The sequence below is a fragment of the Pituophis catenifer genome, unplaced genomic scaffold, assembly GCF_029215685.1.
Source record: "Pituophis catenifer annectens isolate HBS135680 unplaced genomic scaffold, rPitCat1.0.hap2 SCAF_5, whole genome shotgun sequence".
In the NCBI taxonomy this organism is placed as follows: Eukaryota; Metazoa; Chordata; class Lepidosauria; order Squamata; family Colubridae; genus Pituophis; species Pituophis catenifer.
The window spans coordinates 10,825,367-10,969,545 of record NW_027256885.1 but is presented as its reverse complement, the minus strand read 5'-3'; the positions used below and the strand labels follow the sequence as shown (position 1 = coordinate 10,969,545).

The 144,179-nt window shown below is 41.1% G+C and overlaps 1 protein-coding gene across 1 annotated transcript; it reads left to right on the top strand.

The window, feature by feature from the left end:
* Nucleotides 1-25,507: 25,507 nt before the first annotated feature.
* DBP (D-box binding PAR bZIP transcription factor) lies at nt 25,508-108,119 on the top strand. The gene is made up of 4 exons (XM_070944385.1): nt 25,508-25,667; nt 38,770-39,105; nt 71,357-71,577; nt 106,879-108,119. Exons 1-4 carry the CDS (start codon nt 25,523-25,525, stop codon nt 107,092-107,094), a joined length of 918 nt encoding a protein of 305 aa, XP_070800486.1. The 5' UTR covers nt 25,508-25,522; the 3' UTR covers nt 107,095-108,119.
* The last annotated feature ends 36,060 nt before the right edge of the window (nt 108,120-144,179 follow it).

Genomic DNA, 144,179 nt, shown 5'->3' with positions numbered 1-144,179 from the left:
CTCACCCTCCCCCCCCCCCCCGTGGCTTCTCCAAAATAAAACCCAAATTAGTAACAGATTATATAATACTTTACCATCCTTTTTACTCCACCCCCCATATGCTGACCCTTTCTTTCTAACAATATTATTATATCCCCCTTATACTATACATTTCAAAGCAACATTCAGCTATAAAATTATATAACAAATCCTGATTTAGCAATTTCTACTCATAATCTATTCATTTCCTCCTCCCCCATGCATATATCTCTTAATTCAAATCTTTTACGTATATTAATATAACATAACATCCCTTTTCCTAAACTAAACAATCAATAAGCTAACCTATCTCCACCCACTTTTCTACAGGTCTACCATACATAATATTTTCAATATCTTTGTTCTTCTGCCCACACCACTAAAAAAAAATATTTCCATATATAAATAAAATCCTCAAATGACTTTAAACTTGTAATCCATATGATATCTTCTGTAATGTCTTTCAACTGGATTGTTAATTCCATCACCCATGTTAGGGTAACATCAAATTCTAATTCCAACAGTATGTTCGGTATCTTCAATTACCATCTGCCCCCATCAATAATAAATGTTTTCATATATCAAAAAACCACCCGAGTGACTTTATATTTATATTCCATATAGTGTCTTTTGTAATATCTTTCATCTAGATTATTCATTCCAACCACCGTGTTAGGGTAACAACCAGATCTTCTGCATGCCCCAATCCCATAGTTCTCTTGCCTTGTAGCTCAGCATAAACGTAATCCATTTGTCAAAGAGTCCAGAATAGAAAGTTCCAATCCACTCAATTTAAGGCCATCTTCCACATCCCAAAAGTACAGCACTGCAGAGACCTGTCACTCTCATCAAAATAGTATAAACCAATACTTTGCCTCAGCTATATTTTCATGTATTTAATCATCTCTTAAGTAACTGGCATTACACTGTTGTTTAGTCTAAAAGTTTTTATTTTTGTAGGACCTGCTTCTTCTCTTCTTAACTTTTTGTGGCTTAGATCTCCATCCTGGTTGCCTTTCTATGAGTTGTATATCAACTGATTGATTTCCATGCTGGTCTGTAACTTGATAAGTCATCACATTAGAATCCAAAGCCGCATCTCTTGTATTTATAGGTAATCCAATTTTAACCTCTGAAGGAGAATCCAAAAGCGGCTCATCCAAAAAGGCCTCTGTAACTTGTTGTTTTTCCATTACCTCCACCTCCATCTGCTTAGCCTGGGTTTCAATCTCTTGTTGATTTTGCTTTTCTTTATTCCCCTCATGTGTTATACATGGAGATGTTGAATCCATTTTAAGAACCTTATAGTAAAATTCTTCCGCTTTTTCAACAGTATTTAGTTGATATCTTTCTCCTTGATATCTCAATATTATTCCAACTGGAGCATCCCACCTAAATGGGATTTTTTGTTTCTTTAGCTCAGTCACCAAAAATCCAAAATCCTTTCTATCTTTTAACATCTTGGGCGGCAGCTCTTTAAATATCCAAATCTTCCTTCCATGCATTTCAAGAGTGGAGTTAAAAGACTTTTGCACAATATCATTTCTTATTCCTTTATCGGTAAAGTAAATCACCACATCTCTAGGCAACTGCCTTTGCTTTGCCAACCAAGAATTTACTCTGTAGGCCTGATCAATCTTACAGGATACCTCTTCAGGACTAACCTTTAAAATCCCAGCCAGAACTTCAGCAGACATCTTTCTCAAATCTTCTCTTTTATCTTCCTGTATTCCCCTAATTCTGACTGCAAATTCCATAAATCTGAATTGCATCATTGTGACTTCATTTTCAATCCTTTGTTTTATATTATCTGCATTGTAAGTCTTGTTGTCAGCTTCCTTTATTTTTGACTCTACTTCTGAGCTATTTTCTTGAATCATTGTTAAATCATTTTCAATTCTTTGTATTTTATTATCCAAATTATAAATCTTATGATCAACTTCCTTCTGTCAGCGTTCCAAATTAGGCTCTCTTCCAGCGCTGACATAACAAGATGAACTTTTACCTAGTTTTGTATGTACAGATAGTGTTTCCTGGGAGACGAGGGTGGGGGCTACATTCCTGTGAAAAGAACGTGCCGGGAGGTAGAGATGGATTTGCATGATGGCCAATGGGACATTGGGGTTGGAGAGCGGAAGAGGAGGGGGTTGGAAGGAGGGGCCAGTTTGGCTGCAAAAATGAAATCAGGATTGTCGGCTTTTTATGTTCTTAAATAAAAATGTTTCATTAGAGAGATTGCGCTTGAAAATGAAACTCATTTAAGATAGCACCGAAACCTGACAGACAGCCAAACTCTCCTCCAAATCCAGGCTGGCTGAGTTTAAATCATCCCGTTCCCTCCCAGACATCTGGTCGGACGGACTATGGCTGAAGCCAAGCTCTCGGAGGAAAGCCTGCTTCAAGAAACGGGAGGAGCAGAAGCGGTCGTGATTCCAGCCAACTTGGAAAATACAAAGGTAAAAGATAAAGAAAAACCCCTAAGTGAATTGGGAAGGGCGAGCTGGGGATGGGAATGGCAGCGAAGCCCAGACAAGGCAGCACCTCCCCACCCCAGGATGAGAGACGAGGCAGAGGACTACCAACACCAAGGCTGGCCCTCCAGAGCTCAGCACAGAGAGGAGAGGGCAGAGAGGGAGGAACCACCCCAGTTCAGAGGGAAATTCGATGGTGACCCAGACAACCTCGCCCAATTCCTCGATTCAGCTGAGATATACATAGAGTGGTTCGGACACCTCTACCCTTTCCCCAGAGCCCTAGTGAATGCTATCTCGGAAGGGCTGGAGGGAGAAGCAAAGAGGTGGTCAGCATCACTCTACAAATACAGGGCCCCCCAGCTACAAAATGCGGATGGGTTCTTGCAACTATTGAGAGCCCGTTATGAGGAGGAGGAGGAGGACCCCTATGTGGAAGACGAGCTCAGAAACCTAATGCAGAGGGGGAAGCCTATCAGAGAGCATATCCGTGAATTCAGGAGAGTCATTGGGACACTGCCTCCCCTACCAGAGCGATTGCTGGTGTATTTTTTTAGAACAAGCCTAGATAAAAGAATTTCCCAAGTGACTGCCTATCGTGACATCCCAAACCGACTCGCTGAATGGTTCCGGGTAGCGATAAAAGTCGACAGAGGGCTGCGGGCGAGTGACACGTCAAAACCACCAGAGGAAAAGGAGAGAGGCCGACCAGACCAGGGGCCACTCAACAGACGAGAAACCCCAACATCACAGCCCTCCTACAGACCAACTGCCCCACGGAGCCCACTGAAATGCTACAGATGTGGAGGAAGCGGCCACATAGCAGCAAGATGTGGAACGCCTAGACCGGGACCAGCTCCACCGCCCAAAGCACGACCAGAACGAGGGCCCAAGCGCGTCACCCACGTACCGCGGGAAGCTCCCCAAATCCCTGAGTTTTTCGCTCATCTGACCGAAACCAGAGGAATCCCAGTGGAGGGAGATCAGTCCCCCGAACCCTATGACACGGAAGATGAAGGCGAGGATGACCCGATGGTGAGTGGACCCGTCCATCCTTTTCTTTTCCCCATACGCCTAACAGCCCCCAAAACAGGGGCCCAAGAGACTTTCCAAGCCCTAATAGACTCGGGTAGCACACGGTGCCTAATCAACCTACCCACAGTTCTAAAATTGGGAATCCGAGCTAAACAGCTCAAACAACCAATTCGCTTCGAGCAAGTTGATGGGTCCCTAGTGGGAGGAACGTACGCCACACACTTGACTGAACCCGTGAGACTAGAAATCGCAGATCACTGGGAGACGATCCGCTTCATAATAGCCCCCAAGATGACAGAACCAGTCATATTGGGACTCTCATGGCTCGACAAATGGGGCCCAATCATTTGGTGGCAAGAGGGAACCCGCAGGCTGAGAATAGCAAAGGGGCCCCAACCCCTGCCGCCCCGACCAGAAGAATTCCCTCCCACGCTGAAACCCCAAAGCAGCCCTCCACTACAGAAGAAAACACCACCAACACAAGGGTCCCTCCCAGAAGGTGCAGCAAAGCAATTGGCAGCCGCACCCACCACCGCTTGTAACGCAAACCAGATCCCAAGGGAGTACCAAGACCTTGCGGGGGTATTCAGCGAGGCCGAGTGTGACATTCTGCCCCCCCACCGCGAGACCGATTGTGCCATCGAGATTATCCCAGGAGCGAAACTACCCAAACCTAAAATGTATGCCATGACGCCCCGAGAAATGCAGGAAATGCGGGACTACATAGACAAAAACTTACAAAGGGGATTTATTGAGCCAGTGAAACCAAGGGTAGCGGCGCTGGTCATGTTTAAAGAGAAAAAGGACGGCTCCATGAGACTGGTAGTCGACTTTCGAAATATCAACGCTGTTTGCGTACACAACTTGTACCCCCTCCCCCTCATGAAAGACATGTTAGCCCACCTAGCTAAAGGGAAGGTTTTCACCAAACTAGACCTTCGAGAAGCTTATTACCGAGTACGCATAAAGGCAGGAGATGAATGGAAAACAGCATTCAACTGCCCCCTGGGTAGTTTCCAGTTTAAAGTAATGCCTTTTGGATTGCAAGGAGCCCCGGCAGTATTCATGCAGTTAATAAACGAAGTCTTACATGAACACCTTTACAAAGGGGTCCTCGTCTACCTGGATGATATTCTTATCTACATGGAGACCATAGACGAACACATACCCCTCGTCCGCCAAGTACTGAAAAAACTGCTACGGGCAAACCTATATGTCAAACTGCCAAAATGCGATTTCCACCAATCACGGCTAGACTACCTGGGCTACCGAGTATCAAATGAGGGGATAGAGATGGACCCAGCCAAGGTCCAATCAGTTCTACAATGGCAGCCCCCTCGCACCCGCAGACAACTGCAAAGTTTTCTAGGCTTTGCGAATTTCTACAGACAATTCATCCCCTCGTTCGCGAAGATTGCCAAACCTTTGACGGACCTCCTAAAGACAGGAAGCCCAGCGATGAAACCTCGCCCGGGACAACCCCTACAGTGGGACCTGACCTGCCAACAGGCATTTGAGATGCTAAAAGGACTGTTCGCGAAAGAACCTGTCTTAAAACACCCGGATCCGGAACAGCCTTTTGTCATCCAAGCAGACGCAAGTGATGTGGCAGTAGGAGCCGTGTTACTCCAAAAGAACAACCAAGGTGATCTACAACCCTGCGCCTACACCTCCCGCAAACTCACCGATACGGAGAGGCGATGGGCGGCGTGGGAGAAGGAAGCGTTTGCAGTAAGGTGGGCCTTGTTGACCTGGCGGCACCTTCTAGAGGGAGGCCAGAAACCATTTGAAGTCTGGACTGATCATAAAAACCTAGAGGCTCTAAAAACCCCACGAAAACTGTCGCCCAGGCAAGTGCGGTGGGCACAATACTTCAATCATTTCAATTTCGAGCTTAAGCACATCCCAGGAGGGAGAAATTTCCTGGCTGATGCCCTCTCCCGGATGCCCCAATACAACAGTGAGCGGGAGCAGGTAGTGAATGCCATCATCCCCTCCACCCAAGCTGCGGCCCAAGTGATCACCAGACGGCAACGACGTGACCAGCAAGGCCAACTTGCAAGTGACTTAACTGCAAAATTAAAAAATGAAACGCTGACCGACCCCTGGTATCGGGACAATCAACATCTCTTGACAAAAAGAGATGAACTAGCATGGAGGGGGACAAAACTCTATGTCCCACAGAGTTTACGCATCCTGATTCTCAAGAGGAGCCACGACGTTAAACCAGCAGGACACTTCGGTTTCCTAAAGACTCTGCACCTAGTACGAAGGCAGTTCTGGTGGCCACACATGAGAAAGGACGTAGACAGTTATGTAAAAAGCTGCACCATTTGTGCCACGATGAAGACAAGGCCAGGGTGCCCGCCTGGATTGTTGCAACCAGTAGCTGAGCCAACAAGACCATGGGAGGAGATTGCAATGGACTTTATAGTAGACCTACCAAGGAGCAGTGGAAATACAGTGATCTGGACTGTAATAGACTTATTCTCCAAACAGGCACACTTCATACCTTGTAGTGGACTGCCTTCAGCCCGTCAGTTATCCAAACTGTTCCTGAAACACATTTACCGCCTACATGGAGTCCCCAGGAGAATCATTTCCGACAGAGGGGTCCAGTTCACAGCAAAGTTCTGGAGGGAGTTTCTACGATCCATAGGTTCATCCCAAGGGCTCAGCTCAGCATTTCACCCAAGCACCAATGGGGGGGCAGAAAGACTGAACGCTATGATAGAACAGTATTTAAGATGCTACGTCGACTACCAGCAGTCCAATTGGGCAGACCTCCTATCTTTTGCGGAGGTTGCATATAATAATGCTGTCCACAGCAGCACGGGGCTAACCCCGTTCAAAATAGTGAGTGGCATGGATTTTGTTCCCATGCCAGAATACCCGAGGGAGCCCCCTTCCTCAGTCAGTTTGACCGACTGGATGGCAATGTTGAGACAAACTTGGGAAAATGTTAAGAGGGCGCTGGCAAAGGCGGCTCAATCTTATAAGGACCAAGCAGACAAGCACCGAACTCCCCAAAGACCATTTCAGCTGGGAGAGAAAGTTTACCTCTCCACCAAGTACTTGAGACTTAGACTCCCGAGCAGGAAATTGGGCCCAAAATTTATAGGACCATTTCCTATAATAAAAATAATCAACCCCGTTACAGTGCAATTGCAGTTGCCACGGCTTTTGGGGAAAATTCACCCCGTTTTTCACAGTAGCCTTCTAAAACCTGTAGTGGGGTCTACTTTAAGGCCAACTCCACGTGAACCCCCTGGGCCCCTGGTTGTTGGGGGCCAAACGCACTACGAGGTGCAGCGGATTCTTGATTCAAGATGGCACAGGGGGCGCCTCCAGTACTTAATTAAATGGAAGGGTTACCCATTGTCAGAGGCTTCCTGGGTGAAGAGCGCAAACATCCAAGCTGATCGCCTTATAGCAAAATTCCATGCAGACCACCCGGGAAAGCCGGGAGGGGGGGGTGCACAGCCGGGGAGGGGCTGATGAGACTAATCTTGTTGTGTTTTCCCTATGGGATAGGTGATGTCGCAGAAGTGAAGGGAGAGGGGCCGGATGTCAGCGTTCCAAATTAGGCTCTCTTCCAGCGCTGACATAACAAGATGAACTTTTACCTAGTTTTGTATGTACAGATAGTGTTTCCTGGGAGACGAGGGTGGGGGCTACATTCCTGTGAAAAGAACGTGCCGGGAGGTAGAGATGGATTTGCATAATGGCCAATGGGACATTGTGGTTGGAGAGCGGAAGAGGAGGGGGTTGGAAGGAGGGGCCAGTTTGGCTGCAAAAATGAAATCAGGATTGTCGGCTTTTTATGTTCTTAAATAAAAATGTTTCATTAGAGAGATTGCGCTTGAAAATGAAACTCATTTAAGATAGCACCGAAACCTGACACCTTCATTTTAGACTCTATTTCTAAATTAATCTCTTTATCCATCTTTATCATTGCGTCTAAGAAATTTATCATATGTTGCTTGAATTTATCATACTTTTGTTGAACCAACTCTTTAATTTCCTGTCTAAATTTTTCAAGGTTCTGGTTCACAATCTCATCATGTCTTGCCATCTCCTCCAGAACAAATTGCGTTAGATCTTTAAAGCCATTCCTCTGCATCTGCAAGCTCAAAACTTGTTCATGTGGTTTATAAATGGGGGAGCCCCCCCCCCCACAGCTTGGTTGTCTGGCTTTGTCAGTTTTAACGCCATCCTGCCACACAAGCAGATTTTTTTTTTCCCTTTAAAGAAGAAAACTTCTCTCCAAACAATATCAATATCAAGTCTCTAAGAAGGAAGAAACATGAAATAGGAATTTTTCTCTTCACTTCTAGCCAGCGCTGTTGTCTCAATTACTTTGTAACATATTGAACTAGTCAAACGGAAGGACTTTCGCTTTCGGCTTTCTTCTCAAGCCTCAGCCAGTCGCCATTTTAAACTTTCTTTTTTTCCCCCCTTCCACTCTTCTTTACTTTTAAAGTCAGTCTTAGGGTATTGGAAATACTTGCAATTTAGGGTCCCAGGTCCGGATTTCATCCTACTTGTTCAGAGAATCTGTTAGTTTTCGTTAGTTGGTCTGGTCCCATCGCCTAGCTCTGCAAAGCGCAGAGTTCTCCCGAAGCCCGGAGCAGCGGCGAGCGAAAATAGGGAGCCTCATCCTGCTTCCTCCCCAGAGACAAAAAAAGAACTCTGGGGACTTCGCAGAGGGCTCTACCTGCCCTCACCGGCTCTGTCTCTCGTTTCCTTACGGAAAATATTTTGAAATCTTAAGTAAAATTCTGATTTGTCCATCTCCCATCCTATTCCTCTTATCTCGTTCAACCTCGTCCAATCTACTATCCATATCTCTAATTTTTTTGTCTCTTTGTTCTTCTTTTTCTTCAATTTTTTGAAGTCTGTCCTCATATTTCTTCATCATTTGTTGTATATTCTCCACTTTTTCATCTGTTTTTCCTGTTCTTTGCTCATTTTTTCTGTTCTTTGTTTAATCTTTTCTGATCTTTGTTCAATTTTTTCTGCTCTCTGTTCAATAATCTCTATTCTTGATTGTATGTTTTGTATTCCTTGCAAAATCATCTGCATTGTCGCATCCTTTTCCTTCTCACGTTCCCTCTCCTTTTCCTGTTGCAACATCGTCTGTATTGATCGTTGTCCTCCCGATGGTGAAGAAGAGGGAGTCGATGTAGAGGAACTAATAGCTGTTGCCTTTTTACTCATTTCTATAAAATGGTTACAAAATATTCAAACAATCAAAAAATCTTCAGGTTCTTCTATACCTTAATCCGTTTTTATGGAGGACAGATATTATCCCAAATAACAATAAGAAAAAGGAAAATCCAAAGAAAGAAAAAAAAATTCTTCAGGCTCTTGTATGCCTTAATCCAATTGAATAAAAGGATATTGACCAAATTAACAATCTCCAATCAAAGAAAGGAAAGAAAAAAATTCTTCAGGCTCTTGTATGCCTTATTCCAATTAAACAAAGGGATGTTGGACACATTAATAATCTCCCATCAAAAGGGGAGAGAAAAGAAAGAAAAATATATATCAAAAATTTAGATGGTTTATAGATGGCACCTACCTCCAGCAAGATTAGCTAAAATGTTCCCCGGGACATCTTCACAGTGCTGGAAATGTGGGCATAGCAATGGAACTTACTTCCACCAATGGTGGACATGTCCGCTGGCAGCTAAATATTGGATGAAAATAAGACGATGGTTGCTTGAAATTACACACTGTAGAGTGGAACTGAAACCGGAAACCTTTTTGTTGGGGGTTAGACCTGTAAATATTGGATTGACTAAATGGTATCTGATGCTGCACATAATCACTGCAGGGAGACTGGCATTCACACAAGAATGGAAGAATGAGGATCTACCAACGGACTCAAAAATAATTTATAAAATCATGGAATGTGCGGAATCCGATAGACTTACAAAACTGATCAAGGTTAAAAGAGACTCAGATTTTTATAGTAGTTGGAACATGTGGTATGATTGGATCCAGAAACAATGGGAGAGTGACAAAGGATAATGCTGGAATATAATTATAGATGATGGTATAATTATGGTAATCAATAAGTATTGAAAATGTAAATTTGTATATAAGAATCTGTAAATATTTTCTATTTTTACTTTCTGATTATTGGTGTATATATACATGGACATTTTGGTGATGTTACACCGTAATAAAAAAACTATTATATATTTGTCTTTGTTTTTCATTTGTTTGTTTTTTTTTGAACTATAATTAAAAAAAATTAATTAAAAAAATTAGAAGTCTTCCAAAAAAAACCCCACACAATCCGGTTAAAAATAATTAAAGGGGGGAGAAGTGGAGAAATAGAAAAATGATACCCCCCCAAAAAAGAAAAGATAAATTTTCTGTCTAAAAGAAAAATCCACAACTGTGTAACATCCAAAAGTTCTTTTGTAGATCTCACCTAATATTTACAGCTCTCTTTCCAGAGTCACTGCAATCTTCTTCTTTCAAATCTCAGCCGCCTGCCAATAATAGTTTCCCAGAAGAGCAGCTGAGTAAACAATCCTGCAGACAGTCTTTGATGCTCTTCTCACTATCTTATCTATGAGCAGGCTCAGAGTCCTTGAAATGTAACACAGTTGCTACTTTCTTTTGCCAGTAAAAAAAAAAAGATACAATGTTCCAATCCACTAGATGGCAGTGTTACTTATTTCCTCCACTTTCCCTCTATATCCAATAGACGATAAAACAAAATAAAAAATGGAGAAAAGAGAAAAATAGCAAAACTAAACCAAAATAGTATTAAACTAAAAAGGCACTAAAAATTTAGCAATTAGGCATGTAAAAAGGAAATATCACATCCAATCCAGTCCAGTCCTATTTTTTAAAAAATAGAATCCTCCATAGACATCCCCAAATAAAAATAAATTGCAAAATAGGAAAAACTACCTTAGACTCAGGCTCAATTCCGCTGCTTAACTTCTTCTGTCTTCAATTTTAATTTATCTTTTCACCCCAGGGTGTTCTTTCAATTAGTCTATTTAAAAGCTCTCTCACCAAGCCGACACACTTTCTCTCATTCTCTTCCGTTCCGGAGCTGTCCCAACTTCAGCAGCTTAATGGCTGCCTCTTCACCGCCGGAAAAAAGGGCTTCTCCTGGATCAACCAGGGACTTTGCGGTGTCCCTGGGATCAGCAGGATGTGCCCTCCACTATCATCGTCTCTACGGGATGGTGAGGTCCAAACTGGACCGTCCGGCAGCAGAGATATCGACGGCGATCTCGGAGTGCCAAGATCGTCCGTCATACCATCGTGACGTCAGCTCCGCCCTGACAGTTAGTGGATGACCAAGGACAAATTAGATTTGGGAACGAAGAGAAGAAAGATATCATACAAGATTATTATAAAAAATTATATGAAAAAGAGAATATAGAGGAGGAAAGTGTTAAACAATACTTACACAAGGCGAATTTACCCCAGATTTCTAAAGACACTGAAATGATGCTAGAAGGAAACATAACGATGATGGAATTAACTGAAGCACTTAAAAAACAAAAAAATGGGAAGGCACCAGGCCCGGACAGACTTCCAGCAGAATACTATAAGACTTTACAGGAATCATTGAGTCTTCCATTGTTAGAAGTTATGAACGAAGTAATGTCAAAGATGGAAATACCCAAATCATGGTCAGAAGCATATATCACACTTGTCCCAAAGGAGGATACTGACCCACAACAAATCAAGAATTATAGGCCTATATCCCTGCTAAATTCAGACTATAAAATCTTCGCTTCAATACTGGCAGAAAGACTTAAAAGATATTTAAATAATTTTATACATTCTGATCAAAATGGGTTTCTGCCAAAAAGACAGATTAGAGATAATTTGAGGATAATTCTGGACACTTTGGAATACTATGAGGCACATCCAGAGAAGCAAATGGCTTTCATATTTCTAGATGCACAGAAAGCCTTTGACAATGTGAATTGGCGATTTATGCTATTACAGCTGAAACAGATGGGTTTTGGAAGAAAATTTATCCAAGCCATAGAAGCCATATACCATAAACAAACAGCAAAAGTAATGATAAATGGAAAATTGACAGAGTCTATTGAAATAAAAAAAGGAATGAGACAAGGTTGTCCACTGTCACCTCTGTTGTTCGTGTTAACACTAGAAGTATTAAACAGAAATATTAGAGACGAAAAAGATATAAAAGGAATGAAAATTCAAAAAGAAGAATATAAACTGCAAGCAAACATATTGATAGACAAAATAGGAGAATTTGGAAAGGTAGCAGGTTTGAAAATAAATAAAGATAAAACGAAGATTGTGACAAAAAATATGTTAAAAAAACAAAAAGAAGAATTGGCGGAAGTATCGAAGATGCAGGTCACAAACAAGGTTAAGTATTTGGGGATATATTTGACAGCAAGATGCAGTACACTCAAGGAGAATAATTATAATAAACTCAAACAACAAATAGTGACAGATTTAGCTAAATGGGAGAATTTGCAATTATCATTGATAGGGAGGATTTCAACTATTAAGATGAATATATTGCCTAGAATTCTATATTTGTTCCAGACAATCTCAATTAGTTTGGGAAAAGATTATTTTGAAGATTTGAATAAAATGGTGTTAAAATATATTTGGCAGGGAAAGAAGGCGATGTGGATTAAAGAATGGATAATATTAAGAAAGCCTCGATTGTTGACTTTAGAAGGACATGACTTGTTGTTGGGCTGGCATGCTTTTTTATGGTACAAGGGCACAAAAACACAGGGGTACTTTAGAAGACATTTTATACGAGAGTCTTTGCTATTAAATTGGGAGAAGATTAAAAAACAACATTATTTAAAAATTCCACTCTTGTTATCTACTATTGAAGCATTATCATATTCAATAACATTTAGAAAGGAACAAATTGTTAGATATAGTGAATTATTGAATGAAAAGGGTGAACTTAAATCGAAGCAAGAATTAGAAGAACAGGATATAAAGATGGATTGGTTTTCGTATATGCAAATACATTCTAGATATGACAAAGATTGTAAGACAGAAGGTTTTTACAATAATTTGACTAACTTAGATAAAATCTTAACAGGTTCTGATGACTATGTAATTAAAAAATTGTATGGTTATTTATTAGAGGTAAAACTGGAAGAACAAGAAGTTAAAGAAACAATGATTGCATGGGGGAAAAATTTTGGTTATGGAATTGATTTAGAGAAATGGCAAAAATTGTGGTTGTAAAATTATAAAATGACAATGTCAACAACATACAAGGAAAATTTGTATAAAATGTTTTATAGGTGGCATCTACCCCCGACGAGAATAGCCAGAATGTTCAAGAACAAATTGAAAAAGTGTTGGAAATGTCATCAGACACCAGGCTCATATTACCATATGTGGTGGACATGTGTAGAAGCTAAAAGATACTGGACTAAAATCCACACATGGCTGGAAAAAATGACAAGAAAACACATAGACTTTAAACCAGAGATTTTTTTATTAGGGATTGTGCCAGAAATATACAATAGAGAATTGAAATATTTGATTGTGAATGTATTAACAGCGGCTAGAATTGTGTTTGCTAAAAATTGGAAAAATGAGAAAATACCAACACAAGATGAAGTTATTAAGAAATCATGGAATGTGCTGAAATGAGTAAATTGACATTTGAAATTAGAGAACAAGAAGATAAACAATATTATAAGATATGGGATTTATTTTATCAATGGCTAGATAATAAAACATGGAAATGAAATATGAAATATAAAATGAATGTTATAATATTTGAAAATAATTTTTATGAAATGATAAAGCCATAGTTAAATCAGATAATTAGTTAATTATGAATATGGGGAGGAAGCACAAAAGACTTGTAACCGACCGACACACTGTTTGCAATTGTACAGTAATGGATGATGGATTTATGTTTTGTTTAAAAATAAAAAAAAATTCAAAAAAAAGAAGAAAAGATTGGACTGCCATTTGTCAGAAATGGTGTAGGGTCTCCTGCTTGAGTGGGGGGTTGGACTAGATGACCTACAAGGTCCCTTCCAACTCTGTTAATCTGTTAAACTGCAATGATTCACTTAACATCTGTGGCAAGAAAGGTGGTAAAATGGGGCAAAATTCACTTAACAAATGTCTCAGTAACATACATTTTGGGCTCAATTGTGGTCGTAAGTCAAGGACTACCTGTAGCTGTGCACAGGAAAGCAGGAATTTGTACAGGTAATCATACAATCTGAAAAGGTCCTCCCTTTTCCTACTTTCATAACTTTTAGGTCTGCTCACAATCATGAAAGCTAAAAATCTGGGTTTATTTAAAAACAGATCCTCACAATTTCATGTTGGCCCTGTTTCATGCCCTGTACAACACAGTAATGTGGTGGTTTTTTTGAGAATTTTTTTTAAATTTTAAAACAAAAACAAAACATAAAACCGTCATCATTCCAAACAATTACAGACAGTGAGTCGAACGGTTCGTATTCTCTTGTGCATAAATCCATTTCTAAAATACCAATTTATAACAGAAACTTATATCTTTTATTAAAAAAAACCCATCAGATATTTTATCTTTACATCAACCCCATATTTCATACTTCAATTCCATGATTTATTATCTATCCATTGATAAAACAAATCCCATATCAAATAATATTGTTTATCTTCCTCTTCTCTAATTTCAAATGTCAATTTACTCATTTCAGCACAGTCCATCATTTTCTTAATAATCTCATCATCAGTAGGTAACTTCTCTCCTTTCCAATTTTTAGCAAATACGATTCTAGTCGCTGTTAAAACGTTCACAATTAAATATTGCAATTCTCTGTTACATGTTTCTGGTAAAATCCCCAATAAAAATATCTCTGGTTTAAGGTCAATATGTTTCTTTGTCATTTTTTCCAACCACATGTGTATCTTAGTCCAATATCTTTTAGCTTCTACACATGTCCACCACATATGGTAATATGATCCTGGAGTCTGATGACACTTCCAACATTTCTCCGATTTATTCTTGAACATTCTGGCTATCCTTGTCGGGGGTAGGTGCCACCTGTAAAACATCTTATACAAATTCTCCTTATATGCTGTAGACATTGTCATTTTATAATTCTGCGACCACAATTTTTGCCATTTCTCTAAATCAATACCATGACCAAAGTTTTTCCCCCATGCTATCATTGACTCTTTAATTTGTTCTTCTTCCAATTTTACCTCTAACAAGTATCCATATAATTTTTTAATCACATAGTCATCAGAACCCATTAAAATCTTATCTAAATTAGTCATAACATTGTAAAAACCTTCTTGTTTAAGATCTTCTTCATATCTAGAACGTATTTGCCAGTAAGAAAACCAATCCATCTTGAAACCTTGTTCTTCTAATTCTTGCTTTGTTTTAAGTTCACCCTTTTCATCCATTAATTCACTATATCTAACAATTTGTTCCCTTCTGAATACTACTGAATATGAAAATGCTTCAATTGTAGATACCCAGACTGGAATTTTCAAACAATTTTGTTTTTTAATCTTCTCTCAATTCAATAACAAAGCCTCACGTATGTAGTATCTTCTAAAATACCCCTGTATTTTTGTTCCTTTATTACCATAAAAAAGCATGCCACCCCATCAACAAATCATGTCCTTCTAGATTCAATAATCTAATATTTCTTAAAGTTATCCATTCTTTAATCTATATCAGGCTTGTTGCTTGATAATAAAGTTCCCAATTAGGTAAACCAAAGCCTCCCCGCGTTCTAGCATCTTGTAATAACTTTAATTTTATCCTCACCTTCTTTCCCTGCCAAATATATTTTAACACCATTTTATTAAAATCTTCAAAAAAATCTTTCCCCAATCTAAGTGGAATTGTCTGGAACAGATATAAAATTCTAGGCAAAATATTCATCTTAATAGTTGATATCCTACCAATCAAGGAAAGCTGCAATTTTTCCCATTTCGCCAAGTCTGCCCCCATCTGTTGCTTAAGTTTATTATAGTTATTTTCTTTAAGTGAACTACACCTTGCTGTCAAATATATCCCCAAGTATTTAACTTTATTAGTGACCTGCATCTTTGATATCTCCATCAATTCTTCTTTTTGCTTTGTCAACGTATTTTTGGTCAAAATCTTCATTTTATCTTTATTAATTTTCAAGCCAGCTACTTTCCCAAACTCTCCAATATTCTCTATCAATGTATTTATTGATGTTAATGGTTCTTCAATAATAAAGACCAGGTCATCAGCAAATGCTTGCAATTTGTATTCTTCTTTTCGAATTTTCATTCCTTTTATATCTTTTTCTTCTCTAATATTTCTATTTAAGACTTCTAATGTCAATATAAACAAGAGTGGGGACAGTGGACATCCTTGTCTGTTACCTTTTTCTATCTCGATAGAATCAGTCAATTCTCTGTTTATCATTACTTTTGCCGTTTGTGGTATATAGTTTCTATTGCCTGAATAAATTTTCTGCCAAAGCCCATCTGTTCCATTTGAAGCAGCATAAATCGCCAATTCACATTATCAAAAGCTTTTTGTGCATCTAAAAATATCAAAGCCATCTGTGAAATGTGTATTTTGAGACCCTAACAATTGCCAAATGTTCAATAAGCTCCAGCTATTTTTTTTTATTTAAAAAAAACAAGTTTACTAAGCATGCAGAAATTAATAAATTACAAAATTTCCCTTCATTTCCTGAGTAATTTCAATTGCTAATTTCTGGACACCAAAAGCATAACATTAGTGGCTGCTTTGAGTTGTGAAATAAAATGGTGATTTTTTCACTCGCCAGGCTCACATTTTGAGACTTTTTTGGGGGGGAATTTTTTTTTATTTTTAAACAAAACTTAAAACATAAAACAATTATCATCCATTACAATTACAGAAAGTGTATTGATCGGTTACAAATCTTTTGTGCTTAATCCTCTATCCAACATTTTCTTATTTAACAGTTTATTACATTATTATTCTCATTTACCAATTATTTAACAGTAAATTATCCTCCATAAGGGGAAAAAAAACCCTTTATATGTTTTATTATCTTATCCATTTCATATTTCATATTTCATTTCCATTCTTTCTTGTCTAACCATTGATAAAATAAATCCCATATCAAATAATATTGTTTATCTTCTTGTTTCCTAATTTCAAATGTCAATTTACTCATTTCAGCACACTCCAAAATTTTCTTGATAACGTTGTCATCCGTGGGTATCTTCTCTCCTTTCCAGTTTTTAGCAAATACAATTCTAGCTGCCGTTAAAACATTCACAATTAAATATCTCATTTCTCTATTGTATATTTCTGGTAAAATCCCTAATAAAAATATCTCTGGTTTAAAGTCACTGTGTTTCTTTGTCATTTTTTCCAACCATTTGTGGATTTTAGTCCAATATCTTTTAGCTTCTGCGCATGTCCACCACATATGGTAATATGAGCCCGGAGTCTGATGACACTTCCAACATTTCTCCAATTTATTCTTGTACATTCTGGCTATTCTCGCCGGGGGTAAATGCCACCTGTAAAACATCTTATACAAATTTTCCTTATATGCTGTTGACATTGTCATTTTATAATTCTGCAACCATAATTTTTCCCATTTCTCTAAGTCAATCCCATGACCCACATTTTTCCCCCATGCAATCATTGTTTCTTTAACTTGTTCTTCTGCCAATTTTACTTCTAATAAATGACTGTACAATTTTTTAATTACATGGTCATCAGAACCTGTTAAGATTTTATCTAAGTTTGTCAAGTTACTATAAAAACCCTCCATTTTAGAATCTTCATCATATCTAGACTGTATTTGCATATATGAAAACCAATCCATTTCAAACTCTTGTTCTTCTAGTTCTTGCTTCGACTTGTGTTCACCTCTTTCATTTAATAATTCACCATATCTAACAATTTGTTCCTTTCTGAATGTTATTGCGTGTGAGACTGCTTCAATAGGTGATAACCAAACTGGAATTTTTAAATAGTAACATTGTTTGATCTTCTCCCAGTTTAATAACAAAGATTCTCATATCATATGCCTTCTGAAATAACCCTGTACTTTTGTACTTTTATACCATAAAAGCGTGCCAACCCAACAATAAATCATGTCCTTCTAAAGTCAACAATCTAATATTCCTTAGTGTTATCCATTCTTTAATCCACATCAAATTACAAGCTTGATAATATAATTCCCAATCCAGCAAACCAAAACCTCCTCTTGATCTAACATCTTGCATCAATTTTAGTTTTATCCTTGCCTTTTTGGCCTGCCATATATATTTTAACATCATTTTATTTAAATCTTCAAAATATTTTTTTCCCAACTTAATTGGAATTGTCTGAAATAAATATAAAAGTCTGGGCAGTATATTCATTTTAATAGTTGATATTCTCCCTATCAATGATAGCTGCAAATTCTCCCATTTTGTTAGATCTGTCGCTATCTGTTGTTTAAGCTTATCATAATTATTCTCCTTAAGAGTACCACATCTTGCTGTCAAATGTATTCCCAGATATTTAACCTTATTCGTGACCTGCATCCTTGATACTTCCACCAATTCTTCTTTCTGTTTTTTTAACATATTTTTGTCAACATCTTCGTTTTGTCTTTATTTATTTTCAAACCAGCCACTTTCCCAAAATCTCCTATTTTGTCTATCAATTTGTTTACAGATTGAAGTGGTTCTTCCAAGATAAACACCAGGTCATCAGCAAATGCTTGCAATTTATATTCTTGATTTTGAATTTTCATTCCTTTTATTCCTTTTTCTTCTCTGATGTTTCTGTTTAGTACTTCTAATGTTAACACAAACAACAGTGGTGACAATGGACAACCTTGTCTCGTTCCTTTTTGTATTTCAATAAATTCTGTCAGCTCTCCATTCATCATTATTTTTGCTGTTTGTTTATAATATATAGCTTCTATAGCTTGGACAAATTTCTCTCCAAAGCCCATCTGTTTCAATTGTAGTATCATAAATCACCAGTTCACATTGTCAAAGGCTTTCTGTGCATCTAAAAACATCAAAGCCATTTGCTTTTCTGGGTGCACATCATAATATTCCAATGTATCCAAAATTATCCTCAAATTGTCTCTAATCTGCCTTTTTGGCAGAAATCCATTTTGATCCAGGTGTATAAAATTATTTAAATATCTTTTAAGTCTTTCTGCTAATATTGTAGCGAAGATTTTATAATCTGAGTTTAGCAAAGATATAGGCCTATAGTTTTTGACTTGTAGGTCAGTATCTTCTTTTGGAATAAGTGTAATATATGCTTCTAACCATGAGTTGGGTATTTCCTTCTGTAGCATTACTTCATTCATAATTTCTAGTAATGGGAGACTCAGTGATTCCTGCAAAGTCTTATAATATTCCGCCGGTAATCCATCTGGACCTGGTGCCTTCCCACTTTTTTGTTTTTTAATTGCTTCTGTCAACTCCATCATTGTTATATTCCCTTCTAACATCATCTCAACATCTTTTGGAATCTGAGGTAAATTTGCCTTATGTAAATATTGTTTAATATTTTCCTCTTCTATCTTTTCTTTTTCATATAACTTTTTATAATAGTCTTGTACAATGTTCTTCTTCTCCTCATTTCCAAATCTAATTTGTCCTTGATCATCTATTAACTGTGATATTTTCCTTGAGTTCCTTTCTTTTTTCAATTTATATGCTAGCCATCTGCCTGGTTTATTAGCATCTTCAAAATATTTCTGTTTAGCGTTCCTGATTTTTTGTGCTAGCTCTTCTTTCTCTAATAATCCCATTTTATGTTTAATCGTGTCCATTTTCATTTTAATGTCTTTTTTTTGTGGGAACTTCTGCAGTTCTTTTTCAACTGTCTTATAATCATCCTCTAGAATTTTATATGCTTGCCTTTTCTTAATATTTCTTTTCCTTGTGTAGTCAATAATCAGGCCTCTGGCATAACCTTTCATGGTATCCCACCGGTTCTGCAGTGATGTATCCACATTTTGAGACTCTAAAACAACATTTCTCAACCTTAGCAACTTTAAGTTGCATGGACTTCAACTCTCAGAAGCCAGCAGCCTGGGGAATTCTGGGAATTGAAGTCCACATATCTTAAAGTTGCTAAGGTTGAGAAACCCTGCTCTAAAGTCACATTTGATTTACATAAAATCTGTCCAAGCCAAGCATCACCATGTGATGTCTATGGAGATTCTCAGTCATCCAGGTCATGGTTGTCACAAAGGTGCTTTTTCAAGAAGCAACTGGACTTAGACATTTCGCTTCTCATCCAAGAAGCTTCTTCAGCTCTGACTGGATGGTGGGGAATGGAAGGATTTCATTCAAGAGTCTGCAAGGAGTAGCAATCCTTCCATTCCCCACCATCCAGTCAGAGCTGAAGAAGCTTCTTGGATGAGAAGCAAAACATCTTCAAAGAAAAACCAGAAAGTCCAGTTGCCTCTTGAAAAAGCACCTTTGGGACATCACCATGGGAAAAGTACATTATTTTGACAGGAAAGGCTCCCAAGAAATCTATGTGTCCATCATCCCATGGTGAGCAGGTGTTGGAAGAAATATCCATCTGGTTCAGTTCCAAGTGGGGAGAAAGACACTGGAAACATGGAGGCTGATTGGAAAGATGGTTTATTGATGGACAGGACCACAAGGGTTTGAGGTCCTAGGCAGCTGACCACATGGAGTTGAGAGAGGTATTTATACCCTCTCTTGGGCCTTGCCCTTGAGCTTCCTGTTCCTGTGCAGGAAATGTATTCTATTGCTTGTCAGACTCCCAGGGGGTTATGTAGGGGTCATAATTAACTTTTTAGGTTGTCTGAATTAAGTTTGATTGAAGCCTGGACTCTCTGAGATGATGTTATGAGGAGGCTTGTGTCCTGAAAGGATGTTGGATCATTCCTATTGTGTCTTAATGGCTTTCCTGGTTTGGCTCTTGAGTGAGGGCTGATCCTACCATTCTGCCTTTGTTCAAAATATCCTGTCTTGAATGGATTACCAAATCTGCATTTCTAAAAGCTGGCCTCAGCTTAGTATCTGCTTGGGGGCAGGGAACTGTGGCTCTGAGTTTCTGTCTCCCTTAAGATTTCTATTTCTCTTTTAGGGGAAATATAATATTCTGCCTTTTTAAATATTTCTCAAAGTATTTCATTCTTCTAGGAGAGGGGTGGGTGCTAACTTTCTACACAGGAAAATAAATAATGCTTGCTTCTGTCCCTGTTGTTGAGACTGCTTAACTTATAGCTTAATAGCAAAACTCTGTGCATGTCTAGAGGGTGTGGGAAAGTTAGTTTTCTGGATATGGGCATTGCAACCCTTCAGGCAGTTGGATAGTATTTGAAGCAGGGGCGAAATCTGACCGGTTTGGACCGGCTCGGGAGAACCGGTAGGGACGATTTGCATCGGTTCGCTGAACTGGTAGTAATCACCCCTGGTTGGCCCCACTAACGCCCGCCCGCTCGCCACTCACCTCTTCCGGCTCGCTCGCTGCTTCCGGCCACTCACCGCTTCCGGCTGCTTGGCCCACCCACCCACCCCCGCCCTATATAAATTCCCTTCGCCACGCGGCCCAGCTACTTGCTTCGCCAACACCCGCTCAGCTCAGCACCTCGCTCAGTCACCTCGCCGATGCCTGCTCAGCGCCTTGCTCAGTCGCCTCGCCGACGCCCGCTCAAAGGTAAGCATTGCCGGTTGTGGCCTAGCATGCCACACCCCCCCATCCCCAGCCTCACGGAGTTCACGAAGCCGCTGGGGATCAGTTGCGGCCTAGCGTGCCGCCCCCCCCCATCCCCGGCCTCGCGTAGTTCACGGAGCTGCCAGGGATCGGTTGCAACCTAGCATGCCGCTCCACCTCCATCCCTAAAATCCCAAAAATATAGCAATTTAACATTGAAACATAGTTCGTAATTCAAATAAAACTACAATACAATTTGCAATTATTTCCCACAATTCTATCTCTTTAAACATATCATTTATATAAAAACCAGTTTAAGTAATTCTTATTTGTAATTCATAGACCTATATTATTTCAATCTTCTTTTCTTTTTTACTTAGATATATTATCAACAATATTGAAAATTTTAAAATATTAAAGTTATTGAAAATATTCAAATTATTGCAATTGTTATAGGTATTTAAACAATATCCCAATTTTTATAGTCATCAATTATTCTCAAGTAATACCATGTAACATCGTAATAAACATTGATTCATTATGTCCATTGATATATTTTCTTTTAACATAATCTATTTCTCATATATTATAGCTTCCTTCCATATTTCAATTTTAAGTATCTGTAACATATTCTTCTCATATTTCTGTTAACCATTATTAATCTCAATATAGTTATTTTGTAAATCAAAGTCCTGGACTTTTCTATCTTACCCCATATTCCCCAATTCTTTCACTGTTGATCCCAGTGTAATCATCTTTATAACTATTGTTATTCACAATATCCTCTCAAAAAACCTCCTTCCGGTTTGGTGTCGTGGCGAGACAGTCAGGGAATTAGCAGGCTCTGATGACCTCTGCGAAAACCCTGGCTGACGAACCGCTGCCGATGTGTCTTCGGACCAGAACCGTCCTGCAGGGACAGGGAAGAAAGAGAGGCACCTCGGACGACCAAGAGGAAAAGGCAAGTTCCTCGATGGTTGGAGGGAACTCTCTGTGACTCGGCGGCGGGGGGTGGCAGCCATGGCGGCTGCCACGAAGCTGGGACAACCGGATCAAGTAATGAGCAGGAGGAAAGTGGAACGGAATGGAGTTTTTTTGAAGCCGGGTGAGTGACAGCCAACCTAGGCTTGTAATAACATCAAGGGAAACATCTTTTAACTACAAGACCCCTAGCGATAAAAGAGCGGCTAAGGAGCATGGGGGCAAATAAGATTTTGAAACGTAACTTTAAAGAGACAAAAGACCCGATAGAAAATTGACTTTTGAATAAAACTAATTGGAAACGTTAAACATTGAGACATGGTCAAAGGATTGGAAAGAGTTTAAATTTGGACTGGACTTTAAAAAAGATTTGATACTTTTAAAAAGAAAAAGAAAAAGAGAAGCCAAGTAAGACTGCTATGTAACTGAAACAAAATGGATACTTGTTAAACAATTGGAAATTGTGGATTGCAGAGAGACACCTTCTGGAGTAAAAAGGAACATTGCAACATGAACTTTACAGATAACAATCGTGAGAATTTGTGGAGGATGATTTCTTTGTCTGCAGGTGGCTTGACTTTGGGAAAAAAAGAAAAGGGGAACTACAATGGAACTCTTATAATTGGGATAACATTAACTTAAAAAGAATAAAATGGCGCAGGAATTAGAGAAGGAACAAATTGATGTATTTGACTTGGAATGGAAATAAGAAAAATAACTAAAATGATATATGGAGGATAAAATTTGAGTCATTGAAGCTGAAATGAAGTATATGCAAGCAGACACGAAAATGAAGAAACAAGACACAAAAGCTGGAAATAAAGAAGACAAAGACAACGTGATTAAATAAGAATAAGTAATGTGAAGGTGGATAGTAATAATAAAAAGGAGGTACAGAGGAATTATTGAGTCTGTCATCTGCACCTCTATAACTATCTGGTTTGGTTCTGCAACCCAACAAGAGAGACACAGACTTCAGAGGATAATTAGAACTGCAGAAAAAGCAATTGCTACCAACCTGCCTTCCATTGAGGACCTGTATACTGCATGAGTCAAAAAGAGGGCTGTGAAAATATTTACAGACCCCTCGCATCCTGGACATAAACTGTTTCAACTCCTACCCTCAAAACGACGCTATAGAGCACTACACACCAGAACAACTAGACACAAGAACAGTTTTTTCCCGAACGCCATCACTCTGCTAAACAAATAATTCCCTCAACACTGTCAAACTAGTTACTAAGTCTGCACTACTATTGATCTTCTCATGGTTCCTATCACCCATCTCCTCCCACTTATGACTGTATGACTGTAACCTTGTTGCTGGTATCCTTAAGATTTATATTGACTGTTTCCCTATGACTATCATTAAGTGTTGTACCTTATGATTCTTGATGAATGTATCTTTTCTTTTATGTACTCCGAGAGTGTATGCACCAAGACAAATTCCTTGTGTGTCCAACCACACTTGGCCAATAAAGAATTCTATTCTATTGGGTAAGTAAGTGTTTTTTTTTTTAAATAGTTAATTGGTTTTTTTTAAGGATTTTTTTTTAGGAAATAGCCATATAAAATTTAGGAAATTTTAGCTGCTTTTATATTTTTAGATTTGTGCTGCTTTGTGAAGTTTTGTGTGTTTCTGTAGTGTTTCACACTCACTACACAAACACACAAAATCTCACAAAGCTGTACGTGACATTTTGTGTATAAAGTGTGATAGTTGGTTTTTGAGCTCTCTGTGACTCTGTGAGGATCCTGCTTGTTGCAGGGGTCATTTTGTGTGCTTTTTACATTGTGTGAGTGTCAGCCACCCAGTCACATGTCCACCAAGCCACGCCACAGAACTGTGGGGGACATTTTTGAATTTCACCACTGATTTGACGGCTAATCCAAGCTCAAGGGTGTTTTTTTTAAAAAAAGTCATATCCACGTTGTACTCCAGATTTGATCTGTCTACTCTCTTCATGCTCGCCCCCCCCCTTACTTTCCGGTGACTACGCCGCTGTCCCTTTAAGATCCAGGCTTCCCTTTCTGCTCCCCATCACAACACCAGCAACACGTGCCTACCCGCGTGCTTCCAACGCTGAACTGTCGCCTTTTCCCCCCTGTCGCCTTCCCATTGGTCAAAACTGGGTCAGGCTCCACCCACCGTCTCTCCTCCCATTGGTCAAATCTAGGTCAGCGCTCCACCTGCCCCATGGCAGAAGCAGCAGTTGGGGGGGGGTGGAACGGTGTTTGCAAATCTCACGCTCTCGGACTGCTGGTTGGTGGAGAAGGGCTCGCGAAGCCCCGCCCACTTTCGCTGCCCGGCCCCTGCTACTTTGTGGCAAAAGGTGGGGCGAATTCGGAAATAGTTGCGAAGTGCTTGTTGAGGAAAGTAACTGGAGCGATTTTTTTGCAATTTTATATCTGCATCTATCCGTCTATTGCACGCGCCTAGATCAAATGCATTGGTTCCCTTCTGGGGGAAGCCTGCATAGGACTCCGGAACGGATCGGGATCCGCTTTCGGTTTCTTCCCCTTATTATAACGGCGATCTGGCAGAGAAGCTGGTGCGAAAATTTCGGATTCCTTCATTGCCCGCCCGAGAAGACGCTTTTCCCTCGTTGGAGATCGCGCATTGCTTTTTCCAGTGCTTCTAGGATTTAGCTGGAGGAGGAAAAGGCGAGTTGATCCACCGTTTAGAGGGAGCAGGATCTATTAGTGAAGGGATCACATCGCCGAGTCTTGATCCTTCTTGGTGCCGACTGGTTGCTAAATTTGGAGCGGGCCAAAGCGGGGGCCGTCCGCCTGCGCCCTGGAGGCTTATTTCGAGGCTGGTGGTGGAAGGAGAACGAGAGAGGAAAGGGGGGGGGGGCAAGCGGGAAATAAATCTTTTTTGGGGGGGGAATCATCCAGGTCCTGAAATTTCCTTCCCTTCCTGAACATCGTCGATAGATAGATAGATAGATAGATAGATAGATAGATAGATAGATAGATAGATAGATAGATAGATGATAGATATTCTTCTTCGTAGGCTTTATGTGTGTTTTTCCTCTAGCCGTAAACCTTGGTTACATAGGGAAAACCTGGCTAGAGGAAAAACAAACACACACACACACACACACATATATATATTTCTTTATCAGTAAAATATATTTGGTGTGTGTGTGTATATATATATATATATATATATATATATATAGAGAGAGAGAGAGAGAGAGAGAGAGAGAGAGAGAGAGAGAGAGAGAAATATATATATATTTCTAAAGTCGGGACACTTTGTTGGAGTTCGTCGAAAAGAGAAGAAAACCCCACCGTCGGGGGTAGGCATCTCCTGGAGTTAGCTGTTGCTCCCACCGCCGCCGCCGCAACCATCACCATGGCCCAGGGCAGTCCGGCACCCAGTCTCATGTCTCCTCCTCTGGCGATCGGAGGCCCCAGTTCCAGTATGGTCAGTCTCAAGAGCCTCCTGCAGGGACCGGTTAAGAGTCCTGAAGGCCGGGGGGCCAAGGATCTGGGCTCATGTGAGTGATTTCACCCCCCCCCACCCCGCCCCCACCGCCTGCAACATGCCACGTCTAACCAGCATTAGACCTGCATCTAACCACACAAAACATTTTCTGCTTTCAAACTGCTTCACCAGTTCACAGCGGAGGGATTTGTTTGTTTAGAAATTGCTAAAGCAATTTTTTTGTGTCACTGTGTGGATTATCATCTATCATTTTATCTGTCTCAGCATTCTAGATAGCTACTCTATGCTATCCCCCCCCCCATCTACTATCATTCATCATGTAGTTGCCAGGAATCAAAAACAACTTTGATGGCACATAATCCATCAACTATATATAGAATTGCTGCTAGTTCCATTTTACAGTTTGGGAACCAAGAGGATGAGCCACCCTAGAGGGAGAAAGAGATTGCTCATATTTGCAAAGCATATTTTCCGGTTATGAACCAGATCATGGTTTATTCAACCCATTTTTTATGGGCTTGTCCTACTTACTGAAGCATGAACTTGACATGGCTGGCCAGGTTGCACCACACATTAGATACATTACGTTTGGATGGTTTGTGATTCAGTGTGCCTGTGGGAACATGGAATTAAATTGAGGGTCTCCTCTGGGCCAGTATCATTTTTCATTCATCACTTGAACCTTGAGAACCTTTCATTTCATTTTCATTATTTCATTTTCATTATTTATTCATATAATTATTATTTCATATATTTATTTATTATTTCATTTTCATTATTTCATTCAGTATTTCATTTTAATAGTCCAAGTGTTTTTTGCCTAGCATGCCTGAGCCATGCCAATTTCATAACATGGATGCAGTTTAAAAGAATTAGATGTCTCATGTCATATTAAAGATAAATGGTATCAGGTTGTTGTGGGATCTCTGTGTGTGCATGTACCAGAGAGGGGGGGGAGGGAGGGAGGGAGAGAGAGACCCTATAATAAATATCATTCCAGCTGTCATTCCACCCCAATGATGCCCTTGAAGTGATGTCCCGGTGCCTGGAGGCCGTGCGGATCTGGATGGGGAGGAACAGACTCAGGCTCAACCCATCCAAGACCGAGTGGCTGTGGTTTCCGGCATCCCGATATAGCCAGTTGGTGCCATCACTGACTACTGGGGGCGAGTCGTTGGCCCCCACGGAGAGGGCTCGCAACTTGGGTGTCCTCCTGGATTCACGGCTGTCTTTAGAAGAGCATTTGACGGCTGTGGCCGGGAGGACTTTCTATCAGGTTCGCCTGATCCGCCAGTTGCATCCCTTTCTGGATCGGGACTCCTTACGCACGGTCACTCATGCCCTCGTCACTTCCCGCCTGGACTACTGTAATGCTCTCTACATGGGGCTCCCCTTGAGGAGCACCCGGAGGCTCCAACTGGTCCAGAATGCGGCTGCGCGGGTGGTTATGGGAGCGTCATGGCGTTCCCATGTAACACCTCTCCTGCGCGAGCTGCACTGGCTCCCGGTGGTCTTCCGGGTGCACTTCAAGGTTTTGGTTACCACCTTTAGAGCGCTCCATGGCTTAGGACCTGGGTACTTACGAGACCGCCTTCTGCCACCAGTAGCCTCTCACTGGCCAGTATGCTCCCATAGAGAGGGGCTTCTCAGGGTGTCGTCGGCCAAGTCGGCCAAACAGTGTCGACTGGTGGCCCCCAGGGGAGAGCCTTCTCTGTGGGGGCACCTGCCATTTGGAACAAGCTCCCCCCGGAGATACGGAGGATCCTGGATTTACGCACTTTCTGCCGTGCCCTCAAGACCTTTTTATTTCAACAGGCTGGCCTGGCCTAACTTCTTCTTAATTGTTAATTTTAAATTTGTTTTAAAACAATAGTGTTTTAATCTGTATGGGCCAAATTATTTAATGTGTTTTTATATGGTTTTTTAAATTTTGTAGTATGTGTGTCTTTATCTTTTGGCTGTTCACCGCCCTGAGTCCTCCGGGAGTAGGGCGGTATATAAATCCAAAAATAAAATAAAAAATAAATAAATCTTGTTCATTTTTCCTCCTGACTACATTGGTTTCCCAATCTCCCTGCTCATTTGGGATTCTTTGCAACATTGGATTGTGTTTTCCATCCCAACCTGGCCAATCTCTTTTAAAGTAACAGGAACGCACCAGTGGTAAAGAGGCCGCCTTGCTGTGGTTTTCTGCTTGTTTTCACTTCTACCTTTTCTGCCATCTGGATTTGGGAAGAGGAGGGGGGAAAAGGAGCAGAGGGAGTGTTGCCATTAACGCGGTGTCCTCATTTCAACCTGCCACTGTTACTTCCCCTTTTTGTTCTGTTTCCTGTACTGTGAATTGCAAGAACAAGGTTTGTGTTCAAGGAAGATTCTTTTTCAAGAAATTGCTTATAAGAGCTTCTGTGCCTTCTGCGTGCATAGAAGATGTAGCCCTGTTTTAATTTTGATGGAATCATCATTTTAATGAAGCTTTGGGGGGGGGAGGTTGTTCTCTCATAGCTTTTGGCTGGGAGGGGCTTAGATCTTAGAATTCCACAGGAGAGCAAAGCCCTTGTAAATAGGATACGGTATAGTAGGTAGAGTTGGACACAGCACTTCTGAATTGCCCTCCTCAAACCTGGCACCCTTCTGCTAGAGTGGACTGCAGCAGTGGTTGGAGGGGGAGCGGGGGAGTTGTAGTCCAATCCATATGAAAGATGCTTGCTTCTGGAAGGCTTTGGCCAAGATGTAGGTGGGAGCCAGGATTTTCAAAGATCAGGATGGGGGAGTAAGGGGGTGAGAGAGGAATTTCCAAGCCTAAAACTTATCCTTCTCCCCATTCCCTGTAATGACATCTTTAAGAAGCACTTTCCATGTCTGTCATTGCAGTTCCTTCCTTTTTAAATGGATTTTTGGAATTCTAGTGTTTTCTAATTCAGTTCCTCTAATGCCTCACAATGCATCATCATCACAGAGGGATTTTTAAAAAATTATTATGGAAGGCTGGGGGGGGTATCAGGTTTTCAGGTGGGGAAATGGCTGTCATAGTGTCCTTGCAGGAGGGGGCCAGGAGAAGATAAGCAGAGACATCTTGGACTTCTGAGCTGGGAGAGGAAGAGAGGGGAGGGGATCCTCTTTAAGACCCTCCCAGAGAGAAGGTTTGGGGAGCCAGGATTTCTGGAGTTTTGCTGCTGGAGAAATGCCAACTCGTCAGGGTTTTCCAGGGTGATCCATCAAGGGGTGTTTCTGTACATGTGTGTGTATACACACACACACACACACACACACACACACACACACGCTTACATCTGCCGGCTGGCAGCAGTAAATCCCTTAAAGCTGCACACAGCTCAGCCACGGGACACAGCAGGAGGGAACGAAACATGCCATGTGGAGCTTGGTCTCAGGAAACAATCTCTAAGACTTTTCACAAGAGCAATCAGACAACAGGCGGGCAAGGGAGGTGGGGGTGGCAGCAGCCGGGATATTGTGGGGACAATCAGGGCATTTCCCAGGGTCAGCAAACTCCTTCCCCCTCCCCCAAGGAGAAAGAAGGGGGGAGAAAAGAAGTGGGGGGGGGAGCACCTTCTCTCCACAAGCTGGCATTTATATTCTAGTTTAGCAGTCAGGATGAGAGGTGGACAGAAGGATACAGACGCTGGGTATTTGGGTATAGAGACCATGATGTGGGGACGGGCAGCTGGTAAGCCAGATCAAGGTTTGAAGGGTGCCAGTTGGATCCCTTAGCCTACCTGGGCATAATCTTCTATGGGCTCACCACCTCCCCTTTTAGTCCTTATTTAATATTTATTTTCCTCCTAGCTGTGTGATCCTCATTAAGACAAGATCCCTGTGTACAGAGGGGAGACCATTGTGTGTTTTGAGCCCCCCTTCCCCCAACAAGTGCATTGGGATGCCTGCATTGGGAGACATATTCCTTCACGTGCGCCTCCTTCCTCCCCTCCCCCTGGATTTTAGGAGCTGATGCTAACCTTGACTATCCGTATTAGCGTTCAAGGGTTGTTGATGTTTTTTTTTCTTTCTGCCAAGTGCATTATTTTATGCTGCTTTGGAGAGCATTCTGCTCCTGGGTTTTTTTTTTTTTTTTGTGTAGTGTACATTCGCTCGCTCACTGGGGGCTCAGTTTGCTTCTAATGACTCCAACCACTGGGAAGGCTGCTTGGTGCTCTGTGTTTGGAGGTTTGATTATTTTCGTTTGGTTAGGGTTATGACCGCAGCAGGCTGGCTGAGCCTGGGTTCAAAATCATCATCATCATCATCATCATCATCATCATCATCATCATCATCATCATCATCTTGTGGTGTTCACTCTGCTTGGTGCCACAGCCTGAATATTGGACATTAGCTACTGTATTTCCCTGCTCCGTTTCATTATATTCCTTTTAGCACCTGATCCCCAAATATCCTGAGCCACATTAGTTACAAAGCTAGTATCTTATGTGGTTTGTGGGTGAGAGTATTATGTGTACCCCAAGCTAGGATTACCTGATGGTTCTGTTTACTGTACATATGTAATACATGCCTAGGAATAATGCGGGTTAAATACTGTATATTGTGTGAATTCAGCCTTGAAGTACTTTGTATTCTGAAACAGTTTTCACCCCTGCAATAGGTAGTGGGTCAGAATTAGAAAACAAGGCTCACATGCTGAAGTCCAGCTTTAGGTATTACATTAAATTGGCCATGGGGAGGGAATTTATGGGAAATTTTGGGGGAGTGAGGGAGCAGTTTAGGAGGTAATTTTAGTGTCACACAGGAAAAATCTTTGTGCTTAAGAGCCAGGACTAAAGGCCCGCAAGGTCAGTTGGGCTTGTTGATTGCGTACCTGTCTCCCAGCTGTGTAACAATGGCCCTTCCCGGGCTACTCGACGCCCTGTTGGGGCTGGTGGTGGAGTTTCCCAGACTTATTGTACTTATTGTACTGGGGGACTTCAATCTGCCTTCCCTGGTCGGGGTGTCGGGGGTGGCTCAGGAGTTCATGGCTTCCATGGCAGCCATGGACCTGACTCAGATTATTCAGGGCCTGACTCATGAGGGGGGCCACACGCCCAATCTTGTTTTTATCTCGGAACGGTGGCGGGTTGAGTTCGGTGGGGGAATATCTGCTATTTACCCCCTGTCATGGACCGATCACTATCTCCTTCGGCTGGGCTTCCAGTATGCCACCCCTCCTCGCTGGGATGCGGGACCGACCACCTGGTTCCACCCCAGGTGCCTGATGGACCCGGAGAGGTTCCAGATGGAGCTTGGGACGATACCTCTCTCTCTCTCCCACGCCCCGGTCACGGCCCTGCTGGATGCCTGGGATAAGGCGGCCGCTGGGGCTCTCGACCGTATCATGCCTTTGTGGCCTCTGACTCGACGCAGATCTCGGTTGGCTCCTTGGTTTACGGGGGAGCTCCGGGGGATGAAGCGCCGTAGGAGAGGCCTAGAGAGCTGTTGGAGAGCCAGTCGTTCCGAATCTGACCGTGCACAGCTAAGGTCGTTTACACGATCTTACCTGGTGGAGATGGCGGCGGCGAAGCGTCGCTACTTCTCCGCCCTCATCGCGCCCGCAGATAATCGCCCAGCTGCCCTGTTTAGGGTGTCCCGCTCCCTCTTGAATCAGAGGGCAGGGGAGGACCCTTTGTGAGGGCGGGCCGAGGAGTTTAGTCAGCATCTGCCGGACAAGATTGCTCAGATTTGGGACGGCTTGGACTGTGACTGGGCAGGGTCAAATTTATTTATTTATTTATTTATTTGTTTAAATTTCTATACCGCCCTTCTCCAAATAGGACTCAGGGCGGTGCACAGCCTAAGTAAAAACAAAGCATACAAAATTTAAAAAACAGTATTAAAATAATTAGATATTCTGGCCGTAAATTAAAACAACCCAATTTAAAATCAATTTAAAATTTAGCTCAAGCCAGCCCAGCTAGTTGAAATAAATAAGTTTTCAGGGCCCGACGAAAAATCCGGAGGTCTGTTATTATACGTAACTCTGGGGGAAGGTTATTCCAGAGGGTGGGCGCCGTCACAGAGAAGGCTCTCCCCCTGGGGGTCGCCAGCCGACATTGTCTGGCGGACGGCACCCTGAGGAGGCCCACTCTGTGCGAGCGTACTGGCCGGTGGGAGGCTATTGGTGGCAGTAGGCGGTCTCGTAAGTACCCCGGCCCTAAGCCATGGAGCGCTTTAAAGGTGGTCACCAACACCTTGAAGCGCACCCGGAAGACCACCGGGAGCCAGTGCAGCTCGCGCAGGAGCTGGTGTCACATGGGAGCGCCTCGTCGCCCCCATAATCCCCCGCGCGGCCGCGTTCTGGACCAGCTGGAGCCTCTGGGTGCACCCCAGGGGGAGCCCCATGTAGAGAGCGTTGCAGTAGTGAGGAGGCAGCGTTGCAATGGTGAGGAGGCGGCGGGTCTTGTTAATTGGGGGGAGTTAGATCCTGTCACCCCTGAGGAAGTGGACAGGATCATGAGGAAGCTGAGTGCGACCACATGTGTATTGGACCCGTGTCCCTCCTGGCTGGTTTATTCAGCTAGGGAGGTGACACGTGACTGGATACAGGCAGTGATAACTGCTTCCTTGGGTGAGGGAAGCTTTCCTGCCGCCTTGAAGGCGGCGGTGGTTAGGCCCCTCCTCAAGAAACCTGCCTTGGATCCAGCTACTTTGAGCAACTTCTGTCCGGTCTCCAACCTTCGCTTTATTGCAAAGCTTTTTGAGAGCGTGGTGGCACGTCAGCTCCCGGTGGCCCTGGATGAAGCGGAGTATCTAGATCCGTGCCAATCGGGTTTCAGGCCCGGATACAGCACGGAGATGGCATTGGTCGTGCTGGTGGATGATCTCTGGAGGGCTCGGGACAGAGGTTATTCCTCTGTTCTGGTCCTATTAGATCTTTCGGCGGCTTTCGATACCATCTACCATGGTATTCTGCTGCGACACATTGAGGGGTTAGGAGTGGGAGGCACTGTTTTACGGTGGTTCTCCTCTTACCTCTCGGGTCATACGGAAGCAGTGTTGGCGGGGGACAGAGGTCGGCCATGAGGCCCCTCACTTGTGGGGTACCTCAGGGGTCGGTCCTCTCGCCTCTTCTGTTCAACATTTATATGAAGCCGCTGGGAGAGATCGTCCGTGGTTTTGGGGTGAGGTATCAGTATGCTGATGATACCCAACTTTTTATATCCACCCCGAACCAGCCCAGTGATGCCCTCGACATGATGTCCCGGTGCCTGGAAGCGGTACGGGTCTGGATGGGGAGGAACAGGCTTCGGCTCGGCCCTGCCAAGACCGAGTGGCTGTGGGTACCGGCATCTTGGTCCGATCAAGAGGTTCCATCTTTGGCTATAGGGGGCGAGGTGTTACCCCCTGTAGACAGGGCACGCAACGGGTGTCCTCCTGTACTCACGGTTGAGCTTAGAAGATCATATAACAACCGTGACCAGGGGGGCGTTTGCCCAGGTTCGCCTGCTGCACCAGTTGCGCCCCTATTTGGACTGGGATGCCCTACGCACAGTTACTCATGCGCTAGTCACCTCCCGTATTGACTACTGCAATGCTCTCTACTTGGGGCTGCCCTTGAAGACCACTCGGAGGCTTCAGCTGGTACAGAACACCTCTCCTTCGCGACTTGCATTGGCTGCCGGTTGCCCTCCGGGTGAGATTCAAGGTGCTGGTGATGACCTATAAATTCCTACATGGCTTAGGCCCAGGATATCTGTCGGACCATCTGCAACCAGCAGCAGCAACAGCTCCCCATCGTCTGGTGCGTTCTCACAGGGAGGGCCTACTCTGGGTGCCGTCGGCTAGACAATGTCGGCTGGCGACCCCCAGAGGTAGAGCTTTCTCTGTGGGCGCACCCACCCTTTGGAATCAACTCCCCCGGGAGCTCCGGTTGGCCCCTGACCTTCGCACTTTCCGCCGCGAATTAAAAACATGGCTGTTTAAATTGCCCAGCCTGGACTGATGGGGTTTTAATTTTTAATGTATTTTAATATGCGTTTAATATGTATTTTAACATGTTTCTTACTTGGATTGAGTTTGTATATCTTAATTGTTGTGAGCCGCCCTGAGTCCTGTGGAGATAGGGCGGCATATAAATCTAATTAAAATAAAAAAACAAACAAACAAAGGAGGAATGGAGACAAAAAGTTTATCATTTTTATTTTCCACTGTATCTTTCCCCATATTTTAAATAATATAAGCAGTATTCTTTCTATATCCTGTTCTTTGCTGTTATTTATCCTCTGTAGGCATTTTATCCTTGTAGTACCCTTGTTGAGGTAATTCATTATTCCCATTTTACAGATGAGGAAAACTGAAGCTTTAAGAAAATGGCCATGGACTGTTCTGATGAGTCCCGTGACTGGGTCAAGATTTCATCCATCAGTTCATAATTGCCAGTTTCAGGTAGTTGTGTGGGTGGATCCAGGCATTGGAAGAAGAGAGGAGGAGGAGCAGGAGAAGGAGGGAGGGAGGAGAGAAAATATTCCAGGATCAATCTGTATGGGGCATCTCTTCACAATTGGGAATTGTATGTGGGTTTAATCTAGTCATGGGGCGTTGGGAGTGACTCGCCCAGTTTCGCGGCGCCAGGTTGGTGTCACCACAGCCCATCAGCTGGGCCTGGACTTCTCTTCCACGTGTACAGGCAGCGTAAGAGTTCAGGTATGGAGCACCACTCCCAGGCCTGTCTGAACCTCATCGGTTGGGCACCTGTAAAGCAAACAACCACCTTAGCTTCCAGAGACCTGGTGATTTGGGGAGGGAGCACAGACAGCCCAAGTGCAGTGGAGAAAGGGTGCAGCAGTGTGTGTGTGTGTGTGTGTGTGTGCGCATGTAGGTAGCTAAATGTCACATCAAGGAGGTTTCAATAAATGTTTGTATCCTCTCCCACTCCTGGCACTCACCTCTATTTTAGCCCACTCATGAATAATGATCTCTGCAGTCTGCTGTAAGCACTTGGGCAACCAAAGGGCAGCGTGTATGTGGTGGTGGTGGAAATGGATCTGTTTTGTCTCAGATTTAGGCACTAGGCAGGAGTAGATTGAATCATATCTTATTTTGATTGTTGTTGTTTTAACTGGGTTTTAATCTTTTTGATCTTTTATTATTGTATGTTTTTAACTTGTGTTTGCTGCCCCGAGTCCTTAGGGAGAAGGGCGGCATATAAATTTTTGGTAAAATAAAAAAAATAAATAAAATAAAAAATATCTGAACCTAAGACGGTGGATTCAGGGGCTAGACTGCTCACCCAGGCAGAAAATCCTGCTTTTGCCATACAGTCTCCCTAGATTAATGGTCTGGGGTGTGTGTCTGTATTAAAGTCACTGAGAAATGTGTTCCTTTGAAAGGCCAGCTAGGTCTTTCTCTGAAAAGAATCACCTTCCCTGCTGCCTTCTCTGGGCTTCAGGCTGGCAGGCTGGCAAGGGGCAGCAAAGGAACAGGAGTACTGATGAAGCCAATTGGATATGGCTGAGTGCAGCAGGGGTCAGCTGGGGTAAAGCCTCGCTTGTATTTTCCTGCTGAACAACAGGCAGGCCTTTGGGGCGGAGAAAGTGAAGGATAAGTCCTGGGCAAATTTCAACAGTTTTACACTACAGATATCAGCGATTGCATTTTACAGCCTCAGTGATCTACGAGTTGTCCTTGTTTCTCAGTCCTTCATTTAACCACAACCATAGATCAGAACCATTTTAATGAAAGGGCGTTCCTCACTGCCAGATATTTAAAAAGCTAAATAAAAACACATGATCCAGCACAGTCAGATACATGTCCAAGTCTGCAGTGCAAACTGCTCCCCCCAGCTCAGCGCAGTCATGCAAATCCTGGCGAAGATTGGCACAATTGCAGAAAGATAGAGGGAAGATTTAGCAACCTTAATTTGTTACTAGGGGGAGTGCAGAATCTTTTTGAACTGAAACCTTTTTCTGTTTTTAGTCTGAAGCAGTTGCTTCAAGGGTAAAGCAGGGTGTTCTGATCATTTGGGATCCTTCCAAATTCAGAACAGAACTGATTGAAACAACATGATAGAAGCAGGCGGCTTTGAACCCGAAACAGATTTTCGCATTCCATGTTTTAAAAAAAACAGGTCGAATTTTTAAGGTACCAGCTGCTGATTAACCTGGGGGAAACTTCATTTTGAAGCCACCAAGGAGATCAGAGGTAGAATGTGGGACAGCGTTATCTACAGCAAACAGTAGAAATGGCAGAATACCAACATGTGCTTGGTGACACCATCACACAGCTGCCACCCATTATGTGTTTGCATCCTGACATCTGATGCAAGGGTGTAAGTTATGGTGTTTGTGTGGTGACTTCATCTGCTTATTTTCCCCCCTCATTTGTCCCTTTCCCCCTCCTGCAGACACCCATACGTATGGGATTATTAGTTTGCATAACCACTTTAAAACTTTAAAAAGCTTGGAGTCAGGGTTATATAGTGTGCCTCTGATTTTATCGGTCTCTGAAAAGCAGCGTTTCTCCCATCAGCAACTTTTAGGAAGTATAGACTTCAACTCCCAGAATTCCTCAGCCAGGATGCATCTTAAGGTTGAGAAGCACTACTGTACAATTAGAATAGTTTCCAACAAAGCCTTAATTATAGAATGCAGTGGGTAGGTGGTTTCAGTCGAGGTAGCATAAATGGTAGCTGGTAAATACTTGGACTAAAACTGCCAGAATTGTTGATCTAGAAACATTCTTGACTATCTATCCATGAACTACCTGCATGCATGCAAGTGAATATCAGGAGAAACTAAAAAACAACAAAAAAATAAGGAAACCCATAGCTGAGAGGTGGTGGGTTTCTCTTTGTGGGCACTCAAGCCGAAGCTGAAAGGCCATCTGTTCAGGAACCTTTAAATCTGGTCTTTGAACGGAACAGGCAGATGGACAGCCTAAATTAATCTTTCCAAGTCTTACATTCTAAGATCAAGCCAACTTTTTCTTCCTCTGAAATAATGGAGTCACTGAGGCACCTGTAAAACCTTTGCTGTACAAGTAATCCTCGACTTACCACCACAATTGAGCCCAAAATTTCTGTTGTTAAGCGAGACAGTCTGTAGAGATTCTCAGTCATCCAGGTCATGGTTGTCCCAAAAGTGCTTTTTCAGGAGGCAACGGGACTTTCTTGGTGTTTTTTTTTTATGTGAGACATTTGTTAAATGAGTTTTGCCCCATTTTTCAACCTTTCTTGCCACACTTGTTAAGTGAATCATTTCTGCCAATTGATAATTTAGTAGTATGGTTGTTAAGGGAAACTGGCTTCCCCATTGAGTTTACTTGTCAGAAAGTTGCAAAAGGGGATCATATGACCATGGGGCACAGCAACGGTCATATATATGAACCACTTGCCAAGCATCTGAATTTTGATCACTTGATCATTGGGATGCTACAAAGGTTGTAAGTGTGAAAAATGTTCAGAAGTCACTTTTTTCAGTGCCATTGTAATGGTCACTAAATGAACTGTTGTAAGTCAAGGACTACCTGTACACTTATTGTGATTATCAGCTTGGAATGATTATTTTACTTGACACTTTACAAGTCTCGCCACAGCACACTTTAATCCCTGTAAAGTAACTTGATGGTGTAGCCATCCCTTTGATTCGAACAGCTGTGCTAAGTGTAACTTGCAAATTATAATAACTTAGTGCTAATTAGTTTTTATTTTTTACATTGCATTCCGTATCCCTTCCAGACAACAAGTTCATCTTGACTTTGTTGAATAATCTTGCCCTAAGTAGGCTAGACATGATAAGGAAAATTTGGCACTCTGAAGCCTCCAATTGTATGCAGGTATTGCTCACTTTATGACCATAATTGGAACTGGAACTTCCATTGCTAAGCGGGCAGTTGTTAAGTGAATCATGCCTGATTTAATGACCTTTTTTGCTGCTATTGTTAAGCGAATCCAGCTTCCCCCATTCTGACTTTGCAAAAGCCCCTTGGGAAGGTTGCAAATGGTGATCACATGACCCCTGGACACTGTAACTATTGTAAATACATGCCAGTTGCCAAGTGCCTGAATTTTGATCATGTAACCACTGAGACAGTCATAAGTGTGAAGACTACCTTTTTCTGTGTTGTTATATGTTTGAACAATCATTAAACAAATGGTCGTAATATGACGAGTGTTAATGTTTTCTGCTTTTGAAGAAGGATTAATTTTTGGTTTGGGAAAGGCCCTTATCGTTGCTAAAGGCATTTTGTATTCCCTTTCAACCAGTGGTGGGATTCAAAATTTTTTACTACCAGTTCTGTGGGCGTGGCTTGGTGGGCATGGCATGGCATGGCTTGGTGGGGGTGGCAGGGGAAGGATACTGTAACATCTCCATTCCCTCCCCACTCCAGGGGAATGATACTGTAAAATCCCCATTTCCTCCCGATCAGCTTGGACTCGGGAGGCAGAGAATAGATGGGGGCGGGGCCAGGCAGAGGTGGTATTTACCGGTTCTCTGAACTACTCAAAATTTACGCTACCAGTTCTCCAGAACTGGTCAGAACCTGCTGAATACCACCTCTGCTTTGAACTGTATTTTCCTTTAAAACAGAGGTGGGGAACAATGGCCCTTTTATGATTTGTGGACTTCAACTCCCAGAATTCCTGAGCCAGCATAATTCTGGGAGTTGAAGTCCACAAGTTATAAAAGGGCCACAGTTCCTCACTTCTTCTTTAAAAGAATATCACCTTTGACTGAATGGCTTAAATATGCGTAGCTGTGATTTATATTCATTTATTGTTTTTCCATTTCCTCTTCACATTAGGCCCTTCTTTTTTTAATTATAAGCTGCTTTGGCAGATATGACCCTTGTCCCTTTACAGTACAACATTAAGCTGTAATGTGTGGTATATTGGGGAAACAATTATTAATTCATTAATTAACGACTCTTATTGTCCAAGTCCACTTTGTTTCTAAAAGACTTTTATGTATGACTTTGGCACAAGCTTTGCAGTTTCCTTAAGAATCTTATTGCAGATTTACCACCTTCAGCCTTCTCCTCGCAGCATGAGCAAATTCTGGTCTAATTTTCCAGATTCTGACTTTCCAGTTAATTGCCTGTCTTGTTTTTGATTGCATTTCAGTAGATTCCTATTCTTAGCTCATAAACATTGCACACATCTTGTTCTTTAACCTGTGTTTCTCCCTTTGCCTGCTGCTTCTGTTCCATTGCAGGTGTGATCAAAGACAAGGAGCGTAAAATGGAGGACGAGCTGAGCAACTCAAGATCTGGTCACTGTGCATATCTGGGGTCCCTCCTGTGGGAACGTGCCTTGCCCTACAATGAGATTGAATACGTTGACTTGGATGAATTTTTGCTGGAAAATGGTTTGCCCCCAAGTCCAGCCCATCAGTCCTATTCCCCAGGCAGGCAGCCTACCGCCTCGCCTTCCAATGGGGTAGTGGTGGATCTTAGTCGACCGGCTTCTTGTGCGTCATCGTCTTCAGTCTGTTCTTCATCTGGTGACGGTCTAGTCAGCAGTGATTATGACCAAAACTGCAGCAAGACAGGTAAATTTGGCTGTACATTGGGCAAGAAGATGCTGTAGAGGGAAAAAAGGTGAAAACATAGTGATTGGCTCCTGTGGTTTCCTGCTTTTGGGATGAGATTTGTAAGACAGCTGTAAGAATCTCCTTTTAACTCTTTCCCAAAGTCTGTTTTTTCTATACAAGAGAGTATTTGTAGCTCAGGGTTGAACTGTGGGGTCCTTGTTGCTCTCCGAGCTTGGTGGTTTTCTTGCAGATGTTTCATTACCCAACTAGGTAACATATGCACTGATGGTGTTACCTAGTTGGGTAATGAAATGTCTGCAAGAAACCACCAAGCTCCAAGAGTGGTGTGGAGGTGATAAAAAAATTATTTTAGCACCCTCACTGGGTTAAGAGGGGGGGAAGGAAGGAATTTATTGATTTATTATTTATTTATTATTTGGACTTATATGCCGCCCTATCTCCAAAAGGACTCAGGGCGGCTCACAACAATAAAACACATACAATCCAATCCTTCCTTTAAAAGTACCCAATAAAACTATAAAACTATAAAAACCATTAAAATCCCCTCTAAAACCCCTTCAGTCCAAGCCGGCCAGGCGAAATAGCCATGTTTTAAGGCCACGGCGGAAAGAGCGAAGGTCAGGGGCCACCCGGAGCCCCAGGGGGAGCTGATTCTACAAGGTAGGTGCACCCACAGAGAAGGCACGCTCCCTAGGGGTTGCCAGCCGACATTGTCTGGCCGATGGCACCCCAAGGAGGCCCTCCCTGTGGGAACGCACCGGGCGATGGGGAGCTGTCGCTGGCCGCAGATGGTCCGCCAAATACTCCGGGCCTAAGCCATGTAGGGCTTTATAGGTGATTACCAGCACCTTGAATCTCACCCGGAGGGCAACTGGTAGCCAATGCAGGTCCCGCAGGAGGGGTGTAACATGAGAGTGTCGGGACACTCCCATTACTACCCGCGCAGCCGCATTCTGCAGCAGCTGAAGCCTCCGAGTGATCTTCAGGGGCAGCCCCATGTAGAGAGCGTTGCAGTAGTTGATCCGGGAGGTGACGAGTGCATGAGTGACTGTGCGTAAGGCATCACATGTAACATGATCTTCCAGAGTCAGCCGTGAATCCAGGAGTTGCGTGCCCTATCAACAGGGGGCAACACCTCACCCCCTATAACCAGCGATGGAATATTCCCTTGGAACCGAGATGCCGGTATCCACAGCCACTCTGACTTGGCAGGGTTGAGCTGAAGCCTGTTCCTCCCCATCCAGAGCCGCACCGCTTCCAGGCACCGGGACATCACGTCGAGGGCATCACTGGGCTGATTTTGGGTGGATATAAAAAGTTGGGTATCATCAGCATACTGATGATACCCCACCCCAAAACCACGGATGATCTCCCCCAGCAGCTTCATATAGATGTTGAACAGAAGGGGAGAGAGGACCGACCCCTGAGGAACCCCACAAGTGAGGGGCCTCGGGGCAGACCTCTGTCCCCCCGCCAACACTGCTTGCGAACGCCCGGAGAGGTAGGAGGAGAACCACCGTAGAACAGTGCCTCCCACTCCCAACCCCTCAAGGCGTCGCAGTAGGATACCATGGTCGATGGTATCAAAAGCCGCCGAGAGATCTAATAGGACCAGGACAGAGGAATATCCCTTGTCCCGAGCCCTCCAGAGATCATCCACCAGTGCGACCAATGCCATCTCCATGCTGTATCCGGGCCTGAAACCCGACTGGCACGGGTCCAGATATTGTTTCATCCAGGGCCAACGGGAGCTGATGTGCCACCACGCTCTCAAAAACCTTTGCAATAAAGCGAAGGTTGGAGACAGGACGAAAGTTGTTCAAAATAGCTGGATCCAAGGCAGGTTTCTTGAGGAGGGGTCTCACCACCGCCTCCTTCAAAGCAGCCAGGAAACCCCCCTCACCCAAGGAGGCAATAATCACTGCCTGGATCCAGCCACGTGTAACCTCCCAGGCCGAATAAACGAGCCAGGAGGGACACAGGTACAACAAACACATGGTGGTACTCAGCTTCCCCATGATCCTGTCCACTTCCTCGGGAGTAACAGAATTGAACTCGTCCCAAATCACCAGTCCCGCCACCACCTCCTCGGCCGACCCTGCCTAGTCGGAGTCCAGCCCATCCTGAATCTGAGCGATCTTATCCCGCAGATGTTGACTATACTCCTCGGCCCGTCCCCGCATAGGGTCATCCCCCGCTCCCTGATTCAAAAGGGAGCGGGACACCCTAAACAGGGCACCCGGGCGATTATCTGCGGATGCGATGAGGGCAGAGAAGTGAACACGCTTCGCCGCCTCCATTGCCACCAGATAAGATCGAGTGAAGGATCTCAACTGTGCTCGGTCAGACTCGGAACGGCTGGACCTCCAACAGCTCTCCAGGCCTCTCCTCTGACGCTTCATCTCCTGGAGCTCCTCAGTAAACCAAGGGGCCAACCGGGATCTGCGTCGGGTCAGAGGTTGCAAAGGCACGACCCGGTCAAGAGCCCCGGCAGCCGCCTTATCCCAGGCATCCACCAGAGTCTCGACCGGGGCGTGGGAAAGAGAGAGAGGTATAGTCCCAAGCTCCGTCTGGAACCGCTCAGGGTCCATCAGGCGCCTGGGGCGGAACCAGGTGGTCGGTTCCGCCTCCCCGCGGCGGGGGGCGGCATAATGGAAGCCCAGCCTAAGGAGATAGTGATCGATCCATGACAGGGGGTAAATAACTGGCATACCCCCACCGAACTCACTCCGCCACTGCTCCGAGATAAAAACTAGATCGGGCGTGTGTCCCCCCTGATGAGTCGGGGCCTGTATTATCTGGGTCAGGTCCATGGCTGCCATGGAAGCCATGAACTCCCGGGCAGCTCCCGACGCCTCCCCCAGGGAGGGTAGGTTAAACTCCCCCAGCACAATGAGTCTGGGAAACTCAACCACCAGCCCCGATATGGCGTCTAGCAGCCCAGGCAGGGCCGTTGATACGCAGCTGGGAGATAGGTACGTAATCAACAGGGCCAACTGGCCTTGCGGTACCCATCTCATGAGAAGGGACTCACATCCGTCTATCTGAGGAGCAGTGGCCTCCCGCGGACCATGGGCCTTCCTAATAACAACTGCCACCCCCCCCCACCCCTCCCCTGGGTCCTCGGCTGGTGTAGCACCCGAAAACCCAGTGGGCAGAGTTGATTCAGAGGGACACCTCCCTCCGTGCCCAGCCAGGTTTCCATAATGCAAGCCAGGTCCGCATTTTCCTTCTCAATCAGTTCATTGATGAGGGGAGCTTTGTTAACCACGGACCTGGCATTAAAATAAACCAGCCTAAGCCCAGGGACCCTCTCTCTCAGACTCCCAGGGAGGCAGGCGGAATCCCGGGGGCCGGAGCGGGCCACCGCATGAAGACAGCGGGGCCGCGCTCCCAACCCCCAGCACCGCCTCCTGTTCGACCCGCTGCGGCCATTCCCTATCGCAACAGGGATCAAAGCCCTTTCCCCCCCTCCCTGAGTCCCAGGGGACCCCACCCCCGCTCCAACCACGCCATGACCCTCCCCTGACCTGGACTGCCAACAACCCCGAGGAGCCCCCCCTTCCTCCCACCGGGTATCATAACCCCACCCCGTCCCCAGTCCCCCTAAAAGCCTTGGGTTTTTTTTTTTTTTATTGAAAAGTTTTAAAATGTTTTACAAACAAATTCCCCCCCATTCCCCCCCATTCCTCTCTCCCTCCCCCCCCCGACTTCCCAGAGCAAAATACAGGGTATTGCATTTAACAAACATAATCTAACATAAGCAAACTAACTATAAACTCTTAACATCCCCTTACTCTTTAACTCCGCCATAGGTACTAAAATATCAAAGTGGAAAAAAAAAAATCATCTAAATATTTCATTCATAAGCTATTTGCAACTTTTTAGTCCCGTATTTGTTTTGTATATAGTCAATCCATCTTCTCCATTCCAGTACATGTCTTTCATTCGAACGATCCTTCAAATATGCAGAAATTTTAGCCATCTCCGCCAGATTAGCTACTTTTAATGTCCATTCTTCAATAGTAGGTATTTCTTCCTTCTTCCAGTATTGCGCCACCAAAAGTCTGGCTGCCGTTATTAAATTCAAAATCAAATTAGTCTCTATAACTGTACATCCTTCAATTATACCCAATAAAAACAACTGTGGAGTAAATTTTATTTTCCTTTTAAGAATATTTTGTATAATCCACCATATCTTAATCCAAAATGCCTTAATTTTCTTACATGTTCACCATACATGAAAATACGTTGCATCATCACATTTACATCTCCAACATGTAGGTTGTAAATTCGGGTACATACAGGCTAACTTTTGGGGATCTAAGTGCCATCTATAAAACATTTTGTAAAAATTTTCTCTTAGATTTTGGGCTTGAGTAAACTTCACATTTCTAACCCATATTTTCTCCCATACATCCATAGATATTGATTCCCCAAAGTTTTGTGCCCATTTTATCATACAATCCTTCACCAACTCAGTTTCTGAATCTATTTCTATCAGTGCATTATACAACCTTTTAATATGCATTGGACTTTGATCTCTAATTTGTTTTATTAAATTTTCTTCATTTTGCACAATACCAATTTTCTGATCTTCTTTCCACCTAGTATACAGTTGCCCATATTGAAACCAGGTTTGAATTTTCCTTTCTTCCTTTAATACCTCTAAAGATTTTAATTGCAATATACCTCTTTCCAAAATAAGAAGCTCTTTATAAGTAGTCACATCTTGTTTCTGCTCCACACTTATATTTTCTATCATATGTCTAGGTATTGTCCAAACAGGTAATTTGTTATTTAATTTATATTGATACTTTTTCCATACACGTAACAATGCATTTCTTAATATATGACTTTTAAAATTCTTATCCACCTTTTTATCATATAGTAAATATGCATGCCATCCATATAACAAATCATACCCTTCAATATTCAATATTTTCTCTTCTGTTAAATTAATCCAATCACTAATTGCTGAGAGCACAGCTGCCTCATAATACAATCTTAAATTAGGCATTTTGAGACCTCCTCTTTCACGTATATCTTGCATTATTTTCCATTTTATCCTTGGTCTCTTTCCTGCCCACACAAAATTGGTAATACCCTTCTGCCATTCGTTCAAATTTCCATCTTTTTTCAGTATTGGTATCATTTGGAAAAGAAATAAAAATTTTAGCAAAATATTCATCTTTACTGCAGCTATCCTTCCCAGCAATGATAATTGCAATTTTTTCCAACTTTCCATCTCTTTCTGGATTTTTTGCCACAGTACTTCATAATTATACTTATATAATTTCGCATTTGATGTTGTAATATAAACCCCTAAATATTTAACCTTCTTAACTGATTCAAATCCTGTTATTCTTTCACTTTCTTCTTTTTGACTTGTAACCATATTTTTAATTATTATCTTCGTTTTCCCTGCATTAATTTTAAATCCAGAGACTTGTCCGTATTGGTTAATTATATCCATTAAACCTATAACCAAATTTATTGGTTGGGTCAAAGTCACAACCAGGTCATCTGCGAATGCTCGTACCCTGTAATCCTCATTCCTAATTTTAATTCCCCTTATTTTATCTGAACCACGTATATTATTCAACAATAATTCCAGAGTCAAAATAAACAATAATGGAGATAAAGGACATCCTTGTCTTGTTCCCTTTTCTATATTAAAAGTTTCCGTTAATTATTACTTGTGCTGTTTGTTGCTGATATATTGCCTTAATAGATTGTATAAAGTACTCTCCAAATTGCATCTTTTCAATTATTTTCAATAAAAAATTCCAGTTCAATCGATCAAACGCTTTTTCCGCATCTAAAAATATAAGCACCGCAGGGACCTGGTTGTTTTTTCCCAAATACTCCAATATATTAACTATTTGTCTTACATTACTCTTCATATATCGCCTATTAATAAAACCAGTTTGGTCATTGTGAATCATTTGTTGCATAAGTGGCATCAACCTATTTGCCAATATTTTAGTAAAGATCTTGTAATCTGTATTTAACAATGATATAGGCCCGTGATGGCGAACCTATGACACGCGTGCCACAGGTGGCACGCAGAGCCCTTTCTGCCGGCACGCCAGCCGTCGCCCAGCCCAGGTCCACTGCACATGCGCGCACCTCCCATCAGCCAGCTGGTCTTCCGTTCTCTGCCACGCATGCACGGAAGCAGAGCGTTCCCCGATCTCTGCAGGTTCTACCCTTTGCAGATGCCTCTGCAGGAAACCAGGAGAAAGCTAACACGCGATGAGGGGAGAAACTGCAAAGATCTGAGGAGTACTGGAAGGCAGGAGGCACTCAATGGGGGAGGAACTTTGGAGATCGTGGAAGGCAGGAGAAAAGTAGGATTCGATGGGGGAGGAACTTTGGAGATCGTGGAAGGCAGGAGAAAAGTAGGATTCGATGGGGGAGGAACTTTGGAGATCGTGGAAGGCAGGAGAAAAGTAGGATTCGATGGGGGAAGAACTTTGGAGATCGTGGAAGGCAGGAGAAAAGTAGGATTTGATGGGGGAGGAACTTTGGAGATCGTGGAAGGCAGGAGGCAGCTCTTTAGCACAGCTAAAGCACAGCTCTTTAGTCAGATTTAGAAGACAGGCAAGAGAATGAACATGTGTAGCAGGAAGCTCTGGTGTTGCCTGATCATCAGCCAAGCTCATCAGAATTTCGGCTCTAGAGCCATCCCAAACCCCACAGCCCATGAGCGAGGCGGAAGAAGGGAAAAGCCCCTCTCTTTTCAGTTTCCCATCGGGCTGGCTCTGCCAAAGGCTGCCTCCCAATCTCGGAGCCAGTTCCCTCCTAAAGTTTCAAGGGCCACCACATGATTTCCATGAACTTGAGCTGAGCAGAATTGTGGGGCAGAGCGAATGTGGCGGCTCCTGTTTTTCCCAGCTGTCGAGTGCTCATTTAGAGAAGAGGAGCTGGGGAAACAGGCAAGGCGCAGTGGTGGCAGCAGGCAGGTAGGTGTCGGGGTAGGTGTCGGGGAAGCGCTGAGGGCAGCATATGCATCTTTGGGCTTTCCACTTAGGTGGCGATAGGTGCAGCTTGTCCCCCGTCCACCACCTGCTCGACCTGCAGCTCCCAGTGGGAAGGAGCCCAGGCAAGCCTCGCGTTTGGAGCTTCCTCAGGGGGCAGTCTCAGCCCAGCCATCTTGGCAGCGCCATGCGCCAGGTGGGGAACAGCTGTCTCACCAGGGAACGGGGCCGGTACCTAGTTGTCCTCTGGTAAGAGGTATGCCGGCCCACTTGGAAAAAGTGGGGGGGCGCATGGGGGGACACGCATGCTCAGTGTGGGCGCATGTGTAGAGGGAGCGTGGGGGGTGTCGTGCACGCATGCGTAAATGGGAGCATGCATTGCATTATGGGTTCCGGCACGCAGGAGTGCAACAGCGCTCGCCAGCTCAGATTTTTGGCACGCAATGCCAAAAAGGTTCGCCATCACTGATATAGGCCTATAGTTTTTTGGCTGAGTATGATCTTGATCTTCCTTTGGAATCAGGGAAATAAATGCTGTTCTCCAGGAAGGAGGCACTTGTCCTCCAGTTTGTATTTTATTAAATAATTCTTTAAGTGGTTGCACCATTTCTGCCTGCAAATTTTTATAATAAACTGCTGTCAACCCATCTGTCCCGGGGGCTTTTCCCACCTTCAATTGTTTAATTGCTAAAATAATTTCATCCACAGTTATCAGTTGATTCAATCCTTCCCTTTGTTCTTCTGAGATTATGGAAATATTCCCCCTCTGCAAATATTTATCTATATCTATACCTTGAATCTTTTTTTTTTTTATTGCAAAAGTTTTACAATTACATTTTCACCCCTTTTCCCCCCCACCACCACCCTCCCCAAACTTCCCAACCTCCCTAACCCTCCCTAACCCTCCCCACCCCCCAGACTTCCCTATATTATACTCATATCTGGTAAAAAAAATAAAAAAAACCCTTAATATAAAACTTGTGTAAAAACTTGAACCCCTCCCTCCCCTTTATAATTTTTCTTTTTACCCTCATTACATTAAAATATTTCTAATACATTATTTTCAAATAAAAGCTATTTGATACTTTCTAGTTTGATATTTGTTCTGAACATATTCTATCCACTTTTTCCATTCCCATTCATAAGTCTCTTGTGAACAATCTTTTAAGTATGCTGAAATCTTCGCCATCTCTGCAAAACTGGCCATCTTCAAAGTCCATTCCTCAATAGTGGGCAAGGCTTCATTTTTCCAATATTTACCTATCAACAATCTTGCTGCTGTTATCATATACAATATCAGTTTTGTTTCACCCAATGTAAAACCCTTAACTATGCCCAATAAAAACAATTGTGGAGAGAATTGAATTTTTTTCTTCAAAACATTCTGCATGACCCACCAAATTTTTATCCAAAAAGCCTTAACTTTCCTACAGGTCCACCAAACATGATAATACGTAGCATCCAAACATTCACATCTCCAACATTTTGGCTGAACATTAGGGTACATACATGACAACTTTTTGGGATCTAAATGCCATCTATAAAACATTTTATAGAAATTTTCCCTCAAATTCTGCGACTGTGTAAATTTAACATTCTGAACCCAAATTTTTTCCCATGTTTTCAACATTACTGGTTCTTCAAAATTTTGTGCCCACTTAATCATACAATCTTTAACTAATTCAGTTTCTGAATCCCTTTCTAACAAAACATTATAAAGCCTTTTGATATGCATTGGACCTTTCTCTTTTATATGTCTAACCAATTCTTCCTCGTGCAACATAATACCAGTTTTTTGGTCCTCTTTCCATCTCAATTGTAATTGATTATATTGTAACCAAGTTAAATTAATCCCTTCGTCCAACAGTGTCTGCAATGTCTTCAGCTGCCATCTGCCCGCATCTGTAAAAAGAACCTCTTTGTATAAAACCCCCCCGAGTGACATTATATTTGTATTCCACAAAATATGACCAAGATCCAACCATAGCGGTATTTTATAATCCCATTTGGATCGGTGCTTCTTCCAAACTCTCATCAAAGAGTTTCTAAGTATATGGCTTTTAAATACTTTATCAACTTTGTCATCATAAAATAAGTAGGCATGCCATCCAAATTCAAGATCAAAACTTTCTGCATTCAATATTCCAGCCTTTTTCCTTCCAAACCAATCACTTGTTAAAGTTAAAGCTGCTGCATCATAATATAGCTGTAGGTTTGGAAGTTTAAGACCTCCTCTTTCTGGAACATCTTGCATGATTTTCAATTTCACTCTCGGCTTTTTCTCGTTCCAGACGAACTTATTCACTCCAGTTTGCCAAACTTTCAATTGTTTATCACTTTTAAGCACCGGAATCATTTGAAACAAAAAAAGAAATCTTGGCAAAATGTTCATCTTAACTGCTGCTATTCTTCCAAGTAGAGACAGCTGCAGTTTTTTCCAAGTCTCCATGTCTTTCTGCACCTCTCGCCACAACACCTCATAATTATTTTGAAACAATTTCATGTTTGATTCTGCAACCTGAACTCCTAGATATTTTACCTTTGGTACAATCTCAAAACCTGCCCTCCTTTCGAGCTCATGTTTACGATCTTGTGTCATGTTTTTAGCTATCATTTTAGTCTTTTTTGGATTCAATCTAAAACCTGAAACTTTACCATAGTCCTGTATAATGTCCTTCATCAGGATTGTTGATTCCATTGGCTGTGATAGGGTAACAACCAGATCATCTGCAAATGCCTTTATTCTGTAATCCTCTTGCCTAATCATTATACCTTTCAAGATATTAGAGTCCCGTATTGTATTTAGCAAGACTTCTAGTGTTAAGATGAATAAAAGTGGGGACAACGGACATCCCTGTCTTGTTCCTTTTTCAATTTTGAACTCTGTTGTCAAACTTCCATTAATAATGATCTGTGCCTTTTGCTCTTGGTAAATTGCTGAAATCGCCTGTATAAATTGATCCCCAAAGTCCATCTTTTTTAGAGTCTTTAGTAGAAAATTCCAATCCACTCTATCAAAGGCCTTCTCTGCATCCAAAAAGACCAGCACTGCAGGAATCTGTTTATTCTTCTCAAGATATTCCAATAAATCTATTACTTGCCTTACATTATCCTTCATGTATCTACCCTTGATAAATCCCGCTTGATCATCATGAATCACCTTTTGGATTACTGGCATCAACCTGTTGGCTAATACTTTCGCATAAATTTTATAGTCTGTATTCAAAAGAGATATTGGTCTGTAATTCTCTGGTTTTTTAGGACCAACTTGTTCTTTTGGTATCAAAGATATATAAGCTGTTGTCCATGATGGGGGTATTTTACCCCCTTGTTGAATATTGCAAAATAAATCTCTAAGTTGTTCCACCATTTCAGCTTGCAAAGTTTTGTAATACACTGCGGTCAAACCATCCGTGCCAGGAGCTTTGGCTGTTTTTAACTGTTTAATTGCTACTATTATCTCCTCCTCTGTTATAGGATAATTCATTCTTTCCTTTTGTTGATCAGTAATTTTTGTAACTCTTTTATCGTTTAAATATTTTTCTATAAGTCCATTCTGCACCTCCTCTTTGGCGTATAGTTTGGTATAATAGTCCACAAAAACTTCTTTAATTAATTTTTGTTGGAAAATTTCTTTCCCTCCAATATCAATACTATCAATAGTCTGTATACTCTGTTTTTTCCTCAATGTGTAAGCCAACCATCTGCCCGGTTTATTAGCGTTACAAAATGTATTATGCTTCGCATATTGTATGTTTGTTGCAACTTGTTCCGCCATAAGCATTTGAAATTGATCTTTCAAAAGTTTTATAGCACCGCATATTCTTTCATCTGTTGGATTTTTAATAAGTAACTGTTCTTTATTCTTTATTTCTATTTCCAATTCAGATCTTTTCTTTTGTCGAATCAGTCTATGTTTAGAGTTCATATAGATAAGCACCCCTCTCATATAAGCTTTACTTGCATCCCACACAATTTCTATTGGGGTACCTTTATTCAAATTTATTTCAAAAAATTCTTTCAAGTGCTTTTTAAGAGACTTCCGGTTTCCTTGTCTTCGGCGGCGGCGGTGCCTTTTGAAGCTCCGCCAGCCCCGCCGCTTGTAGAGCCGCTTCGCGACTAAGAAGCGGCTTGAAAACTTCAAAAATCCCTAGGATTTTTGAAGAGAGATCGCAGGGCACAGGTTGAGCCCCTGCAACCCCCCCAGGGAATAGTTTCTGGGGAGGGAACAGGAGCGGCTCCCATTCAACCTGCTGGAACTCCGGGCGGCGTGGGACAAGTCTGCTTTTGCAGAACAAGCCGGCTACAGGAAACTTCAAACTGAAAGGAAAGGAACCAGCCTTAATAAGCAGCATATTTTTACTTGAACCCTGAAACTCGGAATCGCAAGTATTAGAGTTTTCTTGGCTTTCTAATCTGAGTGAAAAAATGCGGATGAGTGAAAGTGAACTGTAAAAACATGGCGCTTAGCTTCAGAGTTAACGAGCTGGCGAGTGTGGATTGCTGAACTCATCTTGCTTTGTCACAAAGTTTATAAACTGTTACGAAGTTGCTTCGCTTGTAACAAGAGAAATAAGAGAGAAATTTCTCCTTTTTCAATACTGGACTTTGCTTTACTTTAGTTCTTATTTGATTAAATCTGGGGGACTTTTTCAGAAGTCTTTGTGGAGGTGGGAGAGGAAGAAGAACTTCCCTTTTTAGTAAAACTAGCCTACGTGGCAGGATGGCCTCAAAGAAGCAGGAAGTGAAGGCAACAGGAGGTGGATCTCCCACACATAAAGCACAGCCTCCCCCTGCACAACAGACACAGACTCAGAAAAAAGATTTTGATGTGGGAGATTTAAAAGAATTTATTTCTAAAATTTTGGATGATAAATTTCAAAAATCTCAACAGGAGATAGATGATAAACTTCAAAAGTCACATCAGGAATTTATGCAGGAAATTAATGAAGTTAAAGATATGGTGAAACAGAATCAAAACAAGGTGACCAAAAAAATATCAGAAGTGGCGTCTGGCCTGGCAGAATTTATTATGAAAGTTGATTCTAAAGTTGAAGAATTTAAATCTGAAGTTAATGTTAAGATGAAAGACAATGATTATAAAATTGCTGATGTGGACAATAAAATGCAAAGAGTTGAAAATGAGATTGTGATGGTACAATTCAGGGCAATGGAGTTTGCCATACGGCTTCGAGGGATTCGAGAAGAGGAAAGACAGGATCTGAGACAGGTTTGTTCTGAGGCCCTGGCCAAGATTCTACAAGTTAATCCTGATGTGGTTTTTCACAAAATAGATAAAATTTACAGAGTGAATTCTTGGGTGGCCAGACAAAGACAATTGCCCAGAGATGTGGTCATATATTTTACAGATAGAGAAATAAGAAATGACATCCTGCAAAAATCCTTTTACACCTCTGTGCAAGTGGGGGGCTCACGAATTGGAATTTATAAAGAATTACCTCCTAAAATGCTGAAAACCAGAAAAGAATTTGGCTTTCTTGTTAAAGAATTACAAAATCTACAGATACCATTTCGGTGGGACGCCCCAGTTGGTATAATTTTTAGATACAAGGGAGAAAGATATCGTTTGAACACCGTGGAGAAGGCAGAGCACTTTTACACTACTATTCTTAAGGAAAGAACACCATCCCCACGTACATCTACAGTTTTGGAGATTAAGGAGAGTGATGAGAAGCAACCTCAACGAGAATTGCAAGAACAGTCTAAGCAGGAACTAGAGGAAATGCAAGGCGCAGAAGGAGGTTTTCTGGATGAGCCTTTGCTGGAATCTTCTCCAATTTTGGACCCGGTTCGGATGATCGAAGTTAAGGATCAACGTATAACTCGAGCTCAATCTAAGTTACTTAAACAAAAGCAACAACAACAACAACAGGAAAGACAAGACAAGAAGGCAGTTAAGAGTACTGCACAAGAGACTGGAGCCATGGGGGGAGCAAGATCGAAGCTTTCGGATGACATTCGATTATTCTGCTCTTTGCTCCAGAAAGATGAAGATGACGCTTAAGTGTTTATCGTGGAATGTGAATGGGTTGAATTCAGTACAGAAAAGGAAGAAATTATTTACATATTTGAAACAATTTAATAATGATATAATTTGTTTACAAGAAACGCATATCACAGCTCAAGATCAAAAATACTTGATAAACTCCAAACTAGGAACACATTTTATATCTTCAACGTTGCAAAAAAAGAATGGTGTGGTTATCTATGTAAATAAGAAATTTACGGCTAAAGTTATAGAAACAGATGAAGATGGTAGGTTTGTAGCAATTGAATTACTTACAACATATGGCCAAATTCTTTTGATAGGAATTTATGCTCCCAACCAACAACAGGATTATTTTTATAAAATGTTACATACTAAAATACTACAATGGGACTATAGATCTATTTTAATCATGGGAGACTGGAATGGAGTAATAGACTCTAAATTAGACAAAAGGAGTTCAGCGAAATCTAGGATTAGGTTACCTCAGACCTTTTTTGATATGAAAGAAGATTTGGAACTAAAAGATATTTGGAGAATACATAACCCAAAAGAACTGGACTATACTTTTTTTTCAGATAGATATAGATCCTTCTCTAGGATTGATTTCATTTTGTTGTCAGATGATTTACTTGTAAAGACAAAAAGAACAAAGATTTTTCCAAGAACTTTGACTGACCATAGCCCAGTATGGATAGAAATTGAGATGGACAAGATTGAGAGACGTTCTTGGAGATTAAATGAGAACTTGTTCAGATATGAAAAAAACATAACAGAACTTATACCTTGAATCTTATCACTAGTATACAACTTGGTATAAAATTCTGAAAATGCTTTTTTAATCATATTTTGCTGGTACACCTCTTTACCCTTATATTCTATTTTCTCTATAGTACGTAGCTTTTGTTTTTTCCTAAGCAAATATGCCAACCATCTGCCTCATATCTAAACAAATTTTCATTCAGCCTCCAGGACTTCCTGGGTGCCTTTTCATATTCTAATTCCATCCACACCGGACTATGATTTGTTAATGTTCTTGGACATATCTTCGTTTTCTTCACCCTAGAAAGGAATTCATTAGAAATTAATAGAAAATCAATCCTGGAAAATGACTGATGCCTGTCAGAAAAAAAAGTAAAATCTTTCTCTTTTCCATTCCTCTCACGCCAAATATCTCTCAGCTCCATATCCTCCATCATATCAAAAAAAGATTTAGGCAATCTAGCACGTGTCTGAATATTTTGTAGAGATCTTTTTTTATCCTTTTTAATATCCAAAACTCCATTCCAGTTTCCCATCATTATATGTGTTTTATAATTCCACTGTATTAATTTAGCATGTAAAGTCTTATAAAAACTTTCTTGTTGCTGATTTGGTGCATATAGTCCAATCAATAATGTTTTTTTCCCTTCTATTAAGATTTCAATTGCAATATATCTTCCTTGTGAGTCTGCTTCAATTAATTTAGCAATTAAGCCTTTTTTTAGGTATATAACTATACCATTTTTCTTCTCCGGTGCAGATGCTATAAAATGTGTCCCCAATCTTGCATTTGTTAAATATTTTTGATCTTGCATTCTAATATGTGTCTCTTGTAGGCATATAATGTCATTTTTGTACTGCTTCAGATAATGAAATATTTTCCTCCTCTTTTGCGGTGAATTTAATCCATTGACATTCCAAGTTAGAAATTTACTTGCCATTTTTGGCACTTTGAAGCTTTTCAAGCATCAGCTGAAGGTCCTCTTTCACTTTGATCTTCGGCCTAGCTCCTCCCACTACTTCTGATTTTGTGGTTTCTTGTGCTTTGATCTGAGCTTGCTGCACCTTTAATTCCTCTTGGCATTTCTTTGCTGCTCGAGTCTGCCTTTGATCCCTCGGCTCCTTTACTTTGCCAAATAACTCTGTATCTTGGGCAGAGCTCGTAAGTTGTGGTAAATGTTCTTCAACAATTAAAGCCCCTCCTTGAGCCTCTGCCAGAGCCTGGGTAATTTCTTTCACTCCCATTCTTGTTTCCTCTATTTCCTTTCTTCTTCTGGTTTCTGGAGAAGAGGAACCTCCAGCCCTCAATACATTAAAGTAGAAATCCCTTGCTTTCCATAATGTATTAAGACGGAATCTCTGTCCTGAATAATCCACCACCAATCCAGTTGGAATCTCCCATCTATACTGTATCTGACGTTTTCTGAGTTCATCCACCACAAAAGCATAGTCCTTCCTTGCTCTCAACATTTTGAGAGGAATTTCTTTTAGTGTTAGAACTTCCTGCCCTGCCACTTGAAGTTTATTTTTGTAGGAAGCCTGCAATATCATATTTCTTAGCCTTCTTGTTGTGAAGTAGATTACAATATCTCTTGGTAAATTTCTCTGCCTGGCCACCCATGAATTAACGCGATAAATTTTATCCATTTGCCAATCCAGATCCTCCTTTCTTTCTTGAGTTATCTGTGCAAAGGCTTCTGCAAAGATCTCTCTCAAATTCTCTTGGGCATTTTCTTTCAGGCCTCTTACTCTTATAGCAAATTCCATCGATCTATATTGCATCATCATCACCTCTAGGTCCGCTTTTTCTATCTGAGTCTGAACTTCTCCCATTTTATTCTCCAAATTCACGTTTGATTGATTAATTTCCTCTAGTCTTTCATCTAACCCTTCAATATGACTTGCCAAACCTTTAAATGCAAAAATAATGTCTTCTCTAATTGCCTTATTTCGAGCTTGAATTTCATCCTTGATTTCTGCCACTTCTAGAGTTACTTCATCCATTTTATCAGTCACCACTTTTATTTTTTCATCAAGAACAGAAGTAATTTTTTCTTCTAAAGAGAAGGCTTGCAGCTTTAAGGCTTGCTGCAAGGCTTCCAGGGTTAAAACTTGTGGTTCTGCTGGAGCTGTCAAAGATTGCGGTTTGGGTGGTGGAATAGGGTAGCTCACAGTAATTTTAGCCCTAGCAATCTTTATTTGTTTAGAAGCCATTTTCAAATTTTCAGTTCCAAATTAAAACTTTTACAGCAACCACTCCCAGAAATTAACTCAATTTCCAATTAGTTTCAGTCCTCAGTAAATTTAAATTTCTCTACAGTCCAATTTAATTCTTCTTTCTTTTGAGACAAGTTCCTTTTATTGGCAGCAGAAACCGTCAGCGCAGATGAGTGCTTTGAAGTTAACTTTCGTTACCACACCCAATTAAGGCTCGGCGCCATTTCCTTTCACTTTCTTCCCACAGCAATCAAGAAGGAAGTATTCAATACACAGGAGTTAAAGTTTAATACTTGCAATTGGAGTTCCTCCTGTCTTTGCTCTGCCTGCTTTTGTATCCAGAATAGTGTTAAAATGTTGCAGGGATGGTCGTGGCATCTTGTTCTGCTAAATGCAGAAGCGTCCCGGGTCCGGAGCTTGTGTCAGGCTTCTAAGGAGCTCTCACCCTTCGTGCCCCAGGAATTATTCCTGGGGCTCTTGGGGAGCTCAACCCAAGCCTGGCTGCTCTCTTTCCCCTCTTTTCCCGAGGAGAAAATTTTCAAACCGCTAAACAGCTGTTTTTCGCTGTTTTAGCGGCTTTAATGAGATCGCGGGGCTAGCGCTCCGAAAGGAGCTGCTATTGACGACGCGTTGCCACCGGAAGTCCCCTAAAAGCCTTGTTAAAAAAGAGTACAAAGAACTTGTACTATCAGCTTCATCTCCTCCTAATTGCAAATAGTTTTCAGTCCCACCTTCCGGTTGTGGTGGCAGTGACAGCCTTCTCCTGGCTGCTGAGAAGTCCAACCTCTCATTCCTACCCTAGTTTTCACATGCCAAATAAAGACTGATGCTTGAGAGGACCAGAAAACAGATTTTATGGAATAATCTAGAGGCAACTAAAGATGCAATATTCTGAAAATAAGCTTATCCTGACTTGATCAAAAGTTCACTACAGTCTTCATCAATGTGTGGACTTCAGCTTCCAGAATTCCCAGTCAGGCAATTTCAATTATAGATATTGCAAGGAATTCTGGGAGATGAAGTCCATACAGCTAGAGATACACCTGTTGAGAATTGATCCAATGGATGAAAATCTCATGTTATAATAGAATTAATGTATTAAAGAGTACATGGAATGGGATGGAGATTTAAGACAATTTACAACAGTAAAACCATTGCAAATTAATGCATATACGCAACTTTATTATTACTTTAACAGTCTCACAGGCTCCGGGGATGTCTGAGAAGTTTGAGTTGGGTATTGTGTTCAACTGCCATGTTGAAAACAATAACTTCTAAACTTTTATTTCTTTGTCTGGATTTGCACAACATGCTAAGTTTGGTTAGTTTTAACCTTGTTTAGGGCTTTGGTAGAAGGATTAGCACGTTGTACAAGTCCAACCTGTTTGAATAGTTTATGGTTCAGTAACATCAAAAAATGGATTAATTCAGTAACCAAATTCACTGCATTGTGGAAACCCCACCCCCAGTGGTGGACTGCAAATAATTTAACAACCGGTTCTCTGCCCTAATGACCGGCTGGGTGGGTGTGGCCGGGGGCGTGACAGCACTCAGCCTCCTGCAGCAGTCTGCCAGCCAAAACGGGGCACGGGGTTAATTACAAAATGTAGGCTTTGCTTTGTGACATCCAGATCCAGCGACAAGGGGTGTGAACTGCAGAGAAAATACACTTTTGTTTGGTTATGAAGAAATATCCCCAAAGTCAGATGTACACTAAATGTAGACTGACTTTTAGCTATACACCTCCCCAGCAAACAGCAAATTTTGAAGCTCCAGGTAAAGAGGATTTATTTTAGGATGAGTAACCACAGTTTGCATGTTGGAGGTTCCTAAAGGAATGTTGGGAGGCTCTGTATTTTAAAGAACATTTGAAGGAGGGGTGCAGAATAGCCCTTCTCTGCCTGAGGCTGTAGAGACCTGGCACCAATCAAAACACTTTTTGTGAAGCAACTGATCAACACTGACAGGGTAAGCCACTAGTATATGAAAATAAGAGCAAACTCCACTCCCTTCTAGTACTGATGATGTTACCTAGTTTGGTAATGAAACATCTGCAAGAAAATCATCAAGCTCCAAGAGCACCAAGGAATCCACAGTTCAACCCTGAGCTATAAATATTATCTTCTATCGATAAACACTTTTTGGTTAGAGGGACTCAGCCTGCCTTATATGAGATGGCTCCCAGTGGATTTCATTCTAAATTTTGATATGGTTTCTGTAAATAAGGAATGTAGAATTATAATGGCTGAGTATTTGATCCTTCATACATCAAAATACAAAGCTAAGGGATAAACAAATAAAAAACAGTTTTGGGGTGGAAAAGGCTCAGGAAAGAAAAAGAGTGAAAGTGTAAGAAAGAAAGAGGAAAAGAAGGAAAACTGAAAAAGAATGACTTCCAACTTTCTTTGGTACAGATATAACTAAAAATATATCAAACTCTTACTCTAAAATTAACATTTGTCTACATTATTTCCATAATCCCTTATTTAATCATCGAAGCCCAGATCAACTTCTCCTGTGTGCTGCTTGGTGAGTCCAAGCATTGGGTTCAACTCCTTCTGATTGGCCTGATACTGAGTTGCAAAATCTTTGGCCACGCCTCCTCCTTCCGGCTGAGCCTCAGTTTTTTCAACTCAGTCGGCCTAGATAGACATATTCTGAGTTGCTCCCAATAAATTAATAATTAGATTTAATTGGAATTTTTTTTTAAAAAAATAATAATTAGGTTTTGTCTCTTTAAGAGAGTGGTGTGGCTGAGCGAGTGGCTATTGTATACAGCTTAGATCGGAGCTGTGATAACGCAGTGGGTTCAATTGCCCTGAGGTCGACTTCTGGCTTCCCAGATGACCCAGAGGCAGTGTGGCAGCTGGAAACAGCTGGAATCCTCATAAATCGCTCAATGAGCATGGCTGCTTGCTGATTTCGGCAGAGAGAGGTTTGGAAGCCATGCGGAGTTCGGAGCCGATAGCCGCCATTTTGTGGGAGGCGGCTCTTCTTATTGCTTTGCTGCTTGCTGCTGGGAGAGAGAGAGAGAGCTCTGGGAGAAGTGCGGCAGCAATTTTGATTCTTCCAACAACCGAAGCTTCAGTTAGGAGCTTGGAAGGCACCTGGAGAGGGGCGTGGCCAGCAGTGGGCAATACGGTGTGGATTCTGGAGCTCCAGGAGAACACCGATATCCTAGCTGATTTTGGGGATCCCCAGGGATCATAGCTGTCTTGTGGAGACAGCGAAGAAAGAAGACGCTGGCTGGCATGGATAGGGAATGAGCAAGTTCCCTGAAATGCCGGCATTAGTCTTCGACCCGTCGGCGAAGGAAGGCAGCCATTAAGGATCTGTCACAAGCCAGAACGGCCACGATCAGAAAGAGGGAATGTAGGAGCGGTAATTGAATGGAGTATTGTTACCGGGTGAGTAATTGGCCAACTCGCAGGTAAAAGAAAAAAAATCTTTGACTGCTTGAAAAAATTGTAGTGGAAGATTGGCGGCTAATTGGCACAGAAGGACTAAAGCGGAGGGGAAAAAAACCCCGGAACTTTAAAAAACCTAAAGCCCTGGAAAAAATCTTCCATTCGGATTTAAAACTGGAATTGGGGGGGAAAAAATAAGACAAGGAAAAGAAGATAGAAAAACATTTTAAACAGCAGAAGAATTTAATGTGGAAAAGAGAAAGTGAAGCTTTTGTGTATTACAAGATGGCTACTTTGTTATGGAAAGGATTGTGAATCGGAGAAAGACAGCTGCTGGTGGAGAGTGTGAGAAAGAGGTGTGAGAGAATTCATACAGCTCTACCAAGATAAGAGAACAAAGGACAAAGACTGAAACGGTGCTGGCTCAAGTGAGGATCTGAATTGGACATTATTTAAAGAGGGGGAAAAAAGAACACTATATGGACTTGGAAATTTGAAATATATGTAAAGGAAAAGAATAAATTTAAAAATCTCAGCCTTTTAAATTGAAAATATGGAGAATTGGGAGGAGGAATATGAGACATTGAGGGAGATGTTTCAAAAAAGAAGAGAAGCATTTAAGGGAAACAAAGAAGCAGAGGATTGGTTAGAATGCAAAAAAAAGAGAAAGAGAACAGAAGAATGAGAAACAAAAGAAACAAAGAGATAATATTGGAGAATAAATAATTGAAAATAAAGATAAAGATGATTACACTGGGTTTAGCAGTGACAGAATAAGAATGGATAAGGGAAAATACATCTCAAATAAGAAAAGAAGAGAAATAAATGGGGAAAGATTGAGAAAGAAAATTAATAGAGTTAAAATTAAAGAAAAGAGGCTGAAGGGGAGATACAAGAAAAGGAAAACGAGGAAGGTAAGGGAATGGGAGAAAGGGAGGAAAATACCAAGAAATGGAGTTGTGGAGAGATTAAGGGAAAATGGTTAAGAGTCAGTGAAAATGTTAATTTGTTAATAAAGAGATTGATGTTAGTGGTAGAAATTATATGTGAAAGTGTTGTTAAATGAAATAGATCAGTAGGTGCAATGTGAAAGAAAGAATGATTTTGGAGAAAGCATTAAATGGAGAGAAATAAGTAACATAAGCATTAATTGAAATTATGATGGAAAATTGAAATTGAATGTAAAATTGAATGAAATTGAAATGTTTTTTATTTATTTATTTTTATATGCCGCCCTTCTCCGGAGACTCAGGGTGACTTACAATGCGTTAAGCAATAGCCTTCATACTTTTGTATATTTTTATACAAAGTCAGTTTATTGCCCCCACAAACCGGGTCCTCATTTTACCCACCTTAGAAAGGATGGAAGGCTGAGTCGACCTTGAGCCTGGTGAGAATTGAACTCGCAGTAATTGCAGGCAGCTGGATGTTAAATGCTGCCTTAGTAGGAGGCATTAGCCTCCTACGCCACTCAGGCTCCTAATGTTAAAAAAATGATTTAAGTGTTATACTTGCAAGAAGTAAAGAAGAAAAAACATATTGTTAAAAGTAAAGAAGATAAAGGATTGGAAGATTGTTTGGGTAAAAATTTAAAGGGAAAAATGGAATAAGATGAAATATACTGTTTATAATTAAAAAGATAAGAGGAATTTTGTGAAATATACTTGATAAATGAAAGATTGGGGTTGCCTGGACTCCATAGTGGAAAATATTAAATTGAAGATGAATACAGCAATAGAGAGAGATGAAGGAGGAGAAGAGAGGTGGAAGGGAAGAGGAAGGAGAGAGAGGGAAGGAAGAGTAGGGACGAAGGAAGGGAAGGGAAATTAGAGTAGGAGAGAGGATAAGATGGGGGAAGAGAGGAGGAGAAGGAGAAGGGGAGGGGAAGTAGATAAGAGAAGAAGAGGAGGGGAAGAAAAAGTAAGAAGGAAAGAAGAGATGGAGATGGCAGGATTGAGAAGAAAGATTGCTGTACAACAAAAAAGATGAAATGGAAGAAAGGCAACCCCGAACATATATAAATATACTAAGATAAAGAATGAATGGTTAAAAAATAAAAGAGAATAAATATGAATAAGCAGGAAAATTAGAATTTGAGGGTGAATGAAGATGTTGTTTATATAAGTAAGCAAAGAAATATTGAGATATGATTAAAAAAAGGAAAAAAAGAAAATTGTGGCAAAAATTGTAATTGAGTAAAATGTATTTGAATTTGATAAATTGTATAAGATAAGATATGGCCAATACTCTGTTCAAAAAAGATGTGGGTGAGTGGGAGGGGGACCAATAAAACTTGATTTAAAAAAAAAAGGAAGGCACCTAGAAAGCGCTTGTGGACCGTGTTGCCGGTCTTCGCGCTCATTGGGCAGGCGTTTGTAGCCGTTTTGCCGGTTTTTGCGCCCTTTCTGCCCCTGCCGCCATTTTAATTGCTGGCCTTGTGCTTACAAGCCGTTTTGCCGGTTTGGTGCTTTCTTATTAAAACCTGAACTGCGCAGTGAGTATATAAGCGGTTATTGCGTGATAGCATCCACTTTGGAAATTGATTTATTCTGGGATTTACCAAGCCTTCATTAAGGAATCCTAGCTATGCCTAACAGTCGGGATTCAGATAATAGTGATTATGCTGATTCATCCCCTGGGTGTTCTGACCCTAAGAGGGCTAGATCTGGAGATAAAGACAAAGGTCCTGCCACCAGATCTAAGGCTAGGCAGTTTAAATCCTCTTCTGCTTCTGATAAAGATGCTGAGAGAGGGCAAAAGGCATTGGAAAAGCATTTTGCTAGAGCTCAAAAGAAGGCAGAAGCTGCCAATGCCCCAAGGAGTTCTGGTAGTGCTAATATACCTAGCCTCACACTAGCTCCTTCTCTGCCAATGCCAATGCTGGAAGATCAGATGAATTGGTCTCCCACTTTGATTACTGAATCACAGCAGTCTCAGGATATTCTCCCACAGGGAGGAAGTGATCAGGATCCTTTACCTTCTACTTCAGGAGTAGTGCCAAGGTCTGGCCCCAGGTCTTCCCCCCACCCCATTTGCGATGTTTACGCCCACTGCAGCTGGAATCCATCCTCAGGGCAGTTCTGAGCAAATTCTGTCTGCTGAATTGTGCAGTGCCATTACACAGACTATTGCTCAAGGCATTGATGATGCACTCAACCAGAGGGGGTTGTTGGGGCCCTCACAGTCAGCTCCTGCTAGGACAGGGGTCCAGCCTCAGCGTTATGATAGAAGTTATTATGAGGATCAACACTCTCCATCCCCATCTGTTCACAACGAGGCTTCACTGGAAAGAGAGGAAGAATTGGGGGATTTTGAGCTTTCTGAGGAGGAAGGAGTTTCTCCAGATAGACCAGATCATTCGGGCCTCTTCCGCTCCACCCTGTTTAAGACCTTATTGCTTAAGGCCAAGACTACTGCCAATATGGGCAGAGTGGGGAGTTCCTCAGGCGATCCCACTGATTCCCAAGATCCCTGTGCCAGTCTCTTTACAGAGCAGGTTACAGCACAAGAGGTCATTCCATCTCCTAAGTTCTTTGTAGATGTGGTGCAGAGGCAATGGGATCAACCTGCCGTTATTCCAGCCCCTAGTGGCATGGATAAGTGTATGCATACTGCAGAACAGGAGTTTGAGGAGCTACTTCAGGTGCCAGCTGTAGATGCTCCCCTTGCCACCCTAGCTTCCACTGCCATTCTCCCTTCAGATACTGCTGAAGGATTGAAGACTGAGGATAGAAAGGTGGAGTTATTGGCCCGCAAGACTCATCAGGCAGCTGCTTGGGCCATAAAATCTGCCACAGCCGCTTCCTTTTTCTCCAGGCCTTCCCTCTTGTGGTTAAAACAGATGCAGGCCAGGGCCTCTCCTGAGGACACCCGGCTGCAGCAAGTTATTAGCAAATTGATCACTGCAACTGAGTACTCAGCCGATGCGACCTTAAATGCAGCCAAATTCACATCTAGAGCCTTGGCTTCCAGTGTTGCCTCCAGGAGATTGTTATGGCTAAGACAGTGGCAAGGTGACACGAAGTCAAAATGGTGTTTAGCTGCTGCTCCCTTTAAGGGTTGCCAGTTGTTTGGGGATGTGTTAGATCCAATCCTAGTAGAAGGGAAGGATAAACATAAGGTCCTCCCTCACACTTACAAGTGAACAGACAGAAGATTCTCCCCCTTCTATCGGAGGCAGCCCTTTTGTGGCTCTGAGGCGGGATTCATCGCCTCACAGTACCACAGGCAATATTCACAAGGTGGTGACAGGGCTTAGGATAGACCAGCCTTTAGAGACAGGTTTCGCCAACCGCAGTCCAGAAGGCCCTTTAGAGGAGCCAGTTACCGGCCTTACCGCTGCTCAAAATGACTCTCAGTCACAGATCTCCATTGGCGGCAGGTTAAGATTGTTTGCCAGCCAGTGGATAGAGTCCACCACCGATGCCTGGGCAATTCAAACGATCAGGCTTGGACTGACCCTAGAATTTTCGTCCAAACCACCTTGGAGATTTGTACAATGTCCCGTTCCCAGAGACCCTGCCAGGAAGGCTATGATGAGGGCAGAGATTCAACATCTACTAGACATCGAGGCAATAGAGCCGGTGCCCTTGGGGCAGAGAGGCTGGGGATTTTACTCTGTACTCTTTTTAGTTCCCAAGAGTTTGGGCGGCCAGAGAGCCATATTGAACCTGAAAGACCTAAACGTACACATAAAGTACCACAGATTCAAAATGCAATCTCTCTCACTATCCTGGGTTGCATTTGGCAGGGGGATTTTTTGACATCAATTGATCTGAAGGAGGCATACCTCCATGTCCCCATCAGGCTGTCCTGCCGCAGATTCCTCAGATTTGCTTATGCCGGCCGGCATTGGCAATACAAAGCTCTGCCCTTCGGCCTTTCCTCGGCCCTGCGGACCTTTACCAAGCTGCTGGATGTAATAGCAGTATGTCTGCGGGCAAGGCCCATTCGTCTGCAGTGTTATCTCGACGACATATTAATACAGTCGTTGTCCCTAGAGCAGGCAGAACAGGACCTTCACAATCCAGACTCTCCAGGCTCACAGTTTTTCTGTGAACTGGGAAAAGAGCCAATTGACACCGTCTACCAGATTAACTCACCTAGGAGCGGTGATAGACACTCGATTATCTCAGGTCTTCCTGTCCCAGGAGAGAAGAGGCAGCATAAGGGAAATGGTAGGACAGGTCAGATCCCTAGACTTAGTTCCCTTGCTACTACTCTCCCGCCTATTAGGGAAGATGATATCCTGGCTAGCTATAGTCCCTTGGGCTCAGTTGCACTCATGGCCTCTATAATGGCTCCTTCTACCCAGCCAGAGGGCAGGCCAGAGCAATTCAACAGCCAAAATCAGAGTACCCAGGCAGGTTCTTCACTCTAACCTGGTGGACGTCGGCAGCCATGAAGGAAGGGTGTCTGTTTCAAGATCCTCCCAGACAGGTGCTGACATCGGACGCCAGCTTATTTGGCTGGGGAGCGCACCTGAATTCCAAATTGGCCCAAGGCTGATGGTCTCAGCAAGATTTACGCAACAACATCAACTGGCTGGAACTGAGAGTGGCTCATCTGGCGCTTCGTCACTTTCAATCAGACTTATACAAACAGCACGTACTTCTCTTGACAGACAATGTGACGACCAAAGCGCATGTCAACAGGCAAGGGGATCTCGCTCCAGGATCCTGATGCGCGAGGCCAAGGAGTTATGCCATTGGGCGGAGAAACATCTGTTGTCATTGAAGGTGGAGCACATCTCCGGCATCTCCAACACCCAAGCGGACTGGTTGAGCCGAACAACTATTGACCAGTCTGAATGGATGCTCCACCCAGACCTGTTTTGCCAGATTACGGACCGCTTCGGGATGCCGGTTCTGGACTTGTTTGCTAGCCCTCACAACACTCAACTTCTGAGATTTTTTTCACGATTCCGGACACCAACAGCCGAGGGGGTCAACGCTCTTTGTTGCCCATGGCCAGCCGGGCTACTGTATGCGTTTCCTCCGATACCCCTAATACCACAGGTCATCAGGAGGATTTTGGAGGAAGGAGCAGACGTATTACTGGTGGCACCTCACTGGCCACGAAGGCCGTGGTTTGTGGATCTTATGTCGCTGTCCAGGGGTCGTCCCTGGCGACTGCCACCGAGCGAGGTATCCCTCAGCCAAGGGGCCCATCAGCACCCAGAGCCTCAATGGCTGCAGTTGGCCGTTTGGCTCTTGAAAGGGAGATCCTCAGGAGAGACCAATTTTCAAGCAAGGTGATTTCTACGATGCTGGCCTCCCGCAAAGCCTCTACAAACAGAATATATGAGGCCACTTGGACTTCCTTTTGTCATTGGTGTGCCAAGGTGAAGATAGTTCCCACATCAGCAGCAGTTCCACAGGTATTGGACTTTTTGCAGCTTGGTCTGGATAAGGGATTGTCGACCAACACTCTTTGCAGGCAGGTTGCGCATTCTACCAGGCAACGGTACAGTACCTCTTTTACAACACCCAAGGGTACGTACCTTTCTGTGAGGGGTATCCAACCTTTTACCCCCGACTGTCCACAGATATTCAACCTGGGACTTGCCGCTCGTGTTGCAGGCACTGACGTTATCTCCGTTCGAGCCCTTGAGATCTGCCAGTCTCGGACTTTTCACATTTAAATTTGCCTTCCTCGTTGCAATTACATCGGCGCGCAGGATTTCGGAGCTGGCAGCTCTTTCGGTGCATTCAGACTTGTGTATTTTCCATCCGGATAGAGTCATCCTCTGTTTGGACCCGACTTTTGTCCCAAAAGTCAATACATGGTTTCACCAAGCGCAGGAAGTTATTCTGCCAGACTTCTGCCCGAATCCCAGGCATCCACGGGAGAAGCGCTGGCATACTTTAGATGTTCACAGGGCTCTGCGGAAATACATTAAACGGACTGCTTCCTTCAGACGCTCAGAAGCCTTGTTTGTCTCATTCCAGCCCAGGTTACTGGGTAAGAAAGTATCACCTTCCACCATTGGATGTTGGCTTAAAGCTTGTATTGCATTGGCCTATGAGCATCAAGCTCGGCCCACTCCACACCGCATCACCGCACACTCCACCAGAAGTGCGGCCACTACGGCAGCTTGGGCCACTCAAGCTTCGATCCTGGAAATTTGCAGGGCAGCCACGTGGTCTTCACCTTCTCCCTTTGTGAGAAATTACAAGTTGGACGTTTTTGCTTCTGCAGAGGCAGCTTTCAGGAGAGGAGTGTTACAGCGCGTCCTGCCAGCCGAGGGGACCCGGGACCGTTCTATCTCCTGCCCAACATCGATTTAGCTTGGGTATATCCCAATGCTTGGACTCACCAAGCAGCACACAGGAGAAGAGACGTTGTACTTACTGAACGTTCCTTCTCGGTGTGCTGCAGGTGAGTCCAATCCCACCCTGGTTTGACTTGGTCCGGGGTCCAGGAGTGGTTGTTCTTCACTTGGACTACGTCTTCTCCAGATCCGAGGTTCGTTGAAAAAACTGAGGCTCGGCCAGAAGGAGGAGGCGTGGCCAAAGAATTTGCAACTCAGTATCAGGCCAATCAGAAGGAGTTGAACCCAATGCTTGGACTCACCTGCAGCGCACTGAGAAGGAACGTTCAGTAAGTACAACGTCTCTTTTAATTTCAGTTTCTTACAAAAAGTCCAGTAATGGTTCTTATCGCTTTAATCAGTATTTGTTAACAAAACCACAACTGATTTATTTAATTGCACCAAACTCTAAATAAAGCAGGAATGGAAAATCCTAAACTTCTCAACTTTGGCATGGACTTCAATTCCCAGAATTCCCAAGGCAGCATGAAGTTCACCTATCTTAAACTTGCCAAGACTAAAAAACGCTGACCTACAGATAGGGATTTTTCCATTCCTCTTTTACTAGTTCCTACTTACTTATGAGCAATCATAATGCAAAATCCCCATTTCAAACTAACCCCACAGTAATGATCATGCAAAAATCCCAACTATTTTCCTGCACCACCCTGGAAGCCAAAACAAGGCACTGGGGGACTGTGCAATGCACCCCCCCCCCCGTGCCCCGTTTTGAGCCTGGAAGGCCTCCTGCACCACCCTGGAAGCCGAAACGGCGCGCGGGGACGACAGGCAACGCCTCCCGTGTCCCGTTTTGGGCCTGGAAAGCCTCCTGCACTAACCTGGAATCCAAAATGGGGCATGCGGGGGGACTCCTGGGAGGGGCAGGGCGGTGTGGGGCAGGGCCAGCCAGAGGGATTAGCCAGTTCTCCGAACTGGTAAAAAAATTAATAACTGGTTCGCTCGAACCGGTGTGAACCGGCTGCAGCTCACCTCTGCCCACCCCAGAGTGGTGGTAATATTGTTTTTAGACTTCATTTCTGACTGAGCCTTGTTCTGATTCCCAATAGAAAGGTGGAGTGTGTGGATTTTTTAAAACAGAATAATAATAAGTTTGAGTTGGATAATATTTAGAAAGTGATCTACGGGGTTTGTTTCTGAATATTGCTTTTTGGTTTCCATTTAGAAGTGTGATTGTTGAGAAGTTGGAGGAAAGGAGGAAGTTTACAGAGCTTTGGATGGAAAACTGGTGCTTACAGTTTATGATGAAAAATATCAAGAGTGCAAGTTAGTGGGGATGAATTGATTCCATCCACAGTGTTTGGGGCTCCTTGGAGGATATGCAGCACCAGAATTGTGCTCTAGAGCACTGTTTCTCAACCTCAGCAACTTTTAAGCTGTGTGGACTTCAATTCTCAGAATTCCTTCAATTCCCAGCATAGCTGACTGGGGAATTCTGGGAATTGAAGTCTACACAGCTTAAAGTTGCTGAGGTTGAGAGACACTGCTCTGAAGTCATTCTTAGACCAGTGGTGCTCCAGGTTGATTTGTACATCAGTAATGTTTTGATCACATCACAGTGTCATCAGTAGGGTGCAAAAGTAATGTAATTAAACATGTTCAAGATGATGCAGGTTTTCAAGTGAATTTCTAATTCCTATATTTGATAAATGCATATGGTCCTTCTCAAACTTTAAGACTTGATGGTACATCAGCCCTCCTACCTCCCCCTACCTCCCATAAAGTTTCTTCTCAATTATGATCCTTCACTTTCTCTAACTTGGTTAGCTCAGTGTTAATTGGAACACCCAGCATTTCTGAATGCTCCATCTCTTCCTTGTCAGACATAAGCTGGATTCTCACAACACACTAAAACTCCATGGAGTTTGGTGGCCCAGCATGGAAAGACAATCCAGCCATCATCTTAGCCTGTTGTATGCACCAGGCCATCGCATTATGCCATAAAGTTTTAATTGTTTGAGCACATAGTGTGAAATGAACACAGAAATTGTTTTATTCATCCAGATCTATTAGTGTTGTGGCCAGAGGTGAAATCTAAAATTTGTTACTACTGGTTCTGTGGGCGTGGCTTGGTGGTGGTGGTGTAATGTGACTGGGTGGGCGTGGCCAACTTTTTTTTTTAACTTTTAAAAGCATTTTTTCTGCAACCTTAAGAGGTTGCAGAAAAAAATGCTTTTAGAAGCCTCTGACGATCAGGCAAGTCAGCTGAGATCGCCAGAGGCTTTTAAAGGCCTTTTTTTTCCTACAGCCTCTTTGGCTTTTTTTTTTTTTTTACTTTTAAAAGCATTTTTTCAGCCGAAGAGGTTGTAGAAAAAATGCTTTTAAAAGTTAAAAAAACAGCCTCTGATGATCACGTGGCTAAGCTGGGCATTGGGGGGGGCGCAGGGGTTTTTGCTACCGGTTCTCCGAACCACTCACCGCCATCGCTACCGGATTGGGCAATCCGGTCCGAACTGGATTTCACCCCTGGTTGTGGCCCACCAGCAGCCAGCAGAGCTGGCAGCAGATTCAGACAGTGAGGAGGTTGGGGAGGAACGTGGGCCAGTCCTGGAGTCTGGGGAAGGTTTGGACAATGGCTCTGAGTCAGAGGCAGAGAGGGGGCCAAGGCCATCTGGTAGTTCTTTGCTGCCTCTGGAGTCTCCGGAGTCTGACATCAGTGAGGCAGAAGAACAGCGTGAGCCTGTTCCCAGTGTGCGCATGCGCAGAGCTGCCAGGAGACAGGAACAATTAAGAAAACAGGATCGACTTGGGAGTAAGGCTTGGAGATGATTGGCCCCTCCCATAAGACATAAAAGAGAAGCGAATGGGATGTGAGCTTTTGCAGGAAGCAATTAGTTCATCTGGTTGGTAAAAGCTGTGGAAAAGTTCTGTTTGACTCTGTGCTAAGTTTGGCCTTGCCCTGCGTGTGGCAATTAGTTCTCTGGCAGCATTCCAAGGGAGATAAAGTGAGTGTTTGTAAACACTCACCTGCAAGACTGTTTGATAAGCCTTTCGACTGGGAATGACAATAATTCACAGCTGTATGAATTAAAGAGGTTTGCTGGGACTAAGTTTGTGCTGTTTACTTTCTAAGGAACCCTAGGTCAGAACGATTAGTGAATCTAAGACCACTGTAAATATTTTTCTCTTTTATTTAAATCTAAGTCTTCGGAGAAAGGCGGCATACAAATTGAAGAAAGAAAGAAAGAAAGAAAGAAAGAAAGAAAGAAAGAAAGAAAGAAAGAAAGAAAGAAAGAAAGAAAGAAAGAAAGAAAGAAAGAAAGAAAGAAAGAAAGAAAGAAAGAAAGAAGCTGGAGCTCTTATATCTGGGAGTGGGGTGGGTCCAAAACATTAAATACAAATTGCATCCCCTCTCTAGATGTTTTTTTGTTTAAGTCACTCTAAAAACTCTGGGATCCTTTGTGCTCTCCGAGCTTGGTGGTTTTCTTGCAGATGTTTCATTACCAAACTAGGTAACATCATCAATGCACTAATGATGTCACCTAGTTTGACAATGAAACATCTGCAAGAAAACCACCAAGCTCGGAGACCATCAAGGACCCCACAATTCAACCCCGAACTACAAATATTCTCTTCTATCTAAAAACTCTTGCCTTCCAGGAAGTATGGAATCCTGATATTTGCCCTGTACCCTTCATCCTTTCCCCCCTCCCTCTTGTTGCTTCATCAGCTATGTTAGCATTTCTGGATACCAACAGCCTCCATTTAAAAACAGAAAAGCCTCCCCTTTGCACTAACACTGCCCCATAACCTGGAGAACCTAGATGTAAGGCCTTTGCTCCACTTAAAAGAGGGAGAGCTCCTGGGGAATGAAGCTTTCCCCTTTCCTAAACATCAGCTGTGGGTCTCCCCCCCCCCCCTCCCCACCTTAAGGAGCATGTTTGAATGTGTGTGCACGTGTCCTGGAGTAGAGACCCAGCCCTAGCGTGCCAGGAGGCTGCGGGGAATCCCGTGCTACTGTTGTGCCAGAGCTCTGTGTCAACCACGCCCACTCGGAAAGGCCCAGTCTCATGTCTGTACACGGAGCCTCCTGCTTTCACTCACGTTTCTCACCCTGCCTCTGCAAACACATGTCGCTTGTCTGGGCTCTGAGCTCATTGCTCCTGCCAGCTGGCAGCCTGCCTCTTCCTCAGCACAGGGCGGGGAAAGCAGGCACGTGGGGCTGTGGTGTGAGGCAGGCGGGCAGGGCCTCTCCAGGCGTGCCTGTGTGGCTCTCCCAGCGGGCAGGTTCCCAAGAGGGGCCAGCAGCAGGGGTTTGCAAAGCAGGGCGGAATAGCCATGGGGCTCTCCTCCAAAGGGATCTCCTCCAAAGGGAGGTGGGTGGAGCACTCCAGCAGGGCGGTCATTTGGGGTCTCCTAGTGGGAGGAGATTAGAAGGGATGACTGGCAGATGTCTGGGGGAAGGGGGAAACCAGGGTACCTGGGTTCTCCAAGATGCAGGAGCACCCGAGTTCCTCTGCTCTATTACAGTAGCAGGGAAAAAGACAGCATTGATTTGTTTACAGAGAAAGAGGAGATAGAGATGGTTTGCTAACAAGAAAAAGCTTGAATGCTGGTAGTGAAAATGTTGGCTAGAACAGGAAATGGAGGTAAAGTGCAAAAGGAACTTTTGGATCCAGGATGGGTCTTAGCAGCTGATTGAGTTGTAGGTTGTTGTTGAGCATTTAAAACTGCACATTATAATTTATGAAGGTTATATTGTTTTGTGACCTGCATTTTGAGCTTAGTTTCTACATCCTAAATCTTGATGAAGAGGGAGGGGGAACCAGGAAATTTGGACTTAGAAGGTGGAGTGGTGTTCCAGGTTGAGGACTTGGGGGAGAGTTAAAGGTTATGAGGGCTGTCAGATATATTGAGTCCCTGTTTTCTGGGCAGTGCTCTCATCATCCATTGCACAGATGCGTTTCAACATTGCACAACTCCAAGCCATCTCTGGTTCTGCTAGCCACAAAATGACCTTCTCCTTCCTTGCCACAGTCCCTGATTTTCCCAGGCAGGGTAACTTAATAAGCTTTTAAAGCAGTGTTTTTCCACCTTAACAGCTTTAAGAGGCGTGGACTTCAACTCCCAGAATTCCCCAGCCAGCATGGCTGGCTGGGGAATTCTGGGAGTTGCAGTCCATGCTTCTTAAAGTTGTTAAGGTGGAAAAACACTCTTAAATCAACCATCCCTTGATTTGGGGTTGCCAGAACAAGTTTGTCCCTATGCCCTTTCTCTGACTGTTTCTTAGGCCCTGTCAGACATGGAATGCTCCAGAAAATCCACCTCTACTGAAATGGGGTCGTTGGGGTGCTGTTTAACCTGCATCAATTCCCCAGCCACTCTGCATGCCTTTAATCCTTGTGGTCTGCGCAGTTGGCTCAGGAGCACTGGGTTGCTCTCCACAATAACTCTTAATCCCTTTCTTGAAGACTTGAAGTGCACCGGGAAGCAGAAAGGGGTGGTTGGATATATGATCATCAGGAAGGAGTAGGGGACCAGCAGGTAACTTTTGTTGGTGGTTTGTGCAAAATTCACCCGCCTTCTTCCTTACCTGCCTCAGGTCCTATCACGCCAGTATCCCGAAGCACACCGAGCCCGGTAGACCCTGAGGCTGTGGAGGTCCTCATGAATTTTGACCCTGACCCTGCTGATTTGGCATTGTCCAGCATTCCAGGCCATGAGACCTTTGATCCTCGCAAGCATCAGTTCTCAGAAGAGGAGCTTAAGCCCCAGCCGATCATGAAAAAGGCTCGGAAAATACAGGTTCCTGATGATCAGAAGGTAAACTGGGAACAAGGATAGGCTGCTGCTTTGGGGTTCAGAGGCCTTTTGCTTTCATTTTCTCATCCTCCTTCACGTGGTTGAAATAGCTTGGATGTTTCTTTAAGGAAGGGAGTATAGTATTCAGATAAAGAAAGAACAAAGTTACTCACAAACCAAGCAATAAAAACAAGACCATAAACAGTTTTATGTGTTCATTGCACGTATAATAAATTCTTAGGCTGTGTGTTGGTTGAAAATGATTTAGGAGGAGGAGTTTGGATCAAGTGCAAGCCCAGCTGTTCTTTAAACTACCGTATTTTTTGGAGTATAAGACGCACTTTTTCCCCCCCCTAAAAGGGGGTGAAAATTTAGGTGCGTCTTATACACCGAATGTAGCCCCGCCCACCCACTGGCCCCCACCCTTTGGCCTCTGCCTCCCAGCAATTTACCTCCTTGCAGCAAGCAGAAAGAAGAAACAGCCCATTTCAGCTTCAGCACAGCCTAATTAGCACAAGTTGATTGTCCCTTGGATCGGCCTCCCGACTCTCAGCTGTTTTGCGAGGGCTTCTACTGCTTGCTGCAAGAAGGTAAATTGCTGGGAGCAGATTTTTTTTTTCTTGTGCTAATCAAGCTATGCTGAAAATGAAAATGAAAGTAAAGCAGGCTATTTCCTCTTTGCTGCAACAAGACAAAATTGCTGGGAGGCAGAGGCAGATTTCTTTTTCTTGTTTTCCTCACCAAAAAAGGTAGGTGCGTCTTATAGTCCGGAGCGTCTTATACTCCGAAAAATACGGTACTTATATGTAGTCCTCATCTTATGACGGGTTCATTTAACAACAGTTTGAAGTTATGATGGCCTTAGGAAAAAAATGACTTACAACTGGTCCTTGAAGTTATGACCATGACATCACTCTTGTGGTCACATGATCACAATTTGGTGCTTGGCAACCAGCTTGCATTTATGACTGTTGCAGCGTCTTGCAGTCACATGATCACGATTTGCCACCTTCCTAGTTAACTTCTGACAAGCAAAGTCAGTTGGGGAAGCTGGATTTGCTTAATGACCATGTGATTCATTTAGTGACCATGTGATTCACTTAATGATCAGAATAGAAAGAATAGAATAGAATAGAATAGAATAGAATAGAATAGAATAGAATAGAATAAACAGAGTTGGAAGGGACCTCGGAGGTCTTCTAGTCCAACCCCTTGCTTAGGCAGGAAACCCTACACCACTTCAGACAAATGGTTATCCAACATCTTAAAAACTTCCAGTGTTGGAGCATTCACAACTTCCGGAGGCAAGTTGTTCCACTGATTAATTGTTCTAATTGTCAGGAAAGTTCTCCTTAGTTCTAAGTTGCTTCTCTCCTTGATTAGTTTCCACCCATTGCTTCTTGTTCTACCCTCAGGTGCTCTGAAGAATAGTTTGACTCTCTCTTCTTTGTGGCAATCCCTGAGATATTGGAACACTGCTATCATGTCTCCCCTAGTCCTTCTTTTCATTAAACTAGACATACCCAGTTCCTGCAACCGTTCTTCATATGTTTTAGCCTCCAGTCCCCTAATCATCTTTGTTGCTCTTCTCTGCGCTCTTTCTAGAGTCTCCACATCCTTTTTACATCATGGCGACCAAACCTGGATGCAATATTCCAAGTGTGGCCTTACCAAGGTATTATAAAGTGGTATTAACACTTCACGTGATCTTGATTCTATCCCTCTGTTTATGCAGCCTAGAACTGTGTTGGCTTTTTTGGCAGCTGCTGCACACTGCTAGCTCATATTTAAATGGTTGTCCACTAGGACTCCCAAGATCCCTCTCACAGTTACTACTATTGAGCAAGGTACCACATATACGGTACCTGTGCATTTTGTTTTTCTTCCCTAAATCTAGAACCTTGCTTTTTTCACCATTGAATTTCATTTTGTTAGATAGCGCCCAATGTTCAAGTCTGTCAAGATCCTTCTGTATCTTGAGCCTATCTTCTGGAGTGTTGGCTATTCTTGCCAGCTTGGTGTTATATGCAAATTTGATGAGTTCCCCATCTATCCCCTCTTCCAAGTCATTGATTTTTATTTTATAAAAAGATTTTTATTTTTATTTCTTATACACATGTTGTAAATGTACATTCTCTTATCCATAATTGATCATATATATACATATTTTTTCCTAATGAAAGCATAAAAATAAGACATTTTATTTTTTTATTTTTATTTTTTTTAAAATTTGATTTTATTATAACATATAGTGATACAATCGGTACATTTTCGGTTCATTGGTGCAATTATATACATATATACATCTACATACATTATTGCTTGTCTTTTGTTGATATTGTTTCTTGAAGCTAGATTTAATTTCAAACACTTAAAAATAATAGTGCTCAACTCTCTAAGACTAAATCTAATACTATTCATATAGATTTTGTTAATTAATTAAAATTTAATCTCTATTACCTTCTTTATTTCTTTCCCCCATCCATTCGTACCACATGTCCCACACGCTATAAAATTCTGAATCTTCTCTGTCATTAATTTCTGAAGTCAATTTGTTCATTTCGGCGCACTCCAATATTTTTCCAATAACATGTTCTTGAGGTGGTATTTGTTTTTCTTTCCAATACTGGGCAAAGGAAATTCTAGCGGCTGTCAGAATATGTATAATTAAATACTTTTTCTTTTTTGCATATTCAGTTTTCAAAATTCCCAGGAGAAAAGCTTTTGGGTCAAAATCAAAATTTTCTTTTATTATTTCCCTAATCCACACCCATATCATCCTCCAGAATTTTTGTGCCTGATTACATGTCCACCAGCAATGATAAAAAGTACCCTGCTGATGGTCACATTTCCAACATTTAGGGCTCGAATTGGGGTAGATCTTCGCTATCCTGGCTGGGGCCATATGCCATCTATAAAACAGCTTGTATTGGTTTTCCTTATAAGCCGTCGCCTTTGTCATTTTAAGGTTATTATTCCATATTGAATCCCATTCGTTCAAATTTATATTCTGTCCTATATTTTTGGCCCATGCTAACATCGGTTCTTTAACTACTTCCTCTGCCATATCGTACTCCAATAAGTAATTATATAATTTAGCTAAAATTTTGTCGTCCGTACCCATCCATATCTTGTCAAATCCATTTATGCTCATTTCAATGCCAAATTCCTCCTTATCTTTTTTATATCTGGATTTAATTTGGTTATATGGCCACCAGTCTATAGAAAAACCTTGTTCCATCAATTCTTCCCTTGTTTTAAGGTTCCCTCCCCCATCTAATAATTCATTGTATCTGACCGTTTTACCCATTTCTAATACATTTGGATATATTATAGCCTCCATGGTGGAAAGCCATCTCGGAATTTTCCTATAGTGCTTCTGTCTCATCTCTCCCCATATTTGTATCAAGATCTCCCTTATTTTATGTCTATGGAAGTAAGTTTTTATCTTCTTCCCAGTATCCCAGAGATATGCATGCCAACCCTTCTGGAGATCATACCCTTCTAGAGTTAACAGTCTTTTATTTCTTAGGGTTTCCCATTCTTTCAGCCATACTAGGTTTGCAGCTTTTTGATATAACTCCCATTTAGGTAATCCGAAACCCCCTCTTTCCTTCTTGTCCTGTAAATTCCTAATTGCTATCCTTGGTTTCTTTCCCTCCCAAATAAATTTCCTGATGATGCTATTGAGCTCCAGAAAGAATTTTTTATCTAATTTAACAAGGACCGTTCGGAATAGATACAATAACTTGGGTAATATGCTCATTTTTATTGCCGCGATTCTGCCTAATAATGATATCTGTAGTCTTCCCCACTTTTCCAGATCCTGTTTAATATTTCTAATCAATGGTAAATAATTATCCTCTCTGAGGGCCGAGCACCTTGATGAAATCCAGACCCCCAGGTATTTTACCTTCTTGGCGATTTGGATCTCCATTGATTCTTCCAGTACTTTTTTCCTTACCTCCGTCATATTTTTTGTTAATAATTTAGTTTTGGATTTATTTAATTTAAGGCCTGCTACCTCCCCGTAATTGCCCAATTCTTCCAGAATTTTAGTGCCTGATTCTAATGGTTCTTCCATGATTAATACCACATCATCTGCAAATGCCTGTGTCTTATATATCTCTTTTCTGATTGTCAGACCCTTTATTTCATTATTGTTCCTAATCTTTCTCAAGAATACTTCTAGTGCTAAGATAAATAGAAGTGGGGATAGAGGGCACCCTTGTCGGACCCCTTTTCTAATTTGAAAAGCCTTAGTTAGTTCTCCATTCAGTAATATATTAGCCTTTTGTTTTTGATAGATTGTGGATATCGTATTGACAAAATTTGATCCGAATTCCATTTGGATAATTTGTTGTTTCATAAATTGCCAATTAAGATTGTCAAATGCCTTTTGGGCGTCGACAAAGACCAATGCCATTTCTTTGTTCGGGTGTTCCTCATAGTATTCCAATATGTCTATTATCATCCTTGTATTATTCCTGATTTGCCTCCCAGGGAGGAATCCATTTTGGTCACTGTGTATTAATTTATTCAAAATTATTTTTAGCCTTCCTGCTAAAATACCCATATAGATTTTGTAGTCCGTATTCAGGAGGGATATCGGTCTGTAATTTTTGATTAATTTTGGGTCTTCTCCTTCTTTTTGGAGGAGAGTAATATACGCCTCTCTCCATGATTCTGGAATTTTGGATTCTGTTAGGGCCTCATTATAAATTTCTAACAACTTTGGTAACAAAATTTCTCCCAAATCCGAATTTTTATAAAATTCCCCTGGAAGTCCATCTGGGCCTGGGGATTTGTTCTTTTTAAGTTTTGATATTGCCATCCTTAATTCTGTCATCGTTATTTCTTTATTAAGTATTTCTTTATCCTCTTCCCCGATTTTTGGAAGACTTTCTTTTGACAAGTATTGGACCACCTTTTCATTAGGAATTTGTTCTTCCGCATACAGAGCCGCATAGTACTCTCGGGCAATCTCCAATTTATCTTCCTGTTTATTGTTGAGGTGGCCTTCCGGGTCTTCCAATTGATGAATTATGCCTTTCTCTTTTTCTTTTTTTAACCTATAGGACAGCCACCTACCCGGTTTGTTTGCATTTTCAAAATAATATTGTTTGGTTCGTTTCATTTTGTACGCCAATTCCTCTTGATCTATTACGTTTAATTTGTGCCGTATAACCATCCAATTTTCTTTAACATCCTTATTATCTGGTTTATGTTGTAGTTCCCTCTCGGCTTTCCCTAATTCTTCTATCAGTGCCTTCTGCCTCTCTCTTCTTTCCTTATTCCTGTGTGCACTATACGATATTGCTAGTCCTCTTACGTACGCTTTCATTGTATCCCATATGATACCTCGAGATGTTGCCTCCTTTTCATTTACTTCAAAAAATAAATTTAATTCTTTTTTTACTTTCTCAACATTTTGCTTGTCCTTTAGAAATTGATTATTTAATCTCCATCTTGTATTTCTTCTCTTGTGCGTACATTCCCATTTAACCTCTAATGGATTATGGTCTGCCCAAATGTTGGGCATGATTTCTGTTGACTTAATATCTAACCCTATATCTCTGCTTATCCACATCATATCAATCCTAGACCAAGATTTCTTAGGATTAGAATAATATGTATACTGCCTCTGATATGGGTGCAGAACCCGCCAAATATCCACTAGATTGAATTCTTCTACCATATCAAAGAATGGTTTTGGTAAATTTTTCCTCTTTTTCTTTTTACCTTTGGTCCCCTTATAATCTCTATTTGAATCTATTACCCCATTAAAATCGCCAATTATGCAAATCTTGCTCTTATCCATCATGCTTAATCTCTCTCCTAATTTTTTATAAAAGTCTCCTAGGTTTTCATTCGGGGCATAAATTGCTGTTAATAAGATTGGACAGTTGCCTCTTTTAACTTCCACCATTAATACCCTTCCCTTCGGGTCTGCATATTTTAGTTCGGCTTTTATTTCCTTCTTGATGTACAATGCTACTCCCCTTTTCTTTTTATCAGCTAGGGATGCATAAAGATTCCCCAATTTCTTATATTCCAAATATTTTTGATTTTCCTTTTTAATATGGACCTCTTGAAGGCACACTATATCCATATTTTGTTTAGCTAATTTTGTAAAAAAAATTTTCCTCTTTTTGTTATCGTTTAGGCCATTTACGTTAACCGATATCAATTTCCAATCATCCATCTCTTAATTTTTGTATACTATCCTAATACTTCTTGGCACGTGTGACTCTTTGTGGACTTTGGTCTTTCTTTGTCTCCTTACTATCCTTATCTTCCTCCTCCTTTTCCTTCGATATCCCTTCTTTCTCTCTTATCTGCTGGGTTACTTCTTCTTTCAATGTTTCCGCCTCTAACTCCTCTTTACTACTTTGATCCTCTTCAGACGCTCGTAATTGATCCAGGAACTCTTGAGCTGCTACTAAACTATCTATCTTAACTTTATTCCCTTGCCACGTGATCCACATGCCTTCTGGTAAGATCCACCTGAAGAGAATATTCCTTTTGTTTAATTGAGTAGCCAAAAACCTATAATCTCTCCTTATCTCCCTTACCCTCCTTGGGATTTGTTTCAGTATGATCACCTCCTTTCCCTTATACATGATTGGCTCATCTCTTGCCATACTATAGAGGATATCCTTTACCTTCTTCCTTGCGAATCTTATATGCACCTCCCTTGGCAATTTATTTCTTCGTGCATAATTTGTCTGGACCCTGTACGCCTCGTCAATTTCCTTTATAATATCCAATTTATCTTGTTGCAACACCCCAGCAATTAATTCTGCCATCACCTGGCACAGATCTTCTTCCTTATCTTCCGCAATGTTTTGGAAACGGAGATAGAAGGAGGCTCGATCCATTTCCAATTGGGTAATTGAGTCTGCCAATTCCCTGTTCTGTTCCATCAGTTTTTGGTCAACCGTATCTAAATTTTTTTCCTGTTGTTCCATTTTAACTTCCATCTTTTTAATCTTCTGTGTATTAGTTTGTATCGATTCCTGTATACCAATCATTTTTTGATCTAATGCCCTAATATCTGTCTTCAATTCAGTATGATTACTAGACATTTTTTCTTGTAACATAATCATCGTGTCCTGTATTGCTGTCAATGTTGATTGCATTGCTTGCATTGTGGGTAGCATTCCTGATTTCTCCATTTTAGAGAAACCTTCAGTCAATTTCTGTGTAGCAGGTGATGTCGTTGTGATCGTGGGATTTGAGGATGTTTTCTTTCCTGTTTTTGTCACCGTGGATGAGAAGCTCATCATCTCTTTTAATACCTTTTTCTGTTTTCTTGTTATATTTTCAATGTTTTTCCAAATTGTCATCCACCAATATTTAACTGCCTCTATCAAATGAATTTATATTAAATCGTTCCCTTCCGTTCCACTATTCAATATTGTTTAGTAATACAATAAATCAATAATTCAAATTTTTATCTATTGCACAAACCTATCTTGTAATAAGTCACTTATTGATCAATTAATAGTTAAACTAATTTGAACTAAGATAACCCTCTCACCTGCTACCACTACTTAAGCAAATTATCTTTACCTACTCTTATTTAACACTTAAGCACTGATGACTTTCTAATATATCTTGAGCAATCTAAGTACACATATAGATAATTAATTATGCAATCTCAATATTCAATATTTTAAGTTATAAAAAGCTAATCAAAATTAAGAATCAATAATTGAAAGAAGAAAGGAGGAGAAGAAAGGGAAAAATCCAATTATAGAATATAAAAGATTATAGCGTATATAAATTCCTTAATAAAAAAATCTAAAAAGTACTTAATAAATTTTAAATAAGTTCACAATTAATTTAGATTATCTAAAATGGAATATGTAATATATATAATATTAATATAGATATATACTTATAGATATATAAATTTGGGGTTGCTGTTCTACCCTCTCTTTTCCCTTTTCACAACAAACCTTCTTCTCCTTCTTTCTTTCCCCTCCCTCCCTCCTCTCTTCTTCTACTTTCTTCCTCCTCCTCTCCTCTCCTACTTCCCCTTCCTCTCCCCCTCTCCTCCCCTTTCCCCTTTCTCACTTTCTCTCCTGCTCTTGTCCCCTATCCTTTCTTCCTCTCCTTCCCCTTTCTTCCATTCATCTCTCTCCCTCTCCTCCTCTTTCCTTTCTTTCTCCTTTGTTGTGCAAAATTTCCCTTATTTGGTATCCGAGCAACTCCAATTTTCTAATAATAATATATATACACTTTCTTTTCTATATACTTTCTTTTCAATTTCTTTCCCATTTTACCCAATCTATCATTTCATAATTGTACATTTATATTTATAATCTTCTTTCTCCCCCCCCCATCCCCCTTTTCCATTTACTCTGGTGTCATCTGAGTTTCTATTTCTTTTTTATCTTATCCCTCATTTAACTTTCTATTATCTATATCTTTTATGTATCAACTTTTATTCATATTTCTTTTCTATCCATATGTAGAATCTTTCCCATGTCTTGAAATACACCGATTCCTCTTTATTTTTCTTAGCGTCAATCTGTTCATTTCTGCACAGTCTAAAATCTTTTTTATTACTTTACCTTCTGACGGAATTTTCTCTGTCTTCCAATTTTGTGCAAATACAATTCTTGCTGTTATTATATGTATAATTAAGTATACTTCTTCTTTACTATATCTCTCTGGGAGAATACCCAATAAAAAAACCTCTGGTTTTAATTCTATAGGTATATGTAACATTTCCTCCAACCATGTCTGTATTCTAGACCAATAATTTTTTGCTTCTATACATGACCACCACATATGATAATATGATCCCGGCAAATGCAAACATTTCCAACACTTGGCTGATTTATCCTTAAACATTTTTGCTAATCTTTCTGGTGGCATATGCCATCTGTAAAACATTTTATATAAATTTTCTTTATATGCAGTTGCCATTGTCAATTTATAATTCCTTTCCCATAGTTGTTGCCATTTCTCTAATTCTATTGCATAACCAAAGTTTTTCGCCCATGTTATCATTGTCTCTTTTACTTCTTCATCTTTTTTTTTATTAAAAAGTTTTATCAAGTATTACAACAATTTTTCCCCATCCCTCCTCCCCCCCTTCCCTCTTCCACCCGCCCCCCATCCCTCATCCCCTCTCTCCCTCCAACCCCCCTCCCCCCACCCCGGACTTCCCAGAGCAAATACAGGGTATAACATTTAACAAACATAAACTAGAATATGCTAACTTTCTGTAGGCTCCAAATTCCCTCTTGCTCTTTAACTCCCCTTTCAACTAACAAACCATAATTCAAAAAGAAAAAGTTGGTTTCATTCATAAGCTATTTGAAGCTTTTTAGTCCGATATTTGTTTTGAATATAGTCAATCCATCTTCTCCATTCCGATATATATCTTTCATTTGAATGGTCCTTCAAATATGCCGAAATTTTTGCCATCTCTGCTAAATTCACTACTTTTAATGTCCATTCTTCAATAGTAAGTAAGTCTTCCTTCTTCCAATACTGCGCCACCAAAAGTCTGGCTGCTGTTATTAAATTTAAAATCAACTTAGTCTCTATAACAGTACAATCTGTAATTATACCTAACAAAAAGAACTGTGGAGTAAATTTTATCTTCTTTTTGAGAATATTTTGAATAATCCACCATATTTTTATCCAAAATGCCTTAATTTTTTTACATGTCCACCATATATGATAATACGTGGCATCATCACATTCACATCTCCAACACTTGGGTTGCACACTTGGATACATACAGGCTAGCTTTTTAGGATCTAGATGCCATCTATAAAACATTTTATAAAAATTCTCTCTTAAATTTTGGGCTTGCGTAAACTTCACATTTCTAACCCATATTTTTTCCCACGTTTCCATCATTATTGGTTCTTCAATATTTTGTGCCCACTTTATCATACAGTCCTTAACTAACTCCATTTCTGAATCTATTTCTACCAATGCATTATACAACCTTTTTATATGCATTTGACTTTGATCTCTAATTTGTTTTACCAAGTTCTCCTCATTTTGCAAGATACCAATTTTCTGATCTTCTCTCCATCTAGCTTGCAGCTGTACATACTGAAACCATGTTTGAATTATCCTTTCTTCTCTTAGTTGATTCAAAGATTTTAATTGTAGTATACCTCTTTCCTTGTTAAGAAGCTCTTTGTATGTAGTCACATCTTGTTTTTGCTCTACACTTTTATTCTCTATCGCGTGTCTGGGTATTGCCCACATTGGTAACTTCTCGTTTAATTTATGCTTATACTTTTTCCAGACACGCAATAAAGCATTCCTTAATATGTGACTTTTAAAAGTCTTATCCACTTTCTTATCATATAATAAATAAGCATGCCACCCATAAACCAAATCACATCCCTCAATATTCAGTATTCTTTCTTCTGTTGAGTTCATACAGTCACTCATTGCTGATAGGGCAGCTGCCTCATAATATAGTCTTAAATTGGGCATTTTGAGACCTCCTCTTTCACGTATATCCTGCATTATTTTTTGTTTTATTCTCGGTCTCTTCCCTGCCCAGACAAAATTATTAATACCCTTCTGCCATATCTTCAAATTTTCATCTTTTTTAAGTATTGGTATCATTTGAAAAAGAAACAAAAACTTAGGCAAAACATTCATTTTTACTGCTGCTATTCTTCCTAAGAAGGATAATTGTAATTTTTTCCAATTTTCCATCTCTCTCTGTATTTTTTGCCACAACGGATCATAGTTATGCTTAAATAATTTCGCATGTGATGTCATAATATAAACCCCCAAATACTTAACTTTTTTTACTATTTCAAATCCTGTTAATCTTTCTAATTCATCTTTTTGATTTGTAGTCACGTTTTTAGTTATTATCTTCGTTTTCCCTGCATTTATTTTAAATCCAGATACTTGTCCATATTGCTTAATTATATCCATTAAACCTACAACCGACTGTAATGGTTGGGTTAAAGTAACAACCAAGTCGTCTGCGAATGCTCGTACTCTGTAATCATACTGCCTAATTTTAATTCCATTTATTTTGTCTGACCCACGTATCTTACTCAACAAAAATTCCAAAGTCAAGATGAACAATAATGGAGACAAGGGACATCCTTGTCTTGTTCCTTTTTCTATGTTAAAAGTATCTGTTAAACTACCATTAATTATTATTTGCGCTGTTTGTTTCTGATATATTGCCTTAATAGATTGTGTAAAATATTCTCCAAACTGCATCTTTTCTATTATTTTCAATAAGAAATGCCAATTCAATCGATCAAATGTTTTCTCCGCATCAAGAAATATTAGCACCACAGGGATTTGGTGGTTCTTCCCCAAATACTCTAATAGGTTAACTACTTGCCTTACATTACTCTTCATTTGTCTACCATTTATAAAACCAGTTTGATCATTATGAATCATTTGTTGCATGACTGTCATTAACCTATTTGCTAGTATTTTAGCAAAAATCTTATAATCTGTATTTAAAAGTGATATAGGCCTATAATTTTTTGGCTGTGTGTGGTCTTGCTCCTCCTTTGGAATCAGAGAAATAAAAGCTGTCCTCCAGGATGGGGGTACATCTCCTCCAGATTGTATGTTGGTAAATAACTCTTTGAGTGGTCCCACCATTTCTAACTGCAAGTGTTTATAATAAGCAGCTGTCAAACCATCCGTCCCCGGGGCTTTACCCACTTTCAACTGCTTAATTGCAAACATAATCTCTTCGGAAGTTATTGGTTGATTTAAACCCTCCCTTTGCTCTCTTGTAATTATAGGAATATTCTCTTTCTGTAAGTATCTATCTACATCTATACTTTGAATTTTATCACTAGTGTACAACCTCGTACAAAATTCTAAAAATGCTTTTTTAATCATATTTTGCTGATAAACCTCTTTACCTTTATATTCTATTTTCTCTACGGTCCGTGACTTTTGTTTTTTCCTTAACAAATATGCTAACCATCTCCCTGGTTTATTAGCATTGCAAAAAGTATTATGTTTAGCATATTGCAAATTAGTTGCGACCTGATCTGCCATTAGCATATTAAATTGCCCTCGCAGTAAGTCAATTGCCTCTTTTATTTTCTTGTCTGCTGGGTTCAATATCAAAGCTTGTTCTTTTTTTTAAATTTCCTCTTCTAAGTCCTTCCTTTTTTTTTCCTGTTTACGTCTATGTTTATTATTCAAATATATCAAGATGCCTCTCATACATGCTTTACTTGCATCCCAAACCATTTCCATAGATGTACCCTTATGCATATTTATAATGAAAAATTCTTTCATAAATTTTTTACATTCTTTTACATTTTCCTCATATCTAAACAGATTTTCATTTAACCTCCAAGACCTCTTAAATCCCATTCCATACTCTAGTTCCATCCAAACTGGACTATGATCCGTTAAAACTCTCGAGCAGATCTTCGTCTTCTTCACCCTAGAAAAAAGATCATTAGTAATTAATATGAAATCAATCCTAGAGAAAGATTGATGTCTATCAGAAAAAAAGGTAAAGTCTTTTTCTTCAGAGTTCCTCTCTCGCCAGATATCATTTCAAAAAACGATTTTGGCAATCTAGCACGCGTTGAGATATTTGGCAAGAGCCCCTTCTTATCTTTTTTAGTGTCCAAAACTCCATTCCAATCGCCCAATAAAATGCATGATTTGTAAATCCCATTGTAGTAACTTGGAATGTAAAAGCTTATAAAAATTTTTCCTGTTGTTGGTTCGGTGCATATACTCCAATTAAAAGTATTTTTTCTCCTTTTATTAAAAGTTCAATTGCTATAAATCTTCCTTGATCATCTGCTTCAATTAATTTAGCAATTAAATCTTTTTTTAGGTATATAACTATACCATTCTTCTTCTCGGGAGCAGATGCAACAAAATGTATACCTAACCTTGCATTTATTAAATATTTTTGATCTTTCGTTCTAATGTGAGTCTCTTGTAGACAGATTACATCGTTTTTAAACTGTTTCAAATAGTGAAATATTTTTCTCCTCTTTTGTGGTGAATTTAAGCCATTAACATTCCAAGTCAGAAATCTAGTTGCCATTCTTGGCCCCCTGAAGCTTTTGGAGCATCTGCTGGAAATCTCCATGCATTTTGCTTTTTGGCCTTGCTCCTCCCACTGCTTCTGTTTTTGTAGTTTCTTGAATCATCTGGAGTTGCTGCACTCTTAATTCTTCCTGACGCTTGGCTGCCGCTCGGGTCTGTCTTTGATCCTTAGGTTCTTCTATTTTTTTGAGTACCTCCAAAGCTTGAGCATTAGTCGAAAGTTGTATTAAATCTTCTTGAGTAATCAAAGCTCCCCTTTGGGTTCATCTTCTAATCTAATCTGCAGTAGATAATTATACAACCTTTTAATCATTTTTTCATCCTTTTCAGTCATTATCTGATCCAACTCTGATTCCCCCAAATTAAAACCATATTGTTTCAGATCTTTATCATATCTTGATTGTATCTGCACTCGTGCATACCAATCAATCTCAATCCCTTGTTTTTCTAAATCTTGTTTCTGTTTTAGTTCTCCCTTCTCTGTTAAAATGTCCTTATATCTAACAATATTGTCCATGTTTATCATATTTGGATGTGTCAACGCTTCTATTGTTGAAAGCCACATTGGTATTTCCGTATAATGTTTCTCTTTTACTCTCTTCCATACTGTTAACAAGCTGTTTCTTACACAGTGTCTCTGGAAGTATCCATGTATCCTATTTTTTCCGTACCATAAGAAAGCATGCCAGCCTAGTTGCAAATCATGTCCTTCCAAAGTCAATAGTCTTGTATTTCTCAATAGAATCCATTCTTTAACCCAAGTTAACATTGCCGCTTGATGATAAAGTTCCCAATTTGGTAGACCAAAACCTCCTCTAGTCCTAGCGTCTTGAAGCAGTTTAATATTAATTCTTGCTTTCTTTCCTTGCCATATATATTTCCACATCATTTTATTCAAACTTTCAAAATATTTTTTCTCCAGCTTTATCAGAATTGTTTGAAAAAGGAACAAAATTCTTGGTAGTACATTCATTTTGATTAGCGCTATTCTTCCCATTAACGATAGTTGTAGATTTTTCCATTTTTCCAAGTCTATTTCAATTTGATTTCTCAGTTTATAGTAGTTATCTTCCTTCACTGTGATACATCTTGAGGTTAATTGGATGCCCAAGTATTTCACTTTCTTCACTATTTAAATATCTAATTTCTCCATTAATTGCTTTTTTTGTTTTTCTCTCATATTTTTAACTATAATTTTTGTTTTATCTTTATTTATTTTCAATCCAGCTACTTCTCCATACTCCTCTATTTGCTTCATTAGCTTTGGGCCCGTTTTTATAGGCTCTTCCATAATAAATACTAAATCATCTGCAAATGCTTGTAGCTTGTATTCTTCTCTTTTAATTTTCATTCCTTTTATTTCTTTATCTTGCCTTATTTTTCTGTTTAAAATTTCTAGCGTCAAGATAAATAACAATGAAGATAACGGACATCCTTGTCTAGTTCCTTTTCTGATAGCTACTTTCTCTGTCATTTCACCATTTATTATTACCTTTGCCGATTGGTCTTTGTATATAGTCTTAACCATATTAATGAATCTATCACCAAAGTCCATCTTTTGTAATTGTATAGTCATAAATTGCCGATTCATATTGTCAAATGCTTTCTGCGCATCTAAAAATAATGCCATTTGTTTCTCTGAATGTACCTCATAATATTCCAATGTATCCAATATAATTCGTATATTGTCTCTAATTTGCCTCTTAGGCAAAAAACCATTTTGGTCTGAATGTATGAGTTCATTTAGTAACCTTTTCAATCTTTCCACCATTTGATATTGATTTTAATTGATATGTTTTAAATTATGGGCCAAATTTTATTTAATTAGTTTTAAATAATTATTTTAACTTTTGTATAAATGTTTTTATTTTGGCTGTTCACCGCCCTGAGTCCGAAAGGAGAAGGGCGGTATACAAATTTAATTAATAATAATAATAATAATAATAATAATAATAATAATAATAATAATAATAATTGATGCACATATTTTGTAGTCTGCATTTAATAGTGAAATTGGTCTATAATTCTTTATTTGTTGTAAATCTGTTTCTTCTTTTGGTATAAGAGTTATGTATGCCTCCATCCATGAGTTCGGCACCTTGGCTTCTATTAATAAGTCATTAAATACTTGTAACATTCTAGTACATCTTGCAATTTTTTATATAGCTCTGCTGGTAGTCCATCTGGTCCCGGGGTTTTTCCATTTTTCTGCCTTTTAATTCCCTCCACCAATTCCATCATTGATATTCTTTCTTCTAGTGCTTTTTTGAATTTTTCTGGTATTTTGGGAGTCATTGCTTTTTCAAAATATTGTTCTATTTTGTCTTCTGATATCTGTTCTTGTTGATATAATTTCTTATAATATTCCTCAATTATTTTTTTCTTTTCCTCATTTTGATGACATATCTTCCCATCTTGATCTACTAATTGAGTTATCAGTTTCCTTTGTTTTTCCTTTTTCATTTTATATGCCAGCCATTTTCCTGGTTTATTTGCATTTTCAAAAAAAAATTGCTTTGTTGATTTTATTTTCCTTGCCAAATCTTCATTCTAAATTAAGTTCAATTTATGTTTTTCCAAGTCCATTAAATTTTTAATTTTTTTGTTTTGTGGGGTTTTTTTGCAAATCTTTCTCTAATTTCTTATACTCCTCTTCCAATTTCTTTTGAGTTTGTCTATTCTGTTTATTTTTTCCCCCGTAAAAGTCATTATCAAGCCCCTTATATATGCTTTACTAGTATCCCATACATTTTTAAATGATGTATCTTCTTTTCTGTTTTCTTTAAAGAAAAAAGTCAATTCTTTTTCCATATATTGTATAAAGTCTTTCTCATTTAATAAGCTTTGATTTAATGTCCATCTCATTCTTTTTTTTTTTTGTCCTTTCCATATCATCATTATTGGATTGTGATGTGCCCATATATTTGCTTCTATATCAGTCTTATCTATCTTGGATATTAAATCTGTGGACATCCATATCATATCTATTCTTGACCATGACTTATGTCTATTTGAATAAAATGTGTACTGTTTTTCCTTTAGGTTTCTTTTTCTCCAAGCAACTTGCAGGCTTAGTTCATCTACCATACCATAGAATGCTTTCGGAAGTGTCTTCCTTGGTTTTTTATTCACTTTTGTAGATTTATAGTCTAACTCATTATCAACAATCACATTAAAATCTCCTATTATGCAAATATCCTCAAATTCATGTTCTAGTATTTTCCTGTGTAGTTTCACATAAAATTCTTCTTGATTTTTATTCGGAGCATATATACCCACAAGTAATATTTTTTTTTTAGTTCATTACAATTTCTACCATTAATACTCTTCCTTCCTCATCCTCAAATATTTGTTTGGATTGGATTGTCTGTTTAATGTAAAATACTACTCCTCTTTTGCTTTGAGAAGCCAATGTTGTGTACAATGTCCCCAATTTTATTCGCTCCAAAAGCTTTTTATGTTGCTTTCTAATATGTACTTCTTGTAAGCATATAATTTCTAATTTTAACTTCTCTAATTTGTTGAATATTTTTCTTCTTTTTATTGCCAAGTTTAGTACATTTATATTCAAAGATATTATTTTAATTTCTTCTTCCATTTCTTAATTATTTACTTGTTTTGTCGATCTAGTCGTTCTTATCTCTCTTTGTTCTTTAACTTCTTTCGCTTTTGCCCCTTCTCTTAACTCTCTCTCATCTTGTTCTCTCGTTGTCTCTCTTGGCTGTTCTTTCTTCTCCTCCTGTTGTCCAGCCCCTTTTTCATCTCTCAATCTTTCTTCCTCTTGAACATCTATGTGTTGTTTATAAAATAACTCTGCTTTCTTTATTGAGTCTAATCTGTATCTTTGTTCTTGCCAGTTCACCAATATTCCTTCTGGAATCAACCATCTAAAATTTATTCCTCTCTTTATCAAACATTTCGTAAGAAATTGATATTCTTTTCTCAGGTCTCTCACTCTTCTTGGAACTTGTTTCAGTGCCACTACTTCTCTCCCTTTGTGCTTTATCGTCGCGTTTCTCATCATTTGCAATATCTCTGTTCTCAAGGTTTTCTTAGTAAATTTGACGTGAATTTCTCTAGGCAAATTATTTCTCATCACATATCTTGTGTGCACTCTATATATCTCTTCGATCCCTTTTAATATCCTTTCCTTAGTTTCTTCCATTACTTCTGCTAATATCTCTGCTAAATTTTCTCTGCTAAATTTTCTCCCTTTTCTTCTTCAATAGTTTGGAATCTTAAATAATAATCAGCTTTAGCCATTTCCAGAATTATAATTGTTTTTTCCTGATTTTTATCAGTAATTGTAAGTCTATAGTCCATCTCTTCCACTTTTTTCTCCATTGCTTCTGGTTTTTTTTCCATTTGCTGCAATCATTGTTCATTTTTCCCTATCATCTTTTTAACTTCTTTCAATTCTCCTTCCATTTTTTCCATGTTTCCTTCCATTTTTTCCATTCTCCCATCTACCTTGTGTAATCTTGTCTTGAGATCTTCATATATTGTCTGTAGCATATTTTTAAATTCCGTGTTAATTTTCTCTTGCTGTGATACAGTTTCTGTTGTCTTTTGCCCTGTGGTGCCCGGCGCTGTTGATATTGATGGTGATGATAAATGTTGTGTTGTTTTCTTCATCTTGTCTCTTCAAATCACACCACCCAATTCGTAATCCGAATAGTCCAATTCTTAGGTTCCAGCTGTTCCTTTATTTAAATCCCAAATTCAAATTCTAGATCTGCTCCCAAATCAATCAGATTCTTCAGCTTCTTGCTACCCTAATCCACATAGGCTTAATCCATATAAAAAGAAAAGGTAGAAAGACTATAAAAAACCATCCAAAAAGCCAAAAAAGAAAAAAGGAGAAAAGGAGAAGCCAAGTCAGAACAAAAATAAAAAATCCACCAATAAAAAATTCCAAAACCAAGATATTCGCTCAAAATGTCCAACCAAACAATAAAAAAATAGAAAAAGTATAAGATATAGTCTCAGAAAAAAAAAAGTTGAAAAGAAAATGGAAAAACCCTCCCAATCACAAAAAAAAAAAAAAAAAAAAATTAAATCCAGGAAGCAAAGACCTCTACAAAAAAAAAAGAGGTACACAACAAAAGAATAAAAATAAAGGGCAAGTCAGAGAAGACAAAATAATATTCCAAATGTTCCAAATAACACTATTGCAAAATCTTCCAAAATTTAAATCCAGCAGGCAAGAGGGGAAAAAAAGGGGGGAAAAAGAAAACAGAAAACAGACAGCCCAGCTTTTCCCTCTTCTGTTACAAAATCACAAGACCACTTCTTATCAAAAACTTCTTGCCAGTTTCCAAAACATTTTCCAAGGTCATTACCCTCATCGTCTCCTTTATTCAGTACATCTATTTATTTTTTTCTGTCACCACTAGATGGCACTGCCATCCACTTAAAATAGTCTTAAAAATCTTTAAAAATATCCGTTTACTTTCCTTCTTTCGGTTTTGGGCTCCCAGTCACAAAACTCAATTTTTTAAAGTATAGTTCATTCACCTCTTTGTCCAATCCACTGTCAATTCATTTAATTTAATTTTTCAGCTTTCATTAATCAGTCTGTATTAATGGCTCCCGCTCCTCTGCCGCTATTCCGGAAGTGGGGAGGTAGCCTTATTCCGCTCCCTCCCCTCTCCTCTTTGCCAATTCTCTCAAGTATTTATTTATTTATTTATTTATTTTATTTTATTTTATTTCTATACCGCCCTTCTCCTGCGGGACTCAGGGCGGTGTACAGCCAAGATAAAACATTGCATATAAAATTTAAAAACAATTTAAAAAACAATTAAATAATTTCTGCCCAAGATATTAAAAACAACCCAATTAAAACCGAATTCAATTAAAACTGAGAGGATGGGATCAAGCCAGCCCGGCTAGATGGAATAGGTGTGTTTTCAGGGCCCAACGAAAAGTCCGGAGGTCTGATATCGTGCGTATCTCAGGGGGTAGGTCATTTCAGAGGGCGGGTGCTGCCACAGAGAAGGCTCTCCCCCTGGGGGTCGCCAGCTGACACTGTCTGGCCGATGGCACCCTGAAGAGGCCCTCTCTGTGTGAGCGAACCGGTCGGTGGGAGGCTATTGGCGGCAGAAGGCGGTCTCGCAGATACCCCGGCCCTAAGCCATGGAGCGCTTTAAAGGTGGTCACCAACACCTTGAAGCGCACCCGGAAGACCACAGGAAGCCAGTGCAGCTCGCGCAGGAGAGGTGTCATATGTGAGCGCCCCATTGCTCCCATAATCCCCCACGCGGCCGCATTCTGGACTAACTGTAGCCTCCGGGTGCACCCCAAGGGGAGCCCCATGTAGAGAGCAAAGTAAAATAGTTTTAAAAGTTCAGGAGTTAAATATATAAAGGAATCTAACCTCAATGGGGAAAGCAGATTCACTTAACAACTTAATTGTGATTTATGACCATTTTTCACACACATGACCGTTGCAGGATCCCCATGGTCATGTGATTTATATTCGGATGCTTGACTCATATTTACGACGGTTGCAGTGTCCCGGAGTCACGTGATCCCCTTTTGCAATGTTCTGTCAAGCAAAGTCAATGGGGAAAGCAGATTCACTTAACAACCATGTTAATAATGTAACAACTGCAGTGATTCACTTAACAAATGTGGCAAGAAAAGTCGTAAAATGGGGCAAAGCTCACTTAACAAATTTCTCACTTAACAACATAAATTTTGGGCTCAGTTGCGGTCATAAGTTGAGGACTACCTGTATCTTCTTTTTTTATTCTGTATTTATCTAAAAAGATTCTTACTGGTATTTATTATTTCTAGCATCCTTCATTTACTCAGCTCCTTCTTTTAGTTCTATTTCCTAGCACTTTTTCTAGTATTCTGGGCTACCTGCCTATATGGTCGCTAAACTTTTCTTCTACTCTTTGAAAGAGAATGTTGCCAGGAAGACAAATTAGGAAGCTTTGCAGAGCTTCCAGCATCCATTGGAGTAACTAAATTCCCCATCAGTACCACTTCACACTTCTTGGCAAAATCTACCACTCATTTACATGGATGGATTACTTTTTTGTCTGGCACCACTGAAAGGTCATTGGAGATTCTTCCTCAGCTGAAACCCTCCTGATGTATTGGACTCCAGCTCTCATTTTTTTTAGCCAGGGTAGTCCAATACATTGCATGGCCATCAGGTTAGGAAGACATGAACTAAAGCAGCTTTTTCAAACTTGGAAGCTTAAAGATGTGTAGACTTCAACTCCCAGAATTCCTCAGCCAGTTTGAAAAACACTAGTCTAAACCCAGATCCCACTGTTTTTGGCAGGACAGGGATCATGTTTAGGGGGTCAGCTGAAGGGTACACTTCTAACAGTAGGCAGGGCCAGGGTGAAAATGGAGAATTGTTTTAATTATCTTCAGTTAATAATTCCCTTGTATTTAATAATGTTCTTATCACAAATACTCTGCAATACTTTGACTTAGATATTAGAGTTTTTGCTTATGTAAATTGCTTGTGCCAGTCCTATCATCCCTGATTAATATGACATCAATCCTATGTTCATGTAAGATATTATGTCCAAAGAACTAAAACCCCACATGATGGTTTAATATGATGGCTGTATAAACACAACTTGAAAAGGTCCTAGTTAGTTCCCACAATACACTGAATCATAAAGACACACTAGGAAAAGAAGAGAGCCAGATAGCTTCCCCCAAGGACTCGTTGAGTAGCTGGCATCGTACAGCACACTATCTAAAGCTAAATTGTATTTTATTTTTCTACTGTAGCTGAAATTTGGGGTATCTATACAAATTTGATCATGAAGCTGAAGGCCATATTCAGATTGCTCAATTAATTTATTTATATCCCATCTTTGTTATGCCTAACACAGGATTAGAACTCACAGCCTCCTGATGATTGGCCCAAAGTCACCCAGCCGGCTTTTTTTTTTTTTATTGAAAAAGTTTTTCAAATACAAATTTTTCCCCCTTCCCCCCCCCCGCTCCCTAACCCCCCCTCCCCCTTCCCTCCCCCCATGGCTTCTACAAGATGAAATCCAAATTAATATCACATTATATAATACTTTACCACCCTTTTACACCACCCCCTATGTGCTAAACATTTCTTTCTAACATTATTATTATGTCCCCCATATACTATACGTTTCAAAACAACATTCGGCTATGAAACTATATAATAAATCCTAATTTGGCATTTATTCTACTCATAATCTACCCATTTCCTCCACCCCCATATGTATATCTCTCAATTCAAATCTTTTAAGTATATTAATTTCTAGACATAACATCCCTTTTGCTAAACTAAGCAATCAGTAACGTTACCTATCACCTTGTACCATATCAATTTTATTTCACCCACTTTCCTACAGGTCTACCATACATAATATATTTAATATCTTTATTCTTCTGCCCATATCACTAAAAGATATTTCCATATATAAGTAAAACCCTCAAATAACTTTAAATTTGTATTCCATGTAGTATCTTCTGTAATGTCTTTCAACTAGATTGTTAATTCCATCGACCATGTTAGGGTAACATCAAGTCCTGCTCCAACAGTATATTCAGTATCTTCAATTACCATCTGCCCCCATCATTAATAAGTATTTCTGTATATGAAAAAAAAAAACCCAAGTGACTTTATATTTATATTCCATATGGTATCTTCTGTAATGCCTTTTATCTAGATTATTAATTCCGACAACCACGTTAGGGTAACAACCAGATCATCTGCATGCCCCAATTCCATAGTTCTCTTGCATTATAGCTCCACATATACATAATCCATTTTTCAGAGAGTCCAAAATAGAAAGTTCCAATCCGCTCAATTACAGGCCATCTTCCACATCCCAAAAACACCAGCACTGCAGAGATCTGTTATTCTTCTCAAAATAGTATAAGTCTGTAATTTGCCTCAGCTATATTTTCATGTATCAGCCTTCTATAAATCCCGCTTATTATATTTAATCATCTCTTAAATAACTGGCATTAATCTGTTGGCTAAAAAGAATTGTAGTTTAAATTTTTTTAGTTTTGTAGAACCTGCTTCTTCTTTTCTTAACTTGTTGTGGTTTAGATCTCCACCCTGGTTGCCTTTCTAGGACTTGTATATCAGCTGATTGAGTTACATGCTGGTCTTTAACTTGATAAGACATCAAATCGAGATCCAAAGCCGCCTCTCTTATATTTATAGGTGATCCAGCTATAGCCTCTGAAGGAGAATCCAAAAGCGGCTCATCCAAAAAGCCCTCTATAACTTGTCGTTTTTCCATTACTTCCATCTCCATCTGCTTAGCCTGAGTTTCAATCTCTTGTTCATTTTGCTTTTCTTTATCCCCCTCCTGTATTCCTGACACTGATGACATACGTGGAGATGTTGGACCCATTTTAAAAACCTTGTAGTAAAATTCTTCCGCTTTTTCAACAGTGTTTAATTGATATCTTTCTCCTTGATATCTCAATATTATACCAACTGGAGCATCCCACCTAAATGGGATGTTTTGTTTCTTTAGCTCAGTCACCAAAAATCCAAAGTCCTTTCTATCTTTTAACATCTTGGACGGCAGCTCTTTATATATCCAGATCTTCATTCCATTCATTTCTAGAGTGGAGTTAAAAGACTTTTGCACAATATCATTTCTTATTCCTTTATCAGTAAAATAAATCACCACATCTCTAGGCAATTGTCTTTGCTTTGCCACCCAAGAATTTACTCTGTAGGCCTTATCAATCTTACAGAATACTTCTTCAGAGCTGACCTTTAAAATCACAGCCAGAACTTCAGCAGACATCTTTCTCAAGTCCTCACTGTTGTTTTCCTGTATTCCTCTCATTCTGATCGCAAATTCCATGGATCTAAATTGCATCATTGTAACTTCATTTTCAATCCTTTGCTTTATATTATCTGCATTGTAAGTCTTGTGATCAGCTTCCTTCATTTTAGACTCTACTTCTGAGCTATTTTCTTGAATCATTGTCAAATCATTTTCAATTCTTTGTATTTTATTATCCAGATTATAAATCTTATAATCAGCTTCCTTCATTTTAGACTCTATTTCTAAATTAATATCTTTATCCATCTTTAGAATTACTTCTGAGAAGCTTTTCAAAGCTGTTACAATATATCGCTTCAGGTTATCATACTTTTGTTGAACCAACTCTTTAATTTCCTGTCTAAATTTTTCAAGATTCTGGTTCATAATCTCATCATGTCTCGCCAACTCCTCCACAACAAATTCCTTTAAATCAAAACCATTCTTCTGCATCTGCGAGCTCAAAAATTGCTCTTGTGATTTATAAATGGGGGAGCCCCCCCCCCCCACATCTTGGTTGTCTGGCTTTGTCAGTTTTAACGCCATCCTGCCACACAAACAGACTCTTTTTAAAGAAAAAGTCTTCTCTCCACACAATATCAATATCAAGTCTCTAAGAAAGGAAGAAGCATGAAACAGAATTTTTTCTCTTCTCTTGTAGCCAGCGCTATTGCTTCAGATACTTTGTAACATATTAAACCATTCAAACGGAAAAACTTTCGCTTTCAGCTTTCTTCTCAAGCCTCAACCAGCCGCCATTTTAAACTTTTTTTATTTCCCTTTTCACTCTTTCTTCATTCTTAAAATCAATCATAGGGTTGTTACAAATACTTGCGATTTAGAGTCCCAAATCCGGATTTCATCCTGCTTATTCAAGCAATCTGTTAGTTTTCGCTAATTAGGTTGGTCACATTGTCTAGCTCTGCAAAGCGCAGAGTTCTCCCGAAGCCCGGAGCAGCGGCAAGCTGGATAGGGAGCCTCATCTTGCTTCCTCCCCTAGAGTAAAAAAAAAACTCTGGGGACTTCGCAGAGGGCTCTACCTGCTCTCGCCGGCTCACCTCACATTTCCTTAAGGAAACGGAGTTTTTCGAGCCGCCTCCCAGCTGTAAGGGCGGCTCTTTACGGGCGGCGGGGGTGGCGGTCCCAAAAGACCGTCTAGCGACGGCGGAAGCCAAACCGGAAGCCACACCCAGCCAGCTTTTTTTAAAACAAGTTTTATTGATTTTTTCTTTCACATACATATTTTATGAACAGAGTATTGACCGAATCATATCTTATACAACTTGTCACATCCAAATACAACTTACATATTTCAATTTCTGCCAAAATATTCTTTTTCCCTACTTTTTTATCATGTCTTAATACCTTCTATACTTATTATATCACCATCCGCACTTCAAATCCTAATTTCTTAACATTATTTCAATTAATTATCTTATCCATTGTTAATCATACATATTCTCTTTTAACTTACATATTAGTTCATTCTTCCTCCTAATAAGTTTGAGTATACTCGGGGTTGCCCTTCTACCATTCCATCTCCCTTATTTTACAACAAACCTTCTTCTCTTTTGCCTCTTTCCCTTCCCTCCCTTCTTCTATCCTTTTCTACTTTCCTCCTCTCCTTCCCCTTCCTTTCCCCCACTCCTCCTTTCTTCCTCCCTTTCTAACCTTCTCTCCTACTCTTGTTTCCCCTCCCTTTCTTCCTCTCCTTTTCCCTGTCTTCTGTTCCTCTCTCCTTCCTCTCTTCTCCCCTCCTTTCTATCCCTGTACTCCTCTTTCCATTCTCTCTCCATTGTTGTATTTTTCAAATCAATATTTCCCAAAATGGTATCTGAGCAACCCCGATTTTTTCTCCATTTATTGAATATATTTCTCAAAATCCCCATCACATTTTTTGGTTATTAACAATGTATTTCATCTTATTCCATTCTTACATTGAAACCTTTTAACTTAATTAACCTTCCACCTCTTATTTTCCTTAATTCCTAATTTCTTATTTTAACATCAATTATTTTATTTCATCATTTACAACATATTTCTTATTCCAACATCAATCAGTTATTTTATTTAATCATTTACAATATATTTTTTCAAAGTCCCCATCACACTTTTTAACATTTCAATTTTATATCTTAATTTCAGTTATTTTCATAGTTAAACCAGATTACATTTCATATTACATCTGCTGATCCATTTTACAATAAACAATATACTTCATCTTGTTTGCTTCTTATATACAATTTCTACTTTTAACACAGTTCCCTTAAATCAACTAATATATGCTTTATTTCCCTTCCTTCTCTCCATTATTCTTCCCCTTTTAACCATTTTCTTTTCGTCTCTCCAAAATTCCGCTTCTTAATATTTTTCTCCCTTTATCCCATTCTCTTGTCTTCTTCGTCTTCTTTTTCTTTTTCTTTTTATATTTATTGTATCTTTTCCCCTGAATCCTTTCTCTAACTTTTAAGACTGTTACTCTCATAATTCTCCCCGTTTTTACCCAGTCCTTTCCCATTTCCTTCTCTTCTCTTCTTTTTTGGGGGATATTCCCCCCATCCATTCTTTTTTTGTCACTGTCAATCCCAGTGTTATTATCTATCTTTTTATCTTCAATTATTTTCCCTTCAACATCTTGCTTCTCATTTATATTTTCTTTTTCCTTTTTTGTGTATTCTAACCAGGCTTCTGCTTCTTTTTTTTAAAAAAAATAATCTTTATTTACATTTTCCATTAAAAAAGAAAGACAACACATCATATAAATAACAAACAAGACAGCACAACAAAAAAACCCCAAGCATATCTATATGTAGTACCTTAACAACCTAATATTCGGTACTATATATCTATATTATATTCCGGAGAAGACAGAACAACTTGTATACCTTTACACATCAATTAGGTCTATCCGACCTCACTTTACTTGTATAGTATAAGTTTCTCAATAGATACAATTCCTCATCTAGTTTGGGTTATAATTTCCTCTTCTTTAACCACATATAGAATTTTTCCCAAGATAAACATGTTTGTGTTTGGTCTCTGTCTTTTAGTTTTTTAGTCAATTTATCTGCTTCCGCACATTCCAAAATCTTCTTTATAATTGCCTCCTCTGATGGGATACTTTGATTTTTCCAAAGTTGAGCATACGCCAATCTTGCCACTGTGATAATGCGTAATGCAAGATACCATGAGTCTCTTTTAATATTTTCCGGCTTGGAGACGAGCAGGCATGTCTCTGGTCGCCATTCGATCTTTTGATTTAAAATCTCATTAAGCCATTTTTTTATTTTTCCCCAGAATTTTACTGCTTTCGGGCATGTCCACCACTGATGGTAATAGGTGCCATGCTCAAACCCGCATTTCCAGCATTCAGCAGACTGTCCAGTGAACATTTTAGCTAGTCTATCGGGGGGAAGATGCCACCTATATATCATCTTGTAGATGTTTTCTTTGTAAGCCGTAGACACTACTAATTTCATATTCCTCCACCAAATCTCTTGCCATTTTTCTAAATGGATTGAATACCCAAAATTTTTCCCCCAGGCAATCATTGTATCTTTAATTATCTCCTCATCTATCTCTATTCTCATCAGCAATTTATAAGTTTTCGAAATCATGCCTTTTTCTTGGCCCATCAGGATTTTGTCTAATTCTTGTAACTCACCATTAATACCTTTCCTATCTCTATCTTTTTTATATTTAGATTGGATCTGTAGGTAGGTCCACCAATCCACTTGCAACCCTTGGGAGTTTAATTCCTGTTTAGATTTTAATTTCCCTTGTATGTTTAGCAAATCCTTATAAAGGATAAGCAAATCCAATAGTCAGTGACTCCATCACTGACTATTGGGGGCGAGTTCTTGGCCCCCACAGAAAGGGCTCGCAATCTGGGTGTCCTCCTGGATATGCAGCTGTCCTTGGAGGAACATCTGACGGCTGTAACCAGGGGGACTTTTTATCAGGTTCGCCTGATTCGCCAGTTGCGGCCCTTTCTTGATCGGGATTCCCTGTGCACAGTCACTCACGCCCTCGTCACCTCTCGCCTTGACTACTGCAATGCTCTCTACATGGGGCTCCCCTTGAGGGGCACCCGGAGGCTCCAGCTGGTCCAGAACGCAGCAGCGCGGGCAGTGATGGGAGCAGCATGGCGCTCCCATGTAACACCGCTCCTGCGCGAGCTGCACTGGCTCCCGGTGGTCTTCCGGGTGCGCTTCAAGGTGTTGGTTATCACCTTTAAAGCGCTCCATGGCATAGGGCCTAGCTATCTTCGAGACCGCCTGCTGCTACTGACGACCTCCCAGCGACCCGTGCGCTCCCACAGAGAGGGCCTCCTCAGGGTGCCATCAGCCAAACAATGTAGGCTGGTGACCCCCAGGGGGAGAGCCTTCTCTGTGGGGGCACCTACCCTCTGGAATCAGCTGCCCCCAGAGATAAGGAGAATCCAAGACCTCAGTGCCTTCCGCCGTGCCCTTAAAACCCACTTTTTCCAGCAAGCCGGGCTGGCTTAGGAAGAAATTTTTTTAAAATTTTTAAATGTTTAATTGGTTTGTGGTTTTTTAAATTTTGGGCCAAATTTATATAGATTTTAATTGTTTTTAATATTTGTATTTCATGTTTTTAATTCTGGCTGTGCACCGCCCTGAGTCCTCAGGGAGAAGGGCGGTATATAAATTGAAAAATAAATTGAAAAAATAAATTGAAAAATAAAATATATTCCAAGACCGAGTGGCTGTGGCTTCCGGCGTCCCGATATAGCCAGCTGGTGCCATCGCTGGCTATTGGGGGCGAGTTATTGGCCCCCACGGATAGGGCTCGCAACTTGGGCGTCCTCCTGGATGCACGGCTGTCTTTAGAAGAGCATATGACGGCCGTGGCCAGGGGGGCTTTTTATCAGGTCCACCTGATTCGCCAGTTGCGGCCCTTTCTGGATCGGGACGCCCTGCGCACGGTCACTCATGCCCTTGTTACTTCCCGGTTGGACTATTGTAATGCTCTCTACATGGGGCTCCCCTTGAAGAGCACTCGGAGGCTCCAACTGGTCCAGAATGCGGCCGCGCAGGTGGTTATGGGCGCAACCCGTTGTGCCCATGTGACACCCCTCCTGCGCGAGCTGCACTGGCTTCCAGTGGTCTTCCGGGTGCGATTCAAGGTGTTGGTTACCACCTTTAAAGCACTCCATGGCATAGGACCTGGGTATTTGCGGGACTGCCTTCTGCCGCCGATAGCCTCCCACCGACCAGTACGCTCCCACAGAGAGGGACTCCTCAGGGTGCCGTCGGCCAGGCAATGTCGGCTGGCGACCCCCAGGGGGAGGGCCTTCTCTGTGGCAGCTCCCGCCCTCTGGAACGATTTGCCCCCGGAGATAAGAAGGATATCAGATCTCCGGGTCTTTCGCCGTGCCCTGAAAACTCTTCTTTTCCAGCAAGCAGGGCTGGCGTGAACCCCGCCCCCTTTTTTAGTTTTTAGTTTTTAATTGTTATTGTTTAGTTTTAATCTGTTAATGGGTTTTAATTCGCATTGTTTTAATTTGGGCCAAAGTATATAATTCTTTTAATTAATTTTAAATTTTGTATTGTTATGTATTTTAGTTCTGGCTGTGCACTGCCCTGAGTCCACTAGGAGAAGGGCGGTATATAAATTGAATAAATAATAAATAATAATAATAATATATTAATTTTTTCGCAGGGTTATAGAGTTTGGGGTATGTCAATGCTTCTAGGGGTGCTATCCAGCACGGTGTTTTAGTATAATATTTTTTACTAACTTTTTTCCAATTTTGAATTAAGATATTTCTTATGTAATGTCGGGTGAACCATTTGCTTTGTGGGGTATTATCACGCCAAAGTGCCATATGCCACCCCTGTTGTAGGTCGAAACCTTCTATTTTAAGAAGACAGCTATTACCTAAAGTAATCCATTCTTTTACCCAGGCTAATAAAGCGGCTGAGTAGTAAATCTCCCAACATGGTAAACCTAGGCCTCCTCTTTCTTTTATCTCTTGCATCATCTTTTTTTTAATCCGTGGCTTCTTCCCCTGCCAAATAAATTTGGTTATTATTTGGTTTAACTCCATGAAAAAAAATTTTGGTAAATTCGCTGGGGCGGTTTGGAACAAGAAATTAAACTTCGGTAAAACGTAGGATTTCACTGTTATTACTCATCCTAGGAGTGAGAGTTGTATTTTACCCCATTTATCTAAATCTTTTCTTGTTTGAATTAATAGTTTATTATAATTGTCCTCCTGTATGCTCGAACATCTGCCAGTTAGCCAAATTCCCAGATATTTAACTTTATTAACTACTTTTAATCCAGTCATTTCCTGTAGGCCTTTCTTAACTTCTTCTAAAATGTTCTTAGTTAATATATTTGTTTTCTTTTTGTTAATTAATAAACCTGCTACTGCCCCAAATTCCTCAATTGTCTCTAATAGATATAAACAAGATTCTATGGGCTCTTCCAAGATAAAAACCATATCATCCGCGAAGGCCTGTGTTTTATATACCTGTTGTCCAATTCTAAGTCCTTTTATTCTTTCTTCGTTCCTTATTTTACGCAATAATGTTTCTAATGATAAGATAAAAAGTAAGGGGGATAAAGGACAGCCCTGTCTTGTGCCTTTACCAATAGAAAATTCTTCTGTCAGGTCCCCATTTATCAGTAGTCTGGCCGTTTGTTTGGAATAGATAGCTTTGATTGTGTTTCTAAATCTTTGTCCAAAGCCCATGTGTTCTAGCTGTAATAATATAAACTCCCAGTTGACTCTGTCAAATGCCTTCTGGGCATCTATAAAAACTAGTGCGACCTGTTTGCCTGGGTGTTCTTCGTAATATTCCAATACATTTAGCATGACTCTCATATTATCTCGTAATTGTCGTGATGGTAAAAATCCATTTTGGTCAATATGTATAAATTCATTCAGGAAGCCTTTTAATCTGTTTGCTAGAATTGTGGTAAACATTTTGTAATCTGAATTCAGAAGGGATATTGGTCTATAATTTTTTATATCTGTTGAGGGGGGATCCTCTTTAGGAATTAAACTGATATTAGCCTCCCTCCATGAGTGGGGGATTTCTGCTTTCCCCAGGACTTCATTAAATAGATCTTTCATATGTTCTCCCATAACTTCAAACGTTGTTTTATATAACTCCGCCGGCAGCCCGTCTTTACCAGGCATTTTCAAATTTCCCTGTTTCTTTACTGCTTTTTCAATCTCCGCTAAAGTAATTTCCTCTTCTAGTATTTCTTTCGTTAAATTGGGTATCTTGGGTAAGTCCGAATTCTCTATATAATTTTTTATCGCACCTGTTGAAATCTCCTCTCTTTTATATAATTCTTTATAAAAGTCCACTGCAATTTTTTCCTTCCCTTTTTTGTCTTTTATTAAGTTCCCTTCCCTATCTTCTAATTGATCAATTCGTCTAGTCTGTTTTTCTTTTTTTAATCTAAATGTGAGCCATCTTCCTAATTTATTAGCTGATTCGAAGTGTTTTTGTTTTGCTGCCTTTATCTTATCTTTCAATTTATCCAGCTCCAAGAGATTAAGCTGGTGTCTTAGTAATGTTATCTGTTCTTTAACTCCTAAAGAAAGTGGGTTATCTTGTAGTTGTTCTTCAGCTTTTATTAATTTACTTATTAACTCGCCCTGTTCTTGTTCTTCTTTTTTGTGTTTAGTGGCCCCATGTTTAATAATAAGACCTCTTATAAAAGCTTTGGCAGTGTCCCAAATTATTTGAAATGGCATTCCTGGTGTTTTGTTTTCTTGAAAGAAAAGGGGTATTTCTATCTTGAGCTTTTGTATAAATTCAGTTTCTTTTAAAATCTCTGATCTCATCATCCATCTCTTTCTATTTTTCCCCTCTTTCTTTAATACGGCTAGTACTGGGTTATGATCTGCCCAATCATTCGGCATAATTCTGATCTCTGCCACTTGAGAATTAAGTTCTTGTGTCATCCAAATCATGTCCAACCTGGACCACGATTTGTGCCTAGGAGAATAATAAGTGAATTGTTCATTTGTCGGGTTGTGCTCGCGCCAAGTATCTTTCAATCCTAATTCATCTCTCATTTTGTTACAAATGGATGGTAAGATCTTCTTGTCTTGTCCTCCGTTTCTTTTTTTTTTGGTTTTCCCCTGTTTTGTAATCCTGTGTCCTATTAACAACTGCGTTAAAGTCGCCCAGAAGACATACCTGCTCGTATTCCAAGTCTTGGATTTCTCTTCATATTTTTCGGAAGAATGATTTGTGTTTAGTATTCGGGGCATAAATTCCTATCAATAAAACTTTATTCTGTAGTAATTCCACCTCTAATATTAATATTCTTCCCTCTTCGTCTGCGAATAGTTGTTTTGGCGAGAGATATTCCTTTACATACATTGCTACACCTCTCTTTCTCTCCTCTGAAGCCACTACAAACAATTTCCCTGCTTTAGGGCATTTCAGTAATTTAGCTTGTTATAGTTTAATGTGTGTTTCTTGCATACAAATTATATCCACGTTGGCTTTAACAATTTTAGCTAGTATGCGTCTTCTCTTTGTCGGAGCATTGAGGCCATTGACATTTACCATCAAAAGTCTCACTCCTTGGTCCATTTCTATCTGTTAATCCCTTTAGTTTTAGCTGCTAAGCGAGTCTCAATCCCGTATTCTTCTAATTCTCCTTCCTCCCCCTTCCTCCCATCTCGCTTCCCCTTTCCATGGTATGCTTGTGTTCCTCTCTCATTTCTCCACTCCTCCTTCTGGTCTCTCTGATTCTCTTTTACTGTTTCTTTGTCTTTTTCACTTTCAGTGGGTCCAAAGAAGTTTTCGCAAAATTCCTGTGCATCCTGTATATTCTCGATTTTAATCTTCCAATCTTGCCAAGTCACCAAAAGCCCTTCAGGTAGTAACCATCGGTATGGCGCATTGTGTTTCCTTAATTGCGAGGTTATGAATTGATAGCTCTGTCTCTGCTCTCGCACCCTTCTAAGGATCTGTTTTAGAATTGTAATCTGACGCCCTTTGTATGTAACGTTTTGATCCCTAGCCTTATGAAGGGTTTCATCTCTAAGCGCCTTTTTGGTGAGTCTTACGTGGATTTCCCTTGGCAAATTATGACGTCTCGCGTAGTTGGTGTAAACGCGATAGGCTTCATCTATCTCACCATAAGACGTCTTCCTTCCTTTTCCCCACTACTTCTGCGATCACTTCTTCCACAATTTCCTCCAGCTGTTCCTCTCTGTCCTCCACCACATCTCTAAAAATACTTCCTCCTCGAGTTTCCCAACCGCTTGAGCACATCTCCTTTCGCATTTATCTATCTGGGTTTCAACTCTTTCAGTGGTTTTTTCAACCTCTATCAATCTCTCCTCATGTTTAGAAAGAGTTGTTCTCATCTCTCCCAGTGTCTCTTTAATTTGTTTCATCTATCCTCTTAATTCACTCATCTCGGTTTTCAGGTCATCGAAATTTTTAGATGTCACTTCTTGGTTTTTCTCCATTAATTCTTGAATATTTTGGAACATCACCTGCATTCCTTGCATTGTAATTGGTTTCTCTGTTATTGGTAGGTTTTCGGATGACTTTCTTAGCCCTGGAGGTGTTGTTATCGGCGAAGACGCCACTGTAGAGGCTATATGTTTTTTCATCACTTTTGTGGAGGTTACTGTGGTAGACATATTGGTTAGGCAGAGAAAACTTTTCCAAATTATCATGCACTAATGTTATGTAGTCTATTTAAGTTTGCACACTCAATTCAGCTTTTTTCCTTGCTTCGCTCCTACTAATGTTCACTCTTAATTCTATATATTTATGACCATAAATCAATTCAAATTTATCTTGTCTATCTACAATTAAATAAGGTCTATATATATGTATATACAAATTATTATATCAATTTATGTTAAATAGTAAATCTAAGTAGGTAATTATATACTCAATCAATTAATCCACAATTATTATATACAATTAATAAATATTGACAATATTAGTTATTAGTTAGATCTTCAGAAAGACATTAGTCTCCAATCTTGATTCAGTTTGTCAGAATAGTTAAAATAAACAGGAAAGGGCTCACTGTCACACTGAACTCTTGGGGAGGAAGGGGGATCAGGAGAAGATTTACCCCCTAATCATCGTCCGCTTTATACAGTTAATAATTCACAGTATATTATTCTTTTGTCAGCTGGGATTCAGTTATTATCACAGCTAAAAGCTTTCATTAACTCCAATAATCACCATCACGTAATCCAGTTAAGTCGTACTTCCGTTTCCCTCCAGTTCCACAGCAGCGAGATCGTCAGAAACTTAGTAAGTAAAAGCTTCCTTCACTTCTAATCTGGGCTGCCGCTATTCTCTCAGGTCGCTGCACATTCCCTGCAGTTTTGAGTTCAATTTCCTTCTTCTTCTTGTCCCTTCTCGTTCTGTCCTGTCTCCCTGTGCCGGTCAAAACCGCAGCATCATTGGCTTCGGGGCCGCTATTTCGCAGCCCTCTTCCTGTTCTCCGGGTCCTCAGAGCTCGCACTTCGTTACGGCGGGGGGTCGCACTCCCTGTCCTCGCCTCCGAAGAAAGCCCCTCTGCTCCCCCAACCTCTCCGGGGCTGAGAATGGCAAAAAAAAGCCGCGGAGACTCCAGAAAATCGTTCGGCACAACGGAGCTCGCGCCGCGCCGATCTTCCGCCCTGACAGCTGCACCGGAAGGCTTCTGCTTCTTTATTACCCTTGAATGCTTCACGCACATTTTTAAGTATCTCCATTATTTCCTCATACTCCCCATGCTCCATATTGTCAATTCAAAAAAAAATATATATTTTTTATGCTTAATTAAGGTTCAAGTCCATGTAGTCTCTTTTTTTTTAAATTTCCAAATAATATCTAGTTCAAATATTTATCTAGTCCACTCCAATTTGAAGCTTTGTTATTTTTCACCTCCTTTCAAAGTCAAGACCCAGCTGTTTAAAAAGAAACAAATACTCCTTAAAGTCTCACGATAGTCAAGGTCATTGCTGTTCCTTCAATTTTCAAAGCAATCATTGTAGTGCTTCTTTCCACCAGCAGGTGTCTCTCTCCAATCCACAAATCCCAAGACAACAAAGTAACATGTTTACAAAAATGTTTTAAATCCACATAAAAAATACTTTCTCTTCAATTTCTTTTCCTTTTATTGTTTTTCTCCAAATTCCGTTTTAAATCCAATTGTAAAATTTCCTTTCTTGTGCTTTGATATTTTAGCTTCCTCTTTGTTCTTCCTTCCAGTATCAAAACTATCACAAATAATTCAAATCTTCATTAAAGAGTGCTTTCCCTCGGTTTTCTTTTTCCTGTATTATTTTTAATTTCTCCAAGTCCAATTTTAAGTCCAGGTAGAAAGTTTTCTTTTTTGGGCTTTAGTCCTTTAACTTCCTCTTTGTTCTTCTCCCTCCAATTAAAATTCCCAAGTGCCAATTAGCCGCTTATTTCTGCACTGGGACCTCTTTTAAGATTTTAAAAAATTCCTTTTTTACCTGTGAGTTGGCCAGTCACTCACCTGGTACCAATACTCCATTCAAACATCGCTCCTGTACAAAATCTTAGTCCAGTTGCCCCAGCTTCAGAGCGGTCGTTTTAATGGCTGCCACCCCTGCTGCCGGTTCAGAGAGCTGCCTCCGACCCTTCAAGGAACTTGCCTGTTCCTCTTGGTCATCCGAGGTGCCTCTCCTTCTTCACCATCCCTACAAGACGGTTCCGGTCTGAAGACCCCCACAACAGCCGTTTGTCTGGCTGGATTTTCGCGAGGCTCATTGGAGCCCACTATTTTCCAGCCAGTCTCGCTGCAACGCTTCTGGTTCCTCACCTAGCCGGCTTTCATGGTTAAAGCAAGACTAGAAATCACAGTCACCTGGTTTCTAGCCTGGTGCCTTAACCACCAGACCAAACTATCTCTCCTTTATTCAAAAAGGAGTGAATATCTGTATCAAAAGTGGGAAGTCCAGAGGGGGTGTGCTCACTATAGCTATCAGTCTCTTTTTAAAAGTGCCTGCCATCAACAAGGTCAGCAAGAGAGCCTGTCCAAACACGGCACATCTTTACTTGGAAAGATCATTTTAAAATCCATTTAAAACCCTCTGCCAACTGCATGTGTTAGGCCCTTTGAAGCGTGCACTCACAGAACCAGTTGTTAAACTGGTTGCAGCCCACTACTGGATTTGACCATGAGTATCCTCAGCCTGGATGATGAAACCATTCAGAGATATGGCCATCAGCATTCATGTACAGTGCATTGCTTCTTAGAGCAGAAAAATTGCCCTGAATTGGACAGAGGACCAACTGTTGTCAAGTCCGTGTAGGAACTGCATACGAACATTTAAGTGATGCAGAGCCTTGTGGGAAATTTTCTGAATTATCTAGTGTGCAATGCTTATGTGATACTTTCTTTCATATGTCACTTTTTTCTTCTTTCCCTCCCCCTGCCCCCCCCCCTTTTTTTCCCCATGTTGCATCAGGATGAAAAATATTGGAACAGGCGGTACAAGAACAATGAGGCAGCAAAACGCTCAAGAGATGCTCGCCGCCTGAAAGAGAATCAAATCACTGTTCGGGCGGCTTTTTTGGAGAAGGAGAACGCAGTCCTTCGCCAAGAAGTGGCCAATATCCGCCAGGAACTAACTCACTACCGCAGCATCCTCTCTAAATATGAATCTCAGCACAGCACCTTGTAAAATCCACAGCAGGGCGCTGTGGTCTTCTCCAAGATCCTGCTACCGAGGTGGTAGGGCCATCCTGGTTTTTCAACCCAGACCCCCTGTCTTCCCAAACCAGGCAAACAAATAATCCAACGACAGATGTTTGGAACGAGGGAAAGGTCTGCGGTGAGCACTTTCTACCTGCAGGGACTAACCATGGTTCTGGGTGTACAAACAAGAGTTCCTGGGTGGGCATGGCCTGCCCCTCACCCAGAACAGGACAGCAGCCAAGATGTTGAACTGGGCATCGTAGATACCTGGAAGACACAAGGGCTCTGTAGCACGGTGGAAGATGTATTGCACACACTAACATACATGTGCACGCACGTTCTCTCTACACCTGTATCTTAGGGTTTGGCTTGTTGGTGAACTCTCGATCCAAAGGGCAATTCAATCGGAGACTGTCACGTCTGCAAACCACTGTCCTGTGGGGGATTTGGATGGGACTTGGATATGGATGACCCAGGAGCTCTTTAGGCAGATCTCAGTGCCTAGGCTCGGTCACACAAATAGTTTTTTTCAGCAGATGATTGCACAGTTTAACCCTTTCTCATTTCATTCATCGACTGTGGGGTTACGATTAAGGGACAGGCAAGCCAGCTACAAAAGTGGATGTGATATACAGGTTTTCTGGGCTCATCCCTACCACTATGATTTTACATGCCCCTTTCAAGGAAGCCTCGAAGTCTTGGACACCCTGAATGGAAAATCCTTCTTTTTGAGATCAGTAACCATCAAGACTCTTCTGTCTATAGAACGCCAAATTAAATCAAACGGGTTGCTTACTCATTTTATTTCCACACTTGGCCGAAGGGGACTTTACATCTGATGGCAAAGCTAGTGGTCCTTACTTTGTTATATTATTCTCTGTTTTAGTTAAAAAAGGCAAGTGACTGCATCTGTCTCCTAGCACTGCCCAGTTGTAGTGTCATATGTACAGAAATGATAAAACACGAGACCTCATTTGTGTCCCTTCTAAATATGAAATTTATATACATACATACACACACACACACATACAGTATATATAAAGTTTCGTTTCATCTCTTTTTGTAAAACAGACAAAATGTGTGGTTGCTGTGTGTGTGTATATATACTGTATGTGTATATGTATATACACACAGCCACATTCACTATAGGCAAGATTTATGAGATTAAACTATGTTCTTCTATTAAGGGAAGAATGGTTCTTTCGTACAGAAAGGGACTGCCAGACAAACATGTTTAAAATCTCCTTTGGAGAGATTCCTAATCTTTTTAATTTTCCATGTAACAGTTTTGTTACGTTTTGGGGAGGGCTCGATGGCAGTCGTCCCCCCCCAAAGATGTTTACAATTATATGCTACAAACAATGAGGAATAAAGGAAGATGGGATTTTACAAAATACAATCACCAAATAAATTTTCTGTCTCTGTTCACATACCTGTCTGTAGATGTAATGCAGACATACACACGAGATAGTTCCTTTGTGCTGTATCAGCTATTTTTACAGGCTGGGCCATTTTTGGCATTGGATCAAACAACCACTTTCCTTTTTGTTTGTTTTTAATTTTACAATTCCCTTTCTATAAAGGTTGGGGGAGACTATTTATATGCATGGGAGAGAACATGAACAAGGAAAGCAACTTTGCTGTAATAAGAGCATCTTGTGACACCTGAAAGACTAACATATAATGTTGCCACTGGTAGTCCTTGATTTAACAACTAAAATTGAGCCTGAGATTTCCGTTGCTAAGCAAGACAGTTGTTAAGTGAGTTTTGCCCATTTTACAACCCTTCTTGCCCTAGTTGTTAAGTGAATCACTGCAGTTGTTAAGTCAGTAACACGGTTGTTAAGTGAATCTGGTGACATGCCAGATGCCAAGTGGCTGAATTTTGATCACATGACCACGGGGATGCTGCAACGGTCGTGTGAAAATGGCCGTCAGTTGTAACTTTGAACAGTCACTAAGTGAATGGTTGTAAATTGAGGACTACCTGTAATGATTACGTACCATCAAGTCACTGACTCTTAGTGACCATTGAGATTTTCTCCATGATGATCTGTCCTTACTGAGTCTTAAGCTCTCATCGCTATTCTAACTCGAGCGATTATCTTGTTGCTGGTCACCATCTTCTCTTTCTTTCCCGGCATTGGAGTCTTCTCCAGGAAGTGAGATCTTCACATAATGTGTCTGAAGTAGGATAATTTGAACCTGATCATTTGTGCCTCAAATGAAAACGCTGGATTGATTTATTTTATGATCCGTCGGTTTGTGTTTTTGGCTGTTCGTGGTACTGTCAGGAGTCTTCACCAAAGTTCAAAAGGGTCAATACTGTTCCTATTTTTGCTTAGTCAAAGTCCAACCTTGGCTTCCATAATTTCAGGGAATACCATGGCTTACCAATAAAGGAGAATATTTGTAGCTCAGGGTTAAAATGAGCGGTCTTTGGTGCTCTCTGAGTTTGGTTGTTTTCTTGCAGACGTTTCATTACACAAATGAAGTAACATCATCAGTGCTGATGATGTTACCTAGTTTGGGTAATGAAATGTCTGCAAGAAAACAACCAAACTCAGAGAGCACCAAAGACCCCTCAATACTGCTGGGTCAAAACAAATACCACGATTTGCATGATTCTGATCTTTGTAGGTTATGTAGTATTATTTCATTAAATGCATGGAATAAAGGCAAATGCAGGGTGTCATGTAAGACACAGAACTTCCACTGCTTAAAGTTGTAGCCTCCTGAATGCTGAATGCTTCCCATTATCCTAAAATATAGCAACACTGGCTAAAACTTATAAGAGATCCAGCATTATCTGTAGGGCCAAAAGTTCCTTAACTAAGTTACAAGTTGGTGGAAACCCTACTTTAATATCGTCTTTCCAGTTGGTTGAGACTCAACAGAGATGTCCTGATCTCTGGAAAAATCCAACCTCTCCCAGTTTTTGGAGTTTGTTAAGCAGGTAGGAGGACATGAACTGAGATGTAGTTGTATAGTAGAAGCATAGGTAAAGCCAGCCAGGGTTGATCAGATCAAAACTTGAATACAAGGCCATTGCAAGCCCACACCCATTCTTTTGGAATGTCCCACAATATAATAGTATACAGGTAATCCTCGACTTATGACCTCAATTGAGGCCAAGATTTCTGTTGTTAAGTGAGACATTTGTTAAGTGAGTTTTGCCCTGTTTTGTGGCCTTTCTTGCCTCGGTTGTTAAGTGAATCACTGCAGTTGATAAGTAACCCGGTTGTTAATTTTTTTTTTTTTTTTATAGAAACTTTATTGAGGTTTTTTTACAAAACAAAAAAGAATAAAAAATAGAAAAAAGAAAAAAAGGAAAAACAAACATTCAAACAGAAACATAAAACATAAAACACACAAGTATGATAACATTTTCAATTAGTATCGGATGTGCAGTGTTTTAACTATTTACATAAGTAGTACTTGGTGACATTTCAACTCACTTTTAACCAATATTTAACACACCTTTGGATCTTTCTTTCATTTTGTCATGCAACCACTTGTACCACCTTTCCCATACCATATAGTAAACTGACTTCTCATCATTTAATTCATAAGTTAATTTAGTCATCTCTGCGCACTCGAGTATTTTCTTAATTGTAAGCTCTTCTGGTGGTTGAGTTTTCTCTTTCCAGTACTGTGCGTATGCCAATCTAGCGGCTGTAATTATGTGGATCATTAAATGTGTCATTTCCTTTCTATATGGCTTCTTTATTATTCCCAGGAGGAAAATCTCTGGTGTTAGTTCAATATCTTCGTCAATTATTTCTTGTAACCACCTCCTAATTTTATTCCAGTATCCTTTCGCTTCCGGGCATGTCCACCACATGTGAAAGAAGGTGCCTTGACCATGGCCACATTTCCAACAGTTGGGATGTATATTGGGATATATCTTTGCTAGTCTGGCCGGGGCTAGGTACCATCTATGCAACATTTTGTAATGGTTTTCCTTATATGCCACCGCTCTAGTAAGTTTAAGATTTCTGTTCCATGCCTCCTCCCATTCCCCAAAATTTATATCGCGCCCTATATTTTTCTCCCATGCAATTATTTGGTTCTTTGTGACATCTTTGAACTTACCCTCGCCTAATAAATAATTGTATAGTTTTGCCAGAATCTTTTTATTTGTTCCCATCAGGACTTTATCCAATCCATTTGGTCCAAGTTCTAAACCGTATTGTTCTTTGTCTCTCTGATATCTGGATTTTACTTGTGAGTAGGTCCACCAATCTAAGATTATTCCTTGCTCTCGTAAGGTGTCATTTGGTTTAAGCCTCCCTCCTTCGTCCAAAATATCTTTGTATCTGCCCATTTTCTCTCTCTCCCACCTATTTGGGTGGGTCAGGGCCTCCATCGTTGAGAGCCAATTTGGAATTTTTTTGTAATATTTCTGCCTAATCTGAGTCCATGTTTGTATCAAGGAGTCTCTAATTTTATGTCTATGGAAATGTGTCTTCCTTTTCTTCTCCGTGTCCCAAATGTGGGCGTGCCAGCCTTTTTGCAAGTCATGGCCTTCTAAAGTGAGAATCCTCTCATTTTCCAGGGTGATCCAGTCTCTTAACCAAACTAGCTTAGCTGCCCTGTAGTATGTTTCCCAATCCGGGAGTCCAAATCCGCCTATATCTCTTTTGCCCCTTAAAATTTTAATGGAAAATCTCGGTTTTTTTCCCTCCCATATAAATTTTCTGATGATTTGGTCTAATTCTAAAAAAATTTTTTTATCTAAATTTATCGGTATATTTTGGAATAAGAATAATATTCTGGGGAGGATGTTCATCTTAATTGTGGCTATCTTGCCCAAAAGTGATAGTCTTATTTTTTTCCAGCTATCTAGGTCTTGTTTCATTTTTCTAATTAGGGGAATATAATTATCGTCTTTCAGGGTCGAACATCTTGATGTAATCCAAATTCCTAGGTATTTAATTTTTTTGGCAACCTGTAATCCTAATACTTCTTCTATCTCGTTCTTCTGGCTCTCAGTTGTGTTCTTGATCAATACTTTGGTTTTAGTTTTGTTCAGTATAAAGCCTGCCACCTCTCCATATTTACTTAATTCCTCTAATACTTTAGGTCCCGATTCTATGGGGTCTTCAAGGATTAAAGCTACGTCGTCCGCAAATGCTTGCGTCTTGTAGGTCTCCTTCCTGATCTTCAAACCTTTTATTTCCTCGTTAGTTCTAATTTTCCGGAGAAGAACTTCTAGGGCCAAAATAAACAATAAGGGGGATAGGGGACAACCTTGCCTTACTCCCTTACTAATTTGGAATGTTTTGGTCCTATCCCCATTCACCAGGATGCTCGCCTTTTGGTTATTGTAAATAGATTTAATCATCATTTCAAAATTTGTTCCGAATTTCATAATCTCAATTTGTTTAATCATAAATTTCCAATTTAGATTGTCAAATGCTTTTTGAGCATCAACAAAGATCAGAGCCATCTGTTTTCCGGGGTGTTCTTCATAATACTCTAGTGTGTCTAGCACGATTCTCAAATTATCCCTAATTTGTCTCCCCGGTAAAAATCCGTTCTGGTCTTTGTATATCCAATTATTTAAAATCTTTTTCATTCTTTCTGCCATTATACCCATGAATAATTTGTAGTCAGTATTTAGGAGCGAAATTGGTCTGTAATTTTGAATTTGTTTTAGGTCGGCACCTTCTTTCGGCACAAGTGTAACATGTGCCTCTTTCCATGATTCTGGAATTTTTTGGTCTAACAATACATCATTAAAAATTTCTACTAATTTCGGTTGGAGTGTTTCTTCTAATTTTTTATATATTTCCCCTGGGAATCCGTCAGGTCCTGGCGCTTTATTATTTTTCAATTTGGAGAGGGCTGTTTTTAATTCTTCAATTGTAATCTTTCTGTTGAGCATTTCTTTCTCATCATCAGTTATTTGTGGGAGCTCTGCTTTTATCAAATATTGTTCTATTTTGTCATCCGGTATCTCCTCTTCTTTGTATAGGGATTCGTAGTATTCTCTCACCCTATCCCCTTTTCCTTCCTCGTTAGTCAATAATTCGCCCTTAGAGTCTTCTAAGGTATGAATTATTCCCCTTTCATTTTCCTTTTTTAATTTATAGGCCAGCCACCTGCCCGATTTGTTAGTATTCTCAAAAAGATATTGTTTCGTTCTTTTCATTCTTTGTGCCAGCTCTTCTTGCTCCATGATATTTACTTTATGCTTCCACATCATCCAATTTTCTTTGGCAGCTTCATCTTCTGGGTTATCTTGGAGTTTTCTTTCTGATTCTCCTATATGATTTAAATAGTCTTCCAGGATCTTCCTTTCTTCTTTATTTTTATGTGCAGTATATGAAATCGCGACTCCTCTCAGATAGGCCTTCATTGTATCCCATACTATTGCGCGGGATGTGCCTTTGTTTTCATTTTCCTTAAAAAAGAGGTTTATTTCTTCTTTGAATTTTTGTATACAGTCTTTGTCGCCCAATAATTTAGCATTTAACCTCCACCTCCGTTGGTATTTTCTCTGAACAAGCTTCCATCTAATTTCTAGTGGATTATGATCTGCCCAATCATTTGGGTTAATTACAGCTGTTCCGATTTCTAACCCCAAATTCCTACTAACCCATGCCATGTCAATTCTGGACCACGACTTTTGTGCATTTGAAAAGAAGGTATTGTGGAAATTGGGATCGTAGAAACACCCAGGAGCATAGAAGAGTCCAAAGGCAGATGCATGAATAAATGTGATAAATGTATTTATTCATATAACAAAACATATTAACTATATACAAAAGGCTGTCTTAATATCCATTAGGATAGGGGGCACACAGCGTGTGTGACTACCCCTATCAAAGATCATGTCTCATGGAGAACAAACGTAAAAGAGAGCAAGGTGGAAAGGTTAGAGGGGGTTTTATACTCAGTGTAAGCCCCTCCTCTCCACATAGGGGTGGGGGCACTTTCTGCCTCCACTAGTGTCTGTATGATATATGTGCCAATGGCTTGCAAATACTTGACAGGTATATTGCCTATCGTTTGGATGCAAGGTACGCCAAATGTCAATTAAATCTAATTCATCGACTAACTCGAAAAAAGCTCTCGGTAAATTTGTCCTTTTATTTTTTTTTTCTTTATTGCTCTTGTGGTCCTTCTCCGGGTCCACAATGCCATTGAAATCCCCTATCATACAGATTTCGTTATATGCCATTTTCACTAATTGTTCATGGAGTTTCTTAAAAAATTCTCCCTGTTTTTTATTTGGGGCATAAATGCCCACTAATAATACCTTGGAATTCCCTCTCTTAATTTCAATCATGAGGATTCTACCTTTTGTATCTTTGAATTTCAATTCTGCTTCAATTCCTTTTTTTACGTAAATTACCACCCCCCTCTTCTTTTTCTCTGCCAGCGAATCGAATGTTTGACCGAATTTTTTATATTCTAAACATTTACTCTCTTCTTTTTTTTATGTGTACCTCTTGTAAACACATTATATCAACATTTTGTTTACCTAATTTTGTTAAAATTCTTTTCCTCTTTGTAATCATTTAGTCCATTGACATTTACGGATATTAGCTTCAAGTCATTCATCTCTATACCTCTATCTGATTATTGGTTCTTGTTTGTTTCTTACGGCCCTTACTGGTCTTGTTTTCTTCTCTTTGGCTTCTTCTTCTGTCTTCTCCTCTGCAGTTGCTTCGTTCGTATTCTGTTGGTGTGGGGCTTCCTCCTCCACTACTGCTGTTTCTAGTTCTTCCTTGCTACCCTGCTCTTCTTCCACACCTCTCAACTGATCAAGGAAATCTTGTGCTGTACTCAGGCTTTCTATTTTGATTTTTCTTCCTTGCCAGGTTATTAGCATCCCTTCTGGGAGAAGCCACCTGAATAGTATCTTTCTTTTATTCAACTGTATGGCCAAAAATCTGTATCCCTTCCTCATCTCCCGGACTCTTCTTGGTATCTGTTTTAGGATTATTATTTCTTTTCCTCGATATGTTATCTGTTCGTCTCTTGCCATGTTATATAGAATATCTTTAACTTTTTTCCGTGCGAAGCGGATATGTACTTCTCTAGGAAGCTTGTTCCTTCTTGCGTAGTTAGTCTGGACCCTGTATACGTCGTCCAGCTCCCTAATTATTGCCTGTTTGTCTTGGTGAAGTGCATCAGCTATCAGCTCCGCCATCTTTTCACCTAGGTCTTCCTCTTTGTCCTCGACAACATTCTGAAATCGCAAGTAGAAGGAAGCCTGGTCCATCTCCAATTGGATTATTGAGTCTTCTAACTCTTTATTTTGACTTGTTAATGTTTGATCCACAATATCTAATTTCTTTTCAGTTTGGTCAATTCTTGTTTCAGCTTTTTGAATTCGTTGTTCATTATTAACTATTGATGTTTGGATTTCATTCATTTTCTGGTCCAATGCATGTATGTCTGATTTTAATTCGACATGGTTATTTAACAGTTTTTCCTGCATTGCCATCATCGTTTCTTGGATCAGGGTTAATGATGCTTGCAGAGTTTGCATTGCCAGGCTTTCTGTTGATTTTTGTGTCGCCGGAGAGGTTGTCGTTATAGTGGGATTAGAGGGAGTCTTTTTTCCTGTTTTCCCCGCTGTGAATGACATGCTTGTCATTTCTTTCAAAATTTTCTTTTGCTCTCTAATTATCCTATCGATGTTACTCCAAATTCTCATTCGCCAGTTAGTGCCTCTATTATCTTTTTATATATATATATATATATATATATATATATATATATATATATATATATATATATATTCCTATACCTAATTTTTCCTTCTAAATTTATAAACAAATATAACTAGTTTAGTAGATATGAGTTAGACAGTTCAATACTATACAATCAATATATCAGTTAATCAACAAGTCACAATCAATGTATCAATATAGCAATTAATTTGGCTAAATATTGTACTTTTAAATGCTTAAAGTACTATAAATACTGTAAATGGAAATTTTTGAATACTTGATTTTAAATACAATTACAGTTTTAAATACTATAAAAATACTAATAAGTACTATAAATGCTAAGCAGCGGAATATATATAGAAGATTTAAAATATCATAGCTTCAGAGTATATTATATATATCTAAACCAAGAAAGTACTGTAATTCTTATATTACTAAATATTAATAAGTTGATATATAAAATATGCAAAGTTACTATAGATAGAAGTGAGTATACTTAGATAATTAATTAAATGAATGCAGTTGATAAGTAACCCGGTTGTTAAGTGAGTCTGGCTTCCCCATTGACTTGGCTTGTCAGAAGGCCACAAAAGGTGATCACATGACCTTGGGACACAGCAATGGTCATAAATATGAACCAGTTGCCAAGCATCTGAATTTTAATCCCATAATCCTGGGGATGCTGCAAAGTTCGTAACTGAAAAACGGTCGTCACTTTTTTCAGTGCCATTGTAACTTTGAATGGTCACTAAATGAATTGTTGTAAGTCGAGGACTACCTGTATAGAAGTGGCCTTGGGAGATGAGGGAGGGGGAAGGGATCCTGCCTAAGGAAGAATCAGATAAGAGAAGGCATAGCCCGCAGCTGCATAATGGGCAGAGAAAGAGAAAGGAATCTCCTCAGGCTGTAAAAGTGACTGGGGAAAATTGTATTTTCAGATTTGCAAGATTGATCTACTTTCCCAGACAGGAGATATAACCAGATGAGTTAATTCTACTTTATTGTACCACAATCATGCACATCTGACAGTACAGTTCTCCTTCCGTCTTTTTTTACAGCCTGAGAAGTTGGGGATGTTCCTTTCTGGGTTTCTTTCTCTGCCCTTTATGCAATGGTGGCTATGCCATCTCTTATCTGATTGTACCTTAGACAGCATCTCTTCCTTCCCCCCTCCCCAAGGTCATTGCCATATACCAGGGGTGTCAAACTTGCGGCATCACAGCAGTGTCATGTGATGTATCGCAACTTTCCCCCCCTTTGCTAAACCGGGCATGGGCGTGGCCAGTGCATGACGTATCTGGCCCACGGGCCGTGAGTTTGACAGCCCTGCCATATACCATTATATGTAGCTTGAGGACAGAGAATGTTTTGCCCCAATTCCGGCTTCTGTGCTTCTAGATAAAATATTAGGCACTGAGATTTGAGTACAACTTGGGTGAAATCTACTTACCTTCCCTACTGGTTTGGAAGTGTGCGCTCTGCGCATGCGCAGGAAGTAAACAGGTTACTTCCTGGTTAAAACCAGGAAGTAATGACGTCCGGGCGGGTGGGCGGAGCCTCGCGCTGCCGCCGCTACCGGTTCTCTAAACCACGCGCTGCCACCGCTACCGGTTCAGCCGAACCGGTAGCATTTCACCCCAGTACAACTCCAAATCTAACTGTAGTCTTCAGCTGCTGCTGTCAGACTCGAGTTAGTCTCTGTCTGAGTTGTCATTCTCATCCCTGTAGATGTGTTCAACATACACAGCCCTCCAGGCAGCAGTGGCCTTTTGTAACCTTAAGGTGTGTCTCATTGTCCTACACTGGTGTAATAAAACCAGTGGTGAAATCCAAATTTTTCTACTACTGATTCTGTGGGCGTGGCTTGGTGGGCGTGGTGTGGCTTGGTGGGTGTGGCGGGGAAGGATACTGTAAAATCTCCATTCCCACCCCACTCTGGGGCCAGCCAGAGGTGGTATTTGCCAGTTCTCCGAACTACTCAAAATTTCCGCTACCGGTTCTCCAGAACCTGCTGGATTTCACCCCTGAATAAAACTAGTCTCTAAGGGTCTTCACTCCTGGTGACTTCCAAGATCATGAATCCTTTTGGCAACAACAGGGAAGTGACTTGCTCCTAACTCCTTCATGAGCTATCCTGCAACACCCATTTCCAGCTGGTTACTCTTCCATGTAACTAACAAGTCACTGTTAGATTCAAGTCAAACTAGTAGCTGGACTCCAGATTAGAAAGGGGGCCAACTAGTAGCAACAGCACTCCTAACTCCATGGTTGAGAGATACGCAGCTATATGACAAACTTGGGTCAAGGCCTCCCACTTCACAGCTAGTCCATGCATATTTTTAGAACATAGCTTCATTACTGCGGAGAGGGTAATCCTTTAATGAATACACCCCCACAAAAAAAGCCTGAAAGTGATAAAACAATTGCTCTTATCACTCAGAGCAACAACATTCCGGTGTATTAAAAGTGAATTATTTGCTGTTTCTCAGAGTCACTGTTGCAGTGGGAAAGTTGCGTGGCTAGTCCACATGAACTAGAAAGTCAAGCAAGGTAGCTATGTAAAAATAGTAATATTAATTCATAATCTGAAAAGAGTAAGCAGACTCCAAATAACTTTTGTGATGGGACCTTGTCAAAAGTTAGAATATGTTGTGAAAACCCCAGTTACAGTCAAAAGAAATGACATAGTACCAGGGATGAAATGCTCCCGGTTTGGACCGGATCACCCGATCTGGTAGCGATGGAGGCGGGTGGTTCGGAGAACCGGTAGCAAAAATCCCTGCCCCCCCCATGCCCAGCTGAGCCGCACAATCATCAGAGGCTTTTTTTTTTACTTTTAAAAGCATTTTTTCTACAACCTCTTCGGCCGAAAAAATGCTTTTAAAAGTAAAAAAAAAGCCTTTGATGATCTCGCAGCTCAGCTGGGATCGTCAAAGGCTTTTAAAAGCATTTTTTCTACAACCTCTTCAGAGGTTGTAGAAAAAATGCTTTCAAAAGGCTCTGACGAGCCCAGCTGAGTTGCCTGATCTGCAGAGGCTTTTTTTCTTTTAAATGCCTCTGACGATCCAAGCTGAGTTGCCTGATCGTCAGAGGCATTTAAAAGAAAAAAAGCCTCTGCAGATCAGGCAACTCAGCTGGGATCGTCAGAGCCTTTTGAAAGCATTTTTTTTACAACCTCTTTGCCGAAGAGGTTGTAGAAAAAATGGTTTTAAAAGTAAAAAAAAAAATTGGCCACACCCACAGAACCGGTAGTAACAAATTTTAGATTTCACCATTGCATAGTACGTATTTCTTTTAAGCAAGGGACAATCACTGGCTACATAAACTGCTAAGCCATAAGTGGCATGGGGAATTTTAGGCAGAGCATGATGTGTGACTAATTGGGCCAGCATCTAAACATCTAAACACAAATTTAGAAAATGCCTAATTTGACTCTACTAGTATCTCTCACTCTCACTCTCTCTCTCTCTCTCTCACACACACTCTCACACACACACACACACACACACACACACACAAAGCAATTCTCTTATCCCCCCCATCTAGGCTACCCTGAATAGTGAGTGGCACTTAACTGGGCCTAGAGTTAACTGGGCACTTAACTAGGCCCAGGCTTTGACCTCAGTCCTACAGCCACTACAGCCACTCAAAAAGGCCTCCTTTCACCATTCCCCAAGTCCTCCAAGTTTTGGGGAATGGTGCAATTGCCCCACTCAACACTCCCCAGGATCTTTCTGTTGACAGCCCCGTGGGGCCTACCCACGGCTGCTCCAGATTGCACAAGGCCTTTATTCTTGAAGTGGCTTTGGAGAATGCTCTTCCACGGCCTCTGAAAACTCTGCAAAGCACACCCCATTCTTGCCCAATTTTCAGAGACTCCAGAGGCACTGAAAAAGCAACAGCCTTCTTGCCTGACTTCAGGGTCTGCAGCAGGGGTGAAATGCTCCCGGTTCAGACCGGCTCGGGCGAGTAGGTAGCGATGGTGGCGGGCAGTTCGGAGAACCGGTAGCAAAAATCCCTGCCCCCGCCCCCCATGCCCAGATGAGCCACACGATCATCAGAGCCTTTTTTTTCTTTTAAATGGCTCTGACAATCCAAGCTCTGATGATCTCAGCTGAGTTGCCTGCTAATCGGTAGCAAAAATCCCTCCCCCTTCCCCCCTCAGCTTGCTTACCTTAGCTGCTGGTCGCAACGCCTTGCTGTAATCCCTGCAATCCATTGCATCAGCAAGCAACTGAATCTCCTTGCCTGCAATCAAGCAAAGCTGGCTGAGGAATTCTGGGAGTTGAAGTCTACAAGTCTTAAAGTTGCCAAGGTTGGAGACCCCTGTTCTATTGGGTAAGTTTTTTTCCCCTTTGGGAGCTTTAAAAAAATAGTTAATTGGGTTTTTTTTAGTTGTTCTTTTTTTAGACCTAGCCATTTAAAATTTAGGAAGTTTTAAATTTACCTGCTTTTATATAAAAATAAAATAAAATATTTGTGCAGCTTTCTGAGATTTAGTGTGTTTCTGTAGTGTTTCACTCTAACTACACAAACACACAAAATCTCACAAAGCTGTATGTGGAATTTTGTGTGTGTAAAGTGTGAAAGTTGTTTTTTTGGGCTTTTTGTGGCGCTGTGAGGTTCCTGCTTGTTGCAGGGCCCATTTTGGGTCTAGCACAGCTGCTTTTATATTGTGGGTGAGCCAGTTGTGTTGTGTTGTGTTTTGTAGGTTAAAAAAGGGCAAAGAAGTGACATTGACTTGGCCACGCCCACCTGACCAACAAGCCACGCCCTCCCAGTCACCTTACCACCAAGCCCTGCCCACTAATTAAGCCATGCCCACAGAACCGGTAGCAAAAATTTTTAGATTTCACCCCTGGTCTGCTGGCCGCTCAAGAGCACCTCCCATTCTAACATAGCCTACACAGCCTCGAAAATCACGTGAGGACAGGGCACACTTTCGAGAATAAATGTTGACAGATGTTGGTGAACATTGGCACATCATCGAAAATGTCATGACACACGTATCATAGGTTTGACATCACTGGCTTAGCAGGTGGCCAAAAGGAGCTATAGAACTGATGGCTTATGCTTCCTCTTGTTTATTCTTTTAAAAAAAATTCTGACCAAGATTGTAAATAATCCTCTGGAGAGTGGTGCAAATCAACTTTTGAAAAAAGGGAGGGGAAGCAAAACAGGAACTGGCCAGCGAACCACAAAGCATGTAAACTTGGTTCATCTGTAAAATGGATTCGGAATGCTTTGAATCTTTAATAAGCCATGTTCAAAACAAGCCATGGCTTCTTAACAGTGTTTGTGTATATGAGACAGAGAGAGAGACAAATGAGATAGTCAAAATCAACCAACTGTGGGAAGCCCCCCCCCCGAAGAATGAGATATTTTGAGGAATATTTAAAAAAGGCAGGATGAAATATTTCCCCTAAAAAGAAATAAAAAATCTTAAGGGAGACTGAAACTCAGAGCCCAGCTCCCTGTCCCCAAGCAGATACTGAGCTGGAGCAGCTTTTAGAAATGCAGATTTGGTAATCCATTACTCCCTGCAGCAAAGTCTGAACAAAGCAGAGTGATAGGATTAGCCCTCACTCAAGATCCAAACCAGAGCAAAGCCATTAAGCCAAAATAGGAATTATTGCATCAGAACCTTGAACCATACTTGGCTCAAACACCTAGGATTTGTACTTTGTCTATAGAGCCAGCTATGACCTCTACATAACCACTACATAGCCCCATGGGAGTCTGACAACAGCCAATAGAATACATGTTCTTGCACAGGAACAGGAAGCTCAAGTGCAAAGCCCAAGAGAAGGTATAAAACCCCCCACTCTCAACTCCATGTGGTCAGCTGCCTAGAACCACCCATGTGGTTCTGCTTCATCATTAAACCATCTTTCCAATCAGCCTCCATCCTCCATTTTGTCTCCAGTGCCTTTCTCCTAGCTTAGAACTGAACCAGATGGATATTTCTTCCCACACAACCTGTTATTTACTGTAGTGCAAAATAAAATTATCGATAACACACTCAACCACTGTCAACAGTTAACTTAAATAAACAAACAAACAAATAAATAAGATATATGGTTTGAATGCCACCTGAAATCAAGACCAAACCAACTTCAAGCCCAATATGGCTAACATTCTACTATATTAAATGATGGTGGCTCATCTTCATGGTCCAACTGAGTTTGGAAAAGGAAAAGACTACATATGGATTTCTATAAAAAAGTTTAAAGTAGAACCTTAAGTAGCTCTGATTTACAAGACAACCCTCAGCTGGAAGAGGCCAAAGGACAGAAGGAAACTTTCCTACTATGGTGCTGCATAGAAAAGCCACAACAAAGTTTTTGCAACTCATTTTATTTGTAAGTTCATATTTATGCACAGTCTCTGCCCCCCTCCCCATCCCTTGGTTTTTCTTTACAGTTTTTAACATTTGCTGAAAAAAATATGTTTAATCCACAGCATGACTGCCACCTTGTGACCAAAGTCACAATTACAATTCTAGGTCTCCTGTTTAGGGTACGTTTGATAAAAGAGGGAGGGGAACGGACTTCCGGTTGGCACCGCCGGCGTTGTGGATGGTCTCTCCGGACCGCCAGCCCCGTGATCTCGTAAAGCCGCTTTGACAGCGTTAAGCAGCTGTCTGGAGGCTTGAAAACCTTTCCATCGGGAGAAGAAGGAGAGGAGAGCCGGTGGGTGTGGGTAGAGCTCCCCGTAAATCCTCTGGAATAACTCCAGAGGCTCGGAGGGCGAGAGCTCCCCGGTCAGCCCACTGAAGCTCCGGATCCGGGACGACTCTGTTTTAAACAGAGCCAGACGTCGCGACCAACTCTGCAGGCAAAAGTGAGATTGATTGATTACAAGAGCAGACGGAGCGGAAGCAGGAGAACAAGCATTTGCAAGTAACAGTGCTTAACTCCGGGTCTACATTGTTTCTAATTGAATTTCTTTGAGCTGGAGGCTGGAAGATGGCGCCTTTGTTGTGGGCGTGAAAGTGAAAGTTAGAAACAAAAGTGTTTATTGAGACTTTTGCGCTCTGAGAGTGGATTATAGCTGCTGGGAATTGAGAGCTTGGTGGAGAAAAGACTATTTTGTTTATAAATTTTTGAAAATTGTTCAAGAGACTTTGTGGCTGTGAAAGGGAAAAAGACTTTTTAAAATAAGATGGCTTCTAAGCAAGCTAAGCCAGGAGTTTCTAAAAGTGGAGGAGGTTCTCCAGTAGTGTCAGTAGTGACACAGAAAGCACAACTTCCGGCTGATTCACAGAGCCAGGAGGCTTCTTTTAAAGAACTTAAAGAATTTATAAAAGAAGCCATGAATAATCAAACTGCAGCTATGAACAACCAAACAGTAATTATGGAAGGGAAGCTAAAAAAATTTGCAGAGGATATAAAGGCAATTAAAGATGTTGTTGAAGAAAAGCATAACGAAATAAGAGATGACATTATCCTAGCAGTTTCAGGATTGTCAAAACACCTTGTTCAGCTGGATGGGAGAGTAGAAGAAATTAATGAAGCCAATCTGAACTTGGAAAATAAAGTAGGAGACATGACTAAAACAGAGAAGGTGGATGATGAATTGGTTATGTTACAATATAGATCTATGGAATTTGCTTTGAGATTGAGAGGGCTGAAAGAAAATAGCCGGGAAAATCTAAAGGACATTTGTGCTGAAGCTATGGCAGAGATAATCAAAGAAAGAGCAGAATATGTGGCAACCCGAATTGATAAAATTTATAGGGTTAACTCCTGGGTGGCAAGACAAAGGCAGCTACCAAGAGATGTGGTGATCTATTTTACAACCAGGAGGATCAGAAATGACATTTTACAAGCTTCCTACAAGAATAAGGTTCAAGTGGCTGGACAAGAATTAGTGGTCCTGAAAGAGATCCCTCCCAAAATGTTAAGAAGTAGAAAGGACTTTGGCTTCCTGGTAAATGAATTGAGAAATCAGCAAGTGCAGTACAGATGGGATGTTCCAACTGGTCTAATAGTTAATTATGGTGGAGAAAGATACCGTTTAAACACAGTTTGGAAGGCAAAAGATTTTTATGTCAATGTTCTAAAGGCTGGATACCCACCCTCACGGGGGGGGGCAGAAAGAAAATGGAGATGTTACAACAAGAGAAAGATGGAAAGCAGATACAAACTTATGCTGAAGCTGCAGCTGGAGGAATCATTAAGATTTAATGCAATCTGGGGGGCCACCCCCAACTTTTGAACCACTCAAGAAGACAGAGGAACCAAGAGAACAATGAATGACACGAGCAAACTACAAACGCCAAGAACAACAATTATAAGTGCAACAATTTCAAGACACATCTCAAGAAGTCCAAAAAAACAGGACTTTGGTTCCCGTCGTCGCCAGACGGTCTTTTTTCGGACCGCCAGCCCCGTCGCCTGTAAAGAGCCGCTTCGAGAAAGGAGAAGCGGCTTGGAAAACTCCGAATTCCAAAGGAATCGTGAGGAGAGCCGGCGAGAACAGGTAGAGCCCCTGTGAAGCCCCCAGATTGCTTTTTTCTGCTTCTGGGGAGGAAACAGGCGAGGCTCCCTATCCAGCTCGCCGAGGCTCCGGACCTCGGGGACAATTCTACACTTTGTAGAACTAGACGGCGTGACCAACCTTACCAGTGAAAACAAAGAGAATTTTCTAAACGAACAGGGTGAAATCGGGACTTGAACCTCAAAACAGCAAGTATTTGTACTAGCCCTGTGATTAAATTTAAGTGAAAGATTGAAAGTCTCCTGAAAATGGCGCCCGGCTTCAGCGCTAGGGAGAGCTGAAAGCGAAAGTGGATTTGCATAGTTATTTCAATACGCTACAAAGTAACATTGTTTGCAACAAGCGAAGAGAAAGGGAAATTCTCTTAAAGTAAGCCTGATTTTGACTTAATTTTATCTTTAACTTGACCAAACCTGGGGGAATTTTTTAGAGGATTTTGTGGAGGAAGAAAGGGAAAAAAGACTCCCTTCTTTGAAAAAGTTAGATTACGTGGCAGAATGGCCTCAAAACAGACCAAGCAAGAAGTGAAGGCGGTGGGGGGGGATCCCCCACGCACAAGCCGCAACAACAGCCTCCTAGCCAGCAGAGCCAGAAAAAAGAGATTGATCTTGAAAACTTAAAAGAATTTATTGCTCAGGCTTTGATGAGGCAAGATGAAAACATGGATGAGAAGTTTAAAAAATCTCAACAGGAAATTAAGCAGGAGATTAAAGAAATCAAAGAGGTGGTTCAAGAAAAATATGATAAGGTGACCAAAAAGTTAATGACAGTGGTGACTGGTCTGTCAGATGCAGTTGTGCAAACTGATAAAAAAGTGGAGGAATTTAGATTAGAAGTAGATGTTAAAACGAAGGAGGCTGACCATCAAATCTTTAATGTTGACAATAAAATGCAAAGGATTGAAAATGAGATGACAATGATGCAATTCAGGTCTATGGAATTTGCCATAAGACTTAGAGGTATAAAAGAGAATACCAGAGAAGACCTGAGAAGGATCTGTGCTGATGCTTTAGCTGTGATGTTAAAGATTAGCCCTGAAGAGATTTTTTGCAAGATGGATAAAGTTTACAGAGTAAATTCTTGGGTGGCTAAACAAAGACAATTGCCTAGAGATGTGGTGATATATTTTACAGATAGAAGAATAAGAAATGATATTCTGCAAAGGTCCTTTGTCTCCACTGTGCAAGTGGATGGAAGGGAAATTGGAGTTTATAAAGAGCTGCCGCCTAAGATGTTAAAAGACAGAAAGGACTTTGGATTTTTAGTGACTGAACTAAAGAAACAGCAAATTCCATTCAGGTGGGATGCTCCAACTGGCATAATATTGAGGTTTCAAGGAGAAAGATATCGACTAAATACTGTTGAGAAAGCGGAAGAATTTTATTCTACAGTTTTTAAAACAGGTTCAACATCCCCACGTACATCTTCAGTGTTGGAGATAAAGGAGAGTGATAAGGAGAAGCAGTTTGAACAAGAGACTGAAGAGCAGTGTAAACAGATGGAGCGGGAGGCAATGGAAATGCAGGGAGCTACAGGGGGATTTCTGGATGAGCCCCTGTTAGATCTCCCTCTGGATACTGTAACTGGATCACCTAAAAATACAAGAGAAGTGGCTTTGGAGCTAGCCCGGATGTGTGAAGCTAAAGATCAGCGTATAACTCGAGCAGCTTATAAGCAAATCAAAGAAAAACAACAACAGGAAAGGTCCAAGCCACAGCAAGACAAGAAGGGAGTTAAGGGCAATATACAAGCATGTGAAGCCATAGGAGGAGCTAAGCCAAAGACTATCAACTTGGAAGAAAGCCTTCAGCAAATGTTCTTATCGCTTCAAGAGGCTCCAGATGACAATTAAGTTTTTATCTTGGAATGTGAATGGATTAAACTCACCACAGAAAAGGAAGAAGTTATTTAATTATTTGAGACAATTTAACAATGATATTATTTGCCTACAAGAAACTCATATTCGAATACAAGATCAAAAATACTTAATAAACTCTAGATTAGGAACACAATTTATAGCTTCGAATTTGGAAAAAAAGAACGGTGTAGTGATTTACATAAATAAAAGATTGTCAGCTAAAATTATAGAAGCAGATGACTGTGGGAGGTTTATAGCAATTGAACTTTATACAGAAAATGGTCCAATTTTGGTGATCGGAATTTATGCTCCTAATCAACAACAAGAAAATTTTTATAAGACACTGTATTCTAAAATATTGCAATGGGATTACAGATCTATTTTAATTATGGGAGATTGGAATGGAGTAATTGATCCCAAAATAGATAAAAAGAGTTTGGCAAAGTCAAGGATTAGACTACCACAGACTTTTTTTGATATGAAAGAAGATTTGGAACTAAAAGATATTTGGAGAATACATAATCCAAAAGATTTGGATTTTACTTTCTTTTCAGACAGGCACAGATCCTTCTCTAGGATTGATTTTATTTTATTATCATCTGATTTACTTGTAAAAACAAAAAAACCAAAGATTTTTCCAAGGACTCTAACGGACCATAGACCGGTATGGATAGAAATTGAAATGGGAAAGATTGAGAGAAGATCATGGAGAGTAAATGAAAACTTGTTTAGATATGAAAAGAATGTAAATGAACTTAAAAAGCAAATGAAAGATTTTTTTGAAATGAATTTGAATAAGGGTACCCCCATTGAAATTGTGTGGGATGCGAGCAAGGCATATATGAGAGGGGTACTCATTTATATGAATTCTAAACATAAATTAAACCGACAAAAGAAAAGACTTGAAATGGAAGCAGAGATAAAGAAAAAAGAGCAGTTACTTATAAAAAATCCAACAGATGAAAGAATACGAGGAGCCATAAAACTTTTGAAAGATCAATTTCATATGCTTATGGCGGAACAAACAGCAATTAATTTACAATTTGCGAAACATAATACATTTTGCAACGCTAATAAACCGGGCAGATGGCTGGCTTATACATTGAGGAAGCGACAGAGCACACGGGTTATTGGCAGCATTGAGAGTGGAGGGAAGGAAATTTTTCAACGAAAACTAATTAAAGAAGCTTTCTTAGATTATTATATCAAATTATATGCTAAAGATGATATAAAGACTGGACTTATAGATAAATATTTAGAAGAAAGAAGAGTTATGAAAATTTCTAGTGATCAAAAGGAAAGAATGAGTCAACCTATAACAGTGGTGGAGATTACTGTCGCAATTAAACAATTGAAAACAGCTAAAGCACCAGGGACGGATGGTTTAACTGCGGTGTATTATAAAACTTTACAAGCAGAAATGATTGAACATCTCAAAGATTTATTTTGTAGTATACAACAAGGGGGTAAAATACCTCCTTCATGGAAAGCAGCTTATATTTCATTGATACCGAAAGAGCAAGCAGGTCCTAAAAAACCTGAGAATTTTAGACCAATATCTCTTCTGAATAATGACTATAAAATTTTTGCAAAAGTATTAGCCAACAAGTTAATGCCAGTTATTCAAGAGGTGATTCATCATGATCAAGCAGGATTTATAGAAGGCAGATACATGAAGGATAACGTAAGGTAAATAATAGACTTATTGGAATATCTTGAGAAGAATAAACAGATCTCTGCAGTGCTGGTGTTTTTGGATGCGGAGAAGGCCTTTGATAGAGTGGATTGGAACTTTCTATTAAAGACTTTAAGAAAAATGGACTTTGGGGATCAGTTTATACAGGCGGTTTCAGCAATTTATCAACAACAAATGGCACAAATTATTATTAATGGAAGTTTGACTACAAATTTTAGTATTGAAAAAGGAACAAGACAAGGTTGTCCGCTATCCCCATTGTTATTTATTTTAACATTAGAAGTCTTGTTGAATACAATACGGGATTCAAATTCTTTACATGGCATAGTTATCAGGCAAGAAGATTATAGGACTAGGGCATTTGCAGATGATCTGGTTGTTACCCTAACACAGCTGATGGAATCAATAATCCAGATGAAAGACATTATAGAAGAATATGGTATGGTATCAGGATTTAGACTGAACCAGAAAAAAACTAAGATGATCGTTAAAAATATGACACAAGATCGAAAGCAGGAACTTGAAAGCAAGGCAGGCTTTGAAATAGTATCAAAGGTTAAATATTTAGGAGTTCAAGTTGCAGATTCAAATATAAAATTATTTCAAAATAATTATGAGGTGTTGTGGCGAGAAGTACAAAAGGATATGGAGACTTGGAAAAAACTGCAGCTGTCGTTACTTGGAAGAATAGCAGCAGTTAAGATGAACGTTTTGCCTAGATTTCTCTTTTTGTTTCAAATGATTCCGGTGCTTAAAAGTGATAAACAATTGAGAGAATGGCAAAGAGGAGTGAATAAGTTTGTCTGGAATGAGAAAAAGCCGAGAGTTAAATTGAAAATTATGCAAGATGTTCCAGAAAGGGGAGGCCTTAAACTTCCAAACCTACAATTGTATTATGAAGCAGCAGCCTTGACGCAAGCAAGTGATTGGTTTGGAAGGATAAAGACTGGAATATTGAATATAGAAAGTCATGATCTTGAATTTGGTTGGCATGCATATTTATTCTATGAGAACAAAGTGGATAAAGTATTCAAAAGCCACATACTTAGGAACTCTGATGAGAGTCTGGAAGGAGCACCGACTCAAATGGGAGTACAAAATACCGTTATGGCTGGATCTTGGTCATATTATGTGGAATACAAATATAATGTCACTCGGGGGGGGTTTATACAAAGAAGTTCTTTTTATGGATGGGGGCAGATGGCAACTAAAGACATTAGAAATACTGTTGGAAGAAGGGATTAATTTAACTTGGCTACAGTATAATCAACTTCAACTGAGATGGAAAGAAGATCAAAAACTTGGTATAATGATGCACGAAGAAGAATTGGTTAGACATAAAAGAGAAAGGTCCAATGCATATTAAGAGGGTTTATAATGTTTTGTTAGAAAGAGACTCGGAAAATGAATTGGTTAAAGATTGTATGATAAAGTGGGCGCAAAATTTTGCAGAACCAGTGATGTTGGAAACATGGGAAAAAATATGGGTCCAGAATGTTAAATTTACACAGTCGCAGAATTTGAGGGAAAATTTTTATAAAATGTTTTATAGGTAGGTTAAATGAGGACCCAGTTTGTGGGGGCAATAAGCTGACTTTGTATAAATATACAAAAGTATGAAGGCTATTGCTTAACGCACTGTAAGCCGCCCTGAGTCTCCGGAGAAGGGCGGCATATAAATCAAATTAAAATAAAAAATAAAAAAAATAAATAGGTGGCATTTAGATCCTAAGAAACTGTCGTGTATGTATCCTAATGTTCAACCAAAATGTTGGAGATGTGATTGCTTAGATGCCACATATTATCATATATGGTGGACCTGCAAGAAAGTGAAGGCTTTTTGGATAAAAATCTGGTGGGTTATGCAAAATGTTTTGAAGAAAAAAGTTCAGTTTTCTCCACAATTGTTTTTATTGGGTATAGTTAAGGGTTTTACATTGGGTGAAACAAAGCTGATATTGTATATGGTGACAGCAGCGAGATTATTGATAGGTCAATATTGGAAAAATGATGTTATGCCCACTATTGAAGAATGGACTTTGAAGATGGCCAGTTTTGCAGAGATGGCGAAGATCTCAGCATACTTAAAAGATCGGACTCAAGAAACTTATGTATGGGAGTGGAAGAAGTGGATAGATTATGTGCAGAAAAAATATCAAATTAGGAAATATCAGATAGCTTTTAGCTGAATGTATTATGCAGGGATAGATTAATTAAATTCTATGAAGATATAAACAGTACACAGGGGGTGGAGGGGTTTAAGTTTCATAAAATGTGTGTCGAGCTCGCCCTCACGCTCGACACAACTCACCGCCGATCCCTCGCCCTTCAGCTTCGGGGATGGACGGCCAGCGGGCGCACATGGTGGCACACGGGGGTGGGGCTCGGGGCGCTGGGGTAGGCGGCCGGGTGAGGTGGCGGGGTGCGTCGGATATAGGGCTTCTCGTGGCAGCAGCTTCCCGCATGCAACGTCATCTCAGCTAAAGGATTCCGCCGACGATTCGCTGGTTCGGGGGGGCGGATGGGCGCGGCGCGGGCTACGCCCCACAGCAGCTGGGCGGAGAGGCATAAAAACGCTACGAGCTAAACGCCCATAGCGCCGTTTTTAAATCGCGTACGACTGCTGTATCCTTCGTTGCTACGAAAGTAAACCATCATCCCAAAGCAAAACCTTGTCTATTGGTGATTTGTTGTGTTTCTTCCGTTTCGTGGTCCGAGGATCCTGAGAATGTGATTTTGATTTGGATTTCATCCTGAGGAAGTCCTGGGGGGAGGGGAGGGTTAGGGAGGGCTTGGGGGGAGGGGGAAACTGGGGAGAAAATGTATTTGTAAAACTTTTTAAATAAAAAAAAAAAAGAAGTCCAAAAAAAAAGAAGCAGCGGGAGGGGCTAGGCTGAAGAGTAAGATGGAGGAGGATATTCAGCTGATGCTTTTGAAGCTTCAAGGTGCCAAAGATGGCAACTAAATTCCTATCTTGGAATGTTAATGGTTTAAATTCACCACAAAAAAGAAAGAAAGTATTTCACTACTTGAAACAATTTAAGAATGATGTTATCTGTTTGCAAGAAACACATATTAGACTATCAGACCAAAAATATTTGATAAATTCAAGATTAGGTACACACTTTGTGGCATCAGCACCAGAGAAGAAAAATGGGTTAGTTATATATGTAAAGAAAGGATTATCAGCTAATCTAATCGAGGCAGATACTCAAGGAAGATATATTGCAATTGAATTATTAACTCAGAGTGGAAAAATGCTCCTAATTGGAATATATGCACCTAATCAACAAGACAAATTTTATAAATTTTTACATATCAAAATAATACAATGGGATTATAAATCCTTTATATTAATGGGTGATTGGAATGGAGTAATAGATACACAGAACGACAAAAAAAGTTTATCAAAGATTTCAACACGTGTGAAATTACCTAAATCTTTTTTTGATATGATGGAAGATATGGAATTGAGAGATATTTGGAGAGAATGGAATGTTGAGGAAAGAGATTTTACTTTTTTTTCTGATAGACATCAATCCTTTTCCAGGATTGATTTTATACTAATCACAAATGATTTTTTTTCTAGGGTGAAGATAGAACAAAAACAGGAGGTGATTACTTATAAAGAGCTTCTTTTTATGGAAAGGGGTAAATTGCAATTGAAACCTTTAAATGTATTGAAAGAAGAAGGGATAATCTACACTTGGTTTCAGTATGGTCAGCTTCAAGCTAGATGGAGGGAAGATCGAAAAATTGGTGTTATGCAAAATGAGGAAAACTTGGCAAAACAGATTAGAGATCAAAGACAAATGCATATTAAAAGGTTGTATAATGCATTACTGGAAATAGATTCAGAAACGGAATTGGTTAAGGATTGTATGATAAAATGGGCACAAAACTTTCAGGAACCAGTGATGATGGAAACATGGGAAAAGATTTGGGTCAGAAATGTTAAATTTACGCAAGCACAAAACCTAAGAGAAAATTTTTATAAAATGTTTTATAGATGGCATTTAGATCCTAAAAAATTATCATGTATGTACCCAAACTTGCAAGCTAAATGTTGGAGATGTGAATGTGATGATGCAACTTATTATCATATATGGTGGACTTGTAAAAAAATCAAAGCATTTTGGATAAAAATTTGGTGGGTGATGCAGAACATTCTGAAAAAAAGGTTGAAATTTACTCCGCAATTGTTTTTATTGGGTATAACTACGGATTGTACAGCATTAGAGACTAAATTGATTTTAAATTTAATATCAGCAGCCAGGCTGTTGGTAGCGCAATACTGGAAGAAGGACTTTTTGCCTACTATTGAAGAGTGGACATTGAAAGTAGCGAATCTAGCGGAAATGGCGAAAATTTCAGTGTACTTGAAGGACTATACACAAGAAAGATATATATTGGAATGGAGAAGATGGATTGATTATATTCAAAATAAGTATCAGACAACAAAATATCAAATAGCTTATGAATGAATGTTAAATTTTAGAAGTATTATGTTATCCATAGTGGAGTTAAGGTTTCAGGGGGGGATTTGGTAGTTTAAGGATTGATAGGTTAATTTAGCTTATGATTGTTAACTGAATTACCCTGTATTTTGCTCTGGGAAGTCTGGAGGGGTGGGACGGGGGATGGGGGGAAGGGGTGGTGGGGTGGTGGAGGGAGGGAAAAAGGGTGGGGGGAATATTGGGGGAAAAATTTTTTTTGTAAAACTTTTCAATAAAAAAAAAAAAGACGGAGGGGAACAATACTGGGTGCCTCTCCAACCCCTCTTCATAGCCCCCTCCAACAAAATCTTTCTCATTCTTTTGAGACATAGAACACACCAAAATCGTAGTGAAATCCCATTATTATTATTATTATTATTATTATTATTATTATTGTTATTATTATTATTATTATATACACAACAGTGTAAAATCAGACTGCCAGTTCTGCCAGTCCACTACCCAGACTGTTTTTTCTTACCAATAATTGTTAAGCATTGTTGCTATTTTGTGATGCTGTTGTTTGTAGTTAGTCTGTGTGATCATCTTGCAGCAACTAACTGGGTGGTCCACTGTTTCTTCAGCTTCTTTGCACAGGCGACATTGTCTATTGCTTTCTTCTCAATTCTGACTTTGTATGCATTTGTTCTTAAAGCTTGGTCTTGTGCAACCAGAATTAGGCCCTCTGACTCTTTCTTCAACTTTCCTGCTCTTAGCCATTGCCAGGTCTTGTTATCTGTTTTGCCTATTAAGGGTTTTTTTTTTTGTACCAGCCAGGGGACTGGAGGCTAAAACATATGAAGAATGGTTGCAGGAACTGGGTATGTCTAGTTTAATGAAAAGAAGGACTAGGGGAGACATAATAGCAGTGTTCCAATATCTCAGGGGCTGCCACAAACAAGAGGGAGGAAAGCTATTCTCCAAAGCACCTGAGGGTAGGACAAGAAGCAATGGGTGGAAACTAATCAAGGAGAGAAGCAACTTAGAACTAAGGAGAACTTTCCTGACAATTAGAACAATTAATCAGTGGAACAACTTGCCTCCGGAAGTTGTGAATGCTCCAACACTGGAAGTTTTTAAGAAGATGTTGGATAACCATTTGTCTGAAGTGGTGTAGGGTTTCCTGCCTAAGCAGGGGGTTGGACTAGAAGACCTCCAAGGTCCCTTCCAACTCTGTTATTCTATTCTATTCTATTCTATTCTATTCTATTCTATTCTATTCTATTCTATTCTATTCTATTCTATTCTATTCTATTCTATTCTATTCTATTCTATTCTATTCTATTCTATTCTATTTAAATCTCTCAAAGTACTTTCCCCTTGGTTTATTTCATCAGTTATTATCTTCTCCTTCTCATCTTCTTGCTTTATTTGCTGTTTTTTCTGTTCTGTCTTTTCCTCCATTTTTTTCTGTTGTCTCCTCTCTTCCCTGCAATTTCTGGTCTTCATTCATTATTAGTTGCAGGGTATTTTCTATTTTCCCATTTATGCCATGCAATAGGTTCTTTATCTCCCTGTAATTCTTTTTCATAGTGTCCTTAATGCTTTGGAACAGGGTTCCCCAACCGTTTGGACCTCAGGGACCACCAAGTTCATAATTTTAAATCCCGCGGACCACTAATACGAATCCAGTGCACCGCTTGCTGAAGCGCCTGGACTCCCAGTGACGGGATGGGGTCCTTCAGGCACTCTCCCTCCTCTCTCCCCCCCTCTCTCTTATTTATTTATTTATTGGTTCGATTTACAGGTGAAACTCGAAAAATTAGAATATCGTGCAAAAATTCATTTATTTCAGTAATACAACTTAAAAGGTGAAACTAATATATGAGATAGACTCATTACATGCAAAGCGAGATAGTTCAAGCCTTGATTTGTCATACTCTTGATGATTATGGCTTACAGCTCATGAAAACTCCAAATTCACAATCTCAGAAAATTAGAATATTGTGAAAAGGTTCCATATTCTAGGCTCAAAGTGTCCCACTCTAATCAGCTAATTAAGCCATAACACCTGCAAAGGGTTCCTGAGCCTTTAAATGGTCTCTCAGTCTGGTTCAGTAGGAATCACAATCATGGGAAAGACTGCTGACCTGACAGTTGTGCAGAAAACCATCATTGACACCCTCCATAAGGAGGGAAAGCCTCAAAAGGTAATTGCAAAAGAAGTTGGATGTTCCCAAAGTGCTGTATCAAAGCACATTAATAGAAAGTTATGTGGAAGGGAAAAGTGTGGAAGAAAAAGGTGCACAAGCAGCAGGGATAACCGCAGTCTGGAGAGGATTGTCAGGAAAAGGCCATTCAAAAGTGTTGGGGACTTTCACAAGGAGTGGACAGAGGCTGGAGTCAGTGCATCAAGAGCCACCACACACAGACGGATCCTGGACATGGGCTTCAAATGTCGTATTCCTCTTGTCAAGCCGCTCCTGAACAACAAACAACGTCAGAAGCGTCTTACCTGGGCTAAAGACAAAAAGAACTGGTCTGTTGCTCAGTGGTCCAAAGTCCTCTTTTCTGATGAGAGCAACTTTTGCATCTCATTTGGAAACCAAGGACCCAGAGTCTGGAGGAAGAATGGAGAGGCACACACTGCAAGATGCTTGAAGTCCAGTGTGAAGTTTCCACAGTCTGTGTTGATTTGGGGAGCCATGTCATCTGCTGGTGTTGGTCCACTGTGCTTCATTAAGTCCAGGGTCAATGCAGCCGTCTACCAGGAGATTTTGGAGCACTTCATGCTTCCTTCCGCAGACGAGCTTTATGGGGATGCTGACTTCATTTTCCAGCAGGACCTGGCACCTGCCCACACTGCCAAAAGTACCAAAACCTGGTTCAATGACCATGGGATTACTGTGCTTGATTGGCCAGCAAACTCGCCTGACCTGAACCCCATAGAGAATCTATGGGGCATTGCCAAGAGAAAGATGAGAGACATGAGACCGAACAATGCAGAAGAGCTGAAGGCAGCTATTGAAGCATCCTGATCTTCCATAACACCTCAGCAGTGCCACAGGCTGATAGCATCCATGCCACGCCGCATTGAGGCAGTAATTGATGCAAAAGGGGCCCAAACCAAGTACTGAGTACATATGCATGCTTATACTTTTCAGAGGTCCGATATTGTTCTATGTACAATCCTTGTTTTATTGATTTCATGTAATATTCTAATTTTCTGAGATTGTGAATTTGGGGTTTTCATGAGCTGTAAGCCATAATCATCAAAATTATGACAAATCAAGGCTTGAACTATTTTGCTTTGCATGTAATGAGTCTATCTCATATATTAGTTTCACCTTTTAAGTTGTATTACTGAAATAAATGAACTTTTGCACAATATTCTAATTTTTCGAGTTTCACCTGTATATGCCGCCCTTTTCCGGAGACTCAGGGCGGCTTACAATGCGTTAAGCAATAGCCTTCATACTTTTGTATATACCTGCTTAGTAGGGCTTTCGCTCCCCCCCAAAGCGGTGTTCTTTTTTATACAAAGTCATCTTATTGCCCCCACAAACCGGGTCCTCATTTTACCTACCTCTAGAGGATGGAAGGCTGAGTCTCTCTGAGTCTTTCTCTCTCTCTCCCACTCATTCTCATCTCTCTTTCTCTCTCTCTCCCCCCACTCTCTCTCTGATTCTCTTTCATTCTGTCTCTCTTTTATTCTCTCTCTTTCATTCTCTATCTCTTTCTCTGTCTCTCATTCTCTCATTCTGATTCTCTCTCATTCTCTCTCTCTCTCATTTTCTCTCTCTCATCTCTCTTGCTCTCTCTCCCCCACTCTCTCTCTTTCTGATTCTCTCATTCTGATTCTCCCTCTCTCATTCTCTCTTTCATTCTGTCTCTTTCTCTCTCTCGTCTCATTCTGATTCTCTCTTTCATTCTCTCTCTCATTCTCTCTCTCTCTCATTCTCTTTCTCTCTCGCATCTCATGGGCCAGCCAGTGTCTTGGGGCTGAGAGGAAGTCAAGCAACTCCCTGAGAGACCGAGGTGCACAGAGCACCAACAAGGGCCGGAAGAAGTGCGGGAGCGAAGCACTACTTGCAATTGCGTGACATCAGCATTCCACCTCGGTATATTTGCGCCAGCCGGTGGCGCAAAGCAGCCCTCGTCTCCTGCCACTTGGGACTCGGAGCAGTAAATAGTGACTGGTCCGGGGAGCAGCCAGATTTTGGTCTCCATTGCGGATGCCAGATTGGCCCCCTGAAAGCTCTCGTCTCTCGAGGAGCCCGGCCGAAGTTTCCCGCGCCGCTTCAGCGAGCGCTCCTCGAGAGACGAGAGCTTGCAGGGGCCAATCTGGCATCCGCAATGGAGACCAAAATCTGGCTTCTTCTCTCTGCTGTAGTGCAGCATCAGGATTTGCGTGGCATCAGCATTCCGCCTCAGTATATTTGCGCCAGCCAATGGTGCAAAGCAGCCATTGTCTCCTGCTGCTTGGGACTCGGAGAGGTAAACAGTGACTGGTCCAGGGAGCAGCCGGATTTTGCTCTCCATTGCGGATGCCAGATCAGCCCCCTGTAAGGTCTCGTCTCTTGAGGAGCACTCGCTGAAGCAGCATGGGAAACTTCGGCCGAGTTCCTTGAGAGACGAGAGCTTTTGCTCTCCATTGCGGATGCCAGATCAGCCCCCTGCAAGCTCTCGTCTCTCAAGGAGCACTCGCTGAAGCAGCGCGGGAAACTTCGGCCGGGCTCCTCGAGAGACGAGAGCTTTGAGTAAGTCCTGCTTTTACTCAATAGTCCAAATACAATATATTCAAGCCTAATGTTACTCCTCAGGAAATACAATACTCATAGTTCAAGGACTGGAGCCATAATTTCAACAAGGAGATTGAAATGAGACCGAAGAAAAATTAAGCAAGCTACCCATAAATATAAAATTCTGCATTGAGGTAGGAGCAAGTGAGATGCACAGATAGGAGACAGGTAAAAATAGGTGTGAAAATAATTTAGGGACTTCAACAGACCACGTATTAAACTGAATCGACAGTGTGATGTGGTTCTTAAAAAAGATTAAATGCCATTCTAGGCTGTCTCAACACAGTACAGCATAGTATAATTTCCCCATTTTAAGATAAGTGGACTTCAATTTCCAGAATACCCCAGCGAGACTGCTCCATTGGTGTCCCAAAGCTGATTGGCAGAGCCAGTTTTCAGGCCCTTTTGGAAGGCCAAGAGGGGAGGTGGATCTCACCTTGAGGAGCACAATGTTCCAGAGAGGGGCCGTTAATACTTTTTATGGCCCCAGCCCCGGCGAGGAGAACCCCTACCCAACCTGGGGAGGGCTTTAGGCCCCCTGGAACATCTCGGCTGGAGCTGGGGAGCCGGCGGTCGATGGGGCCCTGTGGAGCGCCACTGCAGAACGCCATGGAGATAATGGCGGCGGCGGCGGTGAGGGAGGCGACGCCTTAACTTGGCTGCAGCGACTTTCCTGGCTACAGCTTTTGATGTCAACAGAGATGAGGGGTTCGGAGGGGGATGGCGACTCTGGCGGCAACGCGAGTAGTCGTGGGGCGATGTCCCCCCTCCCCCCTCCCCCCACTCGAAGCGGCGGAGCTGGGGCGGCGATGGTGGCAGGGGCCAGCTGGCAACGCTGGCATTGGACCCCCCCCGGACCCACAGACGTGGTTATCCTGGAGTATGCCAGGATCACTAGGACTGTTGGGTTATGGGGGTGTGGTGGGGCAGTCCTGGCGCCGTTGATGGCACCTGTCGCAGGATGCTGCAACGGTGGACGTTAGCTGAGGTGTGAGGGAAGAATGAGGAGGTGAGGGTGGCCAGGACTTATAAATCGGCGGAGGAGGAGATGTTATCCTCCTCTGGGGATATTATTCCCCCCCTCCCTCTCCCCGCCTTACCCTCCCCTCCTCCCTTAGTGGGATGGGTTTAAGAACTATTACGCAGGACCTCTTCCCATGTTCCAACTTACGCCTCTTGCTGGAAGGAGAGACCGAGCACTACTATGGGGGAGCTGAGGGACTTTTTATACCCCAACGGAGGAGACGGAACATCATCCCTGGTGTAACCATCTCTAGGGAGACTAACCATCGTGAGAGGATGGTTTGGATATGGCCCTCCGTTGGGTGAAAAAACAAAGGACATTGGACTTTCTCCCTGTTGTGAGAGGACAGTGGAGTCCAGCTCTACAATGGACATTTTGTGATCTTGTGCACGGTTATCTCTCTGGACTATGGAGGAACCCCGAACTGGCCCTCCTTTTCCGTCCTTGGTTCGGATGATGCTTTTAAAAGCCGACCTTCTAGCGCTGCGAGACTCCCCCCTCTCGCAGGCCTGGCCCTCCACATTATCGAGGGCCTATCTTGATGACCGGCTTTGGAACCCCGAGAGATGGCATGCAGCGAAGAGGGGGTTGAGGGGTTTTTTAGCAAAATTTTTAATGAAAATTTTAAGGAGACTCGGGAGGAGGGGAGGGGGTTATAAAGGTGGACCTGGGGGGGTCCATATAGCCACTGAGCAGGGTGATGGGTCGAGTGGACGCAGCGGAGGGGTCGTGGAAGGAAATTTGACCGGGGAGCAGGGGGGTGATAGGAAGGGCAGTGCAATTGAAATAATGAGTGGGAAGGGCAGATATGACGGGCGCAGGGGGCCATATCACGTTCCGGGGGTGCACACACGCTGTTTACGAGCGATTGCGCACTCCGGCCCCCAATGCGCGACTCGTGTCCGGGGTTGCACAGAGCCTCAGGCCCTGGGTCCGCGGCTGATGTTATGTAATGCCAGGTAGGTTGTTAATAAAGCCCCCCTCATTTGCGATCTTATTTTGGAGGGGGGTGCGGACCTGGCAGGTATTACGGAGACCTGGTTGGGCCAGGAGGGGGGTCCCCCTTGTCGAAATGTGCCCACCAGCTTTCCGTGCATTTCATCAGCCAAGAGCTCAGGGGAGGGGTGGGGGAGTGGTGGTGATTATTAGGGAAAGTCTTTGTCTGAGGGAGACCACTGTTCCTCAGATAGCTGGATGTGAGCCCCTTTTTGTAAAGTGGGGCTGTGGGGTGCAGATGGGTTTGCTGACTACGTACCTGGCTCCCTGCCACGTGGCAGCGACCCTGCCCGAGCTGCTCGACGTTATTGCTGGAGTGGCGGTTGATACCCCCAGACTTATTGTCATGGGGGATTTCTTTTTTCTTTTTTTTAGCCAGGCAGAGATCTTTTTATTATTGAAAAGTTTTACAAAAAAGAAATACAAAAAAAAATCCCCCCCCGTTCCCCTCACCCTTTCCCCCCTTCATCCCACCCTCCCCCCCCGACTTCCCAGAGTGAAATACAAGGTATTTCATTTAATCAAACATAAACTAGATTAATCTACTTATCCTCAAAGTACTGCCTCCCCCACTGAAACCTTAACTCCACTACAGATAACCAAATACTTCTAATACTAACATTCATTCATAAGCTATTTGATATTTTCTTGTCTGATACTTATTTTGAATATAATCAATCCATCTTCTCCATTCCGATACGTATCTTTCTTGCGTGTGGTCCTTCAAATACGCTGAGATTTTCGCCATTTCTGCTAGGTTTGTTACTTTCAATATCCACTCTTCAATAGTAGGCAAAGAGTCCTTCTTCCAATATTGAGCTACCAGCAGCCTAGCTGCTGATATTAAGTTCAAAATCAATTTAGTCTCTAAAATTGTACAGTCCGTAGTTATACCCAATAGAAACAATTGAGGAGTAAATTTCAACCTTCTTTTCAAAATATTCTGCATCACCCACCAAATTTTTATCCAAAATGCCTTGATTTTCTTACAAGTCCACCATATATGATAATAGGTTGCATCATTACATTCACATCTCCAACATTTAGCTTGCAAATTCGAATACATACATGATAATTTCTTAGGATCTAAGTGCCATCTATAAAACATTTTATAAAAATTCTCTCTCAAGTTTTGTGCTTGCGTAAATTTAACATTTCTGACCCAAATCTTTTCCCACGTTTCCATCATCACTGGTTCTTGAAAGTTTTGTGCCCATTTTATCATACAATCCTTAACCAATTCAGTTTCTGAATCTGAATCAACTGACCATCTGCAGGTGAGGCGTCAGAGGTGGCTCGGGAGTTCATGGCTTCCATGGCGGCCATGGACCTGACCCAGTTAGTTCAAGGCCCCACTCACATAGGGGGACACACTCTGGACTTGATTTTCGTCTCTGGTCAGTGGTTGAATGATCTTGGTAGAGGGGACCTACACATTAAACCCTTGTCATGGACAGATCATTCGCTCCTTCACTTGGACTTTCCTACCGCTTCCCCCCACCGCAGGGAGACGGAACTGACCAGATGGTTCCGTCCCAGGCGCCTGATGGACCCCGAAAGGTTCCTGACAGAGCTTGGGCCGTTTCCTGAGACTCTGGCACACGACTCAACCGAAGACCTGGTGGCCGCCTGGGAGAGTGCGGCTGCTGGGGCTTTGGACCGCGTCGTGCCTTTGCGGTCTCTGACCCGATGCCGATCTCAATTGGCTCCTTGGTTCTCCGAGGAGCTGAGAGAAATGAAGCGTCGGAAAAGACGCCTAGAGAGCATCTGGAGGACTAGTCAATCCGATTCTGACCGGACACAGGTGAGGTCTTATATCAAGACCTACCTAGTGGTGATAAAAGCGGCGAAATCTAACCATTTTTCCGCTCTTATCGCATCTGCAGAGAACCGCCCAGCCGTTCTGTTTAGGGTGACCCACTCCCTTCTTCGGGGGGGAGTGCGGGGAGATCCCTTGCAGGGTCAAGCTGAGGACTTTGTGCAATTCCTGCATGATAAAGTCGCTCGGATTCGGGAAGGCTTGGACTCCGACTGGATGAGTCAGGGGGACGAGACGAGGGTAGGTCTTGAGAATATTATCTGGGAGGAGTTTGATCCTGTGGCTCCCGAGGATGTGGACAGGGTTCTGGGTAAGATTAGTGCCGCCACGTGTTTATTGGACCCGTGTCCCTCCTGGTTGGTACTGGCCTCCCGGGAGGTTACATGAGGCTGGCTCCAGGGGATTATAAGTGCTTCCTTGAGTGAGGGTTGAAAGAGGCGGTGGTGAGGCCCCTCCTCAAGAAGCCTTCCCTGGACTCGGCTGAATTAGCCATCTGGACTACCGTTCGGTCTCCAACCTTCGTTTTGTGGCGAAGGTTGTTGAGAGTGTGGTGGCACGACAGCTTCCCCGGCACCTGGATGAAGCTATCTATCTGGACCCGTACCAGTTGGGCTTCAGACAGGGGTACAGCACAGAAACAGCATTGGTCGCGTTGTTGGATGATCTCTGGAGGGCTCGGGACAGGGGTTGCTCCTCTGTCCTGGTCCTATTACATCTCTCAGTGGCTTTTGATACCATCGACCGCTGCAGCGGTTGAGGGGGTTAGGAATAGGGGGCACCGTACTGCGGTGGTTCTCCTCCTTCCTCTCCGACTGTTTGCAGTTTTTGTTGGCAGGAGGGCAGAGGTCGATCTCGAGGCGCCTCGCATGGGGAGTGCCGCAAGGGTCAGTTCTCTCGCCCCTTCTGTTCAACATTTATGTGAAGCCGCTGGGTGAGATCATCCGTGGTTTTGGGGTGAGAGTCCATCAGTACGCTGATGACACTCAGCTGTACATCTCCACCCCAGACCACCCCAACGATGCCCTTGATGTGATGTCTCGCTGCCTGGAGGCCGTGCGGGTCTGGATGGGGAGAAATAGGCTCAGACTCAACCCTTCCAAGACCGAGTGGCTGTGGCTTCCGGCGTCCTGATATAGTCAGCTGATGCCATCGCTGACTATTGGGGGTGAATCTCTGCCCCCCACAGAGAGGGCTCGCAATCTGGGTGTCCTCCTGGATGCATGGCTGTCTTTAGAAGAGCATATGACGGCTGTGGCCAGGGGGGCTTTTTATCAGGTTCGCCTGATTCGCCAGTTGCAGCCCTTTCTGGACTGGGATGCCTTGCGCACGGTCACTCACACCCTTGTCACCTCCCGGCTGGACTATTGTAATGCTTTCTACATGGGACTCCCCTTGAAGAGCACTTGGAGGCTCCAGCTGGTCCAGAATGCGGCCGTGCGGGTGGTTATGGGCACAACCCGTTGTGCCCACGTGACATCCCTCCTGCACGAGCTGTACTGGCTCCCAGTGGTCTTCCGGGTGTGATTCAAGGTGTTGGTAACCACCTTTAAAACGCTCCATGGCATAGGACCCGGGTACCTTCGAGACCAACTTCTGCCACCAACAGCCTCCCACCGGCCAGTTCGCTCCCACAGAGAGGGTCTCCTCAGGGTGCCATCAGCCAAGTTATGTCAGCTGGCAACACCCAGGGGGAGGGCCTTCTCTGTGGGAGCCCCTGCCCTGTGGAATGAACTGCCCCCGGAAATGCGTAAGATCTCCGACCTCCGTGTAGTTCGCTGTGCCCTCAAGACCCTGCTGTTCCGCCAAGCCGGGCTATCAATGTAATGATTTTTAAATTGGGTGTTTTAAATTTTTTGGGTTTTAAATCTGAGGTGAAATTATGTAATAATTTTAATTATTTTTAACTGATGTTTGTCTTTGTGTTTTTAATAGGCTGTACACCGCCCTGAGTCCTTCGGGAGAAGGGCGGTTTAGAAATAAAATTATTTATTTATATATTTATTATATTCTACCGATTAATCGTTTCTGTCAGGAATTTTTTCCTTAGTTCTAGGTTTGTTCTCTCCTTGATTTGTTTTCCTTGATTTTTTTTCAGTGCAGTTGCAATGTCGGTCGCTAAACAAATGGTTGTTGAGGACTACCTATATTATTTCTTAGTCAAGCCCCTGGAGAATGTTGTCATCTGACCTGAAACAAGTGTCCCTCTGTTCTGCTAACCTCCAAGTCAGCACAAGAAGACAAGGACCAGGGCTTCATGCTACTGCTTTTATTGCATAGGATGTTTTTGCTTTGCTGTTGTTTTACCGAGTTGTAGAATATTCACTTTAAACATGATTTAGCTGACAGGCAACACAGCAGGAGCAGCTGGAGACAAAATGTTTAAACTCTACAACACATTCAGATGGATAAACATCCCAAATTACCCCGTCCCATTTTCTCCAGTTGTTATGTGCCGAAGACAAGATTCCCACAGCTGGAGGATCAGAAAGGTGCCTTGGCTAGAAAGGAAGGGGGTGGGGGGGCAGCTGAGACTGGAACAGCCTCCGTCAGTTGATGACTGTCTAGGAAGGAGACGGAGTAAGGAACAAACAGGCAAGGCTGAAATGCATTCAGGGAGAAAAATAAATATATGCTGCGGAAAGAGAGAATTATGCCTTGTAATTAAGATGTGCCTATCCTGATGGCACCATATTCCGGATTTTACAGTGAAGGTTTTACAGCGAAGGACCAGAAATGCAAAAAACAGCATTTGCTAATGGAAGGAGATGTATTGATGCCATTCTCTCCTTTTTGCTCACCATTTCTAAAGCAGCTTGGTACACAATTCTTGTCTATCCCGAGCATGTGAAGACATATTCTGGTGGATTGAGCAGATAAAACGTACCAGAATAGGACATCGGTCATGAAGGTGGTCTCTGCAAGTGATGTGGTACACTAAGAGCACGGCAAGACACGAAAGACGCCCTGGACAACCACTGCACCCAGCCCATCTCCAACTGTCTTGACTCTTGTCCTGCCATTGGAGCAAGATGGAATCTGGGAAGAGAGAGTGAGGCTGACTATGCGCACCTCTCTCACACTTTAATCCAATTCACACCCAAATCTTGACATTCCCCCCAACTGTCGTAAACCTTCAAAGTCCTGTGGCGATGGGCGAGCGACGAAGCAGCAGGTGTGGATACACTGAGAGCTGTAGCTGCGGACCTGCACACAGGTGGCTCAGGTCTAATGGTCGTCTCCTTGCTGAC

What these genes read in the sequence shown, in the direction of transcription:
- DBP (XM_070944385.1), top strand. Translation starts at nt 25,523, where the DNA reads ATGGCCCAGGGCAGTCCGGCACCCAGTCTCATGTCTCCTCCTCTGGCG. An exon ending in CCAAAACTGCAGCAAGACAG is followed by an intron (nt 39,106 to 71,356) that starts GTAAATTTGGCT and finishes TACCTGCCTCAG; the next exon opens with GTCCTATCACGCCAGTATCC. An exon ending in AGGTTCCTGATGATCAGAAG is followed by an intron (nt 71,578 to 106,878) that starts GTAAACTGGGAA and finishes ATGTTGCATCAG; the next exon opens with GATGAAAAATATTGGAACAG.